This window comes from Poecilia mexicana, unplaced genomic scaffold, assembly GCF_051168715.1.
Source record: "Poecilia mexicana isolate PSO_F unplaced genomic scaffold, ASM5116871v1 scaffold_4, whole genome shotgun sequence".
Taxonomy (NCBI): Eukaryota; Metazoa; Chordata; class Actinopteri; order Cyprinodontiformes; family Poeciliidae; genus Poecilia; species Poecilia mexicana.
In genome coordinates this window covers 16,141,354-16,285,532 of record NW_028263373.1, presented here as the reverse complement: position 1 = coordinate 16,285,532, position 144,179 = coordinate 16,141,354, and the positions used below count along the sequence as shown (strand labels likewise).

Below are 144,179 nucleotides of genomic sequence, written 5' to 3'. Positions count from 1 at the left end.
AGAGAAGACGGACACCGTGGAGTCTGAGTCTGCCCTGAATCTTCTGCAGCAATCAGCAGAAGAGGCTTTACCTCAAGTGACGATGCAGGCCTCTGCTGTGGTAATAAAATCAGACTCCTGACTACTGAATGCTCCATGCCTGCTCACTACAGTGATACATGATGATAGTCAGAGTTTGGTAGTAACTATTTAAATGTATTCATTTACATTTACTTGAGTAACTTTTTTTGAAAAAAAAAAAAAAAACTTTTAGGAGTTTTATTTTTTCTGTGCAGTACTTTTTACTTTTACTTGAGTAATTTTAATATGAAGTATAGCTTCTCTTACTTGAGTAAAATTTTCTGGATGCCCACTTCAATGAATAAAGCTTGTTTAACCAAAAATTCACTTTTGTCAAAGTTTGAATAAAACTGATTTGAAAGAAATTTTATTTTGCCTGATTTTATGAATTATTTTCATTTTCTTTCTTAATATACCAAAATCTACACAGATATATTTAGATTATGTAATTTTTAAATAGGAAATGATTGATGTTGCCTTCTTAACAAATATGTTTTTACTCTTAAGTAATTTCTTGAATGGCTTTTTTTATTTTTTATTTTTACTTTTACTTGAGTAAAAAATATGTTGAAGTAGTGATGCTTTTTACTTGAGTACAACTTTTGGTTATTCTACCCACCTCTAGTTACAGTCAGGGAGCACCTTCAAACTTCATCTAGTGTGAGCTGCTCCCAACACAAACTCAGTATAACCAAGACTCATTAAACCCTTTATATATCCAGCAGAAAACAGTTCCAGCTAATAATGTGTGTAACCCAAAGACATGAGCAAGAAAATACATGAATGAATAAAAGAATTCAGCTCTCAGCCTCACCAGGTGTGAGCAATTTCACTAAGTGCCTGCGTCATACTAACTGTTTATAATGTTTGCCGTGTTATTATCCGCAATAAAGCATGCGTGCTTGTTGGAAAGACGCCGCCATCAATCTTTATCGAAGTAAGCATTCAGAGCCAACACTTCCCTCTAGTGGTGGAGGCGGGAACAGCAGTCACCATTATTCAAAGTAAGGTTTTCTCCTGCTGTCCTCCTTATGAAAATTTATCATTTTAGCACTGCTTATACAAATAAAATTTCTCACCTAGAAATTGTTATAAAATGGTGTTTTTTGTTGTTGTTTTGTTTTTTTTCATAAATAGCATGTAAAAGTGAACAAGTCAGGATCAGCCTGACGTATAAGCAAATTTGCACCTGCTGGTTAGAGGGCCTCAAGAAAGACTTGAGTTCAGATCACGTTGAAAAATGCAACATTATTCACATACGAGTGAAATCTTCCATGTTAACAGAGTCATAATTCATGGAGTACGGTGACCGTATCTGAACTGTGGTCACACTCTATTCACGCTGTCAGAGGTAGAATAAATCAGCAAGTAGCAAACGTAATTATTATAAAATTTTATTAAACGTTACCTTTATCTACTTTTCATTTTAATTGGAGGTAAGATGCAGTAATAAAAAAAAAAAAAAAAACAATATTTACAGCTGAAGAAAATGTACCACTAAGCTTAGAAAAAACTTTCACTTTCAGAAAAAGAGGGGCTACTATGGTTAGCACTGTTGCCTAGTAACAAAAAGGACCCGGGTTTGAATCCCAGACTCTTTCTGCACGGAGATTGCATGTTCTGTCTGTGGATATCTGGGCTCTCTCTGGGTACTCTGGTTTCCGTCTGTCCAAAAATGGGTTTTTTGGGGGTTTATTGGCCTCTTTAAACTGACAAAATCTAGTTGTTACTAACCGGAAGGCAGGCAGGTTAGAAGCTGAAAAAGAGAGTCAAACTGACAATATGAAAGAAGAGACAAACAGAGCAATGTCTGAAAAAGTCCAGAAGCAGATGATGCAAGCTGGACTGATGGTATGGTGGACACAGATAACACTTCAGTGGAACAAAGAGAACAGCTAGAAGGAATAGGATTTGACTGAACAGTGTTGATGTGTGAAGTTGTTAGCGCCGTTGCTTTTCAGCAATAAGTTCCTGGTTTCAAATCCTGGCTGGAGCCTCTCGGTATGGAGTTTGTTCTCCTGAATTTGACAATAAATACTCAAGTATTAAATGATAAAAATGAGTGGTTTATGAATAATTTTCTCAAATTAAGTGGCTTCATACTGCTACACTTCCTCTACAGGAGGAAAACTCACACCCGAGCCAGGAGGTGTGGGAGCCACGTGCACAGGGAACTGTGCTCGGGTCTTATTTTCCTTGACAGAAAGCCTCTGGATGTCTCTCTCCATGCTTGAATTACCTTCCTTTCTAACGTTAACCCCCTCCTCCCCCTTCCTCCTCATCCCAAACCAGTGAGATGAGGAAATGTCCCTCAGGGCACATCTGCATGGAGTTTCACATTCTCTCAAAATCACATACTGTCTGGTCCGAGATGAACAGACAAGGAATTCTTGCAGGAAAAAGGGGGTTTTGCTGCCTGAAGCCAGAAGAAGGAGGTGGTAGTCGAATATTTTAGGATCTCCCGTGGCTTTGTTGGCATCCCACACGGCTTTGTTACTGGCTCCAGTTGGGAGTTAACGGATATTTGAGGAGAACACTGGGCTGGGAGAGGGGAGGCTAACGCTTGGCAGTGAGCTACACAGAAAATGTGTGTTTGATATTTTGTTGAATACTCAGGATGGCTACATTTACAGGGGAAAAAAACACACACATCTGCTTAACACTTTTGCTGCTAATATTATCAAGAGGATATGAGTTCATATGATTCTACAAGTAAACAACGAGCATCTTTCAGGACTCACTGCAGGTGTGTTCGTCATCTTGGGACTGGAGTTGAAGATGCTGTCATACACCTGCTTTAATAAGCTCTCTGTCCGGTGGACGGAGCAAGGCGATACTGGAAGCATCGTCTTCTTTGGTTTTCCCAATGCATCTAGCAGATTTAAAAAAACTGTGAAAGAAACTCCTGAAAACGCTGAGAGAGTAATTTTGATTAATGACAAACACGCCACAGTTTGTGAGACCAAAGAGTTGGTCAGCAGCACAGGAGCAGCACAGGGGACGGTACCCTAACCATTTATTTTCATTCGGTACACATCAGACTTCCAGAACAAGGCAGCGTTCCATCATCTGCAGAAATATTATGAAGACCCTGCAGTCGTCCCGTGTATCAGAGACGTTGAGAATAAAGAGCTGGTGAATTGCTTTGTGGCATGGTGTGGGAACAATCATCTCATGCTGAATACGGACAAGACAAAGAAGATGACTGTGGATATTAGGACAAACAGGAATTATGTCAAACTCAATTTTGTCATGTGAAAAAAAACACCTATTTGTTGTCATACAGCACTACATGTTTATCAAACATAGACATGTATTTAAAACCTCAGCAGGAGCTTAAATCAGAACAGTGGGCTTTGGTTAGGCAGGCCTCAGAGCCAGCTTTTTGATAAGGTATAAGCAGTTATCTTTGTAAAATTTGAATCAGAACACCTTTACCTTTGTTACTCATCTTCTTTGAATCCATAACCTAGTGGTTTTGCACAATAGAAAAATGCACGAACAACAGTCAGCTGGAGAGCAGAGCCGCTCCAAGGCAAGAAAACTCAGAAGCCAGGTCTTTGGTTTGAATAATGAACTGATAAAAGACGGGTAATTATTCACCAACGTGAAACGCAAGAAGCAAAAATCAGCACAATGGACAAGCAAGTAGTTCAGTAAAATAAAAGTCAAGCAAGTGCTAACACAACATGAAACAAAAGGTTGGCAAACATAAACAGTTCGTCTATATAAAAGAAAAGAAATAAAAATAATGAATGACCTAAAGAGCCTCTGCCTTCCGGCACTTTCACCTGTGGAGCGAAGGCACCTGGGATGATTTGGGATCACCTTGCGTCGCCTGCAGCTTCTCTGAACACCCAGCATCAACTGTGACGTAATGCAACAACTAACAGTGTGTGTGGCAATGTGCAGATGGTAGAGGGGCTGCGTGCGTGTGGGTGCTTGGATAAAATGTGTGTGTATAACTCAATCTTCTTCATTCAAAGTGCCGCTTTGATCTGAGGGTGTTGGGGATAACGTCCAGCCTCCCTTTTCTCTGTCATTCAGAGGAATTTTCCCATTAAAAAACTTGCTCACTGAGCTGCTCTTGTCCTTACTTTAATCTAGCCTTTAAAGTCTCTAATCGTTATTATGGTACTCTTGCGCACAATGAGAGCAATAGAAACATAAAGCCTCTCTCAGCAAGCAAGCACAACACTCCAGGACAGAACCCACTCCGGCCATTGTTGGCTCCTGAATTATAGATTCATTTTTGCTGGACGTGTGGTCAAATTCGTCCCTGGGAAAAGCCCTCGGTGTTCCCCTCTTTCATCCCCGTCTCATTTTCAGGGTATCTAATGGTCATAATCGAAGCGGCCATGCTGGGTGAGTTTGAAGGAGCGGTCAAGGAGCCACTAATCCTCCCTGTGCCCCGTTTGTAGTGGTGGTCCACAACACAAGAGCTGATTTTTGTTGCCGAACACAGACAGAGAAGAGGCGGGGGGAGTTACACACCCACATGTCTGCAAGGACACAAATACACATGTAGGAATTTCACAGACGAAATTACAACTCCAACAAAAGGATACATTAACTTTTATTAAAAACACTCTTTATTGAATGAGATTTTGTTTGTTAGACATTTCATCAGACAGCACTTTCATATAAGGTCTCTGCAGAATGATTGTATATTAATAATCGAACAGTGACTTGCAAAGGTGTCCAAACCCCTTGAACTTTTGCAACTGCTGTCCATGTTTCGACTTCAAACAAAAGTCTGTTTTCCTAAGACACAGAGTGGTGTATAATTGTGGAGTGGAAAGAATGAGATACAGTGATCTCAAACTGTTTCATAGATGAAACTCTGAAACGTGTTTGTGGTATTTCTCCACCAGCTTTGCAAACTCAAAGACTTTATTTCCCTCATTCTTTGCAAAATGAATGAAAAATACTAGACAGGTTTTTTTTTTTCCAGAATTGTCCTGTATTTTCCTCCATTCTTCCTAACACCAACTCTGCCCAGCTTCTCTGTCCCTGCTGAAGAAAAACTCCCTCATCATGATACTACCACCTCCTTGTTTCACCATACGGATGACATGCTCAGAAAGGTTTATGTTTCTTTTTTATCTACTCATCTGCAAATGCTAGACCTGTGAGATATGACTAATATTAGTCCCGTTTATAGATATTCTCTCCTCAGATGTGAAACTCTGCAGCTCCTCCAGAGTTACCACTGACCTCTTGGCTAATTCTCTAATTAATGTTCTGCTTATCAAGCCATTTACTGGTAGGTTCGCAGTTACATATTGTACACAAACTCCAGGGGTAAAAACATTTAAAACCACGACGAGAGAGAGGGAGAGAAAGAAAGAGAGCGAGGGAGAGAGAGAAAGAGAGCGAGGGAGAGAGAGAGAGAGAGAGAGAGAGAGAGAGAGAGGACCCTCACTGCTGAACGCTGTGGATCCTCTTCCGTCGGACAGCAGCAGGGTGTCTGCCTCCTAACTCCCACCTGCGGTGATCAAGTTCACCCAAAAACACCTGGACAACCTGCCACTCACATCACAAAGGAAAGAAAAGGAAAGGAAAGGAAAGGAAAGGAAAGGAAAGGAAAGGAAAGGAAAGGAGCAGCTCCTCTTCCTATAAATCTGCTCATGCCCAGCTCTCCCTCGTTTCCTCCTGTACACCCATGCCTGCCCGTCCCGTGGGGGCTGCTGGTTTCTGCTCCAGCAGACTGGGACAAGGCTACCATTAACTGCACGGCTGTGCAGAGGGCACGTGGGACAAAAGGCCCAACACGCCGTCCCTGCCCTCAGACAAGGCCTGAAACAAATGTTACAGGTCTGGCACAGAATGGAATCATCCGGCCGGTGTCACTGAATACATTTACCTACCTCAGAGCTCTTTCAGCCCCGCGCTTTGTTTTAGCCCAGAAAGAAGGGTGGGCGTGAATGGAGGGGCAGGAGGAGGAGGAAGAGGAGGGAGCTCGGGGGATGTCAGCATTAGTCTGCGTGCATGCGAGGAGGGATGGAGGGATGGGGGCGGGGGGGGGGGGGCATGAAGGCATGAAATAAACGAAAGAAGCTCCAGGTTTCCACAGTGACGGCTCGAGCCCTGAAAACACCAGAGTTTTGTGGAGGATTGAAGGAGGAGGAAGAAGAAGTGTGTGTGCGTGTGTGTGTGTGTGTGTCCTCCCCCACAAAGATGCCAGGAGGTCCTGTTGATTGTTGTGTTTTGTTTTGCTTTTGGCCTTCTTTCTCTCTCCTTTTGTCTCTCCTTCCCTTACCAGCTTCTCTTTAGGCTAATTGGAGACCTGGAGAGCAGAGCAAACTCAAGACGAGATGTCCTCTAAGCTCCTCGACGGCAGCTTGGCCAAATAATTACCAGTCAGAGAGTGGCATTCTGTGGAAAGAGGTGGAAGTCAGAAAGTCAGATTGGAGGTCTGAGTGGCTCGCTGTTGTTCCTCTGAAAGTCTTTCACTTGAGTTTGGATTCCTCACAAGTAGAACAGGATGAACTGGAGCACTCGAGAAGATTCCAGTCAGGAGCTTTACAATAAGGAGCTGCATTTAAAGCAACATTCATTTCATAAACACAGTGAAGGACATGCAAGGTTCACAAACTCAGTTTGTCCTGAGTGTGTTATTTTGCAGCAGCAAAAGGGAGTAAACACTGTTTGAAAGTAAAAGTTTGGCATAAATTAGATGCTAAAATTGCACTTAAAGCAAGCTGTGTGTGAACCTTTTCTTGTTAAAACGATTTAATGTGTCTAATTGAGAATTGTTTATGTGATAGACTTACATGTGGTAAGGAAAAGGATGCATGTTCTTTACAATGGATCAGAATATGAGAAGTGTGCTTGGGGCCATTTATCATATCGTTTATCATTTATCATAAAAAAAATTCTTATGATAAGAATTTTTGACTTATCATTGTCTAGATACATTTCAATTAGTGATGTTAAAAACAAAACTGGGAGCATTATAATAAATGTTATTTGTACTATTTTCTCCAATCTTTGTTCCACAATTAATATTAGTAAATTTGATATCTGGTAACAAATCAACCACCAGCTCCACCCTTCATAAATCTAGTCTTTATGGAAGAGTGGCAAAAAGCGTCTGACCCTTCCGTGGAAAATGGTGGTGGCAGCATCATGCTGCGGGGAGGCCTTTCATCAGCTGATGGATGGAGCGGAATCCAAGGCAGTTGGTGTTTTATGTTTTACACCAATAAAAATATAATGAAGCTTGAGGTGAGAGAACATGGAAAAGTTCAAGGGTCAATGACTAAGGCGTCCATACATGAGTTGTGCTTTATTCTGGCGCCACCGTCACACCCCAGATTGAGGTTTGTTTTTAATAGAAACATTTTTGCATCAGCTTTAAAACTCCCCTATAATGTAAAACGATAACTTGCTAAGGAGCTTGGACTCTGCTTTGGGTCTCCTAGGTGTATTAGATGAAATGATTGTGGAAAAATTGTATCTAAAGCAATTTCCCAAAGTGTTCCCACCTCCCTTTAGGAAAACCCTTTTCACTCAAAATCCCACCGCAGCCCAAGAGAAAGTAATTAGTGTGTCATTTCTCCTATAATCCCTTCAGCTAATCTCCTCCAATCCACTGGGTTTGATTCAGTCATCTTTTCTCTCATATTCTAATCCATTTTGCCTTTGAGTTTTTGTGCGGGTCGCAGTGCGCGGCCCTGTTCACAAAGAGCAGTCACTGAGCTATGACATTAAAGGTATTGTTGAGCGGGGTTTGGCCCAGCAGCTCCCTTATACGGGCTCACTGTGCAAGGAAGCACGTGTTTTCATCCCGGTTGTCATGGGAATGGACACACACACTGACAGCACATAACCGGCTCCTCCCTGAACTGATTTTAACGGACATAAATTAATTCCTTTGCGCAAAGAAGGCCTTCTCATCCCCAACCCTGTAGCTGCTTTCAGCACCTGAACCTTAAAATATGAACCAGGAAACTTTTTGTCATACAAGGCAGTTGGGAGGGGTGGGCGATGAAATGTGCTTTATGATGCTGTGGGGGTCTCAGAAATGAGAAGAAAGGCTCGAGTATAACTCAGCCCGTGCCACCGGATCCGACTCCGTACTATTTATCAGGCTTTCAAAGGAGTCACGGAGGCCAGATGAGAAACAGAGCTGACTGCATTACACGGTTAAACTTGACCTCCTCAAAGCACCGTCTGTGAGCACACATGCAGTCAGAGTGTGAATTATCTGTGAAGTGTGCGTGTGAGCATGTGGTGCAGCATGCATTCCCCAAACGTCACTCAACGAGCGAGAATGTGAGGAAACGGCAGTGTTGTTTTCATGAGATGTTTCAGCGTTTGCAGAGTTTTGCTCACCTCAAATAGTATTTGGATTCAAAATAATCCGATTTTATCACATAGAATATACGTAAGGAGGGAAAAAAATGAAGGCACAGTAGAAGCTATTTTACAAAAACAACTGTCAAAATATAAAAAGGACACCGTTTGACATGAATGGGACGTTTTGTAAAAGTTTTGGTTTGTAACGAGAGAAATTCAGAAGAAAAATATTTCCAAGACGCATTTAAACATCTTGATTCTGCTTTGTCTTTGCTTTAAAAAGTTGTTGCGTAACATATCCATCCGTCTGTCCGTCCAACCATCTTCTGAAGATGTTTTTGAATGATTTATTTTCCAGGATTTTGTAGCGTCTTCATGGACCACTAATTCTCACGCCCACCGTAAACAGAACGAAGACAGTTTTATGTAGCATGAAAACAAAATCAAGACTTTTGAGTCATTTGGACACAATGACCAGAAATATACTAAATTCAATACAGTTCGGTTCATTTGTTTATTAGAAATACACGACAAGTTTTGAATATCAAGAAGTGTCAACGTGAGGCTTTTTAAAGTCTTTTTTAAGAGGTCAGCCACAGTGGTGGTAGTATCATGCTGTGGGGTTTTATCTCTGTTATTAGTTCTGTTGCATTTAATTCATTGGATTAAATTAATGTAAAAGTAACATGTAACTATTTAAAGCTTGTTTTGAAATATGGATTTTTATTAATTACAAAGTTGACCTGCTTGTAAGCTGAACTCTGTCTCAAATGTAATAGAAAAGAATAAATAAACACCCCGAGCCTAAAAAACAAGCCAACCAAAATGAATGTTTATTAATAGATTTAAGGGTTATTGTTTAGTAATTCAATAAATAAGTGGAAGATTCTTACTTATTGCAATTATTTAGGCTTCAAATGACAAAAATACAGCCTTTCACATTACATTTAACATCAATTAAACGTTGCTGCATCAAGAAATGTATTTCTTTTCATTGGATTAGACTGATTTTAATTGAACTAAAATAATTTGTTTGTCTCTGCTGTTGCTGTCACTTCACTCTCCTGCCTTCCATCTCTCCCTCTCACAGAGTCAAACTGTTTCAGGGCCAAAAAAAAAAAAAAAGATATGTTTACCACGCATCCACTGTGGCCGTGTGTCAAATAGAGGCGCTATAGATGCATGAGACACCTCCTTCAGACCTCTGTGCCGGCTAATTGAGTGTGTCTATGAAGCATTCATTCACTGTCAGAGAGGAGAGCCAAGTCTCCCCCTCGTCAATCTTTCCCAAAAAGTCAACACTGGGCCAGACGTGCTCACACATGCACTGAAAGCACACCCTACAATGCAGCGCCGAGGGGTCTGGGACATCCCGCAGACAGCATCCTGTTCCCACTGAATGGCTCTTGTGTCACAAAGGACAATTTGGCTTCTCCCTGACGCAGCTACCTGCGTGGGATCTGAGTGGCTCTCCGGCTGACGTCCAACCTCAAGTTTTTTTGTATTTTGCTTTGGGAACATCTCACCCTTCTTTCCTCACTGGTCTTCTTCTTTTCTTTTCTTTTTTTACTCTCTTGTTTTTCTCCTCATCTCAAGTGGTCTGCAGAGGGGTGTCCTGGGAACCTGGCTGGATGCCCCGCTGACAGCCCTACGAACCCAGACACACTCCCCATGAGGATGGACGGCTGAATTAAACTCCGCAAGGCCACTGCATGACAAGCAGACAGCTACATGCCTTGAACATACACAATAAAACGTAAAAAGCAGGACCGTTAACATGGATGGTGACAAGCCGACATGCAAACTCCCAGCAATGGCAGTGACAGAGTTTTAATCAGCGGTTTTCCAGATTCAGTCTGAGAGGGATGGGAAGAGAACAATCTAAGTGTCCCAAGTGAAACAGAGTCAGACACAAACATAACTTGTCTTTGTTTTCCTCTGTGGGACTGAAGAATGATTTCAAAAGCTCCTGGTTTCCTGGTTTACTTGATGTGGAAAATATCAAACGCCTTAGTTTTAAGCTTAAAGAAGGAGTTGTGATATTTAGACTCACAAACTTCAGTTTTTGGAGGTTGTTTTTCTTCAGCAATACATTCAGCCTCATACATAGCTGTACAGAAATGATTTTCACATTGGATGCTGGTCATTTTCACCCCTTTAGTCCTACCTCGTAACAGCTTCCATCATTTCCCATTTGGAGTTCTACACAAACGCTTCATGGAAGCTTGTAGCTGTACGTGGAAAGGTGAATTTAATTTAACTAGTTGTACGAAGGTCTAGTTGATGGCAGATTTGTAGAAAAAGACGTTCCTTACAAATAACCTGACTGACAACATGAAATAGACTTATAGATCTCAAAAAGCAACACATCATGCCCTCAATTAAGCAACAACAGATATGAAACAAAGTCATAAATATCCATCAGTGCTGTGTCCTATGGTCAGCGTTCACGATTCAACAATAAGAAAGAGAACAGGCAAAAAGATATCGGAGATGAGAAAGGGTAAAATCTATTTTAACCTACAAAAACATTTTTATCATCCTGAACACTTATTGTAAAATATTCTTTATACTATTATGATCAGCATAACACAAACATAGCTTTTAATTTTTAAGCAACATCAGACCGACACACTACTGTTTGTAGTGTGACGGTCTGGGTCTGTTCTCCTCTTCAGAGGTTTTGGTGTAATTGACGGCACAATGAATTGTGTTTTCTGCCAGATAATCCTGAAAAACGTCCAACCATCAGCTTGATTTCAACAAATCCATATAAGAGTGACTTTAAAAAAAGGCTCTGGAGGAGCCACAGCATTTTGTTCAGATTTAAATCTGAATGAGATGAAGGAAACCTTCTGAAAGAGTCTTCTTTTGAAATTTGAGATTCAGATTTATCAAGCTCGTCCATCAGATTACCTATCGCAGTTGTTTTTGTGACACTTAACGTATTTTTACTCTTTCTGAACCAGCAATCTGATGTGTTGTGGGGCCAGAGGTGTTACTCTGTTGGTTTTAATAAGCGGTGGGGCGACTGCTGCTTTCCTATTATCTCCAATAAGTCTGCCAGATCTCCAGATCTCTAACGTCTTAAAGGTGTTTTTCCTGCCACAAACTGTCACTCACTAAACACCCAAGCTATGACTGTGTTTGTGTGTGTAAACCTCAGCGGGTCAGCTGTTTCATCACAGTCACCCAGAAACCGTGCCATGTTCAAAGTCACATAAATCCCTTTTCTCCTCATTCTGATGGAGCAACTCGTCTTTGCCAAGTCTCTGCAAAGTGATTGGCTGATTTGCTACATGTGTTAACAAGAAACTGAACAGGTGTTTCTAATAAAGTCCCATGTTTACAACAGAAGTCATCTCGTACATGTTTTTTATTCCGTCCATCCGCGACAGAATTAGTAATGGATGATTGTATTACTCTATATTAGCACAGTTATGTAGGCCTGCTAACCCACAGCAGCTGTTTATCTGAGACCGCCGGGACTACCTGCTCACATTTGTTCCACTGTCTGCGTGTTTTACTGTGTCTGCATCTGTAAGCGGAGGAGACTGTGGCAGCGGTCCCTCCGGAGGCTCCTCGCTCATTACCCAGAGGTCAGCAGCCCACGCCTGACCACTTCCTGCCTGACCTCCCAGAGGACAGCAGAGCATGCTGGGCTGTGGATCACACGTGCTGATCACAAACAATCCTACTTCCTGCACCGGATCAGCAGAGAGGAGCAGAGACAAACAGAGCGGGAGAGAGGGTCCTGGCTTCTTTCAGCCACTTGCTGTTTTCACTTCCTCCACTCTCACGCTCTCTCAGCATCTTGCTCTCTTTCATTAGCCATCTGACTATTCACCCCGGCCCAGCTCAGCCCGGCCCCGGCACTGGGAACAAAATACTCACTCCCTGTCTCCTTCCAAACTTCCTCCCACACTCCTCCGTTTAAAGGCATGAGTCACATCGGCCTTGATCACGCATGAAAGGGGAGATTTGTTCATCGGGGACGTTCTCAACCTACTGAAGAAAATTTGTGAACTGTTTTAGTTGGCATCGTTTGATGTTAGCTCTGGAGCAGGACGCAGCCTGGCGACGGATCACTCGTCACAAGCCAGAGCTGAGTTCTAGGTTTGATGTTGGAGATGATGGGATAGATCAGTTTTTCAAGGAAAACCATGATAAGGGGTAGAACACATTAAAAACAACAGTACTCAAATTTAAAGAGCTGAATTCAGATAGAGTATCCACACCTTGTCATAGACACTCCAACTAACAAATGGGAAAACGAAACGTTGAGTTTTCAATGACGCCACCTGATTTTGCATCAGTATCTGCTAATCCTAAAAAGAGTCAGAGTGGCTTCAGTATTTGTGCACACTCAGTGTTTTATACATTTAAAATATGTATTCAGCCCCCTTTACTCTAATGCTCCAGTAAAAAACAATTTGAATTGCCAACAAAAGAACTAAAATTAGTTCACTGAGTGCACCTATGTGTAATTTGCCCTCAATAAAGCCTTTCTGTGGATACTGAGGTTTGCTGGAGAACATTATCGAGCAAACAGATTCACAAAATTCAAGAAACACAGCAGACCGGTGAGGGAGAAAGAAAGCAGGATTAGATTATAAAACAATGTTTGTAGTTTACCAAAAGCCACGTAAGGTACACAACCATCAAAAATAGCACAACCAGATTTTAACAAATCTTTTCTTTCCTCAGTCATATCAGTGTAAGATTTTAAATCTAGACAACTGTTGCATTTAACACAGAACTGTGGTTACTTTTTATGTGCCAGCTCAAAAATAATAGCAGCTTACTGCAGATTCATAAAGAAATAAATGTGCTGAATAACCTTTCAGAACATCCTATTAATGACAGATGGGGCTTGTGAAAGCTAGTGTGAACCCCAAGAAAGAGACCTTAGAAAAACATTATTGTTAATGTGGCATCTGTGGTTTACATACCACCATCCTGCAAATTAGGCTGCATCGGCAGGGGTGCGGCTACACCCAAGCTTTAACTCTCCTTTGGCCCCTGTGGCTTGACCACAAACCCTTTGTCATTGGCTACTGGCTGCTACAATGAGCCGCCAGGAGACTGACCCCCTGACTCACCGCAGGGAGTCCAGCCAGCCCTGAGCAGGGTCAGACCAGTAGAGGCTGGGTGCCAGAGGGCACAGCGCTGGTGTGGAGGTCACCCCAGGGTTGTTGACTCTGGTACCTGACCCTGGCTCGCTGCATCCCTTGCAGGTCAGGCTGGGCGCTCAGAGAGCTGAGGTCGCCCGCAGAGACCAGGGGATGAGCAACCATTCAGCGCAGCTGATCGAGACGCAGTGTCCCATTCGGAGCTGACCACCTGGGATCGAGCAGGTCAAACCAACAAGACTCCTGCTGGTGGCCACAGAACAGAGAGTGAATGGAGCCATGCTCATTAGGGAAGGTATTCTGCACCAGAGATATGTGTGAAAAGTCCCAATTAGCTGGAATTAGGTTACATGGGGCAATGACTGACTAACTGAAATATTGATCAGACATACAAACAGAGAACAGTCCCATTCCAAAAGATCTTCTACTTAGTGGCACGGGGAAGCTACACTACGGAGCTTCCAGCTACAATAAGCTTTAAAACATGTAAATTTTTGTAACTTGACAAAGAGAAATCCACCACAACACACAGTATCCATATTTTTTAAAGGTTTTTTTTACATTTTTAATTGTCAACGAGAAGCTGTCAACATTAATATTTAATAAAAAAAAAAAACTACCACAGATATTAAATAGGATTTAGGCCTAAAGAAATGTAAGTTTGACCTTATCTGACAAAGCATATATATAATGTCCACAGCATGACTTGTCACAATAAATCTGTCAATCAAGTTTATCTGTGCAGCACATTTCAAAAGGAACTCCAAGCAACTTAAAGTAACGCCAAACAGAACTTTTTGAGGTTCATCAATTTCTATAAAGGACAGATATGTGATGTGAATTATTACTATTTACCCCATTATCCACCTGAGCTACAGATCTCTGCAGCTACTCCAGAGTTACCACATTCTTCTTGGCCTGATTAATGCTGATTAATGATCACCTTCCTGATCAGTCAGTTTAGGTGGAAGGCCATATTTATCGGATATTAAAGATTGGGATATTGTTAAATAACCTAACTTTGCTTTAAAGCTGTCTAAAGTGCATTAGATTGTATTTAAGGGTATCAGAGTTTGGGGATTTAAAAATCACTATTCTTTTTCCTTCTACTTTACAATAATGCAGTACTTTTGGTTGATCTGTCATCAGTGATGTTTGAGTTTGTTGAATTGTGGGAAAATCTGAAAAACATCAAGGAGTATGAATACTTTTGAACCTTGGAATTATTATGTTTTTAGTATTTCACTGCGATTTACTTTAGAAACATTTCAGTCTGGATTGTGGCTGGTGGACTGACCTCGGCCTTTGCCTAAAAATACCCAGACTAACATAAATGGCTCCACCTAGTCAAGCTCTGCATCTCAGGAGGGATGAAAACGAGTGCAGGGGTCATGAGGTCAACTGATAACACTCAAGGACAGGCTGTGTCTTGTTCCTGAAGACACCTTCACGTCTGTCTAACCCTCATCCATCCATCCATCCACCCACCTACACATCCATCTCTCTCTGTCGACACTTTGTGACTGGGCTCGGGCTGGGAGAGGAAGCCCCTGTCAAGATAGAGTTTTTATCATGACCAGGGCGAACCTGCCCTACCCCTCCAACTCATCTCTATTCTCCTTCATCTATCAGGCAGCCGGCCACCTGGACGTCTGCTGACCCTCACCCCGAGCTGATCGGACAGCCAGTCAGAGGGAAAGAGATAAGGTAGATAATAAGCCAGAGTGCATTCTTCGTACTTGGCTTACTTTCTTAATTTTAGAGCAAAAGTTAGGGACTTGCGCTCGTTTTCCTGTTTTGGATGGAATATGTTGAAATTTTTAAATAATTATTTCAGCCTGCTTTTAGATGCCCTGAACGGTACTTTCTTGACCCATGGAGATCTCATCGCAGATATCCATGTTCCTTTCGTGCTCTTCACTCCTCCTCCTCCGTCTCTTCTGTTTATTGTGCTTCTATAAGCACCCTGTAGGACCGAATTATGGATCAGTGGAGGAACATTCATCTTTATCGCGCCTTAGTCCCCAGCTCATGCTAAAATAAGTAGCCAATTAACTTGGTGGCGACCATGCACGCTTGTCCCCATCTGACTGCAGATTAATGACCAGCCAACGCTTTCCCTCTCCAGTCCCATTTATCAGAACCAGCATCCAGGTCGGCCGATGATTAAACATCCGGACTGCCAGAGCCCCCTGGGGCCAAGGTGCCAGCATTACCACAGGCTTCGATTGGATTTAATTGCTCTCTTTCCCTCCTTGTGTAGGGAAAAGAGACAATTTTCATTGGCAGGTCCCATTAGCCTTTGAGGGGACCAGACTGGAGGAGTGTGGGATGTCGCGTTTCCTGAGAGGATTTGCTTGAAGAGAGCTTATCAGTCCTGGAGTACTTCATTAAAATGCGCTCATTTAGGGTAACTGGACCTTCCACAGACTCTCTTCATGTCACTGTCTCAGCTCAAGAGTTGACCTCCTACCCAGAGTTGGTGCTGTAGGAAGAGGTCGGTTGATGAGAGGGCTGCTTTTCAGACTTTATTAGAAGCAGTCTCACTTTTGCAGTTATTTGGCCACCATATACATAACATGCAAAAGGGAGAAAGTTAGTTACTGATATTAGGCTTTCAGGTCATACAGGTTTTTAGGATCTCCTTCTTTCTTCTCTGGAATATTGTCAAAATTAGAAATGTCCTGTCTGGGAGTGATGCCGAAGAACAAGTCCATGCATTTGTTGCACATTTTTGCCAAGCAGTCAAGAGGCGCACTCGAAGCAAATACAAAGCCAAATCTGCTTTGAAATTGTTTATAACAAAGCATGTTCATGTTCTAGAATGTCCCAGTTAAAGCCCACAACTGCATCCAGTTAAATAAATCTGCTGCAAGACTCATATCGACATTCAAAGATTCCCTCCATATAATGAGTAAGTCTCAGGAATTTTTCAAAGAAGAATGAGGAAAAACGTCCGTCTGTTGATGTTCAGTGCAAGTAGAGACTGCTAGCTGTAATTCCAACAAAAGGTTTTTCTATGAAGGGGTGTCTAACACTAATGCACTAATGCACTTCACCCTTTTCTGATTTTTATTTGAACTATCTGCTAATCTGTTTTGGTCTACAGTGTTTCTAGCCTTGAAGCACCCATCAGTGCCTTTGTCCTCCTGCTAACTCCACTGATGGTTTCTTGTCCTGCTGAATGGTGAAGGTGACAAACGGATGCTCGATAAAAAATTCATCTGACGGATAGATCTCATAGAAGCAACTCGTGTGAGTTGGCCTGAAAACATTAGCTGCAGTGTGAGTCAAAGTGACTCAGTGACTGGTAATGTGTTTTAAACAACTGAGAGTCAACATGGAGCGGCGTGGTTATGGGACAAGACATGCCTAACCTGGACAGCATTTTGTCACCACAAAAATTCATTTTTCAACTCAAAAAATAAACTGTGACTGAAATCATTATAGAAGACATTAACTCAGGTTAGATGACTTTAGAAGTATCGTTAAAATCAGCAGGATGTAGAACAAGAACAGCATCTCGAAGCATCTGGCATTTATATGTTTCATAGTTTCAGCTGTAATCAGGGCTTTGGACTGGACTCGTGTGCACTTATCCATATCTAGATGTTCGCCATGCAGAACTGACCACAGCGCAGGAGGGTATTGATGGCGTTTGAAAGGCGACGGAGCGCTGCAGCCAGTCTGACCCTGTGCTGCCCCGGCCTTTCAGACCCAGCAGCCCTTTCAGAGGCAGCCGGACAATGCTGACCGGCCTCCGGCTGGCTTCTGAGCCGATTAGGAACCGGACCTGCCGCAGCGGCCCGGAGCAGCGCTCCGACACCACCCACATCCAGCAAAGAGAGGGAGGGGGTGCTCAGCATCAAGGTCAGCAGCTAGATTGACCTTTGATCTCCCGCCATGTTTGGACACATCCGTGCACAAAGGCGCGGCCCGGACAGGCTCATTAGAATACGTGGCGATGAAAGAGGGCAAGAGGGCTGCGGACTGTTGCAAGCAGTTGTTCGTTAGTGTGTATGTGCGTGGTTGGCATGGCGACCTGGTCAGTGGCTGTCGACCACCGGACCTTCCCTGGATCCCCACTTCCATCTCCTCCCCCAGATGTGCAGCTCTGGTCTCTTTGTTGGGGGCCAGGAGGGAGGAATTACACCAGGGATGATCCGGTATTACTGGGCCCGCCTGCCTTTCAGCTCCAGTTTAGTTTTGTTGGCTGGGCCTGTTTTCATCCTCCTCCCAGTGCTGCCGCCACTGAACCGACCCCTTTGATGTCCTTATGCGCTGACCACCAGACTGCAACATTTCACATTTTTAGATAGTTTTTTTTTTTTTTTTAATCAGTGGAGAAAGTGTAAGAACCGGTCAAAAGGTCAAACACAATGCAACAGATGTGAAGATAATGTGAAAAATGATTTTCCACAGAGTTAAAAATAAAAGGATACTCAAGAAAATCCAAATACTGTGACATACTGAAACCATGTACTTTTATTCTCCACTGCAAACTTATGCCCTCTTGCACCGATGCTTACTGAATGTAAGATTTTGTAAGTAGTTGTTGTGTTTGTTATTCTGTTGTATTTTTCTCTTTATGCCGTAAGAAGATAAATCATGACGGTGTGCTGCTGGTTCTTTACATCTTTACATCTGAAGCTCTTAGTTCAGGAGAAGCGTCATCCATGGAGGGGGACATGTCCCATCGATGCAGACCTCATGCTAATGCTGCACATTATATATGCACAGGAGGGATTTTGAACACGATAAAGTACATTATGAATGTACTTTATCGTGTACAAAGTTTAAAAACTGTGGGTCAAAGTTTTTAAACTTTGACCCACAGTTTAAAAAGCATGTTAAGATTTAGCTAATACATGGTCATACCTTCAGGTTAAGAGATATTGTTCTGTATGTGTTCAACTAAAAAATACATAAATAAGTAATATATACTCATTGCACATAAATAAACATGGCTTTGATCTCCCCTTTCTCTTGCAGTTGTACAGTATTGAACACAGCTTTTGTTGTTTTTTTTATAGAATATGAAGTGAGGTTGGTATTTTTTTTAATATTTTAAACTTGGCAGGTCAGCATATTTATGTGGGTGAGGTTAGGAGTAAAACATGAGCCTTGAGAGTTTTTAAAATTTGTTTTCAATTCTCCGACTCAATGGGACATTTTTCACCCAGAGGTCCAAACCAAGCCCTCTGAATCTTTGCAGCTGTTTTGTCCATTTGAACTGTATTAACCTGCGACCCATCACTAACCCCTCACCTTCCAGCTGCAGTTGAGAGTGTGTGCGCGCGCGTGTGTGTGTGTGAATATGCCTTGTCTGTGACCAGTGGTGCATTTTTACTGTTCAATTTACTTCACACAACCAGAGGGGAATGTGTGCATGTTTTGTTTTGTTTTTTTTCATGTGTGTATATGTGTGTCGCTGCAGAGCAATAATAGCAGAAGGTCTCGCTCTGACGGCCCTGTGTGTACTCATTCAGCACAGGGGTCGTGTGTCAGGGGTCAAAGGGTCTGTGGGGGTGGGGCACCTGGTGGTCAGTGGTGAGTTGAGACTGGGGAAGTGGGAGAGGTGTGGCCTACATGCCTGAAGGTAGATAGACTATCTTAATTGGCCTTTGGAGACTTCAGAGAGTGTGTGGACGTGTGGACGCAGATAAAGCTGCTGCATCTCTGTGGATGTCAGATTAGAAAAGAGGATGATGATGATTAGTGCTTGGGAGAATCAGTGGCAAAGTACAACAGATGTCAATGTGAGGCACTTAACAAATTAAATCATTTCTTTGATACATGTCGGTGCAAGAGAAATATATTTTTGTTGCAGATACCGTTTTGTATATTGGCTTTTAAATGTTTAATCCCCCAATAGATGAGAAGGAACTGAAACAAGTGCATAAAGAAGGCTTCTGATTTAATATTGTTTAAATTAACACCTCAGAAAGTACAGATTGTGCTTAGCCCCATTTAATTTAACACACATGAAGATATTAAATGAACAAAAAGTAGAAATGGTTCAGAAGTTTAAGTATGAAGACCAGCCAACACAGCAAAGAAAGTTTCCCCCTGCTTTAGTTAATATTGAAGCTTTAAATATCACATGCAGTCCTGTTTAATCCATCATACAAAACTCTATGAAGTTTAGTGTAACTGTAAACTGACAGGAGGCCATGAATCAGAAAAGTAGCTAGAGATCCATCTACAGATGGGATAATCGACAGCTGTTAGTTGTGCACGTCACAAATCTGGTCTCTACTGAAGAGGATCAAGAAGAAAGCAATGCTCAAAAGAAAGCCATAAAAAGTCCCACTTGAAGTTTTCCTACAACCCACAAATTTTACGCAGTAAATATGTGGAAGAAGCTGATTTGGACAGACCAAACGTCTTTGACCTCCATGCAAACTGGAGAAAACTGAAAGTCCACATCCTAATCAACACGCCATCTATACTGTAGAAATATGGTCTTGGTGATATTATGGTGAGGAAACTTAAAAAATAAAACTGACTTCACAGACAGATTATGAGATTTTGACACTACAGCCTTAGGTTAGTTAGCATGCTGATCTTTATATGTCTGAATTATGATGAAAGCTTAAAGTTGCTGATTTCACTTCAGTTCAATAAAAGACAAAATATGCATGATTGTTCTTCACTCTCTACAGCTTCTGTTCTCTGACAGCAATTGGCCCTTTAATTTGTCCCATTCCTCCATGTTTGCCCAGGGACTGTCGGTCTTGTGCCTTGCAAGCACATTATCCACCTATTAAAGTCCTTTATTTACCCTCCTTCTCTTGAAAGGACAGGCCGTGTCTAGCCAATGAAAGGCGGCCTAGTTTCTGCTCCTCTCAAAGCCGGAGAGACGACTACAGTCAGTGAATGTTGGCAGAGTAAACATTCCTGATTACGCAGGATCACACACTTCCACACGCGCAAACACACACGCCAGGAGAGGGAAAATACGTACACACAACTCAACACACATAATGAAAACTCAGGAAACAAAACAATTCTGTCTCAGTTCTCTTTACAAGGCTTAAACATCAGGGCACCATACATACACGGCTTATGTTTGTAACTGTCCTTTAAAACATTTGATTCATTCACATCTGGAGAAACTAGAAGCACGAAAACTGTAGAAATACTCAGTTCTACTCACAAAAACTAACCAAGGCATACCTTGATGATAAAATATAGTTGTTTTTTTCTTTGGAAAAAGAAAAACAGCAAAATCAGCGAGTCAAGGCTGAAGCAACATGGGAGGGGGGTTAGTTTGTGTCAGCTGTGATTGGCATCTTCCACAAACTCCTCCCACACATGAATAAGTTAAAGCTAAACACATATATGCTCTTTACAGGATTTGTGTTTTACAAAATATCAAACACAATAACTGAATGGATACTTGAGATAGCCGCAGCAAAACACTAAACGCAAGCTTTAAAATTCATGTTCGATTCAAATTGATGCAGTACGAGCTTTAACTCCCTGACATGAACATCATCGGGGACCTGCCCCAGCCTGCTGATGCACAGTGGCGGCAGAGCTGCTCTCCGGCAACAGCCAAACACTCAGTGGGCAGCAAAGAAGACTTGACTGACTGGTTCAATATTTGTCGGTCCAGAGAGTAGGCGTGTGGAGGCTGCAGGAGGTCAAAAGGTCGGTGGGCAGAAACTGTGGCCTTTCGGCTCAGACGCGGCTGACCAGCAGGTGAACAAACACTGAGACTGGAGGCAGCGGCAGCAGCCAGATGACCTTAAGGGGGAGCTCATCAGGAAAGTTCAATTTTAGACTCACTGTGTCACATTAGGAGCATACAGTACTTTACAAAAGTATTCATATCCCTTTCACTTTTTTACATTTTGTCGCTTCACAGCTACAAACCGCAGAATCTTTTAATAAGGTCTTAAGTGGAAGGAAAAAACATGTTTCTTATTTTCAAATAGAAACTGACAAGTGTGATCTACATATTTATTCAGCCACCCCAGTCAATGATTTCTATAACTGGAAATTAACTGCAAATTTGTCTGCACAAAAAACTGCTGGTTCATTCGACAAAGAGCGTTTTATTTTTTTTTTTACGTCGGCTTTAATTTTGTTTGAATCAAACTCAACATGGTTTGGGTTTTCAGAAAAAAAAATGGAAAATTGTGAAAACATTTCCTTTGTGGCAATTTGGATGAAAAGAAAATGAAGTTTGTGGTTGCAGTGAGATGAAGTCTGGAATACTTTTGGATGACACTGAACGGCACTGAAATCCAAAAGAAGGAATAAAAAGTGTTTTGTGAAAATCAGGACTACATGCTTGATGAAATGTCTCTCTCTCTCTCTCTGCGCTGTCAATCATTGAGTTCAACATCTTCTTAGCTCTTCTCGAATCTGATTTCCAGCTCATTCTTTCAAAGGTCATGTGAAAAAAAAATAACCTTAAGAGCATTCTGTGTGTGTCAAACAGAAGTGTGAGAATTCCTGAAAGCCGTGACCATGTAACGTGGCAATTCTCTTGTCTTAATCTGGTTTGACGCCAGGCAGGTTGCAGTCCAAATGCTCTGGGAAAACACACCGAGCCATTCATGTAGCATAAGCCTGTTTTACTCTGCAACACATGTAAAACAGGCATGCTTGCATATGCAGATCTAATTAAAAACATAAGCTGAGAGAAAATAAGATCAGGACTTCCTGAAAGGAGACAAAAGCTTTATCACTTTCCCGAATGTGCTGTCGTTTCTGCTCTTCTTTTCACCGATAACAGAGCCTCGCCTGGAACAATCACACTCGGCCTCGCTGTGTGTTTACTTTAGGTTTAGTGCCTGCTAAGATACTATTGATGGCCAGTCAAGTAATGTCGCCCGACTGTTTTTCGTCTGGCCTCAGTGTGGCACTTAGGCGATGAAAGCTGGGTCCTCAGAGTCCCACCAATCCGGCAAGAAGTGCAGCCCCCTCTCCACGCTTCGCCATGAGAGGAGGCGGCTCAGCCTGACTGACGTGAGCGCCGTGGACGGATACAATTTCAGCCCGGCAACACAGCCAGGATCTGGCAACCCTCCTCTCTGTTTACCTAAAGGCTGAAGTCAGCTGAGCCCAGACCTCACCTGCTGGCCTCACTGGTTGCCATGAGAGACCACATAATCTCCCTGAGTCCACGCAGGATCAGAGCCGCTTCTGGTGCAAAAAGCTCCACATCCCTCCCTTCGCTTGATTCACATTTTGTGAGACGACTGCTATTTTTTTTTTTTTTATTTCATGCTGGCTTTGCATATATTTAGTAACAGTTTCTTTAGAAAGACACACAGATGTTATTTAATGTCTGTCTGTAACTCCCCAATTTCAGACTTCTTGCCTGTTTAGGCAACAATTTTAACCTATAGACGTCAGATCACACCAGAAAACATACTCCAGTTGTTTTTCCCAAGCGGTAAAAAAGTAAATATATTAACAAATCAAAGAAGTTTGTGATTAAATCTAAACTCAATTTTCACTTTTTAGTGTTTTTATTGCTTTTAAAGTTATCAATAGATTGAAGATGAATCACGTCTCATTATCAATTAAATTCTTGCTATTCAGTCAGAGTAGCTCAGCTTATAAAGTACATCATAGATTTCTTTCATCTTATAAATTGCACCAGGTTCAAACACATGAGCTACAGATTTCTGCAGCTCCCCCAAAGAAGCCATGCACTTATTGCCAACTTCTCTGATTCATGCTCTGTCTCTCACAATTTTGCACCCTAAAACCTTCAATCCAACACTCCTTAGTGTTTTTATTAGAGGAGTCGATGCAGTATTTCCAAAGACTCATGTGTTCACTAAATCAAAACTTTACGACATACTGCTGAATTTTCTTAAAAGAAAAAAGGTCCTGAAAAAATAGAATCAAATTGATGATAATTAAACAGTGGTTAAAACATATTTTAACCACTGTTTTAATATATAGTTTTTCCTCTCCTGTTGCTAGTCCAGATGCGATGCGGAGTGGGAGCGAGGTAGAAAAACACAGCTCATCCTTCAGGGATTTACCCTCGGCGGTCTGTTTGGCTCCACAATGGCCTGATTCACAGACGCCGTCCTGAGATACAGCGATGCGGGACGATGAGGTCACTTTATGGATGAATGTCAGCCGTGAATGGTGAGAACGAGCCACACACAACACACTCATGGAGATACAGGACCACCACAGGATTCACACGCTTTACCCTCCTTCAGCTCCTAAACCTTAGCCGCTGCGATAATTTATAGCTCTCACGGAGTAAGAGCAGGGCTCCGTATGAATGTGTGCGCGCGGGACAGAGAAGGTCACTGACCTCGGTGACTCGGCTAAAATCCCCACGGGCCCAGTTCAGCATTGGAATGGACCCCACAGCGCAATGGGAAGATGGCTCCAACATAATGAGCACAAAGGCCAATTGTGAAGCTATTCTCTGCGGGGCAGAAAGCAGCGGGCCCCGGGGACAGTACAACGTTTTGTCGGCTGAAACGGAGAAGGAAGCCTGTTGCCTTAACAAGTCTCTGATAACATTCAGCAGAAGTGATTCAACAGCAGCACTTTGTCTCCTGGGACACAAAGTGTTAGATTTACAGCCACTGTATTTATCTGCACTCGGAGACAAAAGTGCTGATAAGTGACTCTGAAGGGCCAAATTAGTCTTTTACAGTTTATTTTGCACCATCTGTAATAACTGTTACATGCTGCTGGATTTCTAATTTCTCTTTGGTAGAAATGTGTGTCTTTGGCACACACATCAAAATTTTGAATTAACTTAGAAAATATCCCTTATTTAAAAATAAAGCCATCCTAAATCTCACAAGTAACATAAACCTTTATACTTATGCTTAGTTATTTGGAAAAAAAATAAGAGACAACTTCAAATGACCAGTTTCTCCAATTTTACTTTTTTATACGTATATATTTGAATAAAATGAACTTTGTTCTTTTATTCTATGAACTACTGACAACATGTCTCTGAAATTCCAAGCAAAAAATTTGTATTTATTTGCAGAAGATGATAAATGGTGAAAATAATGAAAAAGATGCAGCAATTTCAGACGATATATAATGCCAGGAAAACAAGTTAATATTAATTTAGAACAATAATACTAATGTTTTAACTCAGAAAGAGTTCAGAAATCAATATTTGATGGAACAACAAAGAGATTTTCTAGTGGATTCAGTGCAATGGTGTCTTAATTTTTTTTCCAGCATTGTGTATATTGATTGATTGATATATATCAGCAGCAATTAAAAGAGAAATCCTGTCCATCAAACAATATAAGTTAGCTTTTTTGACCTAAAAACCAAGCGTCAAAATTCTATTTTCAATGATGTCCACTGAAATAATGCGGGTAATGTTTTCAACATCTATCAAAACAAGCTCCCCTCTCTTTTTGTATTTGCTTGATGTCTTACAGTTATTGGGAAAATCCCTGCCTTCTGTAATTAGTGACAAATAATGTAAATGTCTTGACCAATCTTTAACCTCCTGGTGGACACTAGAGGATGTTTTTGTTACGTGACAAGATCTGATCTGATGGTGAGCACCACATTCATTTATCTGGTCGCCTCAGTTTCTGCCTCTGCTGTGATGTCAACCATCAGGATGTTAACGGAGGAGAACAACAAAGCTGGTGACACGGACAAGGAGGCAAACAAATGCTAACACCGCCTCTTTTGCCAGAAAACGCCCATTCCTGCGACTTATTGCCTCTTTTCCAAGACTTATTCAAAGTTTTCGTCTTCTACTCCCCCATGCCAAAAGATTCTCGGTCCGTATGATTAGGTGGAGGGGTTACAATAAAATAAAGCAACAAAATAAGGCCTTTCTTTTCCTTCCGAAAGACTAGAAATGGTGCTTTGTGTGCGTCCGCTGTTGTGGCACATTTGACAGGTCTAGCTCGGCTGCTTTTGTGCGGCCAGAATAAAGGCGATTGACAGAAAACACAAACTGAGCCACTGTGCTGTTGTGAGCTGGCTATTAGTCAACGTGATGGCCTTTGCAGATGCTAATGGCTTATGGTGCATCCAGGTCCAGCCTCCTCCACACAGAGCGTGGCTATCTGATGGCACAAAGACCCTTTGCTGGAGGTTGACTTCTCCCCCCCGCTCTTTTCATCGCTGCCACAAAAGTCATTAGGCTAAAAAAAGTCATTTCTGAGAATCAGGGGGATATAATAGAAGCGCACAATGAAGCAATTTCATAAGAAGCAGCTATGCTCATGGTTAAGGCCCCAGGTGATGAAGATGAGGCTTGCGAAGCCCCTCTGAGTAATGTGGAGCTGTGGTAACAGCCAGTCTCTTGTGAAAGCAGAGATGATGCCCGGGAGTATCGGACCTCTGGACTCCCGACTTATTAATCAGCCAGACCCTCAGCTGCGTGCCTCAGGCTGCAGCGTGCCTTCAGCCTGCTCTGGGACCAGATAACACCCTGAAGACTTACATACAGGGAGGGTTTTACCCAGACCTGGAGCAGAGGCCTCAGCTCATCAGCGCACAGTTCACTGAGTCCTGCAGCAGCAGCAGCGGCGGGAGGATTGCAGCATCCTCTACTGCAGGGCTGAGAGCAAACACATCAAAGTTCATTCTCTCTGCCTATTTTTCTTTTTTCACTCATTGTCCAATCAGTAATACATTTCTGTGAAATCAAGATTTAATATGTTAGAAAAGTAAATATGCTGTCAACCTCTATTCTACAACTTGCCGTCTCTTGGGTCAGTCGAAATGGGACAAAATTAATCACATCTCAAACGTTTGTGTCTCTAATAATCTGAAGAAATCTGAAGAAACTCATCATCTAGGGATGTCTGTGATCTATTTAGCAAGGTGGCTAAATAAAGCTTAGCTATATTAGTCAGGAAGTTGGCAGTTCCATAAATGGAGTAAACCTGCATCAGTGCAGACAGAGCATCTGCATGGTGCAGCATGAGATGAAGACCTGTTAGGCTACTGTCCTAAAGTCAACGCAAACTGCTCTGCTTATATGCTTGTTGATGCATATTTGATACATACCAAGGATTGTAGTGGATTTTGCTGTCCTCTGGTGGTCAGAAACAGGCATAACAAGCTCTACTAACAAGTACTTCATTACTACTGCATCAATAATTTATTACATCACCGAAAAAGTTCCTCAGTCAACTGGATCAGTATGTGTATGAGCAGATTACTTACATAAAAGATGAATGCACATTTTCCTGCAAAAAAAAGAAATAAATAAGAGGTTAAATTACTTTTGTATAAAACATTTTAAACAGTTGCTGCACAAGAAAAATGTAAAAGACAAACGCAAGTCATATTAATACACAAAACATACAAGTGATAATGTTTTTTAAAAACGTAGTAAAAGAAAGTAAGTTTAAAAAGTTAATAAAATGAGTTCAGTCAACATCTCATACTGGGCTCAATGTCTTTTTAAAAAGAGATTTAAAAATGGCAAATTAAGATGCAACAAAAGCTCCGTCATCTGTGAGATTGCTTCCTGTATTAAATACAGATACTTCACAAAGACAGACAATCAGTGTACGCAGTTTTAGAGCAGATTAGACCTGACAAGAAAGTAAGAAACAAAAAATTTGAATAAGAGAAGTTTGTTTGGTAGAGCATTCATTTTATATTCAGAATTCTTGACTTTCATCTTGGGATTGTGAATAAGACACAAAGCTCCATTTCTCCCACAGACTCTTCAAAACGGGGAAAACAAAAGCACACCATGGCTCTTCACCTGAAGCATGAGCTTGACAATTAACAATTAAATAGCATGACAATTAACAAGAATTAAAAGTTTTTAAATAACCTGAACTGGGACCGAAGTTCCACCAGTCAGTGAGAGGGATGACAGAGGACATGAAAAATATCCAGCATAATCTACAGTAAACGGTGGCTTCAGCCAACAAATCTCCAAAACAATCATTAGATATTATCTACAAGATATCCAGTTGCTTGGAGGGCATGCTGTGTAAAAAGCCCTTTCCCTATCGTCAGATATAAATGTGGGGCCTTTGCTAATCTTTATCTTTAATTGTCAAATAAGGATAAAACTCAAATACTGGTCTGATATGTAAAAGAAAAAAAAGTAAGAATTTGGACAAAACCACTTCGTGGCTACTATTAAGTCTAAAGAGTGATTAACTATTTGAAATACCAGTAAATTTCAAAATAACGTCTGATGGCATATGTCGCACCTCTGAAAATGGACAATCAAATTGATTCAAAACATGGTTATCAAATCAGCAGCGTTTCGTTTCAGGTCTTTCATCTAAAGCTAACAGAAAACCTGTTGGCTAAACCAAGGAGAGCATCAGAAACAACGCATTATTATCAAGAGATCCTACAGAAATGACTCGTTAAAGGTACTTCTGTTTGCTCAGATCTTATGAAAATATTGACAGATGCCGTGCTTATGGCAAAAGCAATCAGGCACAAAAATTGGTGACTATAAGTTTTAATTTAACGAATTTGTTTTAAAAATAAAATTTGCTTTTCGTCTTGTGAAGTTTTAACCAGCAGATGTTGGAAGATCAGCAAACATTTGCAAACTGCAGAGGCAAATCAGCCTCTACTAAAGTAACAATAAAAGAACAAACTGACAACATAAAAAAAATGAAATTTATTTATTGACGTCAATTTTATTTTCATTTAAACACAAATTAAATAAATAAAGCACATCTGTAGGGGGGGTACACCATGCACACGTTACTTTCTACAACATAAAACATGTCCTAGGACCAGCTGCTTAGCTTTCTGTTGCGCAGGTGTCTCACTCTGGATCCTGGTGCTGTACATGATAGCGGCTCCCCGACTGCCCACTCACTTCGTCTGTGCAGGAAGCACGGTCTGGATACTTATGTACACATACCCATACACACATCTGAGTGAATGAAGGAGTGAAGGAACATGGGCAACGTATTCTCACTCCTCCATTCAGGCAAATATAGAGAGAAGAGAGCAAGATGTCGGTGATGTGAAGATTCTTAAAGGTTCAAATGAAGAAGGTGCAAAAGGATGAGAATCTGGGGAGCGAGTGGAACAGGGAGTCCTGAACAGTGACTGGAACGAAAGAAATGGTAGTATGGAAGATTTTCTGTCATTTTGCCACCTTAGAAACCATTCAGACACAAAGGTAATTTTCAGTACAACAGCTTCTGTGTTGCATACATCTAGACCCACTGCAAATGGCTGACAAAAAGGAGAGAAACCTGGTGCAAATTCAAAAAACATCTGGAAGAGAACCCAGCCCATTTGTAAATGAGCCCACTGAATCAAACAGAATTGAGAATTGGATCAGCTTTTCTAACAGGCTCCAAACGCAGAAAACTAACTATAGTGGGACAGATTCTAAAAATCTAATCAAATTTACCTGCACAGGTGTTGAATGGGCATTTTTTTAAAAACCTCAATGACAACTATTTCACTTTTTAAAAGACATTTTATAATTCGTTTCTTCTATTTAGCGTTTCAGTAAGAGAGCAAGAGTTACATTTGGGGCATTTATGAAATTAAAATAAAATTGCTTGAGAAGTTTGTTGTGCACTTTTGGATGGATGAAGCAGATTTCTTAATGAGGGAATAAACTGAATAAAAATAGATCCAGTTTTATGAGGTCCGAACGCTTATGAATACGGACAGTGGAGAGTGTTGGTGAACGGGGAGCTGGACACTTGGATGAGCTTAAAGGTGGAAATCAAGTGCTGTTAATCCTAAGTGCAACTATTCAATATTTTAGAAGATAACTGGCTATGATGTTTGGATGAGACAGAAAAGACAAAATATCAAAAAGAGCACAGGACATGTCCACAGTCCTCAGCTATAGGGCACAAGTGATGCTTAGCGTTGCATTTCTCCTTCAATCTCAGTATGGGTGGGTTGTTGTGCTCCTCTGGTGTCAAAGCAGCACGAGGGGTTAGGAGTAAAGGAAAAAGAAATACTGTTCTTCATTTGTGTCCATGTCCATCGCTCCATCACTGTCCAAGAGTCACCGATAGTAAAACCAGGAAGCTGTGGAGATGGAGCCAGAAAGGGGCGATGGTGGTCATTTACAGATGTGTTGTCTTTGTTCAGTGCAATAATCTGTAGGAATAGAAGAAAAAAAAAATAGTAAACTGACTTGTCAGGATGAAAATAAACACATCAACACCTTTCCTGCCACTTTGCATTAGATTGAAAATGTCATCCTAGAGAGAAATACCTGGATCAGTTACTTTTCCTTGTGAAGAGCTTCTATGAAAGATTCAAGTTTCTCCTGAATCTCACGGACTTTCTCTGCAGAGGTAAGAAAAAAAAATGGCGTCAATTTCAAAATCAAATCTAAAATAGTTTAGCGTGAAAATAAAGAAAAAACCAAGGAAAAAACAAGACTGTGGACAATGTTGCTGAAAAACAAAAAAAACATTTTTAAAATTATTATTATTGCTGAACAAATAAGACATAAGGAAAGATTTGAAATGTTTTTAATGTATTCCCTGAGTTTTTAATTTATAGTCAAGTTAAGAATTAAGTTTTGCTATAATCAACAAATTATTTCAGAAATCATCATTAATATAAATATTATAGATTCATATACAAATAAATACATATCACCTATAATCCATGAGTATATTTTACTTTTTCTTTATTAATCAATACATTTTGTATTCTAAACATTAAATTGTACAGAATAATATATACTGCTCAAATAAAATAAAGGGAACATTTCACTTTAATTTTGTGTGTGGCTCCAAATCCAGGCCTCCATTGGTTAATAAATTTGATTTCCATTGATGATTTTTGTGTGATTTTGTTGTCAGCACATTCAGCTTTGTACAGAACAAAGTATTCAATGAGAATATTTCATTCATTCAGATCTAGGATGTGTTGCAACCTTTGATACAGAAATATTTTCTTTTTAGTAACACTAAGATTAGACTTGATGCATATGAACTTATCCTCTTTTCCAGGATGATTAGGAATATTTATTTCTGGGTGTTAAGTCGGGTGATGAAAGACACACAAAAGTAATTAAACATAAATAACTCCAGCATGTGTAGTTATTCCTAATATATAATATCTAAATCCAATTTTTTTTTTCCTTTGACGTTTATTTCCAGATAAAAAAAAAAATCCCCCATATTGTCACACAAAAAACCCAAACAGCTCTCTTTGACAGTGACAGCCAAACCTCAAGGCAGACCTACTTTGCACATTTGATGATGAAGACTTATGAACCCACATCAAAGCTGTCACACTCTCCTTTTTATGGCAAGTACCTCCTGGGCACATTGCTAATGGACGGAAGGCGACACCTTAACATCATTTCAGAGGGGAATGGAGGGGGTGAAACTACCGGGGAGGAAAAAAAAAAACCCTCACTTTTTTAATATAACTACTATTGTCCATAGAGCATAATACAAGCAATCCTTTCACCAAACATGTAGCGTCACGCGAGATGAGCGAGCCGTCTAAAGCAGTCTTAATCACTGATTAAACAGTGGCTGAAGGAAGTGTGTGGGCCAACGATGGAAGGAGGAAAAAGAAAAAAAAACAAAAAACGAAACCGTAGCTCGCAATGCCAGCTGCACCTCCGGGGCCTGGCTGACTCTCCAGCTTCCCCGTCACCCTCGCTAATCTGTCTGTATCTCCTCCAAGCACAAACTCAAACACTGGCTTTGAAGAACAAACCAGCACCGCTCCATCTTGATCAATCAGCAGCACGAGACACACAGGAGAACTATTGTTGGATCTGAAAGTTACACAGCTAAGAGTAACTTTCAGGAACATAAATCAAAACGGTTTGGACCGAGAGCAGCAGCGCCCGAAGCATCTATACTGTCAGCGTGGAGGTAATAACCCGATGTTCCTTAGAGGGAAACTGAATATCATACTCGGGGGACTTCTGTGAAGACCTCCTTTGATAGGCGCACTAAGGTATCTTTTTCTTGATGGATGGATATTTGGAGAGAGAAAGCCACCCCGCCACCCGCCTCCTACAAAACTGGCATAAGAACAAGAGACATGGTGGAGCGAACACAAGAACCGGTCCAAACGGAGTCAGAAACGCTGGCTGTGAACTCCTGCCCTGCAAACCTGAGAGAGCTGCACAGTCATGCCACTTCCACCCTCCAACATGTTCCCGACTGGCAGGTGGCAGGAAAAAAAAAATTCCCAGCCTTTGATACTCTTATAACGCACTCAGACAAAATGGTAGGGTGTAAGGAGGGGATTACTACACCTTATGGAGGCATTAAAGGGGCTTGTGGAGGGGGAACGCCGACAAGTCACACCAGCAGGTGTGCAGCTGAATGAAACATAAACCTGTAGTACGGCGCTGCGACAGGCAGCCCACCGCAGGGCCCGGCTCAACGCAGCAAACAGATTAGGCAACGAGCCCCGACCACAGAGCAACATGACTCAATCCAGGACCAATAAGAACAGGATTACAGACATCTGCCTGACCTGGGGAGAAGAGCTGCGAGGCATTAGGGGTTTGGAGGGGGGGCAGAGCGGATGGTGTGAGGGAAGGAGGGTACCGACTGTCACATCGTGAAAACATGGGAAATCCCCTGGCTCAGGCTTCAAAGTTTGTTATTAGCTTTAGATGTGGATGTTGATAAAGTGGCTCGACTTGGATTTCAAATATAGAACGCTCAAAACTGGTCGGCCATTAATGATCCTTCCAATGGAGGGCATAGAGTGAGCTTAGAGGTTGAGTTAAAAAGCGAGAGAAACACAGCTTGGACAGGCTGTAAAGAGTTAAAAAAGGAGGATCTTTCAGGAAAGTCCAGGTGCATCACCAATCCTATCATGTCACACACAACGACTTCCCCAACTTCCTACCACATAAAAGTCGTCAATTCCCCTAAAGTTTCAGAAAAACTGAAAAAGTGTTTTCTATTATTCACCTTAAAATGTGCAGAGAGGTCATCACAATCAGCCAATTGTTGGCTTGCTAGGCTCTGAAAAATGAGTGGCTGGGCAGGAGCTCAAGGAAAACGGCCACAAAATTCTGACTTCTGTTTGTTGTTTTTTGCGCTATAGATAGATTAGATGCAGCTGAGAAAAGTAGAAAAAAGAACAAAGTATCACTTTTGCCTATTTCAACCCTAAAGACTGATATTTCTTTCCCCCTAACGCCATCTGTTTGCAACCAAAAGACTGAAGCAAGATAAAGAAGAGGCCATAACAGGCCTTAACTAACTGAAGGAATAATCTACCAGTCCTTTGCTCCGTTTAGTTGCGGATCCACTTTTGGAGTCCAACTGACCACAATGATGAGTCGTGGTATACAGGTTTTACCTTTGTGTCACAACGTCTTGCAGAACAATCCTTGTTACGAAAAATATCTCAATCTGTCGTAGACTATATGTAGTCTGGACTGTAATCACAGAACGGTATACTGTCTTGTTTATGCGTCGTCTAATTACTGGTCATTCCCTTCTTCTGTTATATTTATTATTTATGAATGAATGCATTTATTAATTAAATAAAATTACCGTTAACAGTTTCTTACAGGTTGATGCCCCCAGCAGCTCTCAGGAGCCTGGAGGTTCCTGAGAAGTGCATTCTGAAGAACAAAACTGTGAAAGACTGATATTTCTTTCCCCCTAACACCATCTGTTTGCAACCAAAAGACTGAAGCAGGATAAAGAAGAGGCCATAACAGGCCTTTCTTTTCACCATCCTGTGGAAATGAAACAAAAAAAATATAATAATCAGTGGTCAGAGTCACCGCTGCCCGTTTCTCACTGTGCAAAAAGGGAGTAGCGGTTTAAGACTCCATTTAGGCTCCTGTTTACTTAAGAGATGAGCCCCAAAACAGTCATTCAGCCGCTCACCCCTTTATCTGGTCATGAATATTCCCATAATCCTCAACCCTCAATCCCAGAGGCCCTTTCTTTCAGATGCTTGGATGTGTGTGTGTGAGAGAGAGAGAGAGTTGCAAAGGATGGAGGAAAAAAAAAAGTGGTAAGCCTTTTTTCAAATCCTTTCTTTTAAGGCCTTTCCTCTGCTGATCTCCACATGAAATGATATCTCATTCACCGGCACTACAGAGCCCCGTAAGTCTGCACCGGCCGGAGCGCTGAGCCAAAGAGCATTTAATTGACCAGTAATTAGACGACGCAGTCCTGTTGGACAAGTGACCAATGCAGAATAAAGAAAAAGATGTGAAAAATAAGGAGAGGGAGTTCTGCAAGATGGACAATCGTTCTCACAGGATGTGCGAAGAATTGAAGACAAAGAAGTTGTTAAGACGGCAGCGGTTCGCAGGACAAGGAGTAATTTCTTGTCCAAACTCGTCATGATTCACAAAGAAACTTTTTATATCCCATCACTGCCAAGGTCAAACTAAACCACCACTGAAACCGGATCTTTTAATGTAACAAACAGAAAAGCTTCTCCCCCAGCGTGTTGCTCGATTCTTTACTGAATCTGGATCATCGTGCCATAAAATCTAAGCCACAGGAGAGGTGGATGCAGGGAAAGTGAGTCTGGCAGCAGCCAGAATGCCATGTCAGTGGCAGAGCAATGAATCAGCCCCAGCACTCAGGGGTCTTATCTAGAAAACAGATGCCTGGGAGTGACGGGTCCGACCAGGGAGAGGGACGCATAGGTCTGAATGGGTCAGCACCTGGGGTCAGCCAAAGGTCGGACCAAAGGAAAACAGCAACATTTATGGTGATTTTTTTTTTCTTTGAGAAGAACCAGATGATTTAACTGGCTGTATTGACAAACATTGTTTATAACTCCAAAGTGTTAGATGGCAAAACTTTAGTTTGGGTTGCAGATGGTGATGGTCGGAGGGTCATCTGGATGGAGCTGAACTCTGTCCAGTTTTAAGGAATTATCTTAAATCAAACATGTGTAGGCAACGCCCAGACAGACTGGTTTTCTGTTTTTGGAAGGTGATTGAAGGTGCAGAGGTCAGCCTGTGACTCAAAGTCGACGCTACAGAAGGTCTGGGCTCTGAAGTTGTCCCTCTTGAGTCCCAGATGATCCTGGTAATAATCCACTTTTATTACTCAGAGGAACTCCTCTTTCCTTTGTACAAGTGTGTGGAGAAAAAAAAAAAAAAAAAAAAAAAAGATCTTTTGCAAAACATCAACATGCTACCAGGAACATGTGCTGGAAACATGTGAACAGAAACCTGGATGAGTTTCCCTTCTGATCGCTCCTCATCGTTTGTCTTTCCCACACTTGACCTTCCCGTTTCCCTCAGCAGGAACTGGGGAAGGCTTCAATATTTCTTAGATGGTTTTATTCCAAATTCACCACCTTAGTCATCACTTTTTAATGGCTTGTCATACAAAATACAAGCTACCCCAAGTCCACCCAAGTCTCTTTTTTTCTGAAATGAGTAACTTTTAATGTGCATGTGGTATTATAATACACTGTATTGCTGCGGAAGAGAGAGACGGATGTTCCTAGATCATGACACCAGAGTCAGGATGGAGGGACCGAAATGAGAAGAGAGAAAAAAAAAAGAAACAAGGAGAAGAGAGAGATGATGGCAGGGCAGAGAGTGATAAATAGAAGAAAATCTTAATTTGGTAAAACGTTCAAGATTTTTTTTTCTATCACAACAGTAACATGAGGAGAATGAGGTTAACAAACGCAAATATAACTAAAAGCTCTTTCTTGCTTTTATTTGAGAACTACTCTACCCAGTAGTTAGTCACCTCGCAATTGGAAGGTTGTGGGTTTGATTTCAGCTTTCCATTGACACATGTTGAAGTGACCCTGGGCAAGACACTTAATCCCAAGTTGCCTCTTGATCTGTGTATCCGTGTATAAATGTGTGCGCAGTAGTGAGTGTGGATGGGTGCAAAGTGCTTTGAGTGGTCAGTATGACTAGAAAAGTGCTCTGTAAATTCAGTACATTTGCCATAGAAGCATGTTAAAAAGTGGAAGGCAATATAAATGTGGTAAATGCTTACAATTTTCCTCTTCTGTTAGAAAAAAACAAAAACTGTGTATTAGTTCCGTTATACCTCAGACTGATGCAGGTTGAGTAGAACACGGTAACGTGGAAAAGCAACAGTTTAAGAGCAGAAACTAATAAAGGCTCAATAAATGAGCCTGGAGTGCTCGCCTGCAAAAACTGCAAAGAATATTTTTAGCTGTGAACACTTTTGTGGCACCCGCAGAGTTTCAACTTGGCGGTTTTGGTCCACGTGGCAAAAGGTCAAAGTAAACGTTAACACTCTCTGCTTCCATCTATCCCACTCTCAGGGAGATGTTAACCACAGCACCTTAAGATCATACGTCACCCCTAAAGCTGGGGCAGAACAGAGGAGCACTTCTCCTTGAGCCCTCGCTAATCACTGTGAAGGAAGCTGCTCAAAGGAGGCGGCGCAGGAGGAGGAGATGAAAGGAGACAAAGTGAGCGTGAGGCTGAGAGGGCATTCCGCTGAGCAAGCCCAGACAACTACAGCTTTATTGTGTCCTGCTTCCACACCAGCAAACGGAGAAAGTTACTGCATGCACAGGCAAGCCAAGCACTTCACACATTATTTCCATTTTTTTTTTTTTTTTTAAAGGAACCTCTGTTGACACCTCTTGTTCCCTAACCCTCAGATAACCCCGCTTCACGTAAGCTCAAATCCACGATTCTCCACAAATTGCTGCATTCATCAGCTCCAACAAGCCTCCTGTGAAGGCTGTGGGGATTATGGTAAGAGGTTGTGCAGTGGCCAGGTGTTCCTTCTGAATCAACTCTTCTGAGTTGTGCCCAAAACCCAACTGTGGCACAAATTTTTGAGGTGAGAAAATGCAAGAAGCATAAAATCCTTAATTTAAACTGATAAAGTGATTGTACTTTACAGTGATTCATATGCAAATATATTAAAATGTGAAAATACTGTAAAAAAATAGATGAGTCATTCTGTCCTACTTGAATCAGCCTTATTGTTAATTAAATTAGATATTTATACCCAGTTTCCCAGGAGGTAAAGCAGCATTAAGAGCATATTGTTAATATGCCCGAAAAATTTACGAAGAGAGCATTCGTATTTCATCTGAAAATACAAATGCTTTCCCATGTTCTTCTCTGATACATTTCCAGAGCTGGAAAAATTAAAAACAAGATTTTCCAGACTGCATAGAAACCCTGAACTTAAAGGATCACAAGACGATGAAACAATATCTGGTTGATCAGCTTTCATCCAGTAATAAATGTCACAGATAGCTCAGATATATTATTGAAAGCTATTCCACCAGGTTATGCAGTATATCTCTTCAGATTTTTTCTGTTAATATTATTAAATCATGTTTGTCTTAATTTATCTGCTCTATTTATTCCAGTGATTGTGTCTCTGAAAGGATCACGAGCTCAATATTTAAGATAAAGCAGAGAAAACAATAAAAATGAAGAAATTGAGAAGAAAATGGGTTGTTCTTGCTCACATACTGTCAAATTTAGGTGATTGGTAAGTAACATATTAGGAAGTTCATAAGTAAGGTGAATGGAGGCAAAAGGTCAAAATGAACACATAAAATAGTTAAAATGACAATGCCTACAGGTCATGTTTTCTATCAGTAATACTTTGCGCTCTGTTACATCAGGAACAGTAAAAATCACTGAAACCACACAAACACACAAAGGACAGTTTCCAAATTTGGGCAAAGGAAGCAGCAGCAGTGATTCCTGCTCTGGGTTTGTACATCACACCTGGGCTTTGCTCCAGAGGCGGCGCTGTGCCACGCAGTCCGTCTGGCACACGCTGACCGTCACACACACGCACACACACTCCTCTCTGCAGCGTACACTGTTCTTCATTCATTAAAAGGCGCCTTCACACTCCCTCAGTGACGCACGCACCTGACCTCTATTTGTAACCTGAGCGGTGTTGAGGCTGTCTGTGAGCAGGCAAACAGAGCTTAACAGGAGCCTGCCCTCGGGAGAATATTTCTGCCTTTGTTAAGTGTGTTTATCCTTTCCCCTCTGTCTCATATCTCTCCATCTTTCTCCTTCTTTGCTCCCTCCTTTTTTCTAACAGAAAGAGAAGTCAGGTGAAGGTATCCTCCCTGATATCCTATTATTTCCGTCTAATTCTGTCAAGAAACAAAACAGAATCTAAGAGTTGCGGAAATAATGAAGGAGAATGTGGGGAGGCAGCGTGAAAAAAAAAAAAAAAAAAAGGGACACCTGGATTAAGTAACCGTTTGTGTTAACCCGCTGACCTGTGGGGGTCAAGCCATAGTTTGAGCTCTAGGCGAAGTGACCTGCCGTCTTTAAACAGAGAGATAAGCAACATTTCTGAGGAGAGATGATTTCAGAATGTCGGGAAAACAGTTGCTTCCCAGACAGAGAAAGTCTCCTTTCCCAAAGAGCTGAGCTCACCTCAGAAGGTGTGGGTGTAAGTCCCGTCAAGGGCTCTTAACCCCAGATCTGAATAAACACCAAAAAACCACCGCGGTGGTTAATCTGGTAGCAGATCCAATGTCTGCTAAAAGCTGACAATAAAACACTGACATTAGAGATAAGACAAGCCATGTGATGCAAATTTAAACCTGATGTATTTTGGTAAAATTAACATCTCCTATATTTTATCTTCTTTTTCATTTTAAATCCTAAAGAATAATTAAAAAAGCAGTTGTCAAAAAAATAAAATTTATATGCTGCCCATGAAGTAGTCATACCAGATTTTGTCATGGCGTGCATTTGTGTGATCATGTCTTTTGGGGTTCATCTCTACCAGCTTTAACATCTACGATTGTTCTTCCCAAAACAGCTAAAGGTCAGTCAGATCGGATGGAGAGTCGCGCTTGACGACTCTGTTGTAGATCTGATGAATGTTTCAGATCTTCCTGCTGGAAGATCTCTATCCAGTCTGAAGTCTTTCGAAGCACCAAACAGGTTTATACCAAGACAGACCTGTAGATAGCTTCATCTATCAATTCTGACATGTTTCCCTGTTCCATCAGAAGAAAAGCATCCCACTGCTTTTCTTAAAACACAATCTAGCTGTCTTCCAGCTCTGCTGTTCCTCAGCAGATGCTTTAGGTGAATGGTCATGATTTGGTAGGTTTCAGTTGTGTTACTGCTTCAATTTTCTCTCAAATCTTGCTCTCAAATTAAACCTGCTGGATTTACATAGAAAATAAATGACACACTTTAGTAATTAGGCCACTTGTAAAAGGAATTGGTAGCTCTTAATTTATTAACGACTTTCAAATCCTTAATTTTGGTTGTTACATGTCAGAGCTGTTGTGAGGCTCTTACTGTAAGCAAGTACAGAGTTTGTGTTAAGGTGTGTTTCCATCTCACAAGGCTCCATGACAGAATCAAACCAAATTCCCACATCTATCAGACACGGGAGGCTTTGGTGGAGGGAAGTGCGAAAGCCACGCCTGTTTGGAAAAGTTTGGGATCGGCTTCTTTATTAGGGTTTACAAGGCCAGGCAGGTTTAGGGGGTTTTACACGCAGTGTGGTACGGACACAGGACTGTGTGTGCTTGTTCTCTCTTTTTACTCAACTCCCTCCAGAGGAAAAACAATGACAATATAAATACTATTGTGTGTCTATATTATTTACACACAACTTTATGAAGCTGGAGAACAACTTGTGTTATTTTGGTTGTGCCATATTTTCTGAAACATGTTATGAGCTGATTTATAAACAAAAGAGTTGAGTTATAAACAGGCTAAACATGTTACTGTGGAACTACAACTGTTCCATGTGAAAACATGGCAGCCAAAGAAAGACATGAAATGTGTGTAAATACAGCATTTGTGCCATTTGATAGATCTTTAAAACTAAATGAATAAAGCCATGACTGTTTTAGGAGTTACATTGTCAAAAACATAATAGCTTTCTTAACCCATCACTCCTAATTTCTCCTGTATAAGCAGTAATAATTTTAACATTTCTATTTTTATGTAACCATTTTGATGTAATCAACATGAAACAATTGATATTTACTTTGAGTTGAAACACAATGAGAATCTCATTCAACGCACAATTGTTGAAATGTCAACATTTAAGCCAAGTTTTCTGAAAACAGTTAACCACATATAATGCAGTGAGTACCATTGGTGATACTGTTAAGATATGAGTAATAAGATCAACCAAGAACCTGAAAGGACATTGGAGCAAACCCTCTTTAAAAAGCAACTGTCTATTTGAACCTGACTGCACTGTGAGCTGTAGCTACGTTAAGCCAGGAGTTGTTATCTGAAACACTACTGCCCCCTTCTGACCACTGAAAGAACTTCCTTTTCTTTTTATATAGGGGTCTCAAAAACCAGTCCTCAAAACTCAATCTTGCTACTTTTACATCCTCAGCATGTTAAAGATCTGCAGAGGTTTGATACTCAGTCTTTTATTTGAGTTAGGTGTGTTGGAACAAGGATGCATCTAAAAAGCTGTATCCGTGCTTGAAATGCTGCAGAAGAGGTCGACTTAAATGTAAAAAAGCAAACAAAATTATAAAGTTGCCAAGTAAGTAGCTGCTAATAAAAATCTCTGAGTTATAGCAGGAATATTCCATTTTAACCAAAGTGTTTGCTGTGTGGTTTTTATCTTACTGAGATCCTCAGCCAGCTGGACTCTGCGGCCAGTGATGAGTTGAGCCTTTTTCTCCGAGTCTTCTCCAAAGTCATCCAAGACCTCTTTGACATTTTTCTCTAACCGCCGCACTGCAAACAACCAACAAGCCTCACATAAAAACGATGCTAATTTAGACTTTTTAGAGGTGTTCCTTTTAAAAGACATTTTATTAATTTAAAAAAAAGGAGATGGGAGGTGTTTATTTGAGCATATTGAGTCCAAAATCAATATCATTACTAAATGAAGGAGTTTCAAGCTGCAAGCCGGATCTGGCTGCATACTTTTTCTTTTTATAAAGTATGTACAAAGTAAATTTGTTCTGATAAATATAAACCACTTCGATGGAAATAAACAACAACTTCCAAATAGTAAAAAAACAAGACACCATGTTTCTAGAAACTATCCAACACAAATAGACAAATTGCTGCACATCAGGTTTTTTCCACTTTAAACCGTTTCTGATGAGTGACATTTTAGAGCTACTCTCGGTCATAAACTATCCTCACCCTCGGTATTGGTAAGCTGCTGCCGGAGTGTGTTAGCGGTGATGACCAACATCCTCTGGATCCTCCAAAACAACACCACATCGTTGCACTCCAGCTAAGATGAAAACGCGTAAAAACACAGGGATGTATTAAAGGTGTGAGCATGTATCAAAACAAAGGCAGGTGCATTATCATTCACTGTCCCTACTGACCTCAGAGTCAACAAAGTGTCTCTGGTAGTAGTAGAAGCCTCTCTTGCAGAGGTTGCAGTGAGTCAGTGCTTTCTGCAAGAAGTGTCTGCGATAAAGCTGATGCCACGTGTCTTTGATCTGCACAGGTAGGAAGTATTCCAGTAGTTATAGAAATATGCTATTTACACCTAAACCTGGTTAGATCATTTGATTTGATCCTACCAGCACTGGGTCCACTTCTACGCCCCGTCCCTCCAGGTTCTTCCTCACTGTGGTGACCTCATCACTGGCCAGGTAAGCAGTGTGGTCATCATGCAGCTTCAGCAAGCGATCCAGCTCTTTTTTTGTTTCATTACGAATGTGCTGCAAGACCAGAGATCATTTCATCATGATCGTGAAGCTCGTTTAGAAACAGAGAAAGGAATTGTGAAACTCTGGATCTGGACATAATAAGGTCTATTGCCACTTTTCATCTTTCCAGCATCACATCTGTTTGTAACAACACATGGTTCTTACCTGTTCTGGCGTCCGGTTCACCCACGATAGCCACCTCTCTTTCCAGTCAGGCCCCACCATGTCTTTGATCACAGATTCATCTTAAAGAGGAATAGCAGATAAAATATCAAGGTACAAGGAAACAAATTAATGCACGTTACAAAAGCTCTGCAGGACCTTAGTTTGTACTGGAGTGTGCTGAATGCCAGAATTCATTTTGATGAAAATCAATCCGAAAATTGATTTTCAGAAATAACATTATTGACAAATATTAAGCATCTCCAAATATTAGTGAATTTGTATGTTTCGATGCGTGCATAGAAAGTTAATCAGATTTATGAAGGAGATGTGCTGCAGCATAGATACCGCTGTTCAATAATCTGGAGGAGTGAACTCTATAGATTTCCAGTGTTGCAGGAGGAGACAGCTAGAATTAGTTAAATTATATCAGATATATTCTGATACAATACAGAAAATAAACTAATCCTATGTAACAACAATAATCAGCGGGGGGGAAATAATCACATTTAAAACATGAATAAATTGTACAGGTTTAGCACAGATTTGTGACTTTAAAGTATGTGGACATTATAACTTGTTCTGTAGTCTCAGTCTCTTGCAGTATGAAGTTCAGGAAGCACTGATGGTTCTACACTGAATTATGGGTAATCTTCCACAATCTATACAGATCTCTAAAACAGTGATTCTGACAGAAGGACGCTGCGGCTAACATACTGTCTTTGAGGCGTGACTGCAGTGTTTCCTCCATGAACTGGATGGCGGCATCCCACTGAGGTTTGTCGGTGATGGATCGGTCTTCTAAGGCGTTGTGCTGGATCACCCTCTGACACACAGCAGCAAGAAATATAAATACATTACAAAATGGGACGAAAAGTATTACAGCTTAAATATACAGTTAGTGCTACATGTGGCCTTAGTCAGAATAGATCGAAGCTATAAAGACCATCTTTCTTTAACAGAAGCAGATCATCAGAAAAGAGTTGTGGGAGTTTCTGCATTGCTGCACTCTGGATGAGTTGACTTTCTGTGTTTACCAGACTGTCCATGGCTCTCTCATTCCACTTGTGCCTCTTGATGCTCTCGTCCTTCACTGCCTCCTTCAGCTTGTCAAAGATGTCGTCTTGGTCTTTGCCTTTGTATTCAGCCATAAAGCGAGCAAACTCCTCCTGCAAAGTCTCCCAGGCAACCTGAAGGGGGGAGATTTGGCAAAGCAGATGGAAGAAAAGGCCGGGTCTGTCTTGACATTAAAATGAGGCAACCGATGCATTTAATGCTTCCTACAAAGTGCCAAAAGTGATCAGCATTAACTAAGCAATAGTAATTAAAGAAACAGGAGGGAAGATTTGGAATTAAGACAGAAGAAATTAACCGATCAATCGGCTACCAATTGGAGATAGTCAATTTTTCCTCTGATTAGCAATTGACCAATCAAAATCAAAAGTACATGCCATCAACCAACATCTTATGATGGGATAATATTGGTAAGTATTGCCATGATTATATCATTTGTAATATATGCTCATCTTCTTTTTCCCTCTGCTTCTCATCTGTGTCTTAAAAACTAGAAAAAAAGGTTCAAATCAGATTTTCCTAGTCAGACCACAAAGAAAATCGACATCATCAAAAAAAAAAAAAAAAAAAACTTACATTTTTCCAAACTTAATTATTAAATCAGGCTCGGAACCCTGATTACAAATATCAGATGAGCAGCTACCAAGAATCAAAGAAGACTGTTTGCACTTATGTGGGTTTTATTTGAATATTTTACCTCCAGTGCCTTATGTGGAAGCTGCTTGTCAGTCCACTGCTTCAGCTTGATGTCTACAGTTGTGTTAAAGGTCCCAGAGTCCATCGTTTGGGCAGCAGGCAGATAGATATTCTCGATGACATGAGTGGAAACACGTTCCCAAAGCTTTTTCTGCAGAATAGACTCCCTGTGTGGAGCAAAAACATGGAATGCATTAGTAATGAGCTGAATAACAGCTGTTTGTTGATTTGTAGCATAGTCCTTATGGCTGTTCCAGTCTCAGTTTTCTGTTTAAACTATGTTAACATTTTCAAGACCTGAACTGTCTTTTTTGGTTGCATTTAGAAGCATTGATCCAACATAAATGTGCCAATCAAAAACCTCTGTTTCCTGTACAGCTCAGTAAAGTGACCCACTGGGTGCTTTTATTTTTGTAGCCAGAACTACGATGACTCTGTTAGCAGCATAAAGTATCGCAACTTTCCTTTATGGCATAGCGACTCAGGAACAAAACCGAGTCTCCCTGGAACCACAGCAGTTTTGCTCCTTTTCTCATTAATCATAAACATTTCCTCATATTTCATGCCGTGTCCCCTTTGTTCCAGCTGGCTCTGCTCTCTGTCAATAAATGCTATCTTCAATTGTGCTGGCTGGCTAACAGGGCCACCCCTGCTCCTGTCCACGGGCCATTCATCAGATTATTGATCAAAGTAAACTGGAGGCACGCACACAGGGGATGGCCATAGCACAATGCATACATCTCATTAAAGCAAGCTTTTTCCTCATACTAGATGAGATAAGCTGTATAGTCATACAGAATGTATAAACAAAGATAAATGACCAGTGGTGTATTTTAAAAGAAATTTTTAAAAAACATGAGATCTGCTTATGTGGGATAAATAGCTTTCAACTTTGCTATTAGGAAGAATTTTAAATAAATGAGAGTCTATGAAGGGAGCAATAAATGCTAGGGATGATAACCAGGATATAAATAAATCTAAAATATATTATAAAGAAAAGACAGTTTAATCATTCAGCTAACAAAGTGAAATTCTCAAAGTACAAGTCTTCACAATAACAAGAAGTTACATGAGAATAGAAGAAATTATTTTAATATAGAAATACAAAAAATGTAATGCAGTCAACGGACTGAAAAGTGTCACCAGGTGCTGTATAGACTATAGGCTCTGCCCCAGCCTCTGCAATAGACTGCTGGCTCTGGTGTCTGTCATATTTGTCTTGACAGTACTCCACTGATTCTCTGTGGGATTACGGTGAGCAGAGGTTTCTGGCCAATTAGGCAGACTGATACAATGATCACTGAACTAGCTATTGGTACCTTCAGCAGGGAGGGAGAGTGCAAATAATACTAGAATATGAAATCCTCTAAAACGTTTGTCAGCAGAAGCATGAAGATTTCCTGGTAGATGGCTGCACTGACATTGGACTTGATAAAGCATAGTGGACCAACACCAGCAGATAACATGGATGCAAAATCATCTCTGAATGTGGAGACCTTAAGAAGTTAAAGTTCACACTGGATCTTATGGAGCTTGGATTCTGTGTCTCTTCCCCGTTTGTCCTGACTCTGAGACCTTGATTTCCCCCAGAAAATGTACTTTAGCCTGAAAAGAAAACTCTGGACCACTGAGCAATAGCCCAGTCTTTTTAGGCCAGGTCAGATGGTTCAGACCTTGTACACGGATCATGAGTGGTTTAACAAGGGATGGCTGTTTTAACCCATGCTGACTCCAGCTGTTGTCCACTCCATGTCCAAACTCTAAAATAGGATTTGTTTCACCATTCTCTAAAACTGCAGTTATCCCTGTTACTGGTGCACCTTTTTTCAACCTCACTTTTTCCTTCCACTCAACATTCTATAACATACCAGGATGTAGCTGAGCTTAATCAACAATGACCTTTTGTGGCTGATTCTCCTTGCAGACGGTGTCTGGGACTGTCTGCTAGATAAGTGCAAGTCAGCAGGCTTCTCATTGTGTGGCCATGACATAACAGTTATGTATTAAAAATATTTGCTGGTCTAATATTATTATAGAATTATATGAATTTTCCTGGAAATTGTATCCTGGTGTTTCATTAGTTGTGAGTCATATTATGTAACATGTTTCACATTTCCAATTGAATTTCTGAGATCAATTTTTGTTTGAGGAAAATATCCATTGACATTTCACTATAGATGAACGACAATATAACTTTATCTACGACTTACTTACCAGAGTTGGGGCGTCACTTGACTCAAACTAATGACTTCATCCAAAATTTCATTTTTTGCTTTTTCAAAGAGTTCATTCTGCAAAAAGACAAAACACCATGAGTAATCACCGCAGACTGGAACACATTTCAGAAAGAAACCTGTGACCGCTTTTCCGAGAATATTAACAGGGTGAATAACCAATCAAATGAGCTTTAGGATAAGTTTACTAAGAAGCTTTTGTATGAAAGAACCACAGAGAAACATGGACTGTGTTCGCCTTACTCTGTCAAGTTCTCTCAGACGAGGATAGTTGTTCTTCCATTCAGTCTCCAGGTTGAATCGTGATGCTGAGGAAAGATGGGACTGTTATAAAGATTATATGATGTTCATCACTAAATGACAATTTCAAGATGGGTTGACATATACACCCTGATAAAGAACTTCCTCCAGTCATTTAACAGCGTTCTAATTTTAGCTGCTCCGATGTATCCAACAATAGATTTCAACAATCAACAACCATCTGCACACACAGCTCATTTTATTTCCACGTAGCGTGATATAAAACACACTTTCAGGTTGCTAATGGTGTCCATCCTTTAATAAGAGAGGCTGAGGACACTTTGCACACTCTCTCCTAACTGGTCCCTTAGGAGGTGAAGCAATGGGGCCAGTAGCCTATGCTTCATCAAAAGTCAAGAGTTTTAGCTCTAACGTATGCACAAACACACACACACACGTGCGCGCGCACACACAGGTGAAGCAAGCCTGGTGCCTTTTCCCTCGGCTCCCTATCCACACTGCAGATTAGTCTAATTGCAGCTTTGTGGCGCCAAGAATGGAGGATGAAAGCCGGCCGCATGTGATTTGATAGGATATAGATCGATATGCAACACAATGGGTCTATGGGAACTGCAGTCTCACAGCTATAAATCTCCTCTGCTGTTAGCAATGGCTTGTGATTGTCTAGACTAATTGAAGCAGGCAGAAGGGAGGGACCGGGGAAGTGTGGCAGGGTGGGCCGAGAAAGACCTGGAGACAGAAGACTCTTAGTGTGAAGAGGAAGCATTGTCTGGTTCATTTACAATTACTGCCTCAGAACCTTTGGTCGAGATAAACATTTAGTAAATGTCAGGCGAGCATACCTTTAAAAACATCAGCTTGCTGCTCCACAGACTCCCTGACCATCTTCCAGAAGCAGTCAGAGACAGCCAGACTCAGGTTCTTTGTGGTGACCTGATGAGCTTTCAGCATACCGTCTCTTTTGGCACAAAAACGTTACTTTCAATTTCACAGTTATTCACTTGAATAGTCATGATAGTTTGTTTGTTATAGTTTAACTTGCCTCAGCAATCTGGAGTTCTGGAAAAAGTCTTCTTCGTAATCTTTAATTGCATCTATGCTCTCCCCGGTGCCCCCTTTGAATGCAGACATAAACAGTCAGTAAAAATCAGTGAAAAAATAAGAAAATAAATACAGCAAGCCGCAAAACTCTGGAAGAATTTTTACCTTTTCCTGTTACCACAGCAAAATAACCAAGAGCTTTCATGGGAAACAGCCTTCCTTCAACAATTTGCTGAATCTAAAAGAGAAAAAAAAAAAAAGTATTTTCAAAGGCACAGATCAAACTGTAAGAAACTCCAATTTGGGTTACAAAGTTCACTATATATATATAAACGGTGTATATGATCAAGTCTAGTGAATACCACTGATTATCTCATCATTGCATGTCTGTGGGTGGTATATATGAGGCAAAAAGTGAACCTTTTATAACCAAACCTGGTGAGTTAGAAGAAGGAAAACAGGACAAGTGCGAATGTTTAAGCAAATCTGCAACGACTAAATTTTGATGGTTGGACGCCTGGTTCAGAACATTTAAGTGGCTCAAAGATGGAGCAACTGTGAACCAGTGGTAGCAAAAAGTAAACCAATACACTATCAGAAAGGTGGTCATAAAGTTATGCCTGATTGGTGTATGGTCCATTAGAAGAGATTGAGCTCCCTCTAGTGGATCACCTGGATATAAAACAATATTGGTGACTAACATTTTACTGGCTTAAGTGAAAATGCAGCATCACTATCTTTAATTCAGTAATTGAAGCAGATCAATAAGACAGTGACTGCAGTGTTGGATGGGTGCCTTCACCAGGAAATGAAACCAAAATTACAGCTAGTCAGTGCATAATTACAGATATAAAGCAGCACTTGTGTTGGAACGGCTCAGATCTCTTACTCTGCTTGGACTGGCCAGGTTCTTTTCAGCCAAGTCCACTTTAGTTAGAACAAAGATGGTCCTTCTGCCTTGAGGGTCCATCTGGCTGACCAGGTCTGTTACGATGCTGCGCTCTGCATCCACACTGCCGTCTGGGTCGAGGGAGAACAAACAGATCAAAAATGACAAACCTGGAATCCAGCTTTTTATTTCTTGTGGAAATCTCAGGACCTTTCCACAAATACTGTTCCTATATTATGTTCCCTCTACATCAGGCAATGGAAAAGCAAATGACCATGTCTCACCTTGAATACAAAGAATGATAGCATTAGGGTTTTGCATGTAGGCCTTGCTCATGCTGAAGATAGTTTCCTTAGTGTCTGATGCCATGCCCGTCGTCACCGTCTAGAAAGTAGTTCAATTACATTAATTACATAAAATCTTTGTTTTATAAAAAAAACAAAAAAAAAAAAAAAAACATGTATCTTTAGAACTGGGGCTCCTACAAATTCCAGGCATTTCCCAATTGCATAGGAACCCTCTAGCAACAGCACTCCATACATATTAAAATTATGTATGGATATAAAATAATATATCAGTGTCTATCTGAAAAAGTTTTATTACTCACACTGATGACACCAGGCAAGTCAACAAGAACCATCCTCTGAATACCCGGTCCTTTAACACTCAAAGAGATTGTCTGTTGTGGAACAAATGAAAGTATTTTATCAACTGTTCTAAAAATAAATAAGATAATTTTTTTTGTTAATAATCCAGATGAAACTTTGTCCAACCTCAGAGCTGACTGTCTGTCCCTCCTTCACACTCTTCCTCATCCTCAGCTCAATCTCATGCCTCAGAGCAGCCAGCTGCACGCAAACCAAGAAGAGAAACAAACATGTGTGAAAAATCAACAGGATTGCAGTTAATCCTTAAATAAATCAGATGCATGTGTGACCTACATCCTCATCCTTAGTGAGGTCGAACTCTCGGCCACTGTCTTTGAACATGGCCACATGGTGGGGACCTTCGCTTAATGTTACCTGTAGGGACAATATAGAGGTTATTCTAAGGCAGTGGTCCTTAACCTTTTTTGAGGTACCGAACCCACCAGTTTCATATGCGCATTCACTGAACCTTTCTGCAGTGACAAAAATATGATTTTTTTCCCCCAAATTCAAGACATAGGGTGACCCAACTAGACTCTAGTTGGGTTACCCCAACATCACCAAGTCTTCTTAAAAGGTAGATTCTCTGAAAACGTCATGTAACATCAATGTAACTCTGCAGCAAGTGATGGGAAAGCGGGGCACATCATCACGACTTTACACAAGTGTGTCTTTATCTCTGCGGCAGAGGCTCCGCCGAACCCCTGAGACCGACTCATCGAACCCCTGGCTAAGAACCACTGCTCTAAGAGAAAGAAGGAATCGAATCCACACATAAAACCACTCTGTCCTCCACCCACCTTCACAGGAGAGCGAGTCATCATCTCTCCTGATCCCCTGGGGAAGATCCTGGCCTGGGCAATCATCTCAAGGACGCTGGTCTTCCCAGCACTCTGATCGCCAACCACAACCACCTGAAGGACAGAGAGCAGGAGAGACGTTGGATAAACTACAAATTAGGTCATTAGTTACACCATGAGGAATTACATGATACAAATGACATCAGCTAAATACAATAGAGAAACATGGGGCACTAATATTTAGTGTTAGAGTGAATTACAAACCAAGAGGTAGTTCAAAACTTTCAGGAGTATAAAATGCTGATATTATTCAACTAATAAGGAAATTTAACAAAAAAAAAAAAGACCAAAATGTTGCTTAAGAAATAATCTGAAATCTGGCTGAGGATTACAAATTGTGCACCTCACCCTGGGTAAGTGGTCCTGGGTGTTGTAGTTGGAATCATAATCAGACAGGATGTCGAGGACTTCAGAATAAAGGTCAATAAGGGATTTCTGAAAAATAAAAAAATAAAAAAAAAACATTAAATGGCATTGATAGTGACAAATTGAACAGATTCATAACTAAACAATCTTAACAGCCACACCACAAGCAGATATGGAAACCTTAAAATATTAAAGTGTTTAAGGTTTGTGTCGATAAATGACTCACCTTCACCTTCCTTTGATGAATCCCCTTATCATCTTTTTGCAGCACCACTTTCCTTAACTCTTTATTTTCCTTTTCCAGTCTTTCCAGCATGCGCTGATACTTTAACTAAGAAATAATTAATCATATTAGCAGGCATTTCACAAGGCCCTTTTATTATTTTCGTTTGATTTTGGAGATGCACTACCTGAGTTCGAAGAAGCTCCTCTTGGAGCTGGTCAATCTTTTCTTTGTCTGATGACTGAAAGTCACAGCAGAAACAAAGACGAACAAGATAAATGGGTAAAATTCATGCTTCCTTTCAGCCTTCGGCTTGTAGCTTTCCATTATGCTCAGAGTACTATTTCAGAAGAGAAAACTCCCACCATCACCGCAAAGGTTCAATACATGCAAACTGTATTACAAAAAGAATCAAAATGGAAAGTCATGTTAATGCATAAAGATCCAAACATTTCAGGCAGACAGTCAACATATAACTGCTATAACCCAGCTTTAATTTCAGGGATCCACAAACAGGCAGAAATTAAAGAGTGAATCCTGTAAAAATCAAGCCAGGTTTATTTACAAAATCATTTTGTTACAAAAGACCTGATTTTGTTAAACCCCATTAGATTTTAGTAATTGTATGACCGAGTGTCATCTCTGCATGAGACCAACAGAAGACAGGAAACAAGAAGAAACAGAACTGGGAGAAGGTAAAATTAACATAAAAGACACACAGACACAGCAAACTACATGAGCAGAACTACTTCTTCACTAAAAAACAGAAACAAGAGTTTTGTTTTGAGATATTTTCCAGCAATATGCAGAAAAGTTCACAGCAACAAACCAGCTCCTTTTGAACTAATGGCTTCAATCTTGACTTAAACTTCAGTTCATCCCAGAGATTTTCAAAGAGGTCAGCTCACACCATGCCGCTGGTTGCCACACAGGTTCATGCTGTGCTCCCAAACACTAAACGAGACAGTTGATCATCCAGCTACATCTATGGTCATGAGAAACTAAATCCATTGCAACTGTTCCTAGAAGTAGGCTGCAAAAGATTCATGCATGTCACGCAAGAATTACTGGAAAATCTAAGCCCAGTGATACGCATTTAGTCAGACGTGGAGACTGTTGTCAAGTTTTTCAGAGAAGGCTAAAAGTGTTGAGATACAGCACCTTGCACAACTATTCACACTCTTTATACTGTTCAAATTTGTTACATTACAGCAATGAACCTCAACATATTTTACTGGGATCTTATGTGACAGACCCCCAGAAGGGATTGCAAAAATTGAAAATGGAAAGAAAATCAAGCACGCATTTCAGATTTCTGCACAAATAAAAGTCTGAAAGGCGTGTCATGCATTTGTATTTAGCCAGCTTGCGTGGAGTGCCAGCTTCACTTTGCAATGACTGCTGCAAGTTTCCGCAGACAAACCTTCCTATTAATTCATCTTTGCAAAACAGCTCAAGCTGAGTCAGACTGGAAATATAAAATAGAAATTTGCAGCAGGTTATTGATATAGTTCTGAACTTCAACAGGGAACACATTCTATTGTAGCTCCAGCTTCATCTTTACTGTTGCAGCTTTTATTTATCACCATTATTGTCCTCTATTTTGCTCAATCCATCCTCCCATCAACTGTGAGGGTGACGTGCAGTTCTAGTTTCCTGCCATACTAAGAACGCTGCAGTATATCGGCAAAAACCTTCTTCCAAAGAGGTCAGATTTGTGGAGCGTACAACAAATCGTTGACAGATTCTTCGACCTGAACTTTGGAAGCAGCTCCAGAGCTCTGTGATGTGTTCTTAGTTTGAGATACGGCTTTAAAAAACCTCCACACCTTCATCCCTGACCTGTCTGCTGTGTTCTCTGGTCTCTAATAAACTTATTGAGCCTTTAACAAACCACTGGGTTTATACTGAGATGAAATTAGGACTCTAATAATTGATTTCGGGTTCAAAAATCAACTATTAGATTAGTTACATGGTTTTAGTCTTTTAGTTAAAGAGACTAAAACCAGATAAATGCCACATTTTTATATAATCCCAATAAAATACACTTGAAAATTATGGTTGTAATGTGAAAAGGTTTAGAGATATGAATATGTTTGCAAGGCACTCCAGGTTTGTGTCATCACTTCTACAAATATAACAAAAAAGGATAAAGTATATTTTCTTTCATGAGATATGAAATAAATACCTAAACTGACAGGATTAAAACCTTCCAGTTACAATGTTTGTTTTGCATGACAAAAGCAATAAAACACTGTTGAAAGTTTCTACATTTAAGCAACCAATCTATGCAAAACTTGACTCCAGCTCAAATTAATCTCACTTCACTTGAACCAAATTGTCCCTCCTCTGTCCTTTAGCTGGACGTTTTTGGGAGTTGTTGGTGGGATTGGGATCAAAGTGAGGGGGGACCTTCACCTTGCGCGTCTGTGTCGAGGGGTTGTGGTTCGCAGCATGCTCTTGGGACGACGTACGCGCACTATTGGCTGCAGCGGCCCGCCGGACCTCCTCCTCATGCCGCTGGATCTGCTGCTGAATAAAAATCAGCTCTCCGAGCAGACCCTGCTGGGTGCGTCAGAGAGACGTGAGAGAGAGGAAGGAGGAGGAAAATAATAATAAAAACCCAAGAACAACAACCGGCCACCGGGTTGATCCATGCCATGTGTACCAATGCTTGCATCCCACTGCAGGAAACCCAGCCGGGACAGCTGGCACTGGTGTTGTTCAGGTGGAAGAATCAGAATTCAGTCAGGATTTGTTTGAAAGAATCAAGAAGAATCTTTAACTTTCAGAATCTTGCCACCATCGTCAGTGAATAAAACAAAGTCTGTCTTGGTTCAAAACAAACTTTGCCAGACTGAGGGCAGAAAAGGCAACTAATACCACAATCAGTGCCTTCCAGCAAGCGGCAGCAACCGTGACTGGTGCTCCTTATGCACCATAGGAGATTAAGGACAACATCAAAATTGTAATATTCTCTTGAAGTGTTTTATGTATTAAAACAAAATGTTAACGTGGTTTTAACTCACCTGGTCTGTGAATGCTTAAAGTGAAAACTAAATCAGCAAAGCAAGCATTAAAATCTACTGAGACGAAGCAAAAAGCAGGTGGATTCTGTCTAGTTTCAAAGATCCCCATCATGAAACACAGAGTTTGTCTCATTTTAGAGCGCTAGCTTTTGCATTGGGAGTAAGGCATGGAATATAAAAGTTGTGTTCATGTTGGAGACTCTGATTGTAGGTACAAAGAGGGAAACCGGTAGAAAAGTTTATTAACCCTCCCGTGGTCTTAAGAGATGGGGTCGTATGAACCTCAACTGTTTTTTACTTTGTACCTGGCCGCGCCAACTCCGCGTGCGTTTTTACGAGACAGTCTGACACAAAAACCCCCCTCTCACTCCGCTTCCCCGCTGTCCGACCGTCATCTGCAGCGCCAAGACCGCGGGAGGGTTAAAATGCACCTCTTCCTAATTCATAGATTTTCAGGTTGGTTTCGTTTTAACTTTGCGTAGTTATGAAAATACACAAAAGATAGAAAATGGTAACAATAAAACGAAACACGAGAAGGTAGGAAGGAAGACAGGAGGAATGAATACATACAAAATATATTTTTTTGCAGAGACAAATAAAGGACTAAAATTCAAAAGAGTAACCAAAAATCCACTACAAAGTATAAGTTACCAAGATGTTTTTTTTTTTTTAAACTCACAATCAGAGCTAAATAAGTATTTATTACTTATTTAATAAATAAGTAAACTCTTACTGAGAGTGTTTTCCAGCTCTCAGTAAGAGTGATACAAAATCTAAGCGGTATGTTGTATAATTTCTGGAAAATCTGAAAATAATGTCAGATTTTAGAAAGTGCAAAATCACATCCAATAAACTGAATGAATCGAAAAACAGAAATGTTACTATTTGATGCAATTTTTGAATTCAATGTGCAATATTCTAAGCACAGTGTCTCAAAGTATTATTATAAAGTAACTTTAAAAAAATGTATATTCATGTATCTTTGATGGCCATTTGATTGAACTAACTATGGTTGAAATGGTGACAGACTGCAAATAGAAGTTAAAGGGACTACATCATCAGATTTTAGAGCCACAAAGGCCACAAATTTCAAAAGGATAAAAAATAAAAACCATATTATGCCTTTCCATTGGTTTCTAACAGGGTAAGTACATTTAAAACTTGCTTCTCTGATATAACAGTCTTCTTAGCCACAGCTGCTAAAATAGGAAGGTGCTAGCATGATGAGTCGTTGCTTGTTGTTGGGATATGTATGATACGAGTCCACTAATTGGGAACGATGGAAAAAATACAACAGTAAATACTTTTACTATTGCAGTTTTATTTAAAGAAAGAGTCAACCAAGCTGACGACCAAAAGCTTGAGCAGAGTCAGCTGCCAGGCCACTGAACAACCAAGTTTTAAACAAGTCCTCATTCATCTCTGTGGTGAACTGCAGGCAGACAGGACTCAACACCAAGATCTTTTAAATCTCTCCTTAGGGTGTTTGTGTGTTAGGTCTCAAACCCACGGCCCTCAGACTCCACACCAGTTAAGTCTCCATAAAAATCCACGCTCAACTCAACTTGGATTTGACTTCAGTCATAAAAATAAATAAATTGGTTGGGAGATACAAGCGTGAAGACAAATAATGATAAAAAAAATATATAAAAATGATAATATAGTCCCTTTAAATGATAGAGAGTGGTGCTGCCATTGAGAGAGCATAAAAGCTGTGACGTGTGAAACAGATTTTAAACACTTGCCTTTTTGTACTGCTTGTCACTGGCATCATGTGCAGCTCTGGTTGAAGAATCTGTAGCTTTTAGAGCAGGATCGCCTGAATTTTCTAAGAGGAAACAAAAACACAAGACGTAAAAAAGTAGTGACAAAAAAATATAATAATGCTTCAAGGCTTCGAGGGGTGCTTGATTAAAAAAAGCCCACAAATTTGTGATTAAGTTTAAATGTTTGAAAAATGTTGCTGAAATCCTTGAGTTTGTAGGTAAGTAAAACAGATTTTCTGAGGTAAAATATGCATTAGTTAGTCTAGATGTCCTAATGACAACACTGATATGTTTATTGCCGATTAAATAGTTTATTAAAGAGACAAAATACATCTATATCTAAATAAATTTCCTCTGAAAGAAAACTGAAATCTTGAAAATTATATTTTGGGTTCATATTTAGATGAATGTTATTTGACTTTAGATTAATATTCGTTTCTAATGTGGTGCAACATTGTTCAAATCACACTTGCTTAAAATAAAAAATAAAAAAACTGACACCAATTTATTTTTTTGGTTGAATGACTAAATCATGTTTAAATCTTAAAAGTTATCACTTCTCTTATCAACATAAGAAATGTGTTTAAAACACAGAATGTAAATTAGTGCAAATTACATAAGATATATTTATGAAGCCATTGGTAGCCATAAGAGCAAACAAGAGATAATAATAATTGCAAGGGACGCTCCTTTGTTTTTCTATGACTCATAGCTAAGGCTGTGGTTTATGAACCTGGCACACAGGTTCATAAACGAGTCGTATAAAATTCAAAATAAAACTACATTTTTCAAAAATTTGAGTGTCAGAAACCAGAGACAGAGGAAGACTGCTGAAAAGGTTAGTAATGAGCGTGTAGTTAAAAGAAACCCTCAGGACAAGTGAGAGGAGAGCTTGAAGTCAAAGGAGGCAAAGACCTAAAAAGGTTGGACAATATTCAGCCAGAGAGAGGCAAGAAAAAGAGAGTAAGAAAGTAAGACAACAAACTACAGACAAACAAGAGAGTCTTTGAAAGTCCTTTTGTGAGAACTACAGAAAGAAACAAATTCCTTCTGCACATTTGGAATATGGTTGTCCACTTTCCTCACTGCTAAATCTAAACATTAAGATAATCACAGTCCTGTGTGATGTCATTGAAGAGTGACAGAAAGAAAAAAGGGGTATGGACAGTTCTACTAGTATACGGGGATTACACACCTAACAGATGCAGGCCAGAGACTCCTTTGACTTCACTACCCAAACTCACACCTGTGAAAAATGTGGAGGACAGGAGAAGAGGAGAAACGAAGAACACAAGATGTAAGTCATGAAGCAGACAGGTAGAGGGATGGCTGTGAAACCAGGAATTCAGCACAATAATGATGCGTAATGACAAGCTGTGGATGAGCAGAAGCTTTAGTTGAAAAAGTCCCTGAAGAAACCGATAAAAGAGTTAAATCCTGAACTGGATCTGATCTCTGACTGACCTTTTTTTTGTTTACTACAAATAAAGTATGTTATTTAAAGTATTTGTGAACTCACAAAAGTTTGTGGAAAGATCAATCAGTGGATATTAAAGAAGCACCAATCAAATGTGTAATATTCGTCTTGCATGGCTCAGATCAGTAATTAGTTGGTCAAGAATATATTTGTATTTCCCCATTCTGAAAAATTCATCAAAACTAAAGTCTTTGCAAAAACATCAAAACTACTCCCTTATGTTTTTCAGTGACTCAGTAAAGTTTAATGACAAAGAAAACTTTGCAACACTATAAACACGCAGTGACGCAAAAGAAAATTCAACATAGTGAGAGAATGAATAAGAACTATTTGGTTTCATATCAGTCTGTCAAACACAGCAGCAGTATATAAACACACTCTAGTAAGAAAAACTGCAGAGAGGAAGATATTCAGGAAACAGGCTGAATAACATGTTTGTAATACTGAATGTTGATCAAGATATTGCTTTAAATGCACCCAAAGCTAGGTGATAAATCAAACATTAAATTAAAATATCAACCAAAATACAGACAGCAACCTTCCTCTGGAAATTCTAATTCATCCCATATGTGGCCTTGAATTCATTTTCTTATTTTACAGCATCCAGCTAATGTTCAGTTTACTCACCAGAGGAAAGAAGGCCTTTAAGGAAAGTGAAGTTCTCTCCAATCTTCTCAAAGTCAGGCAGAAGTTTAGCGATTTCTTCCATCTCTGGTAATGCTTTTGCCAGTTTATCTTAAATGCAAAAATGTCGGTGAGGTATAAAAATCTGACATGTGATTGAAGGTTAACAATGTAAAATAAATTGATATCGACAATTTTAATACCAAAGATCACTGATAAAAAAAGAAACTTACCAAGATCAATATTTTCACTCAGTTCCCACACAAAATCAGGGATGACCCAGTTGTATTCACTGAAATCAGGCAGCATGTCTTTCCACTCTTCATAGGTCTAAGAATTAAGAGACTTTTTACTTAAAATTACCTGCTGTCTGTTTACAAATATGCACCAAATTAAAACCAGTAATGAAGGATTTTTACTTCATTATCCACAAAATGGACTTTGACACAACATAAAGTGATAATAACTAGCACTGACCTTCTTAGCTGTATAACCTCCTCCAACTGCTGTTCCCAGCAGGATGTATCGGAGCCTCAGCAGCCGGGCTGCCAGGCGGGCCACCCAGAAGTTACGCTGCTGTTGGTGCCTGTGACCACCAGACCCCGGAGGAGGCTTCACAGGCCGCATGGGCAACCGGGACATGGAGGTAAAATATCGCGCTGCTGTGCGATGAGGAGTCCGGTGAGGGTTATTGTTTCCAGAGTAACGATGGTGAATGGCACGAGACAGAGGATGAAGTTTCTGCAGTGGGATCCGGAATTTCACCCCCATATTGTTTGAGACGAGGCTCCTACAAGCCACGCTGAAATAACAGAGGAATATGGCATTAAAAAAAAAAAAAAAAACAAGCGGCGTTTGTTTCCATTTTATGATTCTATAATTTTGGAACTTTTATTATGACCACCTACACCAACTGTAAAGACACCTTCTGATTTACCTTCTTGATAAACAACAGAAGAGGAATACTACTCACAACCACATTTACTATTAATAAGTTTTAATATTTGTGTACAAGTCTGCAGTGCAAAGAAAATCTAACAACTAAGCTGAAAATTGTTACAACAGTAAAAATTATGCAAGACACAGCAACATATAGGCCCATGATTGTTAAGTCAAATCTGCTGCAAGGTCAATCCATGTCATCATATTCTGAAACTGGAGTGAGGAAGATGAGGAAGTGTAAATGAGAACAGGATCTTGTTCAGTCAAAGCTCTCTCTAATAGCACTGGAATCCAAGCTGATTCAGGTAGCAAAGCAAAATAACGTTCAAGATACGAGACATGTTGGAAGTAATAAATTTGAGTCACTTGTAATTATAAACTGTTCTATGAAAGTGTTTTGGATCAGAGGTTCCACATAGATACTAACCTTTTTTCAGAATAGCACACCACTTTTAAAACTTTATTGTGGTATTATTAGTGTCTAACAATTTTTTAAGTTATTTACAATATGAATTTGTTATCTTAAAAAGTCCACTGTATATCCATTAGGCACATTCATTCACAAATTATCACAAATATGTCTTCGTAAAGAAAAAGAAAAATCAATACGTGAAAATCTGTTACTGATTATTATTATGTGTTCATTCATTGCACTGTTTTACTGTCAGAGGAGTTTGGTGTTGGCTGATTTATTCCTTACCAGCTGCCTTATGCTTTTTGTTAAAAACAAACGTGTCTGATGCCTGGGTGTCCTAACAGAACGTCACAGTACTTATTTCTGTGAATTGCATAAAATCATTTAGACATCAATAGTTGGTTCTTATTTTTAGTTCAATTTTGCAGATTCTCTCAGTAAGAAATTTTCTACATTACATTATTATAGTTAAAGTGTAGTTATGGGTAGCTTCATAGTTGATTTGTTGATACTGTAGTCGTACAGCACATCTCAAATTCTTACAATTATGTTCTTTCAGATTAAATCATTTGGTCCAACTTGAAATCCTTGCAACTTAGCATACTGATTATAGAAAAAGAGAATTATTATAAAAATAGATCGGCTACAATTACAAGAAAAAACGATTAATCGGAGAAGCATTTGGTAAAAGATTCTGATGCCTAATATACACAATACATTATCATAAATCGTGCAACGCTAGCAACATATAATTACACAATAGCTACAGTAAGCTACAGTAACTACTCATACTAGTGTATACTGGATAGGTCCATGAACAGGTCAATTTAGCATGAAGCAAAAGTAGGTTATTAAAGTCAAGATAAGCAGAAATACACTCCCCAACCACTCAGGTTAGCTGCTTACAGTCGGCTATCAGTTAAATAAACTCAGCACCAACAGAACCAGATGGAAATTCGGTTTAAAGCGCATTTAGTATAATACACAGCCGGTAAATCCGTGGGATTTCAGGCTTACATCTATTTAAACCAGGACATTAGTTACCAGTCTCAAAACAGAGCTAACTATAATGCCATCAGCTGTCAGAGGACCCCCTCCGCTTCATTTTACCGAAGCTAGCTTGTGCTACCGTTACCTTCAGTAAAACTGAACTCACCAGGCAGCTGAGCTCCCGACACGCAACATGGCGCTGCTAACAACAGGTGAATGTAGCTCTCTGTCAGATTTTATCTTCCGTCACAGCTCAAAACATCTTTCCAATCAGGACACATTTGCCTGCCTCTAATGGCAACTCACAAGCCCGTTAGCTAGCAAGGACACAAGCAGTGTGATAGTTCCACTTCCGGTGAGTGGTACTACCTTCAAATGTGCACTGACACCGTAGTCTTATGGTTCCGGTGTATTAAGGTGTTTATCTGAGAAAAGCTATAACAAATTGAAGAACATAAGGGCCTCTGAAAAAAAGAATTCCGACTTTAATCCCGACCTCTCGGGGGAAAGAAAAATCACTTCAATTCAATATATACCTCCAAAAAGAATTCTCCTCTTACACAACTCTCATCTTTGTCACTGAAGCCAGTTTCTCCAAGATGTCCACCTTCATTAAAGTAAAAATTCTGAAATGCTTAAAATACCTAAATCGTAGTGTGTAATGATTTTATACAGGTTTCACTTTTTGAATTAAATTACTGGAATAAAATTACTTTTATTGATATTACCTGGATGCCCCTGGCACAAAAGTCCCATAAAACCTACTAGTGCATTTTTGTGTGCACTCTTGTCTACTGAACTATGAAGTTAATTGGTTATTATTTAAAGTTTGTTAAAACTATATGGATTTTAATGTCAAAACTTCTGATGCAACTTCTGTGCAAACCAAAGAAGCTCTGATTAAACTTGCAAGGGCTAAACACTTTTCTGAAACTGGACATTTAAATGGGAAAAACTGAGACCACAACAGGTGCACTTCAGTTTGTTAAAGACAAGGTATACCGCAGGGAAGGCTAAGAACTAACAGAAGCACACATTTGTCATGAAAATGTGTTGGTAGTTACAAGTTCATTTCGTCACCTTGTTATAGGAAGTTGACACTTATTGCATAAAGTAACAGGGGAAGTCTAAACTGTTTTCCCAAGACCTCCGTTACAGAAACCAAATTACCCAACAGAATATTTGGTGACAAAAGTCTTGCTTATCAATAGCAAACTTGTATCTGAGAGAAATATTAATTGGTGACAAAAAAAATGTGGGGCTCTTCTGTTAAGACCACAATAGGTGTGATTGATCTGACTCTTGGCTGCCACTAACACAAGTTTAATACATTATATGGCTGAAATTTCTTCTATACTCATTTAATTAATCTGTGGTTTTTCAAGAATAATCCTAATCCTTCCCGTTTTGATTAGGATACAGAAAGATTGAAGGGTCCTCTATTAAAATAATGTTATTTTACATTTTTACATTTTACATTTTTACAGCAGTTATGCTGCTGTGGAGTTCGGTTTATGAAGGATGTGCAGATGTGTCTCAAATTAGAATATCATTGAAAAGTTCATTTCAGTAACTCAACTCACTGAGGGAAACACTTTAGATTATTAAACACCCATTTCAAGCTTTTATTTCTGCTTACCGATAATGAAAACATCTGCATATTCCCCTGACAGAAGGATGATGCTACCGACGCAGTTATTGATGTTTTCCTTAATTTATTTATTTTTTTCCAACTATTGGCTCATTGCAGCTTTGCTTACCCGTCATCAACAACGCTTTATCTGCCAATAACGTATAATCTTTTTCCCCCTCCCCGATATAAAACATTATTGGACCAGTTGTTGGGCAGGTTTTTTTTTTAAATTTCTCCCAACTGTCAGTTTCTTGAGGCTAATTGTATTTAAAACAAGTCAAACTGACACCTGTGAACTAAAAATTTATATATACATCGCCATACACAAAAAATATATATTTCTGTACAACTATCTCATAAATACATTACATTAAAAGTTGATGGAAAAACTTAGACCAAAAAAGAAGTTGCTTTAAGAACATTTATTGTGAAGAAAAACAAATCGACATAAAGCTACAACACGATCTTCAGAGGAAAAAATAAACAAAAAATAAACAATCAAAATAAATACAAATAAACTATAAAATAGAAAATTGTCAAAATATTATACATCTCTGCCAATAAAAAAATACATATATCCCAGGAGAGGAGGTGAGGAAGCTGAAAATAAAGAGCACAGAAAAGAAACCATGAGCTAAGCTGCAGGCAAACTGGTTAAAAAGATATAATTAATAGCATTTTTCTGGGTGAACCATTAAGTCCAATTTATTTATTTCTAACATACAAGTTATTCATCCACACCTAGACCATATGTGAATGCCAAGAGAAAACATGTTTTAACATTATTTTAATATGAACCCTATAGTGAATGTGCTCAGAAGTCTGCTGAAGGTTCGCTGAATCAAAAAGAAAAACTACACAGTAGAAAAATGCAAAAGTAGCATTTACACATGTATTTCTTTTCTAAATAAATGGTGCAGATATGACACAGATGAGTGAATCATTTTGCTCCTAGCAGCATTATGATGCAACAAGATGATAAACAGCAACAGACATTTTATTTGCAAGCTACATTTCACATGGAAGCAGAGAAAATGTCAAGACACACCTTGGATGATTAAACTAGAAACATGAAGCGGGCTGCATTCCCTTCTGGTTAGCTTTTTTCTTTTCAATAGTTAGAAAACTTCAAGATAAAGACAAAGGAAGAAACTAGACAAAAATCTGTTTGGACTTTTGGATCCTGCAGGAGCAAATTGTTCAGGTTTGATTTATTTAATCTAGACCTCGAAAACAGACATTGGCTGCAATTTGTTTATCCAAGTGTTCTCACCAGACTGACGTAAATGCCCAGGTTTGATGGCCAGTTAGAGAACAGTACAGTTACATTACACAAGTTAAAACACAAAACAGTCCAAAAAAAAAAAAAAATCAGAGATTGACAACTGATTGTGACAGTACCAAAAAGTAGAAGATAAAGCAAAAAATAAAACACACCAGCCCTTTTATAATTCAAAATCCATATTTCTTTATAATTAAACCTTTAAACTCTTCTACAGACAAGATAAATGTACACCCCATATATACACAAACAAAACCTTGTATTATTTTAACCACTTAATGTCTACTTGATGTGCTCCATCAAATCTCATTTGACACACCTTACCACTGGCTAAAAATCTAACTTTTCTTCTCCCTCATTCACTCTTTTTTTTTTTTTTTATTTAAGCAACCAGTAAACATATGAAGAAATGTCTTTGGAAATAAAAATCAGTAATTGTGGTTTTGCATTGCATTACATTTTGTTCTCAACTACATTCAGTCTTAGAAAAATAATGAATTTTCTAAATCATGGAGAACTCTTAGAAAGATGTAGTGGCCAATTTCTGGTCACAATAAATACTCTATATAGATTAAACAAAAGTATTGGGTATGAGTAATCTGCTTATTTGAACATGTCATTGTGGCAACACATCCATTTTTATTTTTAACCATTTCAAAATGCTCCAATAAAATATAAATATGTATTCCAATCACAAAAATGTTCACATTTAAGCTCCTCTACTGCTTTTTTTTTATTTTACATGTTGAATAAAGAGCACTGAACCCAACATATAGCCCTTAACTCTATGCATGGAGGATATGTGATGGACATGGATAGAGCAATTTTATCAGGCTTCATCATTCATAAATCATTTTTTAGGGGAGAAGAAAAAAAAAACAGGAGCAGCACACAGATGACTAATTTCAACTGTAATCAATCTTCCACAGGAAGAAACGTCGCTTAAAAAAGCCGTACTTCTGATTTCAGGAACGTATCCAAAGATGCAGGAAGCTTTAAGTCATCTAGTCTCATGCTTTTGGTTAACAGTTTACAATAACCAACCAGATGCATGCTGTTTCTGGGACTTTTGTATTATTATTTACGTCTCTAATATACAATGTAAGATGTTAAATGTTTCTTAATTCCTATAGTTATGCCACATGCTTGAAGCTAAATGCGTAGCATCGCAACCGTCAGGTGACCCGCTGGCAGCTGGCTTCATGCAGGTCTCTGTATGCTGAAGAGCGTTTTCACCGCCAAGCAAGCACCAGTTCAGTCTGCAAAGAGATCACTGTGTACTAAACTGATGGAGGAAATGTTGAACCAGGCATGCTTTTCATAAAGGTTTAGTTAAAGAGTAAACTGTTATTCTGTCAGAAGCACACAAAGTCAACATTTTAGTATTAAAAGTGTAAGAAATGACATAAAGATTAATGTCATCACTGTCAGAGTTAACAAGGATTCGGCTGTTGGTTTAAAGATGCTTCCAAAATCTACAGAAAAGCTATAACAGTCTGTGCTAAATTTGACATTTCTTGATCAATTATTCAATATTGTGGACAGAAGGCGGCCGATATGGACATAGAATAGATGAAAACGCTTTTACTCCCATGTTTTCATTGCTCAGAGTTAAAATCCTACAACTAAACATCGACAATTACAGCGGACACCATGCCACAAGAACGAGCCGAAACACCCAAACAGTTTGAAACTGTTTTTAGAGAAATCTAAGAAAAATGCCACACAAAGTCAATCCTGTTACTTATCTTTGTCAAAGATAAAGTTGTTCAGTTTAGAGAGTAGGTCATTTTCTTAAAACAAAAAGCATTTTTTTCCATTCTTCAAGGGATCTGAATTAACTTTGTGCTCACACAAAAATTTGTAGGCATTTGAGAGCAAGTATACAGGTCATGAATCAGCTTCGTCAGCTCAAACTGTTTTCTTTCGTCAAACAAGTCGTTGGGTTTTAAAACCTTTCCAAATCTTTACGCTATGCCTTTCAAAGAGAAAAAAAAATAAAAAATCTATTTTTGCAAATAGCTAAACAGAGTACAGGCTTTATGCTGGTCTAGAAGGAGATCATTCTGCCCAAACAGATCACTTACTGTAATGTAATGGTACTTTTTGTTTACCTCATTCCAATAACTAGTCAACATGTCCCTTAGCTAATGCACAAATTAGTTAGTCAGTATGTATTTATGAATATACATGTATTTTAGGGCTTCATTGAGAAGTTAGCAGGTGATCATAATCAGCCAATTTTAGGCCAAATCGGCTCTCTTCGTCTGAAACTCAAATTAGAGCTTTTTTCAATTGGTATACACACTATACCTAAGAGCCAACAGGTGGCGCTCTAGCGCTTCAGAAGGGAAGTTCTAATAGTGAAAAGAACAAGCGTAAAAATTAAGGAAATTTGTATTTGGTTGATTATTTCTTTGTGGTAACACCATTTCTGAGCAATAAATCCTCCACTGTTAGAAAGCCTGTTTATTTGCCCATGAATGGTGACATATTTGAATAATTCATTTCTGATTTAACAATGTATTCCCTCACTACTGAGGGCCCGATAAGAACCAAATAAAGCCACAATCCCCACTTCCATTTCACAAGTTCTCTGTGGGCATAATTCTGCTGCGCTCCCTACAAATGACTTATAATATATTTAAATGAGTCACCATGCAATGAGAAATAAACGGGCATTTCGACAGTATAAGACATACTGGTAAGACGCACACTTGCACAAAAAGGAAATATTCAACCAAATAGAATAAATAGAACAATTTTATATCAAGTAAATATTTTCATCCATTTACTTAATCTTTTTTAAAGTGCATTTCCTTTCTTCTACCCTCCAAACTTTTCAACTACAACCTTTTTATAAAATCAATATTTTTATTCAGAAAAGGGTGAATCTGAAAGCCTCGCTCCAAGGGCAACATGCCCTCAACCCTACGCTGCACAGCTTCACTCAAGAGTTTATTTGTACTTTTTAAATATTTTCACAGTATCTGTCCATCACGTATTGGCTATTAAGGTGTAAAATAAAACCTGACGTTTATAACAATCTTATGGAACATGTTTTATATTTGCGAGTGAATACACATTTTTGAAGTGACCCTTCACTTGGTTTTCCTCAGACAAACTGACAGGATGTTCAACCTACACCACAAGGTGTCACCGCACAACTTTCACTTTGATTGCAAGTCTTTGTTGAATGCTACTCTGCTTTTATAAACAGACGTGAGGAATGGCGTACGAGTAAAAGAGCAATGATGTTTTTGTTTTACAGAAATGTCAAATAATGAGACCTGAGAGCATCAGTATGGAGTGTGATGGAGAAAGCAGGAGCAGTTTCAAAGATATGAAGGTACAGATATCGGTATTCGTGAGAACTGATTAAGTTTTTTCGCATGAAGAGTGAAGGCGATCGAGAGAATGAGAATGTGCACTTCCCTTAGTACTCCTCATATGCAAGTTTCCTGTGAGAGAGCTGGGGACCCCATAGTGTTTGGGAGTGTGACGATGCTAGGAGTGACTTATGATGTCATAGACAGAGCCGTTTTCAGGGCGGGGCTTGGCCTCTGTGGTGGTGGTCGGCTTTGGGGGCCAGTCTGGATCCAAACTCAGTTCCTGGGCAAGATGCATGTATCGAGCTTTGGGCATCGTCTTGCGTGGACACAACCTGAACAGACACTTGTATGCCTGCATGTCAACCGCCGCCTAAAAATCCCCAGGTTGTAAAAAAAAAAAAAAAAAAAATTGAATAGATGCATTAAAGGAAAACAAAAAAAAAAAGAAAAAGAAAAGGGCATTAGTGCGTGTTGAGTTGATCTAAAAATCTGTGGATCAGGTGTTTGTAACTTGCTACATTTATTGCATGCAAAACATCAAACTCAGGGATCCGGTTCTGTGATAAACAAGTAAAATCCATACATGCATGTTTTTCAAACCAAAATTTAGCATGAAGTTAACATTAAGGAACTGGTTGTCAACAGCTGAAAAGGGTGAGCAAACTCCTTAAAACAAGCTCATGGGGACTGAACAAAGATCTTTAAAGATGGCCACAAAGACACACTTTAAAGATACAAACAAAGAGTCTTTTCACTTGCTCTGTAATGACAAATAAAGGGTCAGGCTTTTTTTGTTTGTTTGTTTTTAAATCGTGATATTCCTGAGGTCATACACTGACAGTGGTGACTGACATGCTTGACTGGAATCCAAGAGAAACTAGGAAAGGTGCAGTAAACAAGCTTTAGATCGTCAAACAGGAAGCTGGCAGCACAGCAGAAGGGAAGGGCAGTAGCAAGCATGAAAAGATACTCAAGTCTGGCAACAAATTAAGATATTATTTAAATATAAAACAGCCTTTCTCACTAAAAGTTTGGAAGTTAAATAAAAAAAGAAAAAAAAAATGAATGCAACTATTTGAACAGAATTTAAATCCATGTTTGGCTAAAAACTTTTAAAATGTTGACATAGAACATGAATTTTTATGCAGTACAAAGTTTCCTCTGCAACCACATACTATAAGATGTCAAATCACATCTGACCAATCGTATCCTTATTGGCCTTTTAGTTCAAACATTCCCCAAATGTTTCAGTTTTTGGTGTTACAATTTTAAAAAGTTCGTTATTCTGTCAACATTTTGTCTGTCAATTAAACTATTATCTATTGCAAATCATCGCAATCCTATTGTTTTATTCTACATAGGACTGTTACTATTTATTTTAGAAAATAAGGCTAATAAAAAGTAAACAAGTCTGCACCCAATAAGTTTTCTCTGCAATGTGTACATCTGCGAGGAACGTTTTAAAGGTGATATATATTACTGAGTCACATAAAGAGACGGAGCACCAATTCAGCCTTTATAGTGCATTGTGGTGCAATGCATGTCGCCTCCTTCAGTGTTCAATTCACAGAAAAAAAAACAAAACAAAAAAAAACACTTTATAGAGCACAATGCTAGGAGTTTAAACTCCTGCATCATCTTAGTTTGCATAGAAGCTAGGAGAAATGGTGCAATATCGGCACTTTTTGACTGAACTTTTATAATATTACCAGGACAGACCATCCACAAGGGGGTAATAACATCAGGGTTGCTCTCATGCATGTCTCAGGTAGCAGTTACATCAGAAAGATGCGCTTTGTGACATTAGAGAAAGAAGAAGATGGGACAGAAAGAGGAAACACCACACACGAGCAACAAGAAAGGGCTTAGAGAAGAAGGTGTCAGATTTTCCCAACCTGTGGTGTCGGGGCGGCGGGGGTGGCCTGTTTGTCTCTGCTGAGTGCAAGCTTCCATAAGATGATGTCAAGGATGAAGGTCTAAGGAATAACAGCGCATTGGGCAGGGAAAGAATTAAAGAGAGGCAAATTTGACTCCCCACTGCTCCTGCTTTTATTTTGCCACAAAGGTCTTCAAGCTGATCTTGGCAACAAAGCTTTGAGAGATCATGTATTTGCAAAGATGAATTCTTTGCAAGACAGTAATTACATTTGGAATAAAAAAAATTATGAGAGAAGGAAGAATTTTAAGAGATTCTTCAGTGTCAGAGAAACTGAAAACACCTGATTATGCAGAATCAGTTAAGCTTTATTAGTTAATTCGCTTCAAAGATCAGTAGAATTTGCACTCGTAGCTCAGAAACGGGGAAATCTGAGATGTTTGCTAAGCAGTGCGTGTTTGTGAGGGCAGCCGTCTAAAGGGAAGGTGAGAAACTGTGATGCTGCCCAGGGCAGGTTAGCATAAACTACTCATCACTGACTAAACTTCATTCTACTTCTAAAAAGCCTCTGCCAATGATTGACACAATATTTACTCTAGACATATGTAAAAAAATCATGAGGAAAAAAAATTGATGCTCTAAAAACAACCACATTTATCAAAAACAGTCAAAGGGACAATTTTCCATTTATAAAAAAAATGTTCTCATCACGACAAAAGATTGATCCAGCTGTAAGGTTGCATAAGACAACGATGAGCACATTGCATGAAAAAATGAAAACTGAACATGGCAAAAACATCTATAACTGCAAGTGTTACCGTGTGTGTGTGTGCGCGCGTGTGTGTGTGTGTGTACACCTTACCTCCACCAAAACAGACACAGCAGCATTGACTGCGATTATCACTAAAAGCCTTAGCCTCCATTCAAAAGGGACACAGACAATCTGTAAAGAACAAAAACAATAAACTGATGAAAATATTTATGTGCAGAAAAGTTAACAGTTCAAATTACATAAGCAGCTACACACAAATATGACCGCACCCCTTGAAGAGAGTTTTAAAAAGACTTTGCAATAAATATTTTATTGAAGTAGAAAATCCTCAACACTGAAAAAAGCACCTTTAATTTGATTACATTTATTTAATGGGGGGATAAATGCAGTGTGTATGAAGTATGAAGAGAAAATAAAACTTGGCTTGCTAAAGCAGTCTGTACCAGAACTGAGTACCTAATATTCATCTTCACTTACCTCTAGATATTCATCAATGCTTTTAACAGGATAAAACATGATGAACAGCAGGAAGAAATACAAACTCGCAGCAGACAGAACAAAAGGCCCTGTTGAAAAGACAGTCAGTCAGCCATTAGAATATCCAAATGCTAAATATTACAGCAAAGCAGGACTGAGAAGACCGGGCCTCACAGTTCTTGTAGCTCGGCTGCCTGAAAGGTTTGCCTTTGGAGAAAACGATGGCGACAATGAGATACTGGAAGGAGGAGACGTAAAAGAGACTGGTGTTCTCAAAGTTTTGGATGTTGTGATCATCCGTTTGGTTGAGTCCGGACACGTTCAGGTGATCCGGGTGATTGCAGACGCTGGGAGTGGACAGAGATATATCAAACAGTGTCATTAGAAACTACGGACAGGAGCGACGTAGCATTGTTCCTGACGAGCCGCTCTACGCCGGACACTTACTTTGTAGCAGGCGTCCAACGCTCGAACCACGGCTGCTTTTGGACCCAAAGAAACGTAATGGTCTGGAAGCCCAAGCAGATGAGGATTTGGGTCAGCACAGAGAACAGCAGAGGCCCTGAGATTAGTCCTGATGGGGGACGACGTGACACCAGTTCTTTCCAAGCTGGGTTCAAACTCACTGAAGAGACAGGAGAAATTATTAAGTACAAAGTTTATGTTTTAAAGGAAAAGTCAAGCTTTTTATGCAATAATTTTTCAAAACTTACTGGTGAAAACAATTACGAGGATGATAGCAATGTCAATAAAGAGGAACTGGAAATCTCCAAGGTTACTTAATACCTAAGACACAAAACGAACATGGATTGGTAAATATTCGGACTTTCTCCTGCTTTTCACTGTAGTCTTATAAACGAGGCAGCCACGCTGCTTACTGAGTAGAGGAGAGTGACGCTGATGTACTGGATGATGCTGTAGAGAGCCATAAACTTGAACACACAGAAGGAGGTGATAAGAGCAGCACGTCCCTCCCTGTAAAGACAAACAAACAATGTCCATCCATCCAATATATGAGAGAGAGAAAAAAATCCTTCACTTCCTACAGAGCAGGATTTAATGATATCACCGAATTAAGAGAAAATTCTTCAATTGAGGAATAAAGAAACATCAACAGATTGAATTGTGGGCTTTAAATGTAATTACTATATACGTGTTGCTAAAATACTGCAAAGTAGTATTTTTGGCTTTGTTCAGTTTTGGGGTGGTGAACGAAAGCAACCCAAAGAATGATGCTACCATCACCATGTTTCACCATGTGAAGCTTTTTTTTTTTTTGCCACATATTTCATTTTACAAACTTTGCTCTCGTTCAGAAAATGCTAAACCTGCATGTTATTATATCCACTGTTAAAAACATTAGTTGTATTTTTATTTTTTTATAATATTAGATAAAGATAAATAAAAAGTCATTGTAGAAGCTCCTAAGAGCCACTTGTGAATCTGGAGCTGCAGGTTGCAGCCCTCTGCTTTACACAATGATTTTCCTCTTTCCAACCTCTTGTGAAAACTACACTAGTGGTGTGCAGGACTTGATGTTTAGCACTAGATCCCTGCAGCTCCATTTAATATTTATATGCCTTCAGAATGCAGCTACTCTGGTACTTTTTACTCTGATACCTCAGTCTGAGGTATCAGAGTAAAAAGTACACCCTACTTTTTTCTTTTAATCAGCAAAATCATTCATTCCTCTTCTTTCAGTTATGCAGTACTAGGAAACTTGTGCAATAAGATATATTAAAGATTGTAGTTAGAATGTGCATGCTGAGAAATGACTTCCAGGAGACACTGTGAAAGGGAACAAGCAGAAACCTGATGAGGCTCGGGACGCAGGAGATGTTGGGGGTCCTGGAGGTGAAGGGGGAAGCAACTGAGGCCTCCAGTTCTGACAGAGAGATCCCACTATGTGCCCTCTTCAGCGCCTTTTGATGAAGAGGAAAAACTGCTTAAACGTGTTGAATTACAGGTAGAGCTATACCAAGTTGCTCCTGTTATAAATAGAACTGTCAGTCAGTCTTACGTACCCCACAGTCATTTGCACCATCTCCACACATTCCCACAAAGTAGCTGGCAGCAAATGATAAGAGTCACTGGTTAGTATCAAAAAGCTGATGTGAAAGAGCCAAAAGCCATGATTTTATCTAAAGAAATTTGCTCATTTGATCCAGATTTTTTGGCACTTGTGTTGTCATAATTCAGTGTAAAATCATTAAGACTCACTCTACTCCCTGTAGTGTCTCGACAAGCTGGGTTTTCTGGTCCGGCGCCATTCTGGCAAACACTGTCCCGTGCAGCACAAGCTGCAAACAATAACACGAGGCTCAACGTTCATGAAACGTTGGGATCGGTTTCAACATTCCTGCGTCTGTTTCAATAAATACACACAGGATTTCCAGTTCAGTAGAAAATTTGTTGTACCTTCTGAAGCATGTCTGGGAAATGCTCGGCGATTATAGCAAATGATTTTCCATTCATGGCAAAGTGGTAGAGTGGTTGTGTTTTGGGCTCCTCAGCATGACCTTCGTCCTCCAGGCTGATGTTAATTTCCTGTTGAAAGTCACCAAATGTGGCTTAGTTACAACAGATGCATTTTAGAGATACTAGAAAAAAAAAAAAGCTACGCGTAACCCTCCACTTCCTAAAATTTTAGTTTTGGGAAATAAGCGGCATAATGTTACCACATGCATTAAAAGTAGCTCTAATTAAAAATTTCCCCTCAATTAATTTTGTTTCAATAACAACTGCACACAACTAAAAGACCATTTTTACAGAGCTTTAATTCGAGAGGTGGAACCTTAGTCTTGGTCTCAGCCAGTGGAGAGTCTATCTTTTCTTTACCTCGAGTCGTGTGGTTCTGCTGGGCCTGTCGGCGTATCTCCATGTGATTTTGGCGGCTTGTCCATCATGAGGAGGAAGGGCATCGGCAATGATGACCGTGTCCTCAGGAGGGATCATCCCACAGTCACGGGCCACAGAGACTGCCGTCAACATGTTGTCGCCTGGAAAGTGGAAAGAAAAAAAAAAAAAAAAATCATTCTCAAAGCTCAAGATGTGTTTTTCATACTATCAAGCAGATATTAAGGAAAATCCAAAGACTTTAGCTAGTTTTCTAAAGGTGTTTTTTCTGCTCTCACCAGTAACCATGACGGTTCGAATGTTTGCTCGATGGAGGTCTTGCAGCACTCCTGGAGTTTCAGCCTTGAGTTTGTTCTGCATGATGATGAGTCCCAGAAACTCCAAGTTTGCCTCAATGTAATCCCTGGTAGCAAAACAACAACATTACACAACAAAATATCTAAAGAAATACAAAATAAACTTTGTTGCATCAAAAACTTTAACTTTTTGATGCGTTTAGCATCTTATCTTAAATCCTTCACAAGTTGCATAATGTTTTTAACTACCTGTTGACGTTTTGGACTTTGTGCCAGTTGAGTTTTGATCCGAGTCGCCGATGAGCCAGAGCGATCACTCTGAATCCCTGCTTAGTGTAACCCTCCAAAACCTCGGCAAAGTTTTCCGGAACTGGGAAAAATGTTTGGTTAGACAGTGAATTGAGAGGAAATGTGTCTCGTTCCACAGCACTATTTTATTGCAACGTTGCAAACATTATAACATTTACAAAAGTTGTATGAAAAACAAAATATACAGAGTTATCAAAATCATTTTGTGGGAACTATGTTATTTTCACAGCATTTGATTCGCCTCCTTTGGCAGGGACTCATGTCGGTCACCTCACCCGTTTCTCTCTTGCAGAGACTGGCCACCACCTCCGGTGCTCCCTTCATGTAGGCGTCCATGCATTTCTCCCCCAGAGTACGAGACACAACGCTCATCCTCTGAAGCGCCGAGGAAAAAGGAAACTGCCGCACGATACCGATCTCGTATAATGACTGCAGACAAGCAGATACACATATAGAAAAGTATCTGATTTATTTAGTAATTATGAGTAGAGGACGTTTACACAGTTTTATGTATGAGAATTTAAGGTATTAATGGTTAATTATTGTTTTTAGGCCAGGTGTTTAAAAAAAACTAACTACAAAACCTGAGCAAGAGAAAAGCCTCAAATTTAAATTATTTAAATAAACATGAAGCATCACTTTAATCCAGAGGAAGATTATTATATATATATAATGATCAAACATGTCAAAATACTTACTGAAAGCTCAGCGAGTTCCTATAAAAACAAAAAACAAGACAAAATAAATTTCAAAGTCAGAAAGTTTGACTGTTATTTTTTATGGATAACTTTACAAATTGGGACATATTTTCTGAGATCGTCTCTATTCAGTAAGTTATTGATGCATAACCGAATCTGCTCAGCTGTTGAAGTGTTTAGTTTCTGCACGTACCATGTCCTGCTCGGCCGATTCATCGGGCTGGGAGGGCAGCAGCTGCTGTGGTGGTCGGACGACGGTGGGCATGATGCGGTTATGGAGAGCAGTTTCCTCCTCAGTGGCTTCCTCCAGGATCTGGAGAAGATGAAGTTAAAGAAAGGTAAATATTTGTACAAAAATGTTGTGTTCATTTTCACATTCCAAACATAAGGCTAATTAATTTTCAGCAATAAAGTTGTTTTCATATGGACCATTAAGGTTCCAATAATCATCATGCCTGGGCTGTGCCAAACAAAGCATCAACATTAAACATTACGGTGAGATGGTGTCAAATAATAATAATAAAAATAATAATAATAAAAAGGATGCCACCTGGAATTAACTAGGCAAACACATATAAACCTATTATTGGCTAATTACTGCATGGGTGATTATCTTCCAGACATCAGGCAGTGTAAAAATCCCCCGTGAAAAGATTGTTACCCACCATACGGAGGTATCTGGCCATTCAGCATTCAAAGAGGTTTGTTTTATGTTTTAATTTACACATAAACATAACCTCATCTAATCAAGTGAAATTGAAGTTGTAGTTCTTGCTGAATCTCACTGCAAGCTTTCAAACGGAGGAGGATTCTGGATCAACACGGTGTTACTGGATATATTCAGAGCAACTCACCCAGCCTGTAGCCTCAAACATTTTGAGGTCCAGTGGATCTCCAGACAGCTGGCCTTCTATTTTGGTTAGCGAGTGGCAGGTGGCCATGCAGGCCACAAACTGGGACTTGACAAGATTCTCCTTGTGGGCACTTTCCTCTGATAGGTGAAAACTGATCAAGGAAGAAAACGTGGTTATGGGAGAGGAAAGGCAACAACACTCCTATTAACTCTGATTGTGATTTTCACTTCTGATTTAAAGCCCAGAATCACCCTCTCCTCAGCAAATATCAGAATGTGCCTGGACTTTTACAACTTTTTTCAAACTAATCACAGAGCAAATGCAGTTTGGACTCAGGTCTCTGATGTTTCCATATTTCATAAATCAAACCAACATACCGGCCTCCTTCAACTCTCTGAACTCCCCACATGTCCAATCCATCTTCTGTTAAAGTTCCCGTCTTAAAGAAGAAAAATGTTAAAATATATATATATATTCCAGTCTAGCAACCGTTCATGCCGTCATATTTTTGTTTTTCAGCATTGTCTACGAAGACTTACTTTATCAAAGCAGACCAGATTAATCTGTCCACAGATGTTGATCCTCTGTGGGCTGATACAGAAAATGCCAATCTTTTTAAGACGCCGCTGGGCGTACACAATCCCAGCTGTCATGGCTGCTGGCAGCGCTGGTGGCACCGTGATGGTTATGATGTCCAGAGACTCGATGATGATGGTTTTTACTTCCACCTGGAATAGAAGAAAATGCAAAAGATTTAAGGTTTTTCCCATTGGAATAATTTCTTATGTGCTCAGATCCTAGTTTGAAGCATCTTTTTCACTAGTAAAATCCTGGTAACATGTCCCAAAATGAACTGCAAAAAGCAGTGAATGCTCATAAGGAATTGTTTGACAAACAAGAAAACAGCTTGCTCTGCTGGTCTCCCTGTGCATTACCCCGTTCATGACACTGAGGACGATGGAGTAAATGAAGCCGATTCCAGCCACGGCCACCAGACACAGCAGAAAGAGGTAGGCGTCACGATACAGCTTGAAGTCGGTGGGTTTGGGATAAAGGATGGAGCGCACCAGTTGGCCTTTGGCTGTGCTGAAACCTGCAAGAAAAGCAATATATTTGTTATTATTTTTAATTTTTTTTTTTAGCAGATTTTGTCTACATTTGCTTAAGAGAAAATGAACTGATGCCACTATAATTTAAAAAAGTCTATGGAAACTCATAGATTTAGAAGAATCGGATAATATTTTGGAGACCAGAATTAAAAAGGTTTTCTTTAATGTTGAGCAATATTGTGCACCACTTGTGCTGCAAGCTAACATTTAAATTGTTTTTAGGAATAAAAATAAGTCAGTAGAAGTACATCTGAATGAATAGAATATCAGTATTAACTTAATTTCTAAATAATTTACATGATTTACTCTGTATTACACAGCAACAGCAAAAACATCCAGAAAACAATCTAGTTTTTGCATCCAGGCCCCCCTGCTGACCTGTGCGGACCACCACGGCTTTGACCAGTTCTCCCGTGTAGAAGCGGGTTTGGATGACGTTGGTGCCGCAGAACAGTGTGTGTCTCTTATGCTCCTCGGTGTTGTAGGCACAGTCCTCCCCCTCCCGCTCTCCTGGTAGTGGGTTGGGGAGGTTGGTCTTTGTCACAGGAACACTCTCACCTGATGAAGGGAATCCTGTTATTGCGCTGCACGGAACAACGCACCTTGCCGTTAGACACGACGAGTTTACCTGTGAGCATGCTTTCATTGACGATGCAGGTGCCACTGATCAGCACCGCGTCACACGGCATGATGGTCCCGTTGCTTGGAATGACCACCACATCACCAGGTACCAGATCAATTGACAATGTCTCTTCAACATCTGTTGAAGTTTGAAACATGAACAAAAAGTGAGCATGAGGATAAACAGGGGCGGTTGATCTGAAAGAGGAGGGCAAATTTGCTGATCATCCAAAGAAATACTTTATTTACATTAAAGCTAAAATTTATTTAAATAAAGGCATTTTAATTTCCAATACATGGGGTTTGAATAAGTCTATTTAGGAGGGCAATAAATAGATAAAAGTGTACGAAACTCATAAAAGGACAATATAACTTAGATTTTAGCATACCATTATTGGCTCGGCAAACAGACACACGGACAATACTGTGAGCTGCAACCATATCATGAAGCATGACGTATTGCTGGAGAAAGGAGAGATTAACAGGAATGAAAACAATTAATTTGCTGCTTCTTTGTTTTTAAATAATGAGTAACAGGACTTAATACTGTTCATTTATATCATACTGGAGTTGTTTGTTGTACTCATAGAAAACGTATTAACTTAACGGGCCTTTGCTTTTATTTAAGGCATGCTATAAATGTCTAATTTGGGCTTTTAAAATGTAAAAAACAAAAAAAACAAAAAAAATTGGACATTTAAATAAGAGAGAAGAAAATTTCTGACTAATTTTATAGAAACTAGAAGTCTAATGTATAAAGATAAACTAAATAATTCTGACTTTTGGCAGAGATACAAGAAATATAGGTGGATACAAAACTACTAATTCATCTAAACCTGTCATTACGCTTTACTGTTATGTAGATTCAAAGAAAAAAAACTTTAGTAGTAATCAGTGCTACAGAATATGAAAATAAACGGGGCAAAATTCAAGATTACTTTCAATCGTACGCCATTAAGTTAATAGATGTTTTAAACTTTAAGCATTAGTATCTCGTGTGTGACTTCATAGTTGTATATTTACACCAATTTGTAGAAGCATCTAAACTGTATTTAGACATGTTAATTAGTAAGTCTCACCTTTTTGATGGTGTACAGAGAGGTAGCTATGGATATAACCGACATGACAACAATGGCCACAGCATAGTAGTAATACTCATCGGCACTCCACAGGATTACGCTGAAGAGCTGGAAGATGTAAAAAGGGTTGAGGACCTGCAGGAGGAGATGGAGAAGAAGAGTTGGACCAAATGGGAAAAAAAGTTATTCTGAAAACAAAGACATTCTGCATGAAAAAGACAAAAAAAAAATTATGCTTAATGGAATAAGAAAATAACTGCGGCATCTACCATCACCTGACATGCAAGTTAAGTTACTCAAGAATAATCCATCATTCGATCCTTATTTAATCAATTGATAACATGTTTATTAAAATAAACTGAGAAGAATGGAAGATATAGACATAAGGTCTATATCTTCCATATATATATATAACTTGTTTCTTGAGGTGGTCTTAAAGTAATAAAGAGGGACAACAAAGAGAAAAGGTCCGGACTCTGAAGAGGATCACATATTCAGGATTTCAGGACTAAACTCTATGACACTGGTAAAAACTGGTTTACCAATGTGTCGACTCTGCCAGTTGAGTTTTACACACAGTGAGAATAAATGGGAATTCAGACTAACTTAAAAAAAACACTCTGATTATTGTTGACTGAAACTGGTTTTTACCTCTTTGATAAGCAGCTTGAAAACAGAAGGCACTTTCACTGCGATTTCATTCACTCCGAAGAACAGTCTCCTAACAAAAGGAGAGAGAAACAATGCGTTCAGCCACACCTACGAGTTTAAAGCAACACACACAAAACGCAGCAGAGTGATGCAAACAATAGAGCAGCTTTCATTGGGGTTTGCTACATAAAGTAAAATATATCACAATATTTTCACTAGTTTGGGAATCTATGAATACCAGCGATTACTTTTGTGAGCTCAAAGCCCTCAAATTAACTAATTCTCCAAAAATATTCTGTCTCCCTTTGAACAAAAGACTTCTCCAGGCTAAATACTTCAACTGAAGTTCAAGTCCTTCAATTTAATTTCAAAATATATAAAAAATAAAGTGCATTATGGACGTACGGGAGACGTTTACTGAGTGGGAATGGTTTAAAAATAGCATAAGAATGAAACTGAAGCTGGAAGGAACGAAGGAATGGAGGTAGGACATGAGGAAGAATAAAGTGAATGATTTCAAGGAAAGAATGACAAGAAAGGGAGGAAACAGAGAGAGAGAGAGAGAGAGAGACAGGATGCAAGGAATGACAAAAAAAGAGAAAGAAGGTAAAGACAAGAGCACAAGGAAGAAATGAAAGATGCAAAGAAAGAAGGGCACAAAATAGAATAAAGGAAAGACATAAAGAAGGAAAGGAGGAGAAAAGGAGGCAAAGAATCCTGCTATGATTTCATCTGATGTACCTGTACTCCTGCTGGTTCCTGGTCAGGCCTGCACTGTGCTCTGAGTGGATGGTAGAGCAACTGACTTCAAGATCCTCCAGGCCGCTGTGTGCCACCCACAAAAAAAATAAATAAATAAATAAAAAACGGAGACAAAGTTGACACTTTACACATAGGAGAACAGATGATACAAGTTTAACGTTTCAAATGCCTGCTAACAAAGCATTTGATCAATTTTCAGTTGTGATTATCACAAAATGGATTCCAGCTTATTTAATACGGTTGAGGTAGATTGTAAAAAAAAATGTCTTACGTTAAAACTTTAAAGTTCTGCATCTCATCATTCCAGTAATACTTTGTGCTGTGGAAAGTGAAATAGCGAATCTAAGAGGGAAAAGGGAACAAAGGAAAAAAAAAAAATTAAAGATGAGTTATTAGTAGCCACACACCTAAAGTGGGGGAAAAAAACTTGCAAATTAATTACTTCCTTATTCTGAGCTCACAATTAAATGTCATGTATTGAACAGAAAAATAACCAAGTGGATGATGGATAATTTAGGGCTAAATATGAACTCAAGTTAATGTTTAACAGCTGTGATATGAAATCTGTATCATAAAACAAATATCCACATGATTAAAATATCATAAAACATCCCGGATAGACACTGGAAACCAAACAAATGTGCGGTCAACATCACTGGCGCCTGACTGTGGTGTAAAGTGGAAGAGCAAAGTCGAACAGGAGAGAATCACTCCACCCATTAAAGAGGTTCATCAAAAGTTATCTGATTGGAGTATTGCTATTGTTTGTGTAACATTAATGCGCTTGCATCCAGGATCTTGTATCTTGCACCGCCAACCTAATCTAACCTAATATTTCTGGATGCAATAGTGGCTTTTAATGCCAAAAATTCAGTGCCTGATCACCCGTCTATTTCCACAGAGCTCTTCCTGGGAGATGCAGTTTCCAGCCGAGCTCCTTCCCCACTCAGCTCCACTAGACTAGCGGCAGCAGCAGTTAAACACCTGGTGGAACTGCGCGTCTGATCGGCTTAAATAACTACTTCTCAGTTCAGATTTGGTTGTAAATGGCATAATGGAGGAATGTTGTTGCAAAGACTTCCTGAAGGTGGAGTGTCAGAAAGAGCAGGACCTTCTTAGAGAGGGAGAATTTCAAGGCGTAAAACTGGAAAGTCACATTTCTTTTAAGCTATGTTTGCTATATACAAAACTGAGGGTAACAGTTATTTGATTGTGCTATAAAATGTTATTGTGTGCCTGGAAGGTACAGAGTAGCACCCCTTTAAATAACAGGTGAAATATAAATCTATTACAGGTATAGAACGACTGGATACATGGCATCCTAAGTCGACATTTATTGTAAATTCCTGTACAATATGCATATTGCAAACATCAGGATGCTTTGACGAAGCATCTTCTCACTGTCATATTGAACCCCTCTAAGCAATATTGCAGACCAGCACACATCTTTTCGTGGCTGTGGCCTCTTTCAGCAGGATTATGCACCCTGTCACAAAACAGGAATGGTTCAGGAATGGTTACAGCAACAAGTTTGAGCTAATGACTTGGCCTCCAAATTCCACGCATGGTCGGCCGCTCCTCGCCTATTGGGTCTGCTGCTAACGTCTTGGTGCCAGATACCACAGCAAACCCTCTGGGTGAAAAGAAACTGTGGGAGAAGTGAGGGGCTCCCTTGCTCTATGTGCCACATGAGCTTCAAGTTCAGCTGGTCTTGTTATCCTGTTGCGATGAGAGATTTAGCTACCTGTGTGGGCTGGTAGTAAGAAAATCTTCTAATGAGCTCCTGAGCAGGGCTGCCATCGGAGGGGTGAGGTGTGTGTCCGTTGGCCAGAGGTGAAGGGGAGGGGCTAGAGAAGGGGCAGGAAGGGGAGGAGGGGGAGGAGGGAGGGGAGGTGGTCTGGGTCTCCAGGCTGTGGAAGGGGTTGCTCCCCGGAGCAAGCATCACTCGTACCCTGGCCAGGAACCAGCGCCGGAACTCGTCCTGGTCAACAGCAGCAAGGAGAACCAGCAGTAAGTAAATGCACCAACACAACATCACACACACACACACACACACACACACACACACACACACACCGGAAAATAAAACTGATCGAACAGCAATAGGACTGAAAACACACAATTTCCTTTGCATTCATGCGTCTGTGATTGTGTAATAACCAGTTGGTCTCAATGAATCCTCTCCTCTGAAACTTGATTTCAGCCGTCATTTTACCTTTTAAGCCTGTGAGCCTCAAGAATCAACTAATTAGGTGCAACTTAAGTAACTGGAGGAAAAAATAGCAATTTAAATACCCGATTTTCCAAAATATTACAAGAATCAAATGGTAGCAATATTACCATTATTCTGCTGTGATGTTTTAGTTTGCAACCTTTGAGCAGTGGGTGTGTCAATACCATCAAAAGGCAACCCACACATGTGAGGTAACAGGTATTATCTAACATGACTCAGTGATTATCTCCAATTTTATCTTCAGTTGATTGAGTCAAATTATATTCGAGTTGTTATTACTACTTTGGTTTTAATAAAATATTGTTTTTTTTTAATAAAAAGTACTCCTGGCTCAGTGCGTCTGTTTTTATTTTTTGGGTAAACCCTTCCTGTCTTCTTAATCCTCAGCTGGTTGCAGAAGAAAACCCTTCATCCTGAGACTGGTACTGCTTCAGGTTTCTTCCTGTTAAACACCAGCTGTTCTTCTCCACTGTCACCACATGCTTGCTCAGTAGGAGGAGCATCAACTAGATGCATTAGACTAGCCTTCATTGAAGAGGTGACATTTTACTAAAAAAAATTTTTAAAAATCACCCAAGTAAGATCATCTGATGATCCATTAGATCATCAACTGAATATGACTGGATTGTAGTATAAATTAGGACTGAATTAGACTGGATACATTGCATTGCAAAGAATTGGATTACACTGACATTACTTTGTGGTGAATTGGCACTTTATAAATAAACCAAATAAAACTGATTTCATCCAGGATTCCTGGGTCTTTCAGCACATGCCACAAAGCACATATGAGAATGTGGCAAATGGTGTCACAGTCACTGGACAGATAGATGAAACATGAAATATGCAAACGGGCAGATTAATCAGCACGAACTCGCTTCCTACCGTGGAGCGCAGCAACACCACTTCGGCATCACGGGCTGTGGTACGGGTGCAGGTGGACTTGACGCACCATTCTGGCATCCAGTAGAGCAGCAGGAGAAGGAAGCCTCCGGTACAAAGTACACCGAAGCCTACAAGGGCCAGTCGCCAACGGCAGAGACGGTAGCCTTGCAGCTCCTATGTAAAGACAGGGGAAAGTTTGTAATGTGGAGAGAGAAAATTCTGGTATAGACAGTAACCATGTTTACATCAAGATTTGTTCATGTGCATTCTGAAGCATCACATTTGAAATGCTTGATGGAAACAGCAAAATTTGAAATGATTAAAAAAAAAGGTTTCATGCTCGCTTGAGGTGATTTTTGGCTTTTTTGAAAAAGAATTAATGTGCTAAAGGGAAGATGGAATAAGTTCATATAAGTTGGTTCTGTAAAAACTTTCCCATCCACTGGTAGATATGTACCTTGGCGGTTAGGACTGCCCTTTTTTCTCAGATGTGAGGTTGATCTACTTTGAAACCTTTACTTCCTGTTTATTGCAGCCACGCGTTTGTCAGTTGTACCAACATCTGACGAAATTACACTCTGCATAGCCTGGTTGATTTGCTCCCAACAAGAAGATGGAAACACACCTAACTGACATTTTCTTCTTTTTTCTTAGCAACATTTTAAAAGTTCACTGAAAATTTGCATGACAACTGGATGGAAATATAGCTAGTGATGCCAAGTCAGATAGGCGTACCATCTCCTCCTCTTCCCCCTTGTTGAGGATCTTCATCTCACCCCTCTCCATGTTGCAGAACAGCTTGTCGAGCCCCTTCCTTAGTCACTAGAAGCAGCCAGAAAGATCAGAGTTATCAGTATAAAGCAAAATTTCAGCTCCACTTGTTTGCTACTGTAAAACTAATGATGACTGAAAAGAGGATGGACAGATAGCTCTTTAGAAAGTCCTTCAGGCACTGATTTTCTGATTTAAATAAAAAAACAACACACATTATGGATGTTCATCAAAATTTAGCCATTAAAAACTTAAACATTAATCAGCCAGATTATGAATAATAATTACCACTAAACCATTGGAGGAAACAGAGAAACAAACAGTGGACTCTGATGAATTACAAATTATGATATACAAAAATTTAATTTCACTTTCATCTGCTTGTTTTCATAATCCTTTGAAATGATTCAAAGGACTATATACAAACAATGGTATCAGCTATTTAAAAAAAATAAAAAATGAAATATCGATAATTTAAAAAAATCCTGAGCCTTGAAAACGCTGGTAAGATAAATAATCAGGTGATGCTTCCTGTACCTCTGTGCTGTTCAAGAGCTGCACTGTGTTATATGAAACCTAGCATTAAAGAGTCTAACTCCCAGCAACTAACACTGGAGGAAGTTTATCCATAACCTCCAAGCATGCCACAGCAGAAAAGCAGGAAATAACAAATAAGATTCAAATCAGCTTCTTGCTTCTTTGTTCACACACAACATTTTCTGTGGCTCAAGATTGAAATAATAAAAAAAATACTTGTCTGATTTTGGAGCTTTGGCAGACAGCCACATGATTTAACATTTCCAGGGAGATTTGGTCTAGAACGGCGTCAAACTTATCAATTGAACTGTTCTTTGCCCTTTTCTGCTGACATGTGGGGCATTTTTAGACAATCAAAAGTGAAACCAAACATGACTTGGAAATCACAATAAAAAAGGAATTTAAAGAATCCTACATTTTTGACATCACATAAATATATATACTATTCACCACTTAGTGAAAAATCATTAAATACAGAGTATTCAATTTGCTGTTCAGTTCACTGTCAGATGATTTTTTTTTTTTGCAGAGATATATTTCACAAAAGCTTAAAGAAATCTTTCAATGATTAAGGCAAAAATAATTAAAATAAATATAATATTTAAAGTTGTCCAAGCCAGCTAATCCATTAGTTGTTCTATTTCTGGAGTCACAGTTTAAGTGTAACTTTTTGATTATATTTGTGCTTCAAGTCACATGCAAATAATAAAAAAACTTATTTTGAGTTTTGAGTTCAAATTAAAAAAAGTAAATAAATAACCCGATAACAAGAGTGAAGCTACAAGATAATAAAAGTTAAATGAAATGGAAGGAAAACGCAGAAAGTCCTGGCACTGTCACCCATGTTAAGGCAGCAAAGGCTCTCCATATCTTATCTGGACCAATCACTGTCCTCCACTACCCCTTTAAAACACCCAGAAATCCTGTGATTGCACTCAAACTCAGATCTTATCAGGCAGCTACACCCAGGAGAACCTTTTCAGTGGCATACTCTGGGATATTTTACTTGGGACCAAGCCCTTCCTTCTATTTTCCAATGGCAGCCCTCCCCCTGACCGGTGCTATGTGGTGGGTGCAACACAGGCCCAACATTCCTTCCCAAACTACTGCAATGAGTGGAAATACCAACAACAGTGCATCACTGATTAAGTCATTTGCAAAGTTTTGATCCAGGAATAGTGACTCAGAAAAAACTTCAAAACTGAATTTCAAAGTATCAAGGAATCATGGGCTGGTTGGTGGTATAGACGGAAATGAAGGTCATGAACTCACACTTTATATGCTATATAATATTCAGATTGTTAAATGGAGTCTAACTGAAGCAAATCCTCACACTTGACAAAGTTGACAGGAAAAAATACTAAAAGTTTGAGTTGGAACCACAAACAAGATAGAGAAATATGTTTCACTACCGTTACTGTAGTCTCAGATACAGGTGGTAAATATAGAAAGTATTAATCTGTAAGTATCCCATCTGTTTCGATTCCCTAGCATCATCCCATCCTAGCTGCTAAGCTGTCTATAAACTGAGGCGGCTTGGATCACAGAGGGATGTGTGATCCCTCTGTGCCTGATGGCTCACTCCTGGGACAGACCATCCCTGGAAATAACTTCATTAATAGGAAGTTACATATTAACTCAAGCTAAAGTTTTAGGTTTCTTCACATTGTTAGTGGAACAGTTCCTAGAAACCGTGAGCCCAGATATAGACATAGCATAAAACTAGTAAAAATTAGTCACATCCTGAATTAGTTAATTTGCTCTATTAAAGCAAAGTGCAAGTGCAGAGTGTAAAAAAAGCATTTTTGATATTAACACCTTTTTCAGACACACCGACATCCATAACAATCACTCTGGTCTTTCACACAACTGTGTTTTACTCCAATAAAGACAAATTTTGAATAGAGTCACAGTGCACAAAAATTACTTTACAAGTTCAAAGTTTATTAGGGAGTAATGTGTTATAAGACAAGTTAACTCATCACTGTTCATCTTCACTTTTAATGTTACTTTAGTAAATAAAGTTTCTCATTGGATTGTTTGCATTTGTCACAGATTGGCCAGCATGTTTTTTTTTTTCCCGTGACTGATGCCGATTAAGCTGAGTGCAGGGCAGCCCTTTGCTATATCAGTATTGCAATATTTATTTTCGCTCAACTTCCTATTTTGCTTCTATAAACTGAGCAAATGCCTGTCGGCACCACAGAGAAGATGTATATATACTACACATATTCTGTTCTGACCACATTGGACATTTTTTTCAGTTCAGTTATTCAAGACTTATAAACTAACTGTTGTACAAAGCAAACAATTAGAGGCTACTTATGTCAAAATGATAAATAACTGGACCAACTCGATACTCGGACTAAGACTCGCTCCTACCTTGAGAACAAGGGACACAATGCCCCAGGCGGTCCACCTCCCCACAGGTAGCTTGCTCTCTCACAACACCAACCTGGAACCCTGAGAGGGGAGTCACACAAGAGAAGAAAATCATTTTATTAAAGTTTCTTAACATTTCAAGTAAAATAACTACATTTTCCATAAGTGTAAGTTTGACACAAGATTTCCCTTAAACAGTAACGGACCAATCAGTGATTTACTGGGAAGTCACAAAACCTTTTTTGAACTAACAAGGCAAAGACAAAGCAGATGCCAAGGTATCATGAATACATCTGAACAAGTGTATTTGTATCATTTGAAATTCAACCAGAGTTCAGTTAACTTTATTTTTATCTTGACTGGTTAATGATCCTAAAATTAACAGGTTTTGAAAGCCCAGAGGATTTCCTGCATGTCAAATTGGTTTAATCTATTGAACATTTATAAAACATTAACATGAATGGGTGACAGTTTGAACAACTCTATTAAAAGTTAGAGTTTATATCAAACTTTACCGTATTCGAGGTGTCAGAACAACACCGCGTCTGACTCTGGTCTAAAGTAAAAGTGTTCATATCCACACACTTTTTACACAAGAGGTAAAACACATTTACTTCAGGCCCTATTGCAGCATTTCTAGTGTGTGAAAATCTAATGGGATTAATGCAAAAACAAATAAAATTGTATAACATAACTTTTCTATTTATACAAAATTAAATAAGCGACAACCATTTATAAATATCGTAACATGTGGCTAAATGAAAAATAACTTACGAAATACTTATTTTAATTTTATATGGTGCATAATGTTATGTCTTTGGTAATTTATTCTTTGAGAATAACTCACAGAACAAACAGCTGCAAATGGTAGATAATTAGTCAGGCTATCTGCTGACCTCAGTCAGCTGCTTAGCAGACAGCTGGTTAGCAGGTTGTCAAATGTAGCTTGAAACAGTGTTGCTTTAAAAAGAGCGGTGAGTCTGAAAACTGACTAGTTTTCAGACAACTGTATTTTTGTTTTAATTTTCTTTCTCATAATTGGAAGAAAAGTGGAGCAGAATCAGTTGGCAGCAACAAGTTGAGGAGCAACTGCTGTGCACCATTATATGCTGCAACAGTCACAGAAAACCCATGCTATAAAGCAATAGAAAACTTGTTCAAAGCACACCTGGATGATAAGCTATATTTTTAACTTGGTGCTTGATAATTTAGAATAATCCCAATGATGACACTGTACAGATTATTTTGTAGAATAAATCCCAACATACTGATGTAATAAATAAACTAGGGTAGAACTTTAGCTGCACATTCTGAACCCAGTACTCACCAATCAGGAGAACCCATTGATCGTGACCAAATGTGATTTAAAACACAGAATTTTACACACACACAGAGTTACTTATAATGGTTTGTTTTCTTTGTACTGGGTTCTTTGGCTTCCCTGTTGGAAATACAGCAATAGTAAGCCTGTAAGCAGCAGAGTTCAGTATGGCTGCATTCCAATCAAAAACACTGGAATGCATGAAATTAGAGAAACTAATTGTTAACAGCTTGTGTTGTGAATATAGGAAGAACTGCAACTTTAGGCAATCAACGCTGGTTTTACAATGGCATTAAAGAAATATGGAGAAAATTTCACAGCTATCGTTTTTTTTCTTCCCAAAACAAGATGACCGAAGTGCGCTGAAATCCTCTTTAAAATCCTCTTAGTCTTAGTAACTTTTGTTTGTTTTCGTCCAATCATTACTTAACATTAAACAGAGGTCGTATTTCTAGTGATTATTTCCCTAAAGGGTAAAATGAAATTATCCGCAATGTAGTTGCCAAGACGATGAATGCTGCCCTAAGACCTTAATCATGGGATAGTAATAACGTGACAAAGGAAAATGTCAGGTGATTTAGTCCAAATAAGCCTTACAGTCGCTGTCTCATCACAATGCCACTGACATATTACTGCAATTTTATCGTCCTGCAAAGAAAGTCATCCTTAAATAAGCTCTATGTTCTGCAGCCAAGGCCAGCAGAAGAAATCACGGCTTTTACTGGAACTAGAGGCGCCTGTTTGAGGTCTATAGGAGTCAGTGTGACCTGTCTGTTATTTATAGCGTCCTGCAGGCCAGCCTAAGGCTACATTGTTGTCTCTTGTTTGATTAGTCTACTACTGTATTAATAAGCAATGCTGGCCTGATGGAAATTTAGAAATAGACAGCTGTTTAGAATTTGTCAAACAAGATTCTTATCACTTTTCCTGAAAAGGGGAAAAACACCCACTAAATGCAATTAGTGAAACCATTTGCTGAAAAAACATAAAACATTTGAGTTTGCCGTTTTTCTAAACCTTTACAAAATATGAGATTAGATCAATAAAAACAATTAATTAGCAACGACTGTGATGTCATCACCCTGATCTTTAAATCAACAAATGCCCCCCTCGCCCCCACTATATTGTCAGCAATATGGTCATTAAAGACCAGATAGATTCTCCTTTCCTCTTTAACTCACAGACAAAAAAGGAAAAGTAAACAATGAGCCATGACCTAATGACAGAGGTCTATAATTCATGGAAGCATTTGGAGGAAAGTGTTTTGTTGCCATCATACTCTGCACTCAATGTGCTTTCTTTATCACTTCCCGTCCTGCTCATAGACTATTACAGCCAAGCTTTGTTTACCTCCATGAACCAGTGAGGTTGTGATTGTTGCCTCTGGACTTCCTTAAAAGTTTCTGATCATCTGCCTTTTCACCATTGGCTACTGAGAAACTCTGATGGCTTTAACAGAAACAATAGACTGATGGGATTTTTCTCCAACTAACAAAAAAAAAATTACTTTTCAAAAGTAAAAAAAAATAATAATATCCCCTAGAGTTAATATAGTGCATTTGTTTATGAAATGCAACAAAACCTACTTTTTGAAAACACATAATAATGACTCTACTTTGAAGCTCAGGCAGTAAAAAGCTGAAAAAACACACATGTCCCCTCATGAAGCAGCGCACATTTTTGTTATTCCAAAATATGGATTTTGATTAATGGTTTTCAAACATTACAGGGTTTGTATCTCAAAGTGCATCAATACTTGAAAAAGGGAGAATGTTAACATCTCAAAATTTGACACCTTGAGGGAAAAAAACTGAAGGGAACAACTTGGGGAAAAATTTTAATCCCATTGATCAAAACCTTTAAGTCTGACCACATGCTTTTGGATTAACAGGGAAAGTGCTGGACAATCTATAAAAACCTGCTTTTCCCACTGTGCGAGAGATTAAACATGTTTTGATTTTTTTTTTTTTAAGGGTTTTCCTGATGAAAGCTGATCCTGAGTGAGAGATGCAAAGTCTGAAACCAAAGCTTACTAAAATGTTTGGAGGTTTTAGTATTCAACAACCAGAAAATCATTATTATAAATAAGAGACCATTTGAAAGGTCTGAAAGTGAAGTTTGTCAGATATCTGGCTTTGTTCTTCTGCCGGAAAACAGTTACTGAATGCAGAGATCTTTGAGGTACAAACAGATTTGTGAGTTGAAAAGGATGTTTTGCAGGATGGCAAATTTGTCTGAATAATTATACAAATTTTTTACCTTATCCTACCAAAGCTGTAACTTCACTGCTACGAACCTGACTTCTATCCTATGGTTTTTCCTCTACAACTGCTGGGCGGGTGTAGACAAAGAGGAGGCTTTTTTCCCCCTTCAGTAAGATAATGTGCTGCAGTGGGAAATATCAGTAAAGAAGAAAGAAAATGAACTACCAACATTTTCTTTCATGTTGGTATTTGTGGAAATTACCTAAAATAAAATGCATAGTTTTCAACCTAATGACAAGAAAAATAAATCTAAAAAATATTACTGGTAATTTTAGTGTTGTGAAAATGTAATCCAAGTATTAATTGAGAACAAAAACAGAAAACTTGCTACAGCATGCATTTATTTTCACAGTTATATTTAAAAACACTATTAAACGTATGTCTTATAGCATTTATTAGTCAAAGTTTTGAAGAGCCATCATCGCTTGCTTCTCTGGAACCACAGGTTGCAGTTGCTGATGTAGTTTATATAGTTAAATTTGTCTTTTTTCAGCCAGCTGATAGGCAGTATGCAGGAGTTGGGCAACACTGCACTACTCATTTAATATATTTTAAACCCTATGGAACAGTATAAGGGATTTTTTTTTACTTTTTAGAGAGACCAACTTTTAAATAGATCCGTATTACTTGATACCAGTGGCTGGTCCATCCCTACAGCGATGAAAATTTGGCTCCTTTAGCGCAGCAACCAGTAAGAAGCAGAAGGTTCCCAAAGATGTGGTGCATCTTTTTGTACCAAAAACACTAAGAAAGGGACAATTACCACCAACAAGCAAAAATTAGCTTTATAAAAAGCAATTAGCGAGTGGGGATGGTATCGAGTTTGAATCTCAGTCTGCCAGCAAACTTTCAGAGTAAAAAGTCTTAGCCATAAAACTCTTTTACAACCCTGGAGTTATCTCTACTTTATACAGAGCTGCTACTTTTTGCAGTTGTTTGAGTTTTTATTGAATGTGTTTTCACTTTCACTGATGAGGCCCTCTGGGTTATCCTGTGGAGGCAAACTGTGATACCAGCTCCAGAAAGATGTGTTGTTCCATCACCCTGCTCTGGGGCTCCCACATCAAGAAACGCCGGGTTGTCGAGAGGGCTTCTGTCATGTCAGGATATTTCTCATCTCTACTCTGAATCCACCTGGCAGATCTTCCATCATAGGCTGATGTGTTAGAGCTCAACTGAGAAAAGTCTTGAAGCGTTGGCCAAAAGGCCAGAGGCATATCGATGCCACATTTGTTAAACTGAGAAAACTGTTTCCAAATGCCTCTTGTGAATAGATGACGGCTCTTACAAGAAACCAGATCAAGTGTAAAAAAAGAAAGAAAAAAAAAGCCTTTTAATCTGAATCTGTCTCCATTTCAAATAAGCTAATAAAAACTATGTTGTAGCAGAACGTGTTCAGAAAGTCCACAGGGTAACACGATGTGAAATATGAGAGGTTTAAATATCCTTAGAAAGACATCTTACCTACTGCTGTGCAGGCACAACTTGAGATAAGTTATATTTATGCAATTAGAGGCAGCAGGGGTAAAATATCTGGTTTCTAAATAGTCAAAAGGCTTCAGAGACATGAAAGATATTGCAAAAAAGAAAAAAGAAAAAATTAATGCATGTAGATAAGGGTCATTTCCTATAAGAAATGTAACAACAATGTATCTCTGAATCTAACAGAACAATCAGGACGAGGAAACAACAAACCCACAAACTGGATCTATAAAGAGTTACAAAGTAAAAATGAGGAGAAATACAAATTTTTAAACAGAATTTTGTCAAGACATTTTTTTTATTATTCATTTTACTTGTATATAAATAAACATGTTTTGTGGCAATCTTCAATAAACAGTTAATTAAAATTGCATAGTTATTTTTCAGTGTTGCCTTTTGTGATATGTCAAATAATCAAATAAGTCGCCAAATGTATTACAGTTGGGCTGCAGGATACTAGAAAACAAGCAATAATGTTAAATGTTGCAATAACACTGATTTGCGATAAACAAGCAAATGCTAATCTGTCATGGGTTCACTGCAAACATAAGACTCCAGCTAAAAAAAACACTATTATTTCCATTTCAAGCTGTTTATGGCCCACACCTGTTTTGGAACTGAAACAACTTAGATGAAGTCTTTTTTTAGTTACTAAAATCACCTTTCTACCAGTTAATCTTCTAAATCTGTTTATGCTGCAATAAAGAAAACAAATTTATTACAAAGCTAGAAGCTGAGGGCATCGTAGCAGCAAACAATCAACTAACGCTCATTTCAGTTCAGGCAGGATCCCAAAATATGCATATTTTCTACAGCGATGTTGCAGTAACAATAAATTATTTGTAATATTTTGATGTAACATCCAAGCAGTCCTTTGTAACTGTGATGGACCATATAGACTGAGAGTGAAAGAAGCCTTTTCACAATTGTCCCATTTAATATTTTATTATTGCAATACAGGGAGATGCTGTCATTTTGAGACCATTTTCAGGTAATATATTGATACTGGCATAATAATGCACATTCTCCTTTCAAAGACCGTAACCTTTCATTTTATAAAGCTCTCCTAACACTGGAACTGGAATACATTTTGACAAACAAAAACAATAAAACAGAAATGAAAAAAAAAAAACACGCACACCTTGTTGCAAGTTCCAACTGTGATTCAGCATATTGTGACACTCTCAATATCTAAGTATAAATATTAAACCAGCTTTTATCAGACTAGAAGAGTAAAGGGCCTGTAGCACCTGTGCAGAAGCAACAGGAAGAATTGCGAGAAGGAATGTTGTCAAGAATCTTTAAGATATTTGTAGCAGAGTGAGCATCAGTCAATGTACAGAATATTTCAGTAGCTGCACTAAAATGAGAGCAAATCTGTCAGAATAACTTGGCCCTGTTTATTAGAAGTTTTGATGTTTCTTATTTTCAATAATCACTTCATCAATTATTAAGCGTCTCAAATAATGATTACTAACCAAAATAATGGTGTTTACAATGTTTTTTCATAATCGAGCAGCCTAAGTGGACTTCGACCAAAACTATATTGCCAAAACAATAACATGGTTACATGAACAAGGAACTTGAAAATAAACTGCCGTAAGCTAATAATTAACACAGCAGCATAACTTGGCAAATATACAAATATGACTTGGACCGACACCTTTCTACTGATTAATTTTAAACAAGCATATCAGAAAAACAGTAAAACCAAATATGCAACGTGTCTATATTGTGCTTCTTTTCAATTGTTTAATTGCATTTAAAAAATCCTTCTGTAGACTGAAGCTATTAATAGTTGAAACAAATATTGTGGAATATTTATTTGTATTTAAGGCGTCATTGATGTAGGTTAAGTATGATGAACCTTTAAAACTGACAATCTACTTCTTTTCAGAGTTTACATCTCAACAGTTTTGTTCAACTGCCTGTAATCAAGTTGTCTGTTGTATAAAATTATTTGTTCTTGCATATTTTATTACATACATATTCTTGCTGATGCTTTTGATTTGTGAGATAATTATATTTCTTCGATGGAGATTCGGTTGACGTATTAAGAGCAAATTTAGAGGCGGAATCCGTGTCACAGCAATGGCACGATTAAACAAATGGTGACCTCTATAGCAGAACAACTGCTGTGAAATTACAAGCCTGGAAACAAGTCATCAGTTCAACAACGAACCCAAACAGATGAATGGCACCTGTGAAATCTGAATCAAAGTACTAGATGGTTTTAAGAAACAAATTTATCAAGGTTTATTCTTTATTTTCTCTCTTTAAAAATATGACGCATGACAGCAGGCAGGTAGGTACATGTTGGCAGAGCCATTACCACAAACCGCTATGAGGTAGAAACATTGTCTCAGTGTGGTTCCAAAACTTTTAAACATTGGACCCACAGAGTAAGAACGGCAGAGAGTCAGGACTCAATGACTGAAACTTCAGCTAAACAAGTACTGTTAATAAGCCAAGTGAACCAGGGCAATACGGAGATCCAACTGAACTGCAATACTGGTTTTGTTCATTTATGGACGCCACTTAAATCTGCAATAACAACAGATATGATAAGTGGTTGCTATCTTTCCTTCAATCACTGGACTTGTGATTTCACAACCTGGCAGCTCCATCCCCACTACGGTAGGCTGACGTCAGCTGGATTTTTCCCCCCCCATTCAAAAACCTGTTATCTTAAATTCCTGTCGAGCAAGATCCTCCAATCACACACACATTGTAGTTCCAAGATAAACTGACTTCTTCATTCACTGCCTTTCAGAGGGATTCCTGTCAGATTCTGACTTTCCAAGGACACACTTTTAACATAAACTGTTTAAAAAATTTAACAGATTAACATTTATCTTAACTACTTAAGCATTATGCAATATCAGGTGAACATTTCACTGAAAATAAAAACTTAATATGCAATATGTTTTATGTTTTGATATAAAAACCATCATTGAGGAATCCAAAAATCTGAGTTTAAAACACAACATTCAACCATGATCCCGAAGTCATTTGAAAGCCCTTTTCTTTCGACAATTTTTAAAAAAGTGTTTGCTAGTATTTCTAACGATTCTAAAAATACAAAGGACCTAAAGCTCTACAACGCTTCAATATCTTACAACAGATGTGTTACATTCAGAAATTCAATTAAAGCTGCCATCCACCTTTTAATCACAGAATTTGTTATTTTTAAACCCATAAGTTCCTTCAATGAAAAAAAAAACAAAAAAAAAACAATGAAGGAAAAAAAGCCTTACTGCTGATAGAGGGTTGACATGAGAAGAACTTTTTTAAAACAACCTAACAATCACTTTCCTAATGTGGTCAAAATCAAATTCAGCAAAAAAATAAATAAAAAATGAAATGTGTCAGCAAATATATTTCTGACACCAGAAAAAGCTGGTGTCCATGTCAAAAGAAACCTATTACTACCGCTATATTTTCCTTTTCAAGTATTAAAATTGAACTGATTAATATTGATCCTACTCACTGATATTTTACATCCTTCAAACTATTAAAAGTTGCTGAGTATTTATCCAGCGTATTAAATCTCTAAAGGAAAAACCGGCAGTAAACTAGCCTAATATTCCAATTTAGGTCACAAATTTGTAGAACAATTTTAAAAAGAAGACTGAAATCATCAGAAATTCCCGAGTTTCAGAACGGCTGTAATTGTCTTCATTTTAACCAACTTACATGTTATTAACATTCAGAAGCTTTACAGTTCTTTTAAGTTGTTTACTAAAATACCTAATGACATTTATGACAAAAAATAAGCTCACATATTAGCGTTTTATCCGTCAAATTAAATCTGTGGAGATTTCAAGACCTCAACTTGGTGTTTTATGGCCAACATTGGGGTCCTGATATCAACTTTGTGAGTCACTGAACTGGAAGACACAGTGCTAGCTGGCTAATGCTAGCCAAGCTAAGATGTTAGCCCTCTACTTGGTCCATGCGTCTTCCATGCTTCTCCTACTTCTCAGTCTCATTCTCTCATAAACGAAACACCGTTTCAGTAACACATGCTGTTCATCAGCCAAACCAAACCAAGGGATGAGACAGACACCTGAACACTCATCGGTGAGCTAACATTGCCGCTTTAGCCTTAGCTGCGCTTCGGAGAAAATAACACATGGTGGTAATGCAGAAGGCGACCCGCGAACATATTTCAGATTAACACACTCACCCAGAACCACCTGGAAACTCTGAAGATCACCTTCGTGTCATAATGAGAGGAGAGTCTCTGTTATCTGGAGGAAACCGTTGCTGAAACGTGTAGCGGTCCGAGTTTAGTAGAAGGAATGTTTCCACAGCAGTAGAGAGCCAGCCGGAGTGGAGGAAGATAGCCGCCGCGCCGTGTGTTGACAGCTCTCAGACAGACCCAAGCTCTTTACTACAGCAGCGGCGAACTGGACTGAACTGGATGCGTGACTGCAGGAAGTGACATATCCTGACATCACGCATAACCACGCAATCAGCGGCCGAAAGTAAATATTGGTACAGTCAAAACAGGGGGGTCATTCATTCACTGTAACACGCGTTAAAGTACTGGATAAAAAGGACTGTCGAAAATCATGCGTGACATTGTTGTTGGAATAAACGAAGCTTTATTCGCGAATCTAATGCAAGTATGCGCAAAAAAAGCAATAAAATTTATATTGTCTTTTTATTTTGCAACGCTTCTCGTTTTATGTGTAGATCAACTAGAATCAATGCATTAATGAAGAACTGTAAAGTGTATGAAGGATTTGTGATTTTCAAACGTTTTTCAAATAAAGATCTGACAAGTGTGGCGTGTATTTGGGTTTTTTTCTACCCTTTGCTGCTGTTACTGCTGCAACTCTTTTGGGCTAAGTCTATTAGCTTTGCACATCTAGAGACTGAACTTTTTTCTCATTCTTTGACTGGGCCATTCTAACACTTTGATCAAAATGTTGCACATCTAGCAGCAATATATGGCGTGGTCTTGCTGGAAAGTGGTCCTCAACCTAAAGTCTTTCAGTAGATTTTCTTTCTTGGATTGGTCTGTATTGTGCTCCAACCAGCTTCTCACAAACTCTAACTCACTTTTAAGGATGTGCTAATGAAAACCAACCATAAAGCATGATGGGGATGTTTATGTTAAACAATGATTAACACAAACATTACAGAAAAGAAGTGTTTCGGCTTTTTTCTTTTCTTTTTTTATAACCTACTTATATGATTTTGGTATGTTTCACGGTGGTCAAATGTTTGCTATGTTTCCTATATTGCTTGTGGCAAACTTTAAACACAACTTCACATGCTTTCTTTCAACAAAGGATTGCCACTCTTCCATAAAGGTCAAATTTGTAGCCCACAGTTAGTTGCCCTGTCAACAGATTCTTAGATCTCAGACGCAGATCTGCAGCTCCTCCAGAGTTAATATTGTCCTCTTGGTCATTCCTCAGTTTGATGCCACTTGTCAGAAAATGTCCATCATTCTCTGGCAAGCCTAAGCCCTTCACAGGACTTTTTAGACTAAAATACACACAAGTGGGCATTCTTTAATTAGAAGGTGATTTCTGAAGCTAACTGAATGCAATGAATTCTTTCTACACATATGAGACTAAAGGGAGCTAAATACAAATGCATCCACTTTTTCAGACTTTTACATGTTTTGTGATTGCTGAACATAAAATAACATAAATTCTTACATAAGTGATCAAGGCCAGAGACATTTTAAATAATCTTCCAGAGTCACCATTTAACTTTGCATCACATTTTTGATCTTCAGCGTTTTTGACCAAAGTCTTAAAGCAACTCACTATTATATAACTCTGCAGTCTGCGTTATTCAGCAACAGCTAAGTATTGATTCATGAGTGCTTTGTTTCTGATTTGCTCCGGGTGGACTTTTTTCCAGGAACGGTGTGAGTTATGAACATCTTCCCAACGCCCTCCTCCTCTCCTCCAGCCAACATGCAAGGTGAACAAAATGTCCGGCAGGCTCAAATGAGCTCTGCATCTTCCACGTCCTCCTCAGTTCGATGAACAGTGACGCACGGGCCAAGAAAAACAGAGTGGCCTGCTCCCCGCTGCTCCTTTGAATGTGTTAATCCAGATCCTTCTCCATTTTTTCTAAACAGAATTCCACCTTTTTTTTGGCGTGCGACGCACATTTTGTTTTTGCTTTAGCCCCATCTTGGAGATGAGGCCCGGGGATTGAGCAATTCTATGGATTTTGATGTGGGATCTCACTCCTTTGAGGTCCACTCTACATTTTGATCTAGTTAAAAATCACCCAGAAAAAAACAAAACAAAAAACTATTAAACTCCTAAGTAGATTTTAAAGCAGTGTTTCAATTATTTATGGACATCCAAGAATCCTCAATATAGATTTTTCACCCAGTTCACCTTCTGGGTCATGTTTTTGAGCAGGAGGTGTTAGGTTACAATAGTATCTATTGGTGATATCAGCAATTACTTTGTTATGTCTAATTAGTTATTTTTCCTAATTCAGATAAGTTATTGTCGGAAATGTAACAGGGAGGGGTTCTGTGTGGTTCCTACCTTTTCTCTGCTCTCTGTATTGTGTAGTTATCAGCTCTTAATAAAGTCCCCTCAGTTATAAATGACCAAATATGTTGTTCTCTCGCCTTTTAGAAAGCCCCTGAGCCAGCAGACAGACAGAAAGGGCTGATGAATAATGGAGAGGACGAACAAGCTCTGGCCTTCCAGTCTTGTCCTTATCTGCTCTTTTCTCCAGTCCAGCCCTGATAACCTGAATGAGTAGCAAAATACAGGATGTGACCCAATAACCTTACACTGCAGTAGGGGGGAGAGATATTGTTTATCGGGGTGGTGTTCTCTGTAATCCTTCAAAGAAGATTAAAGTTCTCAGGAGCTCAAGGGTGACTGTATTTACCACTACAAATGTGTCACTAAACCACAATTAAAAGTAAGGGAAATAGACCGTTGAAATGCATCCCTCCATTTGTAATACTTCTAATTTGGATACTTGGATCAAATTACTGAAGTTCACTTTTCCACAATATTTTAATGTATTAAAATGAACCTGTGTGTTTATGAATGGACCCAAGAACAAACTCAGTAAGGTTTATGAAGTGACAGAACTTGTTTGTATCGCATCTCACGTGAAGGTGCTTTCCAATTCATACTGAATCATAAAACTGTCAGCGGTGGCCTTTGTTTTTAATAAATCCAAACCAGTTATATCAGATGTGCTTTCACTGAAGTTCAGCTCACAGCAGAGCTGCTCTCATTTGCACAACACCGACTCTTCTGCGGGAGTCCAGCCATCGAGCAAATGCAGACACTGAAGGGTTCGGGTTTTGTTGGCCAGTCTTGGAGCGGGAACTTGTCCCCCTCCTGTGGTTCTGCTGCTGATTTACTCCACTGTGCAATTGCAGCTTCAAAGTCCCACTGGAAAACAGAGAATTACAGGGGAAGGGCTGTGTTATGCAATGTCCCTCCAAGTTAAAATGCAATGTAATAAGTAACTGCAGTTCTTTGGTTGGACCTTTTGGCAATCATGACACGCCACTGCAGAGTTTAGAATATTTTCTTACATAACAAGTAACAGAATAATTTCGCACCATGTCGGTGCAAAGGTTTTTCAGACTTTGCTCCCAGTAAGACAGGCATTCTTGTAATCTTTTATACTGGTCTTGTTAAATACTTATTCAGGCTCACTGAAGGTCTCTGTACATTTTTTCTGCTTTTTCCAGTCTAATATCTGCCCATTTTCAGAAGAATATGTTTGAAATTCATTCAGGAATAATATGACTCAACCCAAGTAGGCAATCCTGAGTTGTGTCTACATGCAGAGCTTTTAAGATAACACATTTTTATTTCAATCTTTCCCTTTTTGAAAATGAATTATATCCTCATAAAAACCATAGCCTGATTTTCTTTTAGTATTTTAGTAAATGTTTTCTTTACCCATATCAGAAATATAAAAAACTGCTTAAAAAGACATCACATATCCATTTTGTTAGTCATAATGGTTGTCACTAAGAGACAAAAAATATTGTGTATATTAAGGAAAATAAAAAAATACATAAAGTCATCACCCTACATTGCCAAAAGTATTCACTGGTTTGCCTTCATATGAATATGAAATTAAGGAACATCCCATTTTTCATACATAGTTTAAGATGAACAGGGTCAGCCTTTTTCTGAATAGGCTTTCTAAAAGGCTTAGGAGTGTGTTTATGAGAATTTTTAACCCTTATTTTCAGAATTGCACTTAGGCACCACCATGGGACGAGGACGCTTAGAATGCAGTCTCTGCTCTAATTCATCCTAAAGATGTTTATGAGGTTAAGGTCAGGGAAAACTTGCTCAGTCAAGTCAAAGTGGACATCTCTTTGTGCAGAGGCATGCAGTCATTCTGGAACTGAAATGACCAAGCCAAAATCTTTCCCACAAAGCTGGGAGGAAGAAACATGTTTTAGGATGTTGAATCATTAAAAGTTTCTTTCACCTGAACTCAGGCTGAGCCAACCTTCTGAAAAACACACCACCATAATCCCCTATTCACCAAAATTTGCACTCAACACAATACGCTCCAGCAAGTGATGTTCTCCTGAGAACAGTCAAAGCCAGACTTATTCATTTGGTTGCCAAAGAATAAGGCATGATTCATTGCTGCTGGAATCCAATGCTTTACAATGTAGTCGCTGAGGTAAGACTTGAACAAAGCTGCTCTGCCATGACAACTTGTCATGAAGCTCTCGGTTACAAAACCACAAGTTTTAGCATCATGAAATAAATGAATGTTTTAGTTAAGACACATTTCTGTATTTCCATTAATATAGTCACAATAGTGGTGATTCTTTTGATAAAAGGTTAGCAATGCAAAGACAATCAACAATTGTTAACTAATGATTTCCTTCAAAACTCAAACATCCATAATAGCCGTTAATCCATGTTACAAATATTTTATTCTCACAAGGGTCTCGTATTACACAGGGAAAGACAAGATATTTCAGGTGGTGTTTTGGCTATGGCTTACAGGACACCATCAACAAATATATGGCTGTATATTTTCAATAAGCTTCAACATGCTTTCTTCCCCCGCACAGTGGAATCTTGTGCAGTAAGCTTGCAAAGTAGGCTTTACAATTATTGGTTAAGTACATCACTTATTGTCTCGTGAAAAAAATAAATAAATAATGCATTACCTCCAGATTTTTCAAAATCAATGCAAATGACCCCAGTGGTGTTCAAAGTCAGTTTTCAAGAACAGAACTACCTCCACAGCATGACTATGTTGTGCCGAGGCCTGCTAGTGAGCCATCATTTGATCCAGGTGTCTAGAACGAGGGTTCGGGTGGAAAGAACACACCAACCCTCGATGGCTCAGAGCGTGCTCACTAAAACATCAGAACACAAAAGTACATCTATATCTACTGCTGTCAGTATGTTTTGCAAAGGTCTTGAGAAAGCACTTTGCATTTACCCAACGGGAGACAATTTTTGTGCAATACACTGGCAGAAACTTCTTCATACACTATAATGTAGGATTAACCACCTGGCTGAAATCTACTGGTACCGACAGGGCTTGTTGTTTTCTAAACTCTAATGAAAATCAGCTACTTTCTCTGCTTTCCACTTAAAACCTCATTTTCTTTATGTGGTTATGTTTTCATTATTTACTCCTTTTGCGTTTCCACTTTATTATGCATAGTTTAAAACAAACCTGTTTACTTACATTCTTTCACTGAATTACTTGGGTTGCTGTGAAAATCTGGAATGAATTTCATGTCAGTAGGACAATCAAAACACAATTTCCTGTTTTTCAACTTGTCTCCAATTGTTGAACTAGATAATATGATTATCTACAACAAAAAAAAAACCCTATAAAAAAGAAGCAGTTAAAGGCTTGTATTCAACTAAGCTGGCTGGTTTAATTAGAACTCTTGTGAGATGACTACTTCTACAATCTTCTGTTCATTTTATTTTTAATAACAAATAACATGTAATATCATTGTGTGAAAGTGGTCACATAATTCCAGGTTAAATATATTTCAGTTAATCTCTGAAAATGAGCTGAAACCTCAACTGCTTCAATGGCCTTTATTATATTTCATAAAAAATAAAAATAAAAAAGTATTAGGTGAACACCTACAACACGGGAGGTCAAGTATTGTTCCCACATCGCTAAATTCCCAGCCAGCAGGCATCAGACAAGAGCCCATAAACATCTCTCAAAATAGCAGGGGGTAGCACTGGCCCCCTATAGACAAGCCAACCATTCTGCACCACTTCCTAAGCAGACAGGCCCAGCCCAGTGGTGGTCTTTAATCAAAGATTCATTACAGCAGAACAATTGGACCACATGGTAGATCTCAAACAATTCCACCCATCATTGAAGCCCCCAGCCTCACCACTCCCGCCAAGACGCAGCACTCAGCAGAAATGTGTATGAAACATTCAAGACAATAGAAATACCAAGCTGCTGGCAGCAGCGACAGACCAGTTTATAAAACGATAAAAAGAATGTCGCCACTTTTTTTTTTTTTTGAATAGGACTTAATGTTAAAGCATTGTAATGACATTAAACAATCTCCCTCTCCACTTTATTTGCGTGAGGATTAAACATTAGACGCAAAGTCAAACTGAATGGAAACCTGTTCTACATTATGTCACCAAGTGCACCACCACTGTTAAGTTTAACCAGCAGCTGGAAGTTTTAAAAAGCTGGGCTGTACTCTCTGTATGCACTTCCAGTACTTTTTATTCAAAGAGCTAAGGATTTTTATTTTTTTTTATCTAAACAATGATCAGTCGAGATTCTTTTCAAGACACAATTTTATATTTTCTTCTAAATGTCTTGTCCTAAAAACAAGCAGATTTACTTGGAATCTACAGCAGTAGGCCACTAGTATTCTTCACTGGAAAATGAATCTATGTGTGTGCAGAAATGCATTAAGCACACTTAAAAATATATTATGGACACTGTTAAGTCTTTCTCATTTTTGAAAGTAAGACATAAGCTAAAAAAAACTCAAGTCATTTGCGTTTTTCCTGTTTGGCAAAAAGCATCGACCCTCAATTGTTTGTGCTTGCCCAGTTTGCCTTTGTTTCTGGATAAACTGACTCCTACATATTCCTGCAGCAGGACAAAAAAAAAAAAGGAGTCAATGTTTGTGGGAATCTAGCTGATATGAAGAACTTGAAATTTCACTTCCTTTGCAGACTCTATGCACTTTAAAGAGAGACATAGTAAATTACATAAGTCAGTCAATCTGACACAAGACTGGTTTCTGCTGTGTTGCCAATAGTTGACCCTTTGGCATATTGGTACTCTGCAGAGCACAGTTAAAATACAAACCCTGCACTGCTCTTTTCACCGCATCCATGGGGTTCCATGTACATGCTGAGCAATGTCTGCTTACAAGAAACCTTAACCACCATCTGACTTACTTCCCCTAAAGTCACATGTTAAAGAAACAAAGCATGAGTGATACACACCATCTCTTAGTCTCATAAGCCCCTTAAACTAATAAAATAAGTGACCAAAAACACAGTAAAGGTGACGCAGAAGAAATCTAGCAGCACTGAAGGCAACATCTGGAAGTATAATCAAAAAAAAAGAAAAAAAAATCAAAGTTTGAACTTTTACTCACTTTAAAGTTTTACTCAGAATTGAGTCAACACTAAAGTTTAATTGAGTTGACACAGAATCATGAGCACTCTGACAACTATAATTTTCTTCCATATTCAGCAGACATCCTCTATTTCCAATATCCACAAGCTGTCACCACCTAGTGGTAAATTCTTAAAAGTGCATTATACTGCCTAATGTTTTAATGGCTGTGTTGTTGTTTTTTTGTTTTGTTTTGTTTTTTAACATGATGACTTGCAAATATTTATGTCCCTTAAACATTTCACATTTGCTACATAACAGTAAAGCTCAATGTTTATTTTATTTAATGTGACAGACAAACACAAGGTAGTGTTAAACTGCGAAGCGGACAGAAAAGAGGTCCACAGCTTTCAATATATATATATATATATATATATATATATATATATATATATATATATATATATATATATATATATATATTTTTTTTTTTTTTTTTTTTACATAAAATTGAAAGTTAGTCGAGGAACAGTGTCAAGAAGAGGGACATTGTAGTTGAAGTCCTGTTTGCTACAAGGCAAGCGGGGAACACCTGGAAGAAGGTGCTCTGGCCAGATGAGACCAAAACTGAAGCTTTCGGCCTACAGTGCATGCAAAAGACTATATTATGTTTGGAATAAGACTATAACTGAACATCACCCGACACACACTATCAAATGGAGGACCCATGGAAGTGAAAGCATCAAGCTGTGGGTTTAGTCAGCATCAGATGGTTGAAGTTAAATACAGGGTCATTCATGTAGTTGTGGGGAGAGGGGGGCAAACAGACAAAATACAGTTTGTGGTTGCAACATGAAATGCAGAAAGGTTTGAGGTGCACATTTAATTTTGGCAGGACACATTACTGAGTCAACAATGCACAATGAGGGTAAAAAAAAGGGAAATATCTGACCTGAACCACATCTTAATTGTCTGCTTTGATTGGTTAGTTGATACAAGTTATTTTTGATCCAAATTTCCACCCACCTCCAGATCAGCGCTGTCTGATGAAGAGCTATAGGATGTGTCAGAGGAACAAAGACTATTGACTCTCACTACACGCACCATCCTGTGAGGAGGTCCGACATCTAATCCATCTTTAGACAGTGTCACTTCTTTAAGCGACAGTAGCTGAGAAAATAAAATAAAAAATTAAAATCCCACAGTAAAGAAGGAGTGTTGATTTAGTTTTTAGCCCTGTGTTGCTATGGTTTTGAGTTTGGATCAATACATTATTTACATACTTTAGATGTCTGTTGACCACTGACGTCCATATATTGGCCCATCTCAGTCAGCTTCTGTACATTCTTTGTCTTTGAGGAAAAGACTGAAAACTTTAACATTTAACACAATATGTGTAAAAAACAAATTAATGACACATGACAAAAGATTAATTATTATAACAGCAAAACATCTGAAAGAAAATGCACTGCCATGTTGGTCAGGAAATTAGTAAATGAGTGACAACAAAATACAGAAGATGAGCGTTTTGTCCGTAATCTCACGAGAGTCATTACAGAGATCTAAATTGTTGAAAGTAAACCTAGTTTATAGACAAAATATGTATATTTTTCAGTTAAATATTATGACTCTTTAAGACTGCATGGGGGTTTATTTATTCTTACCTAAATAACCCTTACAAAAATCAATTAGAAACTCTGACAGCAAGAAAAAAAGACTAATGTAAAATAATGAAACAAACTTACTTTTGTTTGTGCTGCTGATGGAGGTTTTTGCTGTTTTTTCTGCTGCTTCTTGACAGCAGTATGTTCAGCGTTCATGCCTAAAAGTCCCTCCATATCTGGTGGTCGTTTCATTGTCTTCCGCCTGGTTCCTATCTTGCACCAGTGGATCACTAAAATCTGTCATGTCTGAGTTAAAAGTCAACATTAAAAACAAACATGCAAAGGAGCAATTATACTTGTAATTTCTGTAAATGTACAAATCACAAATGGTATCCAGGTGCTTGCGAAAAAAGGATACAAGCAGGTCCAGGATGACACAGCCAATCGATGACAGCAGCCAAGGCATAACTCTGATAAGAAATCCGAACCGGACATCTTGTAAAAGGATGGCTGCAGCGTAGAGGGCACCAGATGCGGAGCACAAAACTCCAGAGACGATAAACGTCGGGGTCAGGTACTGTCCTCTCCTCTGACAGAAACAAAAACAGCTTATGAAAGCAGCTGAGCTTTAGGAACATGGCTCTCTGGCGTTCTGGTGCTGTCTCTTACTGCTCTGCAGAGTGCAGGGAATCTGGAGGTCCAGGCAATGACGGAGGCCAACAGGCCCAGGATGTAACCAAGGATTTCTTTGCTGTCCTTTGGAATTATGAGGAGAATTATTAGCATTTGAGCTTCACATCAAGGGCTCCTCAACTCCAAGGAAACAGAGTTTTGAATTCAAGTTACATTATTAATTTAGTTTTTGACTGGCAGAAAATAGCAAATACATAATTTGTTTCCCATTGGCTTACCTGGGTCTATTAAAAATACCAAACATAATTCAACAAAAACACCACTTGTGCACCAAGAAAGCGTTTCCCTAAGAAGTTTTCTTGGAAAACAAACACCAAGGATGGCACTTCTCTCCAAATCTGTCAGTTCTGCACTGGAGTTTTTCATTGGCATTTCATAAACAACCACAAACTTTCAGGTGTTTAGTTGGGATTTTATGGAGCAGACCAACATAAATTAAAGCCCAAAACAGAAGAAAAACAATGAGTGGTTTTCCAGCATGTTCAATAAATAAAATTATGAAGAATTAGACATGCTTTTGTATTCAACCTGTACACCAACCGCACCATCATCGGGCTCCAGCTGGAGATTTGAATGGAGCTGTGCAGCAGCTTCCTTCCGCTGATGGATCTAATCGTTACAGGTTCATCAACTCTGGACTTCAGGAACCCTCCTGCAACCACCATCAATACACCCACAGCCAGAAAATGCTGCCTCCTGCGCCTCTTCACCGCCCTCAGCCTCCGCTCTGCAGGAGAACACCGGAGAATTGTTCTTTAACTAAAGGGAGACTGGAAACAAATTCCCCATTTATTCATTTGTGTGTTTATCAGGAGGTTTACTGATAAGTTTCCTTTTTAGGTTTGCCTACATGGTTTGCCCTGCGTGAGGCCAACGCTTTACACACCTGAGCTACTACGCTGCACTTTGTTTTTTTTTTTGCATACTGTGAACAGGTCATATTGTTTGGAAAAGATGGAGCTTTATCTTAACTTACGAGTTTTGGAGTTCCAACACAGGAGCAACGGAAGGCAGCACAAGATACAGTGCACAGCATCCAATAAAGCAGCAAAAGTAGCCATAGAAATCTACAGACAGAAATAATTTACATCAGGTTAAAGTATGCAGCGGATGAAATGCATTAATAAAACTATGTTACCTGTAGGTGAAGCTGCCTGGACAGAATTGCTCCCACAGTGCTGCACAGGTTGCCCAGAAAACTGTAGAAGACTGTGATGGTTTCTTCTGAATAATCTCCTCTTAATTTACACTTCTGACACGCGATCCTGAAACGGTAACATCGACTTTATTGCCAGATCTGCTTCTTTAAATCTCCGGATGGGATAGGGGACCCCGCTGTACTTACAAGAGGGAGGAAAGCAGCAATAGGACGGCAGAAAGCAAGGCGAGACCAGCGGAGACGCACAGATGGGCCGCATCTGGAGACCCGCAGCTGGCGACCGAGTGAAGCCAAAAGGCACCGAGGCTAGTGAGGAAATGAGCAGAGCTTCCTCTGAGCTCATCCTCAGCGGTCGAGACACCTCCATCCATTTCACCTGCAAACTTCTGCTCATTCCGCGAACTAACTAAGCCGTGCAACTGAGACGCTCAACAAACAGCAAACAGGAAGGATCACCACTATTCTGAGGAGGGGCTTGGTCACCTGGGACGCACCTGCACGTTAAGGTTTTCAGCCAATTACCGTCAAGCAATGAGGGTAGATGAATTTATCCCGACTTATATTGACGTATGCAAATTGTGTTGCACTTTATCAGCATTTTGGACACTTTACTGCTGGGTCTGCAAAGAAAGTTGTAAATTAAGTTTGTTTTACAAATAAAGTTGTATGTTATTTCACATACCCAGCTAAATTAAAGTCTTCCAAATGTGTTTAGTTATCTAATTCAACAAGCAATATGCATTAAAATAAGAAGAAAGAAGTCAAATGAAGAGTTTCTGGCCAAGGTTGATGCAACTTATTTATTTCAAATCGATGTTTAGATGAAAGTCTTTAAGCAAGGACAAACATCTTTTCACAACATTTTAATGAGAGCTTCTCTTCATAGAAAAACATTGATATTATAGTAGATCATACCAATTTATGGGGCTCAACCTGGGGACATTAATTACCACTCTAGGTAAAAAAGGCTGCTATCCAGAGCAATTCAACTGCTTCATAAAGAATTAAAGGGTTCATAAGTAATACTTTTTTTTCTGAATAATTGGTGCTTCAGCTCCTATAGTCATCATTATTCAGATCGTGAATTCAGCTTTTACAATCTTCAGTTCAGAGCATTTAACCACTTAGATCAAGTCCTCTCCACACCCACAGATGCATCCATCCATCTACGTCAGGGTCCTTTAGGATGACATACGAGCTGCTCTTCAAGACATTTCATTTCATCTGAAATCATGTGGGTTTAAAAGAGTTTAGACGATCATCATCAACCATCCAGATGCTTTGTGACCCGTCGCAGTTTCTCCTTCTTGTTTCTGTTGCCGTGTTTTTTCCAGGGCTTGCCCTCCATTGCCTCCGACTCTGAGCTGCCTGGGCCGACTGGTCCGTTGCCTGGTTTGTAGCCCATGACAGTCTTAACTCCTTTGGTGAGTGCGCGGACATTATCCTAAAAGGAAAAGTTCGCCAAAGGCAAAGAGCTTTATCCCATGTTGTTTTTCAGAGAACCAGTGACGAGTACAAATAGTTGTTGCACTTATTTTACCTGATGGAAGAAGTTTTTGTCAACAACATTTTCAATCCTTTTGATTTTCTGTGGTCTGTTTGTTACGGCGGAGACGTTCAAGCTGTCCAACTCCCTCTTCTGGAATTTGCTGTGCTGAGACTGAAAGTCTTCAGGATTAATGTGTAGAGGAGGATGGCAGAACAGGAGCTTACCCTGTGAGGAGTAAACAAACTTTAGAGACTAAAAGAAGAAAATCACTTTTATGCAAAGAATTGTTGCCTGTTGGTTAAAAGTGACACTTAAAATATATATGAGATGTCTCCACTTTTCCATGAAGGACAGAATAGTGAAGTGTGCAGACACTGAACTTTCCAACCTGAGCTGTGGATCTTTGCAGCTCATCCAAGGTCAACATGGACTCTTTGCTGATTCACAAATTCTTTCCTTGCTCTGCCTGTCAATTTTTGTAACCAGCCATGACTTGGTAGGTTTCAGTGGAGCTATGCTTTTTTTATTTTGAGATGACGGACTGAACAGTGGTCTGTGGGATGTTCAATACTTTGGATATTGACTTATGGCCTGATTGCTGAGCTGCCTGCTGTGCTTTTCAGTCTTCATGAAGCTTATTCTCTAATTTTATCAAACAAACATGTCACAGAATAGCTGGATTTATACTATGATTCAACAAAGTGAGTTCAATTTAGTACTTAGGTGACTTCTAAAAGCACTTGGTTGCACAGTATTTAATTTAGGGCTGTCAGAGTAAACAGGGGGATTAATATAAGTCCACATTATACTTGTATAGGATTTTGAAGAAGCATAAACCACATTTCTTTAATTTCACAAGTAGCAGAGAAACTTCACAATATTGCAACTTGCATGGGTAAATGTGTTACAGAATGTATTTGTTTACTTTTACTGCTTTTAATAAAAGTCCCCAAAATTCACCAGTTAGTAAAACTTACATTGACATAATCCTTGAGGATGTACCGAGCTGATCTGGGCTGATCAGGCTGGCCGTGTGATGTCATAAAACCTCTCATATCTGTAGCAACCAAAAAGATACAACTCTTTTTTTCAATTAAAAAAAGGTTAGAACAGGGAAAGGAAAAGAAAGAATGTGTTGTGGTCTCACATCCATACGCCGTCAGCAGCTCCTCAGAAGTGGGGGGTCTGTCGGGGTCTTCGTCTTCCCGCGGTCTGATGATGTTGATGCCATACGTTCCTTCTAGAACATGTCGAGGGATTGTCTGACATATGTGACAAATCCATTAAGGACTAAAGACACAGATGGCAACGGTATAACATTCTCTATAATGTTCTGGAAAGGATATGAGGGAGACTGCAGGTACATGATCCCTCATCTGGTCGATGGGTAAAATCCCAGAGCAGATCATCTCCGCTTTGGTAGAAACAAACGAGGGCATCACCAGACCGGGGCAGTCACAGAGACACAGGCCTGGCTCCACATACAGAGTCTGAGAGGAGGCACAAAAAGACCCACTTTAAGCTTTTTACAGCATATGAACTAAATGTAATACTATGATTGGATTTATACCTGGAAGTGCTTAGTGTGTCCTGGTGTTGCTGAAACAGACACCTTCTTGTTTCGTAAAATAGTGTTGATGGTGGAGCTCTTTCCCACGTTAGGATACCCGACCTGTCGAATCAAAAATATTAATTATTTCACAAACTCATTATAGAACAAGCTGTAGAGTTCCTAAATTAGATAAAATGAAGACTATGTCTAAGTAGAAATTCAGGGTTTTACTAACCAGCCCTATTGTCAATTGATCTTCTTTACACCTGGGTCCATTATGTGACGCTTTAAACATCTCTAACAGCTCATCTTTGTGCAGCAGTCGGCTGGAGTTATGGAAGGATTCACCCGAAGTACCGGCATTCTCTCCTTCAGCTTCGTCCTCTTCCTCCTCCTCCGAGCAGGTCTGCCAGTCCTCTTCATCGACGTTTACATTGTCTTGCTGCTCTTCAACACCACTCTCGTCTCCTTCCCGCACCTTTTCTTCTCCCTTCGACGCTCTTTCGTTTAAGTCCACACTGTGTGGCGAGCCATCTGCTTCTGGATCACTTTCTACACTTTCTGGATCATCGACTTCCATTCCCTGAGAGAAAGACACATCAGGCTGCAGAGTTTACAGGAAGCCGGAATATGAGTCCACAGGTTTATCTGAAATGCATTCAGTTATAGTTCCTCACCTTTTCTTCTGCATCCAGCCTGTTACTCTCAGCCAGAGCAGACCAAAAAACAGCCCTAACACCTTCCTTCTCAAAATACTTGGCCCAGACTTTCCTCTGCTCCCGGGTTAGAAGGTCTGCCTTGTTCACCAGAAGCATGTTCACCTTATTCTCTGACACTTCTTTCACATATAGCTCCTGTCGGGGAAAAAGAGGAGTATTTAATCCCGAAGATCACGATCTAACCTTGATGTCAGATGTCTGATCTTACACTCAATTTTTACACTCAACAAATTCATTTTGGGTTATATTTTTCATTGTGTTACTTTATTTATTGTAAGAAAAAAATATATATGCTAAAATATTTTGACAAACAGGTGAAAAGCTGTTTAGTTCCTTTCTAACTGAATCTCTTGTGATTAAATGAGGCCTCACCAGGTCAGGACATCTGAACAGCAGAGGATTCCTGGCGTCAACAATCTGAACGACGATGTCACTGAAGGAAAACATAACCATGAACTTGACTTCATAAAGAGCAAAAAATGTTTTTTCAAAAGTATCCATACTTCTTAATATGTGTCAGCTACAACAACAAACTACAATGTATTTTTGGGGGGATTTTTGTGTGACAGATCGCCACAAATTACTGCTTGATTGAAAGGTTAAAAAGAAACTGTGATGTTACATAAAAATCTAAAAAGTGTGGTGTACATCTGATATCTCTATCTAGAATCCAGTGAATCAAACGCAGCATGTAGCCTGAAAAGTAGTTTTCAGTAGAATAAGTATAAATATCTCAGGCAAAGCTGGTAGAGGCATACCTCAATAGATGTAAATGTAGTGGGGCTCTGTTCCGCAATACTTTGTGGAACCGAGCCCCGATGTATTCTGTCTACTTTCTGTTTCACAAATAATCCCAATAAAATACACTGAAGTTGGTGGGACACATTAGAAAAAGTTTAAGGAGTATGAACAGAATGTTTCATTGAACTCATATATGAACTATCCTTAATTTTACCTTCTCTCAATGACTCTCCACAGCTGTCGCCAGAATTCAAGGTTCCTCTCAAACGGGGTAAGAATTAACTTCTGTTCCTCCTCCAGTCTTTGGAAAATATCAAAAGATTAGATTACAACCAGGAAAGTCCTACACAAACATAACAAGGTTCAGTGTCCACACAAAACCTTTTGAGTTCTGTAATATTCAGTTGTTTAACATTTTTCTTTACTGGTAGAGTCCAGTGTCAAGACAATTTACTTAGAAACAAATTATTCCATACTGAGCAAGTTCTCGTCTCCACTGCAAGAAGCTGTCTTTCTCTGCCTGCTGGAGTAAATCTGGGGTGGTGCTTTCATCCCAGTGAGGGCTGGAGACACACAGAGCAAAACACTGTTGAAAGCAAAATGTGGTCAAATATTCAGATTGAACCATGTATGTTCAGCTTACCGCCGAGGAATTCGGAGGAAATGTTTGTTTTCTTCGTGCAGCTTCTTTAACCTGCTTTTCTCCTCAGCTGTCAGGAGGCCTGCTCTGGCTTCAGCTGGAACAAACTTAATGTTGAGTTTCTCTGAGAAAACAGAAACAAAGACATGAAAACAGAGAACCTTATATATTTTTTATATTGTTTGTACACACAGTTCTCTGACAAGAACTGAATGTGTGAACTGAGTTGTGTTATACCTGCAACAAACTCTGTTCCTGCCAGTTCAGCAGTGGCGAGGAAGTCATCCATGGAGCTCTGCTCTGTCACTGACTGCAGGTTCAAACGACCCCAGTCGTAGCCATCGTTCAGTTCACTGGTGTGTAGCTGGAAATGTACGACAAAACTTTAATTCCAAACCTGACACAGCTTACATAATGCTCAACCCCGGATCAATCTCACTAAGAAATGTTTACCATCCTTTTCTTTAAGCTATGGTAAACTGTCTAACATCTATTTCCACCAGTACAAGCTGCTAACTGCGCTCATGTCTTACCCATGAGTCGCTCCTCTTGTTTCCCCTGCTCGCTTGCAGCCTCTCCTTCATCAGAGCTCTGCCGAGTCCAGCTCCTCCTCCCGCTTTCTTCTTCCCCATAACAATGTCCGAAAACGTCCACACCGCAAAATACCGTAGAAATACAAAACCTAAGTAGGGGGGGAAATAAGTTGTCTTCGTCACTAATAGCTGTGAAACATGTGGACTGCCTTGTTTTCCAGAGCTGTGGAAGTGGAACCAACCAACTGAGTGACACTTCCGGTATTTACTTCCAAGCAACGGAAAATATTCCCCGTAAACTTTGTTTTAACAAATAATTTTATTAGAAATCATACACATCTTAAAAGATTTTAATATGATTTAATAAACAATTTTGTCGTTGGAATACTTAATAAAGTGGTTCTTTCCGATGAGGTGTCCAACTCTTAAATGTGCTCTGAAGAAACGGGAACTAAAATGATTATAGTTCCAACTGTACATCGAGCAAAAAAAAAAAGAAAAAGTAATATAAAAAAAAAATCCAATGTTGATCATATAGATATAAAATAATGTTTGGCATATGAAGCTTTGAATAAGATTTGGATTACTTTATCTTAAAAAGTGTCGTAAATTATTTTCCACAAAAAAAAACCACTCATACAAAAGATCAGCAAACACTGCTCAAGGTAGAACCACTAGATGGAAGCATAAACCAGCGCAGTAGGCCTCTTTGTCGAGACTTGTTTTCATAATGTACTTGATTAGCTGGTACTTAAAAAGAGCAATTGGTTTTCTTTAATTTATTGTTCATATTTTTTCCTACTTAGTCCTTAAGGCACGCCCCGTAAAATATACCTTTAAGTCTTAAAAGTATATTTTCATTTAGGACAAAAGGGGTCTGGGTCTGCAGATGTGCTGTATGTTATTGACAGAACATTTACTTTGTAGCATAAAATGAGGGAAGTTAATGCTTAGCTTCAACCACAAACGTAAACATTTTCTTCATAAAACTACATTAAGTTTTATCATTATGTTTTTATGTTAAATATTTGAATATTGTATGAAAATAGAATTATTGACATGTTACCAAACCAGGTTTTGTCATTGCTTGTCACATTTCACCTTTCTGAATAGAATAAATGAGAAGATAATCAAAGACATAATTTATTTCCAGCGTAAAATTCAACAAGTGAAACAATGTTCATTATACACACAGTGATACATTTGATACATTTGTTTTTGCCATTTTTAAAAATCATGACTTAAAGTTGTTGAAAACTTCATTCAGTCTGAGAAAAAATTAATTGTACAACATTCCAGGTAAAATATCTACATTTTCAATGACTTTATGAGTTTTTCTCATGTCTGAATTGATTATTTTGAAAAAAAAGTGACTTATCTTTACAGATTTTGTATTGTATTCTATAAAATAGTAAAATTTACACATAGTCACCTTTTTGTGTCTGATATACTTTTAAATAAATAAATCAGATGTTATGAAGTTCCTCAGTACTAACCTTTTGACTCTGGAGTCATCTTTGAATTATGTTTTTTAACGAATTTCATTTTTACTTTCACTTCAACAAAATTGAAGTAAAACTACTTATAATCCTTTAATGTAATGTTAATTTTTTTTCTAGAAACTGTATTTTCTGTATTCACAATGATCAAAACTAAATGAATCCTAAGTGATTTAAGCAGAATGTAAAAGGGCAAAATCGTATTTTCTTTCTACCCCAGTGTAAAGATTTGTTGAACTATGGTCTGCATATTCTTGTCAAGAATTTTTAAATTCTCAGTTTTTAAACAAATTATACAGACGCCGTGGGAATGAACATCATTAAAATGGTCCAGTCCCCCCCTACGCTCATGATGTAATGGTATGTCCCTGTATATAACAGGTGAATCTGCTCTCTGCACAGCATATATCCTCTGCAGTGAGCATTTGCAGCGTTGCGCAGATAATGGACAGAGGCTCTTCGGGTGATGGTCAGATAAAGTACGTTGTCCTTGCGCCCAGCACTCCCAGAGTGGCTCATCCATGCCCTGACAGGCTCCCCAAACGCTTCTAGGATTTTAGTAGTAACTTCAAGTTTATTTTTTCTTTCTCCCCCAGTGTTGCTGTTGAACGGGAACAGCGGTAAAATGCTGCCGTGGAAGAAGAACAAGTTCGATCTGATCGAGGAAGACAAGCAGTCCAAGCAGAAGGGCTATGCGGTGAGCCTCAACTACTCCGCGCTCACCTCCTTCGCCAAGTCCTGCCCCGAGAGCGCTCTCAACCGGGTGGGCAGCATGTTCAAGTCCAAGCGGAAAAAGGTGAAGATCACCAGCGAGGACCCCACGTACACGGTGCTGTATCTGGGCAACGCCACCACCATCCAGTCGAAGGGGGACGGCTGCACGGACATGGCGGTGAGCAAGATCTGGGGCAAGAGCGAGATGGGCAAGAACGGCACCAAGATGCGGCTGACCGTCAGCTCGCAGGGAATCCGGATGGTGCATGTGGACGATAAAGCCAAGAGGCCGGGACATCTGTACCTGCTGCACCGCATCACCTACTGCGTGGCAGACCCGCGGCTCCCCAAGATCTTCGCGTGGATTTACAGGCACGAGATGAAGCACAAAGCGGTGATGCTGCGCTGCCACGCCGTGCTGGTGTCCAAGCCGGAGAAAGCGAAGGCCATGGCACTGTTGCTGTACCAGACCTCCGCCACGGCCCTGGCGGAGTTCAAGAGACTGAAACGAAGGGATGACGCCCGGCACCAGCAGCAGCAGCTCGTCGGGGACCAGACCATCCCCCTGGTCCCGCTCAGGAAGCTGCTCAACGGACAGTGTTACTACAAGCCCCCGGTGGAGCGCAGCCGGAGTGCGCCCAAGCTGGGCTCCATCACCGAGGATCTGGTGGGAGAGGAAGAGGAGGAGAAAGCGATGCACTTCGAATGTGAAGACATTTTAGACTCGGACTGTGTCAACGAAAACACGAGTTAACTCAGATCATTAATGACTTGGGGGAGATGAGCATAGGGAACGACGTGCAGACTCTAAAGGCTGACCTCAGGGTCACCAGACTTCTCTCTGGGGAGAGCACAGGGAGCGAGTCCTCTATTGAAAGCAACCAGGAGTTCACCCCGCTCAGCAACGGGCTGGGGGAGGTCAAGGTGCTGGAAGTAGCCTGAATGACTATTGTCTGTGCCTCCCTGTGGCTTTGTTTTTCTGAGCCACATTTTCTCCTTGAGCAACATTTGTAGAGATGCACCAATCAAGCCTCTACCAGATTTCAGTTTCGACCAGTTCAGATTTTTCTGAGGAATAAAAAAAAAAGTTGCTGCAGATTCTAACCGATAATAATGGAAGTTAACGAATTATTGGCATTATTATGTTACTCTCTCACTCATGTTCATTAAAGTCTGATGTTGTTCGATAACTTCATGGGGAGTGGGAGTTTATGGTTTTAAGCTGCTGTTTGCCTGCATATAATTTATGATTCCAATCAAAGGATGGATTGGTGCATCTCTAAGCATCTGTGCTCTTTGTTGGGGAGCTTTTGTCTGATATGTGCCTCTACAACCAAAGGAGAGAAGCTCGCTGTAGGTTTTGGAACTACTGCCACACACAAACTCCAAATCAAGCTACTGAGTGACACTTTAAGATGTTATAAACACAGAAACAGTGGGAAAATGCATGCACACCCGAGAGATGACCCCTAGTGTGTCTGAAGGCATCTGCACTAAATCATCCTCTTTTGTTTTAGAGGATTTCTTGTTGCAGCGGGCTTTTGTTCACTTAAGGTTTATTTCTCACTTGAAACATTGTGATCCAAAAATTCTGCATTCCAGTTTTTTCCATTTTCAGTGCTACTGTGGGTCTGAATAAGTCCCCCCCCTCCCCCCTCGTTTTCCTGTCAGGGCGCTTCTGTGACATCCTGCTTTATTTTTGCACTGTTGTACATGTACATAATGTGTGCCGGTATGTTGTCTCTGACATAAATGTCATATCTTTGCTGTGCAAAAGAGGAAAGAAACATTTATGTACTAAGTTGTAAATTATGTTTTAGCTATTAAAAAATTGTATTTTTTAAAAAAATATATGAAATGTGGTTTGATATGTGAACCTCATGGAATTCTCAATAAAAAAAGAAAACAAAAACCTGCTGCATCCGTTCTGTTTTTTTGTCATATTTGTATAAATATGAACGAGGACCTGCAAGAGCTTTGAGATCAGGTTTCCTCTGAGGAATAATTCTGTAAAGAGCAAAATGTCATTTCTCCCTGGTATTTGTCAGGATTGCAAATGCGCAGTTCAGTTAAAAGGCTTCAATAAATCTTTATCATATCTAGGCAAATGCCATCCAGGGAGGAGGATGGATAACATTTAGCTAAGCTTCTGGCTTAATGACCGTCCAGTCATTCAACCAGCCTCAGAGCAACCAGGCCACACAGCGACGTCAGCACAAGCTCAGATTGCCAGAGCATCACAAGGATCTGCTAATATCAAACCAGGTGTGACATCCCAGGTCGTCTTTAGCAGTTTAAACCCACATCCTGCGAGGCGGATCGCATTGAATAATTCAGCCTTCAATCGAAAGTCTGCGCGGTTGTTGATGTGTCGTCTGTTGCTATGACTACACAAAAAAAAATCACCACTGAAAATGGAAATGCCGACCATAAAATATGAGTTCAGTTCCCTTTATGGGATGTCACAACATTGCGTTGATGTGTGATGTAACCACAGATTCGCATCTAACGCCACCTCATGAGTCCTTTGGTCAGAGGAGGGCGTGACTCTGCGACTTCTGCTGCAGCTCTAAATGTGGACGAGCCGTCACTTCCCTTTCACAGTGAACACCAAACGGAAACAGGCGTTCCGTAGTTCTTCAGACTTAATCTTTATCTGCTGATGCTCTGTTCACATTAGCGTTGCAACTCTGTCAATGACAGACATGACAGCTTTTATTACCAGACTCGGTGGCAACATTTCTGTATTCACACCCCTTGTGCCTTTTCATTGTTTGTCACAGTAGAATCAGCCACTTCCATTTATTTTATTATGGGTTTTATGAGATAGATCAACACAAACTATTTTATAACTAAGTGAAAGGGAGGAAGAAGTGATTCGCAGAATTGTGACACAACTGTTTCATCTGTATTCAGACTCCTTGAGTCACTTTGTGGAACCTCCTTTCGCTGAAAATACCACCTAAAATCGTTTGGGGAATATTTATTTTTATTCCTTCCTCATTCCTTCTGGCATATGCAAACAGACATTAGTTTTCAAATCTTACCACAGATTCATGATTAAATGTAGACCTTCACATGGACCTGCCTGATTATCCCTGGAAAGGACTGCTATTGGAACTGGGAACCACCCCCTTTACTGCCTCAAAACATACACACTAGCATGATGCCAGAGACGATCTAAACCATTCCATTGTAGCCCCAGCTTTCTGTTTAGGGTCGTTAACCTACTGGAGGATGAACCTCCATCCCAGTCTCAAGCCTTTTGCTGCTTCTAAAACATTCTTCTGCCAGTGCCCCATATTTAGCTGCATCCCTCTTCCCAAAAACTCTGAACCACTTCCCTGTTCTTGCGGAAAACAAGTGGTTCCCACTAGTGATATTGCTACCACCATGTTTCTTCTTGTCAGTCTCCATAAAGCCCTGATTTGTGGATTGTATGAGTAATAGCTAACTCAAACTGTGGGCCTGTGCAGTTCCTCCAGAGTTACCACGGCCCTCTTGGCTGCTTTTTTGATAAATTCCCTTAATGGCCTGTTAGTTAAAGTAGACAGCTATGATCATGTGCATCGACTGGCTAAAATGGTTCCACCGGACGCCATTGAAATCAACAACACTCTGAAAAGAACGTGGGTTTGTTTCAGCGTGTTGAGCACAGAAACCCACACTTATTTTCTCTTCCTCCTGCGGTGCATTTTCTTGTCTACACCAGCTGCAGCTTCTTGAAGTTCCCAAAACCTCAAACCACAGCAACTGTATGACATCATCAGCACAAGCCCATTTTAATGTGATTAGCAGAGAGAGAAAAGAAAGCCAGAGCCAGTGGCCCCGTGTGTGCTGTTCATGCCTCTTTCAGCCGCTCGCTGCTTTTATAGGTCCGTTTTTCTCCTGACCTACATTCTTACAAAGGATTTGCTGGGTCCCGTCTCTGCAGCGTCAGGGGTTAACTGGCTATCAGCCACTCGTGCAGCCAGCCCATTCGCACAACTAAATGTCTCAAAGTGTTTGCACAACACATTTCAGGCCCTCAAGGTGAAGCAAAGTTTCCCTGCTGATAAGAGGGGATTGACTAAATAGAGCTTTTGACTTTAACTTTTCACATCCAGTTTGAGACAAAACAAGCACTCAGGTGTGTTCTCAGCCTATTGGGTGAGCCTTAGGTAAAGAGTTCCTAAGACTCAAGGAAATAGTTTGTTCAAATATACAGTTTAACTTTATTTTATCCTGCAAAAATAATGCCATGTTTTGAACTTTGTCACATTTTGTAATGTTATAACAATGAATTTTCTTGGGATTTTATATGATAGACCAACACAACTCAGTGAATAGTTTATTATGGTTGATTTTTTTATTTATTTTTTTAAAAATAAATAACAATCCATTCAGTCATTTTCAACGTTTACCACAGACTCTGACCTGGATTTAGGCTGAAACTTTGGCTGGGCCATTCTAATACATGGGTATGCTATAATCTAAACCATTCCAACTCTGGCTGTATGTTTAAGGCTGTTGCACTGATGGAAGGTGAACCTCTGCATCATCCTCAAGCGATTTGAAAACCCTAGTAGTTTTTCTCCCAGGATCACCCAGTCCAGTCCAGTCCATCCATCTTTGTTTCAACTCTGACATGGTTTCCACTGTCTGCTGAAAAAAAACTTCACCACGGCCTGAAGGTGCCTCCATCAGGTCTGTTATTTATTTTTTTTCATATGAATTTGAGCAGCATATTTTCCTCAACCTCATAAATATGTTCTACTTTGTGTCTTCCATATAAAATCTCAATTAAATTTTGAACTCTTATTACATCCATTCCTCAAAACGAGGATGGACTTATGTTGAATCTTGAATGCGGCAATATTCTTTAAAAAATAGACCTGCTGTGTGTTATAGCTATCTCGTAGAAATCAACATTAAATCACACCACCATGCTCATAAAAAAGAAAGAAGAAAGGGGATGTGCATAAAGATAAACGTTCACACTACAGAGGTCATATTTACAGTTATATCTGCGTTCCTGCTGTCTGCTGTGTCAACACATGGAAACCATTTATCAAAGGTAACAAAACTATAATTTTCAGAGGAAGTGGCTCTGAATACAGTGTAAGTACACTCAGTTTTCCCACTGACAAACAGTAAATAGGCCTGACAGTCGGACTCTGACCTGACAGAGGCACAAGAGTCGAGCTTTCTAATTAACCGCTCACTGAACAAAGCCACAGGCGATCACTGTTCTACATCAGCATTACTGCCAGAGAGCCACACAGTTTAATTTTAAACCATTAAATCTTGTTGTCCATAATACATGAGAGGACCTGGGAAGGCACAAGGGCTGTCAGTGAGTGTTCCCAGCTCCGATTTCACCCGAAGCGCGAGAGACGTCAGAGGGGTTGAGTCACAGCATGGAGGTGTGGTGACCTTTCCTTGGTGATGGAAAGAGATAGATGCATCTCATGTAAGCCTTGCACAGAGCAACATGTCCCAGCATGCCCTTGGTTTGTAGATTCATAATTAGATACTGTATATAGAATTTACCTCAGAAATAAATGCAGATGAAGAGGATTTGGATGCACAACTCTGCAATTTGTGGTTCAAAAGTTTGTAATCATCACAATCCTCCATGATGGAAACCGCTGCTGAAGGTGATTTTTAGTGTAACCATACCATTAGGTGCAGCACACTGTAGCCAATGTGGGAATGAACTTCATGTGGAAGATGTGCTCCACCGTGGCCTTCATGAGAAAAACATGTCACAGTGTGGGTGTGTTAGTCAATCCGTGACAGTACCAGAATGACAGCCGAGGGAGTAAAAAGGACAAACAGGAAGCGAAATTCTGAGTAAGGTTGAATGTGGCAGCTGTCCTCAGCATGTTGGGCATGTGTACATATGAAAGTTCATGAAACCTAAACAACTGTCCAGATTAATGCAAAAAAAAAAAAAAAAAAAGCACTATAATTTGAATTTGACTCAAAAACAAAAAATCAGCGCTATGATTAAGAATATGCACGTACCTGCTGTTGCAGGTGTTGTAGTTTTTTTTAAGTATGACGGGAGCCATCCAAAGCAGGGTGTCTTATAACAAGTGTGCGTCAATTCGTACTCATCAAGGGAACGTTTCATAATCGGCTTCAAACAAAAATCAAGTTAGTGTAATTTTTTATTGTCTACTCTTAGTTCACAGTAGTAGATGTGTGGTTATGTGACTCCAAAAACTAAAATATTCCAGCAGGAGGTTGCATGGAGCTAACATGTTAGCTCCCATGTTAGCCAACATGGGAAAATGTGATTTTCCCATGTTAAGAAAATATGATTTTTTTAAGATTTAGAAAATCATATTTTCTAAGATTTATCTGATCAGCACTACAATCAGAATAAGTTAGATGAATGGAAACAGAGTGCAATTAAGTTCAATTATATGTGAGATCTGTTTGCTTTATGACTTACTCCATAACTGAAGAAAGTATTGAACAACAAAAAATAGCCTCATGGTTTTAGACGGACAGGTATGAAATGGAAGCAAAAAAGGGAGAATTTTTAACGCCTGGTTATGAAACGGTAATAAGTGTCACAGGGTAAGCTGAAATTAAACTGTGAGGCCTGTCAGCCTTTTCTGGCTGACACCAATGATCTGTTTTCACCGTGGTCCGACATGCTAATTCCAATTCTACCTGATATTGTTTTCTTTTTCTTGGAACTCATAGCAGAGAAAAAATTTGCTTCAGCTTCTTTGATAGATTACTTCTTAGATGTGCCAGTATCCAAGTATCTTCATTTATACATCAAACTATTTCTTCCAAACCTTTATTTGTTGTTAAAACTGAATTAAAGTACATGTTGTTGATCAACTTCTTTATAAACTGAAAATTGTGGAAGTTCTTTGTTTTGATGCATTTAGTAATCCGATTGCTCAGAATTGCTCAGGGGAAAATTACCCTATTCTGATTTTTGGTTGATTGATCATGACATCCTAATATTAAAATGTAGGAATAACATGTGGGAGTCAACAGAACTTTTATTTAAGACAACTCCACCAGCAACACCTTAATGGTTTGAACAGGTGCTAATCTGGACATGCAGGAATGTTTTCCTCCTTGCGGAAAACAGCATAATTATATCTCATCAACTGTGTCAGTAGATGCCTGTGTGCAAATAAGTAATAAAATGTTGAAAACATTACCATAAAACACACGACCATAAAACAAAAACTATTAATTCACAAAAATAAACCAACTTCAACTGTAGGACTGGTGATTTGGCTTTGAAATGTGCATTTATTGTATGCATAAAGATGTGAGGGTTTATTTACAGTTATTTTACCTAAAACATACTGCTCCTCACAAATGGTAATAAATCCTACACTTGCAACTGGATTCTTTGTTAAGCCAGATCATAAGGTGACCTTCTTATCTCATATTAATGCATTTCAGACGTTCTTTTAGGATGAACCATCAGATGGCAAGAATGCAAAAATGTTATAGCACATCCATTGATTTCCCAGTTAATCTCTCCATCCTCACATCCCACACACTCTTTGCAGAACCATTTCATCTGTGAATCCGCCATTAAACTTCAGGCCAGACTGCAGCTCCCAGTTTCATCTGTAAAACACAGCTCATTGTCTCATATGACACTTCTCAGTGGGACTCCACACAGCCTGACCATTTAATGAGCCGTGTCTGTATCCATGGACCGAGCCACATGAGGCCTTGAAACTGTAGTGTCCCATTCAGCTGGCTCTGCTCTTGTTTTTTTTACTTGCTCTGACACAAAAGCTTTGCCCCTGGAGAGCCGTAGATTTCAGCAGAGTTATTTTGGTCTTTCCGTTCACACAGAGGAAACAGAATAATAACAGAAGAGCGAGAGAAAATCATAAAGTGAGCCCCAATCCTGACGGTCCAAGCAGAGGGCTGAAGTCAACTTGGAAAGGCCTTTAATTGAAGAGGGGATGAACCAGTAGTAGCAGCTAGTACTCATTGATTAGGCAAATCCAGCTTGAATTTTCCATTGGATTTGTGACCTGTAACAAAAAAAAAAAAAAAGTGTTACAGCCCAACCTTTATGTATTGATCAATCCCCTGTGTGACACCGGGATCCAGCTAACATTTGCAGAGACCTGAGCAAGACCTTTTGGTGGATCTTCACAACATTTAACTTATAAAATCATCAAATTACATCTGAACATATTTTTCTTAATCTATACAGCTTTAATATTGGATATAAAACGGAATTTCTTGATGCATTCATGTACTTTACAAGCATTGTCCTTAAACTGTGGTTGAAATGAATAGGGATGAACACAGGCAGGCCAGAGGAATAGATAGATACATGTGTACAAAACATATCTTAACCTGTCGCATCTTAAATCCATCATCTGAAAACGGAGTATGACTACAACTGCAAACCTACCAAGACATGGCTGTCCATGTACTATTAGATATAACAAATCCTGGTTGCAGTTTCCCAAACTGGGCATGTCGTTGACCCAGCAGAGGAAGACAGAAAAAGGTGATCTTGGAAAGTAAAATCAAAATTTTGCTTTTCAGTACAAATGAAAACTACTGTGCTTATCAGAAAACTAACACTGCATGTCACTCTGAACACACTAAGTGTATTCTGAGGCAGAGCAGCATCATGCTGAGAAGAACAATCAATTTTATGCAAGGCAATATGGTTGTTATGTCCAAAGGGTTGTATGCAGATTGGTATTTGCGTGTCTCTTCTTCTCATTACATGGTGTGACAAGCAATTGCAGCTGGAGTTGTTAAGGTTCATCAGGAGGAGGAGCTTAAAGAGGAGCAGTTCCCTGAGGCAGATGGCAGATTGTTTAGATTGACTGATAATTAGAGGCACTTCTTGTCTCTACCTACGTTTCTAGAAGTTCTTGTGTTTAGTCCTTTGTTGTCTTCCCATCAGGAAACCACTTTACCTATTCAAGCTCAGTTCCGGGTTTCTGTCTCCAAATTAGAATCTTTGGCAACAATTTTTACACTTTTATTTGTGGAATAACTTAGAATACTGACAAATATGATTGGTTTTACAAATCCTAAGAGTTCACAAAGCTTCTTCCTATGACGTCAAAAAAGTGAACTAACCTCCTTAAAAGAGACTGCGGTGTCAGTTTGGAGTCATGTTCTTGTCAGGCAATTGCTACTGCTTCTCTCTGGTCCATTCTCCATGTTTCCAGTATCTTCAGCCTTTGGCATTGTTTATCTCTGCTGCTGGATGTCAGTTTAAACTATCCGTCTCCCTGAAAATGTAAACAAAACAAAGCAGAAACTGTAGACATTTCTGCTCTGTTGCTTTGTCGAAATAACGGCACAATAAAAATAAAACCAGTGTGAAACTTTGCTGCAGATATAAGGAACAAAGTTCAGGATGCCTACATTCAGTGTTGATTCTAAGCTCAAATCAGATGAAACGGCGTGATCTTGTTTGAGGGTAGAAAAGGAAAACAGATGATTGACTCATTGAATGAGTGGCAGATTGGGTGCAGGTTTTTGACAGGTATGGATACTATAAAAAAAGAGAAGTCATCTTCATATACACGACAGATGAAAGAGCTTCAGGAGGCATCAGACCGCATAAGCGATGTCAACATATTTCAACCATATGTGACTGGCTGTTCAGGATTTAGCCAGATGGCAGCTCATCCCTTCCAAGCCTGTTAAAGCCTCTTAAGACACAGACCATGAGCCGCAGCAGACAACAGAGCAACCTTGCTGGACTTCCACGTCCAGACGGTAATCTCACCGTGACCGCCCAACCCCCACACGCTACATTACCTCCGTGGAGTTAACATATCATCAGGTTTGAAGAGACACACATAGTTAACCAAGTACACATTGGTCTTGACTGCTATCCCCACATTATCTGCTACCTTACCTGGAGGTAAGCCTTAAAGTGGCAGTGCATGATTTAATGGGTGTTTAATGGTGCCGAACACAGGCTTTATTGTAGCTGTTTTATGCAGCAGTTTCCATACATTCTCAGAGATATTTGTCTTTCCTCCAGGGTTCTTATTTTTTCAATTTGTTTTTCCATCCACAAAGAGATTAATTTTGTTCCACGCTGCTGATCCTAAGAGCATAAAATCTGCTCACTTCCTACTTACCAGGACTTTTTTTTCCCTGAAAAGAACTACCTTACATCTTGTGCTTAGAGCAGCAAGTTTTAATGATACAGACGGACTTTGCTTATTTATTAACTGAGGGTGCAAAGTTTCTATTACTCATATAAACCAGTTGGATGTATGAGACAGGATTTACCAAGGAGAAATGCTATGCCAATGCATCGAATTGCCTCTGATTTACTTAATGTACATTTTGCAAATGAAAAAAAAAAAAAAAGTTCAGTTTTCATTCCACTTGATCTAATCTTTAAACTTAAATGATATAAAATCTAATGTGTTGCAATTTTCTTTTATTGCTTATATGGTTTGCCAAAAGGCATTTATATTCAACTACTTTTTGGTCCCAAATAGGAGAAACTTGCATAAATTAATTTTCTGTGGTCAGACAAGCCCAAACTAAGATTTTTGGTCAACATACAAAACATTATGGAGACAGTTGTGATTCTTAGATGAATGATACCCTGGCAAAGCTCCTGCTACTCCTCCACTTTTGCTTTTACATATAAAATCAAAGACTACAAATTGATTTAGCCCTGTTCTGCTTCATTTGCTGGGAAAATCTGCTCCATTTGGTTGAAATAAGCAACATCTGATTTGCCTAAAACATAGGACTTGGTCCTCTTACGCAGATTCTAATGCAGGAGGTGAACTACAACACAATGCATCATGGGTAAGCACAACCAAAGCAAACACACATGAAGTAAGACAGTCGGGGGAAATGACTCCTGATCATCTGTGGAGGAAGTGTGCGAGTAAATAAATGTGGTTATCACTGCTGGTATTGTGAAAGCAAACTCGGACCAGAAGAATGTAGCAGCCCAAGACAAACTGACTCCTCAATTGTACTGGGTTTACTGGACTGTAAACCCAGTACTGTACTCGGTACAGTACTGGAATGTACTGTACCCATCTTTACTGTAAGGTGTAAAAACAACTTAAAGAAGCAGTGTAGACTAATTCAGGCCAGGCTTAAAGCATATGCACTGTGGTTTCCATGCTGTAGGAGTCCTAAAAAAAAAAACAAAAAAAAACACACATTAAAAATGATATTTTTGTGTTTTCAACAGGTTACAGGTTTGTAAATCTCAGACTGTGAATCAAGAATCTCTGCTAGGTGTAGAAGATCAACCAGTTCAGGTTCAACTAATCTAAATATTGAAGGTTTTGAACTCCAGTGGATCAAATGCAGTTCATAGAAACAGTGAATCTTTACTACAACATCCAAGTCATTAACAAGTCAAATTTTCTTGCTTTCTCTGAATAACAACATTCAGTAAGTTATCTGGTTGGTCTGGTTGTATAACAACAAACATGTTTAGAAGGAGCTGTTTTTCTTTTTGAGAGCATGCAATGAGCACCCTGGACAATGAGCCCTGTTGCACATATAAAAATATGTTGTGTAGAAAATACAGGGCAATGCTGGAAAAAGACCTGTTAGAAATGGCAGGAGGCAGCACATCCCCTCCCAACAGGATGACAGAGCCGAGATACTCAGCCAGAGCTACAAGCGATTAAAGCACATTGATGTGTTAAAGTGGTCCAGTCAAAGTTCAGTAATTAATCCAATTACAAACCTGTGCATGACTCTGACTCTGTGACTCTTCTTTGATGTCGAATAATTAAAAATAAAAGCCAATTATAAGCTTAATTTGAAGCCAGCATTCTGTTCCAAATCATACTGTGATTGTTGCAGGAATTGTACAACTTGTTTCTGACACACCCAAAACTAAAACATTACCTGAATGAGGTGCTGCCAATCATAGGCACATGAGAAGCATTACACCTGAATCAGACAGAGGGATCATCTGCTTATCTTCCCTTATGCAGGAATGAGGAAAACTCTGTCTGTCTGAGGAGTGAGAAAATCAATCAGAATAACATTGTCAAGTGATTGCATGCTCACACACACACACACACACACACACACACACACACACACAAAGCTATGCACATCCATGTAAGGGTTTGCAATAACAACCATACTGATGACATTCTTTGAGTGACCTTTCATCTTCCCTTGACATTCCTTCCTTGTTTTTCGGCTGCGTTCTTTTGGATGAATCATGCTTTGTCAAAGAGAAGTCCTGTTGAATCAGGCCAGCCTGTCTGTGATTTAAATCGCCAACGCAGCTGATCAGGTGTTACTGGCTCGTTAAGGCAAACAATAGCAAATATGCTAAGGCTGTATCTGATCCAGAGCTGCTGTGTTTTTGTTTTGTTGTCAGTGTGGTTTTGCTGATCTCTGGGTTATCAGAGTCGAAGAACTCACTTCCTACTCTGAGGTTTGAGGAGATGTTTCTTTGGCCTCAGTTAGGCTGCTAAATGTGCTCCGATTGTTTCACCTAACCGGTTGTGTTCAGATATGTCTTCAAGAACAGAACTTGAAAGCATCTTTGATGGGTGTTTATGTGGTTGGGAGTAACTAAATGATTGCTGAGTGAAAGACAAACTGTACTCAAGACGTGTTACGTAGCATACTATTAGTGACAAAATACAAACCACATTTATCATTTTCTGTATCGCCTTTCTTCTATCTTTATCTGCTGACCTGTTCCTCAGTCTCTCTTTTATTTCAATCTGTCTTTCAGTTCCACTTCCTCTCTGCATATCTCTTCTGTCTATTTTTCCTAACATCAAAATCTTAGTATCATTCAATCATTACCTCAGGCTGTTTATTTATTTTTATTTTTTTTTACGTTGACAACAACAGAGCCTGTAAGTATGTATTTGTGAGCTGAAGTTTCCACACAGGACGGTGAAGAGAGAACGGCAGTTTGCAGTCTCATGGAGCAAACATTTGTCATTTCCTTCCCGTTTCCTTCATTTCATTCAACGGCCTCCTGCTGCAAACTGCCCCCTCTTTCCTCCTCCTGGAAACACACAAACACAGACACACAATGTCAGACAACACACAAACAACCTCGTCTCACATAGGAAAAATACTTCTGAACACAGACACAGACAAAAACAAGCTAACACAATGTAGCTGCAGCTGTAAACAAAACAAAACAAAACAACAGTTTCAACTCTTCTGCACCAATCTTGACTCAAATGTTAAGAAATATATTTTTATTACAATTTAGTGATTTATTTTCCAGATTTAGGTTTAAGTTTTTTTTTGTTTTTTTTTAAGAATCTTTGGGAGCAAGATGAAACTTACCTTTAGGGTCATGTTTCCGGCTGCGTTGTGATATTGGTGTACATTACATTCCTGAGATCGATATCGAAAACTTTCAACAAAACCTTGTTGAGAACAAGGCCATTGTGGTTGAGTATGTTGCTCAGTATCTTCATGGCAGAAACTATATCTGACTTCCAAGGTCTTGCTGAAGCTGCAAGTGCTTCTTGGCTCTGGGAAAACTAACTTTTGATTATTTTTTTAACTTCTCCATCAAAACTCTTGAGAGGAGCACCTACCTGCAGCTGGTTTACGGTGAAATTTTATTCTTTTCAGTTCTGAATAATTATTTTTCCAGTGGTACTTGCCTGGACATTGCAGCTACCACCGTTGCCATAGCAAAGTTTTGCATCAGAGGGAGTTTTTATGAAGGTCCAATCTGTAACATTCTTTGGTAATGAGAAACTTTTTTATGGGCTATCAGTTAATATTAAACAATATATTGATTTGAACGCAGTAGCAGGAACACTTTCTAAATTTCACTTCCACATTTCAAATTTTATTTTCCTCTTCACACTCGAATTTGCTTTTATTTAATTTTTTGCATGTGTAGATATGTTGGGTTGTTGCATCTGTTCAATCTTATATCCATGACTCCATTTGAAATAATTAAAGTGAAAAAAACAATTGACTTGTTCAACACTTATTTTAGGCACCATGTGCACTGTTTTTGTTTTAGCTAGAGTCACTGAGATTATGACAAAGAGTCAGCAGTCATGTAAAAATGACACAGCAAGGAAGATTTTCTGGTGCAGCAGCGAGTAACCAGAGCAGGTCTGAACTGAACCGAGGCTTATCAGCTGTAACCCAGCAACAAAATCTGCGAGGGTGGTTCGTCGTGTGAACAGAGGCACCAGTGGTGCTTAAGGTTCAGCAGGGAGATTTTTTTTTTTCACATCGTTTACGCCTTTGAAAAATAACACGCAAACTCCTCTGTGTTTGCATTACATTAATTCATCTGTCACTGCAGCAGTAAACAGTTTGTGTTAAAAGCCCATAAAGCATCTGCAGCAGAGTTTAAAAGAATCAGGCAGATCCTCTGATAAAGTCTCACGCATCACTCTGGATGTGGGAAAGCAACATGTTGGACTGGATGCAGAGGATAAGCTCTATAATCATCCAGCTTATGAAAATGAAATCGACAGAAACCATTGTTTGCTCTAATAAGCAAATGGTGCTAACACTGTGTGACAGGAATGCTCCCAGTCAGGATTCCTGTTATTGAAGGAGACTGTTGCTCTGTGTGTCGGTCTGTGCGATCTTGTTTCAGAGCGAATCTGGAAAATCACTGAACTCCTTCTTTCCTGCTTAATCAAGAGTTCAGCCTCTTGCTGACTGGATTTCCAGAATGTGTCGACACGCTGAAGTTGCCTCATGCGCTTGAACATGTTTGAAATGTGTTTTGAAGAAACACACACCCTTCAATAGATTCCAAAAAGTTAATCTCAGCTTGATTAATGTGCAGGTCAAAGCAACTCCTGTTTGTTTTCTTTTGTTCGTAAACTGCTCTTCAGATTCCCACATTTTGTGAATGTCTTGCATAGCTGTCATCAAATTGAAATAGGAAGTCGCGGTCAAAGCTAAATGCCTTATTGCTCTGTATTTCTGAGCTTCAAATATAGGTTTCAGAGTTTGTAAAAAGTCTAAGGTCCTCCGAGGTGTAGTAAATGAGAAAAAGCAAGTTAGTTAACAGCTGGAGATGTAATGTCAGGGAAAAACACATGCATCTTAACTTCTGATTCAGTGTCATTCTACATACCACCAAACCTTTTTAAAACTCCCTCAATACATTTTGGTCAGTCAGATTATTTCTATTTTACAAAAAACAATAAATGTTAAAATAATCTGAAAAATATCAGCTGTTAGCCTAATATTGCTTTAAAAGTTATTGTAACTATCTCCATGGGCGTGCATTTAGGATTTTTCATGATGTCAATGAAAACATTCATACAGATTGTTCATACTGTCTGTAGTTTTCTACCGAATAAACAAAATACTGCCACATAAGCAGTTTAAAAGTGATGGCGGGCGCTCCAGTGCTTCTCAACTCCGATGTTGCCAGCCAACCCGACAAGCTGACGCCGTCATCAAAACAGGGCGCCTCAAGAGCCGCGTCTATTACTACTAAGACTGTAAAAAAAAAATCAAGTCTACAATCATTCACATCCCTGGTTGATTAATAATAATAATAATAATAATAATAATGATAATTTCCATCAACCAAAGAGTTTGTTTCTGAAAGGAAATTAGAAAACCACCTCTCAAAAGACAATAAAACAAGTTTAAAAATACCAAATAAATCCCAAAGAAAAATAGCATTTACCTTTTATTGACAGGTGCAATCAAGCCTGATTATTTATTTTTGGTGACAAACACAAATCTTTGAAATTGGAAGGCCCTTCTTGGCATCACCCTGATCTTTAACTTTCTCCACAGATTTCTCTATCAGAATCAAGTCAGTACTCCAAACTGTCACTCCTAGTCACAATATGCATGGTGGTAAAATAACAATATTACTTTAAACTAAACTTTTCCAGGTCTATGAATGATGAACTGTGTACCTTTTACACATTTAAGAAGAAACTGTCAAATGAATTTATCTTTTGAATTAGATTCCAGCTTTAGCCTTGCTAGCTAAAGCTGGAGTGATTAAATTGGATGTTTTGGTAACCTGAGTTGTCAGACAACAAGAAGCTTTCAGTCGATTGTCAACACAGAAGGGGAACTAAACAACTGCTTCCTTTTTTCTTCAAAATAAGAGTCTTAAAAGTTCCCAAATGTCCAACTGAAAAGCACTTACCTTCAAATCTGGGGTTGTTATTGATTGCTGCTCTTACTGTGCCAGAAGAAGTCACATCCTGACAGCAACTAGATAAAAAAAAACATTAACAGATTATACAAACCTAATCTCATTTATTACCTACTTTTTCTCAGTTTTATTATTGACAGTTTTATATGTGAAAGCTCACAGCAAGTTTTTTTTTTTTGAGCCAAGACTGAAGAATGAAAGGCATTTTTCTTTGCAAGCGTTACTCATAGTGTTGGACTGAGCTGACCAGAGGTTTAGAGGTTGTGGAGGCAAAGGGTCATTGCTCTGGGTCCAGTTCCCATCTGTCACTGGAGAAGTCACGAGCCTCCACCAGCCTGTCTAACCTGTTGACACAGACATACAGGCTGGAATGCAAAGCTGCCTGTAGCTTTCAGAGGACTTTTACATTCCTCTGTAACTTGAAAAGAAGAGAGGTCAAAAGGAAAATAGGATCAGACCAGAAAAAGAAAAGCTTATAGAGTGGGGAGTGAATTTCTCATAAGCTGGCGACTCTACTAAATGCAAGAACTGGAAATGGTTCAGAGCGTAGATTTTAAACTAATCGGCTCTGGATCTATTTTCTTAATAATTTCAGGGGATGTTAAACTGTGCAATGTAAAAGTGAAGAAACGATGTTTAGTTGGACTCTGTGGGACATTCATTAAAATGTTTTTCAATAATTCAATAACGGAACTGGGATATCTTACAGTAACCCAAATATTTATATTTTCATTTTATAAAAAAAATCTAAAAAAATAGATGTTAATTGAGAACCAACAGTCTACCTGTTTTTGTCCAAAATCAGCAGTATGTGGTTACAAAAGATTTAAGACTTTAAAAAAAAATCAGCAGCTGAAGTTTAGCTGATACAGCAGCTTTAACAATGGGGTTAGCGGTTCAATTTGAACTTTGAACTTTTAAATTTAGGCCACTTGTGCTCTGATAATTAACTTCTTAGGAGTATCACTCACTGTTGTACGTGGCTCAGCAGAAAAAAGTAGCTAAATGGCGTCCTACCACTTACATAATGATATGATTTGTTTAAATGGCCATGATGGAGGTGTAATGGTTGATGTAAAAGAGATGATGCCAAGAGAGAGTCAAGAACTGAGTAAAAACAGAAATATGTAGCAAAGCAAGACGAGCTTATTTGTACACCTGCATTCTTACCCGGGATTTTTCACCAAAAAGACAAAAGGAGCACTGCATAAAAACATGACACACAATCACATCACAGAAAGAAATACTAAAACATTTGCAAATAAAAAGCTCAGACATGATTTAAAAGATAAAACCCAATGCCGTGTTTTATTTTCATGCAGTTGTTTATTTTATACAAAGACAAACAGCACATATGCATCCCATTCAGCTGGGCGGCATCTTTGCACATGGACAATTGATTTTCTATTTGGACCGGGGTTGTAAACATCTCCTGCTCCTGTCTTTGGTAAAGACCAATGGAAGCACACACTTGTAAAGAGTGAGTAGCGATGATATCTTCTTTTACCTCAGAGAGACTTCAATTAGAAGCAATTAGCCATCTCAAAAAAATCAAGTCGTCGTTTCTGGCAAAATGCAATACCAGCTTTTAAGTCAACACTGAACAGATGTTGTTCCACTTTCACAAAGCCTCTACAAAATATGCATGAAACTTCAATTAAAAAGGGCATATCAGTAAACAGGAAAGTATCAGGCATGACATTTTTTTTTTTTTGGTGCAAATATCTTATGCAAGCTAAAACTGAGAGCCTGGAAATAACTTAAATAAATCTGAAGAAGTAGCTCGACACATTTGTTCACCGGCTGTCGGGGAAAGTCCCAGTTAGGCTTTGATTAGGCCTTGTAAGTTTTATTCATGATGTAGCACATTTAGCAAACCACTCACTTTCCTCCCCTGCTTCCTTCTTCCTTTTTATCAAAAGACAAAAAATAATAAAAGGCAGTCACAGATGAACAAGGTTTCAAACAGGGTGAAAGTAGGTCAGAAACCTTTTTTCCGTCTGTTGAACATGCAGAAGCAAATTCAAAGTGCAGATGACAACAAAAACCAGAAGACAGGAGTCTACTGCTCGGCTCATAAGGAAGTCCCACCCTTTAAATTAATACTTTAGCTGCTGTCACCAGTCTGCTGTCATGCATCACTCCCTTAATAAGTACAATAGGATGAAGACTTAGACGATAAAGAGGTGATTTGCCTGAGACAGAGTGTCTTTTGTGTCATTTTGTGTGCTTCTGTACATAAATTTAATTGTTGGGATGAGTTTGTCTGAAGTGATGTAATGCAGGCTTTGACAGCACATTTAAAACCAAATGAAATGATTTTAGAGGATGGAAAAAAAGGAACAATAAATGAAAAGTAAGAAATAAATAGTGGGGTTGTGAAAAAGTATTTGGTCCCTTGAAGAATTTTTACAGTTTTTGCTCCTTTGTCGCATGTAAATTTGACGACATATTGCACTGTACTGTACAGCTCGTGGGACGTTAGTGTCCTTAGACATCATTATCTGAAGAGGAAGAAGGGCAGAGAGAGAAGGGGAAGATATGCAGTGAATGGCCCAGGGCCAGGAATCAAACCTGGGACAGCTGCAGAGAGCAGAGCAGTCCCTGCATGTAACCTGGATTACTTTAAGCTTTGTAGGATGCATTTCATCAGTTATTAATTTGTTTGTTTGCTTTTCAGATGCATAATCACAGAATTGTTTATTCCACCGCTGCAACTCTGATAAATGACACTGCCAACTAAATACTAGTCCAAGAAAACAGATAAAAAGTTTGAAGAGCTCCTTTGCACTTGCCTCCCAGTTGTTCTCCAAGATGATTAACTTTTCAGCATTTGGGCAAATCTTTCCTACAATATCCCTTGCAATGCGCTGAGATATACGTTAATCATCTTCCCGGAGTCTGACTGGGTGCTTTGTGCTATTTTATGTTTTAGTTTTCTTTTTTTGGACACACTTAAATGTTTGAGACCTTAAAGGTGATATGAATAAATAAAAAAAGAGGCTTTTGAATAAAAATGTTAAAAATTTAAATTCATAAAAACTATTAACTTGTTGTGCCTCCCCTTGGCAGCAACAGCTAGCATCAATCAGTAACTGATTATGAGTCTTTGGCATCACTTTGGATGCCAAAGACTCATAATCACTGTGTTTTTTTCAATATGATTAAAATCTCAACTTTATCCAGGGCGCTCCAAAACTTCCACAGCACAGGTACACCTCAGCTTAAGGCCAAAAACTGGAAATTTTCCCTCACTTCCATGCTCTCTTAGCACAGCACACAAAATGGGGGCACACCTTCCAAAACGTTTTAGTTTTGACTTGTCAATCTAAAGAGTATTTTGCAAAGGTTTTGGAGATATTTTGGTAGGTGTGTGTCTCTTTGTTCAACATTGGTTTTGGTTTTAGCTCCTTTTCAGCTCCATTTTATACTGTTTTTTGTTCTTTTCAATAAAATTTTTTTCTCATCCTTTTTTTTTTAGATTAAATTTATTTCAATTGGGATGTAATTTTTCAGGTCTTGTTTCTTTTTTCAGATCAGTTTTTACTTCAGAGTTTTATTTTTATTTTTTTTTGCTTTGAAATTCAAATTATAAATTGCAGACTGCTTGTTGTATTATGTCGGGTCATCTTTGTTAGATCATATAAAAAAATGTCATCTGTCAACAAACAGAAACAGAAAATGTTCGTCTCCGGGTAAATAACTTTTCGCCGTGGTAAATGAGAGATCTCCTGACTTCCTTTGACTGCATCACAGCTACATGAAGATTAGGAAATGCAGTTTTAAAAAAGTGAAAACAGTAATGTGAGACGAACGGTGAATGAAGGATGGCAGGAAGCTGAAGTAAAACACAAACATGTATTCACTCGAAACACGTAACACACTGAAAACCTCCGTCCTGTTTCCTGTTTACGGTGTCCCGTTCGCTATTTCTGTCTGCAAGATGTTTGCAGGGAGGTCTTCAACCTTAACAATAGAGCAGTTCAGAGCGGTAACACTCAAGTTAGTCAGTCATGTCGGTTATTCGTTTTTCTGGTTCCGCTCTGCTATCAAACGTGAACACCATGCTTCACGTTTATCCATCTCTTGAAGCATTGGCGTGCATGTTCTTGCTGCCTTTGGATATTTTATTGTTTTCATAATTAGCACCAAGCTCCATTGTTCTTACGGGGAAATCTGCACGCTATTCCACATGGTTCAGTTTTATGAAGAATGTTGACTTTACAGCAGTAGCTCAGGAAATTAGGCAGAGGGTCAGTGTTTCCTTCATGCCCTTTTTCAGACGAGTTTTGAAAACAGAAGAAAGAGAAATGTCCTCTCTCTATATTTAGTGGAAGGTCAGTCATCACGCCACAGTTTGAAGAACACAGGTCACCAAATAAAGGGAAACATCTCCGTGCAGCGGTCTGCTGTGGCCCCGCTGCCATCCGCCACGACGCCTGTTTATTCATCACGCTTCCTGTCCTTGTGAGCCAAAGCGCGCGTCCTTTAGCATGTGTGTTCAAGTGTTAATGGGTTTGTGTCCACATTGTTTTTTAACGCCGTTTCAAACGCACAAGGAGGCACAGAATCAAGCAATAAATCTATTTTCATACAAGTGTACCATGTGCTTTATAGAGGTTAAAAGTATAAGAAGAATAAAACATACACAGATAAAAATAATTATTTTAGAGATCGAGCAACTGAGGAACAAAATAAAAAAATACAAAGATCGAGAGTATTGTAGGTGAAAAGGAAAAGCGCATAACGATTCAAACAAATATATTTTACACTTCCTAAAACTGACCTTTTTATGATTTTAATGTGACTGCCTTGAGATTCAAGCGTTAACACTTGGGCTAAAACTGTGTGATGAATGAATCAGATTTAGGAACACATATGGCCTGAATCTGACTAATTTGGTTTATGTTATTCACATAACATATCTGGGAAAAAGAGTCATATTTATGTCCTCTGTGGCTACTGCGAGCAAAGAAAATGGCACCTGGAAGCACTTTTCTAATGAAAAAATCAGTAAAATAAATGTTATTCAGGTCCAAATATCTTGCAATTTCTCCATAAAAACCTGAAGAAGGAAAAGAAGTAAAACAGAAAGAACAAAGAAAAGAAAGTAACACAAGTAATCCATATAATACTTGAATATTGAAATCTAAATATATTAATACAGATATTACGTCTTACTAAACTCAAACCGAACAGATGCTTTAAAAACAAGTAGAGTGAATCACACACAACCTCGGCTGTTCCCAGCAGATGATTCACAGCTGTGTGAAAGTGTCATTCATGCCTGCGAGGCTTTAAGCTGAGCTTGAACATCTCCTTCCGAGTTCAGAAGAAAAATGGAAAACAAAAGAGGATAAAAGACCCAAACACATATCGTTACCTAGACAAAAACAACACAGCCACAAACAGAACCTTATTACCAGGTATTGAAGATGAAAAACAGGAAAACAGGAACACAGGCATCAGATATTCCGATAAACAAGAAGTGCACCGTGTATACAAACTCTTAATAGACGACTAAATATTTATACGTAAATACTGGAAAATGCAAAAAATATTCCAAGTAAACAGTTTTCTCCGAAGGAGGTTGTTGTGACCGTCTCAAATAATCATAAAATAAATTTAACACTGTAAAACATAACACCTGATTTATATTTCGCAACAGGAAACTGTCAGTGACTTAAGTGGCAGTTTTCATGTTGTAGCTTGGTTTTTTTTATGAGCAGCTGATATTTCATTCCCACATTCGGTGTGACAGTGAAACTCTGACAGCAGCCCCAGCAGCAGACAGCTGTCAGTCGAGTTGGCCACAGGCAATCTATGCCAGGAAATTTCAAAACGGGGTTGTGAGCCAATCAGAAATCACATCCAGCATGCCAGTTAAAGGTTCACTTAACTTGTAAGCCGCATTTTATTTCCCTGCATTTCGTGGGGACAATTAGATATGGCTACATAATTATTCCACCAAGTGCACAAATGAATTGAAACAGAGAAAATAAGCTGAAAGTGAACTTTTTTGCCTAGATTACACTGAGCATCACTTTATGATATCATCACATTTACTCACATTGTGTCTCACACGCAGGACCAGTTTTTCTGGTTTTCCAGATTTCACTAACTATGCTAAAATGAAGCATGACTGAAGTCTCTAACATTTAAACGCTTGTAGAGTTTCGCCTCTGCTCCTCTCTTCTGACCTCTGAACAAAACCAGTTTGAAACAAATTCAAAAATTTTACTCGCATAGCAAGAATGCTCAAAGAGCACATCTCCCTTTTGTCGCCCGGTTCTTTATTTCTGTAGAACTTTCCACGTTTTACAGGCTGCACCAGCTTGATGATGTTGGCAAGATCTAAGATGTAACAAGTTGCCCAAAAAAGCAATTTTGTGTTTTTTTGTAAAGCTACCTGTTTATGTGCAAACACAAAACACAAAACACAAAACGCTGACTCATGCTGGTAGTTTTTGTCTGTTTCGAGGAAGGCGTAATGACCTTTGGGGGAATGGAAAGAAAAAGCCTTGTGACCTGCATCTGACCCAGCCGGACGGACTCACCAGATGTTTCTGGTCTCAGCAGGTGAACTTATATAACTGGGAACCATCTTTCCAGTTGAACTAGTGACCTAGATACCACTAAAAGTGAGGGGAAGTCACAAAAAAAAGAGCTTTCCCAAGTTCACACACTGTTTCACTTTATTTGTTTAGGGTAGGCAGGAGAAATGCACTTTTTAGTTGTATCTTGTGCTGGTTTTAACCATAGTACCACCTCTCCTGTGTTGCCCTGCACAAATGGAGGATGTTTTTCTGTACAGTATCTACACATTCCTGTGTCCTACGCAGCGTCCCACATTTTGGATACCTTTATAAGGTATCTAAAATGCTATAATGCTGCTATAAGCTGCAGTAATCCGTACGCACCTCAACATCAAAGCAAATTTGGTGCATTAATCCCAGCTGGAAGCTTCATACATCTTATCAACACTCTTTCAGGACCTGCTGGTGACACAATTTGTAGGAAAATGGGTGTGGAGCCAAAAACTTTTCAGCAAAACTGTAGGTGTAGCTGCATGTGCGGATCACTTTTACTCTGATGATATGACTGAGGGTGTGTTCCAGAGTAAAATGGAATAGATATTTTTGTGACAATATCAAGAGGAAATGAACAGTTATGCAGGTTAGTCAGAGTGAATTATTTTCCATCTGTTTATTAAGGCGTCTTGAGAATGACAAGATGAAAGCTGAATGACGCCACTCCCTTTTCTGTTTTTCATGAGCACAAACATGAAGAAAGCGAGCAGAGACATGGAGATAACTAAAGCTACATACTTGCGCACACACACACCCCCACCGACACACACACACACACACACACACACACGCCTGTCGCCTGCCCCGCCCTGCGGAGCTTGATCTGTGTCTGGCTTCTGCATCCTCCTTTGTCTCTGCTGATTAGCAGCACAGCTGAGGAAGCCTTGCAGGAGATGGCCGCACAGGCCCTGAGCACCAACTTGGCCTGTGTGTCTGGGCTATTTCCAGCCGCCCGCCTGCGCAGCGTGAGGCTGCAAGCCCAGGGAGCCAGAAGAGCGAGCGCAGTAGATTCTAACTCTTATTCTGCCACAGGTTTTGACTCGTGTCCTTACTGACTCCGGAAAAGACCCCGCTGGTGTTTAAAGTTGAAGTCAACAACCTGGTGGTGAACTCCAGAAACGTGTTTGAAAGGGGACAGTAATGGATTGCTCTTTTTGATCAAATTTTACACAAAGGTCCATTCATGTTGCAGGATGTTTTTGCAAGGTGATGTTTTTTTTTTTTTTGCAGTTTAGCTGATTCAGAGCTTTCTTTTTTTTTTTTTTTTTTTGAACTAAAGTTTTGATGTTGAGGAAATACTATTAACCCCTTGGATCTAAACTGACTGTAGAATTACATTAATTTCCTTCTTTTAATATTTAGTAATACAGCAGTACACAGTGGTATTAACTTTCAAAGTAAGTCGAATCATTCTAACAGTCAGATGTAAATCATATTATGCAGCGTAATGAAGTTATTGAACTTGGACTCCTTACATTTCAGCAAATAATAAAAAGTCCAACGCACCTGCATGTAGCATTTAATCCAGTCTAAAATGCTACATGGCACATTGCATTTGGATAGACAGGTGAGATGCTTTTATTCAAGAATTCAAGCATAACTTGTACTGCAGACTAAACAACTCCAAAATGAATTAAATATATTTTCACAGTCTTATTAAAAGAGCCCTCTAAACCAAAACTGAACATTGTAAAGTGATTTTATTGTTGTAAAATCTATCTGGTCATTACTTATATCTGCTCATCTTTTATAAATAATAATAATAATTTAAAAAAATCCAATCAAATATTTCTGTTTTTAAATGTAAATAATATAATTAAATGAATGTATTTTCAGAAATATATAGTGTTTAATGCTGAATAAACCCCCCCCCCAAAAAGCAAATGTTTAATATGCATAAAAATGGCCTCAAACCTCCCTAGGCGTTGGAATTCTGCCTCAGTTTTCCAGTTTCAAATACTTTGCTTCAGCAGGTGTCTTCCTGAGTATTTTGTGTTTTAAAGCCAAAACCCATATTTACTTTGAGGAACTAAGCTCTGTCATCTTTGTGATCCAGGATATTACATCCTGTCTGCAATATTTTTTCCATTTCTGCTGTTTGTGGGTTTGCTTTCAGTAACCAACCATTTCACAAGAAGGTCCTATTAATCCAAGGAAATGTGTGTGTGGGAGTGTGCGCGCGTGTGTGTGTGTGTCACAGTTTAGAGGGTGTGTCCTAGGTAAAGCTTGCGTAGTCTAAATATAGGATTCTTAGCAGCAGCTCGGGTTAAGAAGAAGACCAAGAGTCAAGGATAAGCACAAGAGGCCTGACTTCTCATGCTATAAATCTTAATCCGGTGAAGAAACGTTTAGAAAAAGTTGATCGGTTTTACAGTTTTCTCATGTTTTCTATTTGGAAAATTGACTGCAACCTGTGAGTAACTGGCTATTTCCACTCTACTGCAGGTATTTTAGCAAACCAACATAGTAGATGTTTATCAGTTTCACAGTGAGCAACAGATCAGGTGGTGGTGAGAGATCCTTGGGGAATCTTGCCAAAAGGACAGCATTACCTCCCTTCTACTTCTTAGGAACATTGCTCATGCTTTGAAGAATCTATTGCTTACGTAAAAATAAAGACGATGCAATTACTGTGGTATGATTTATTATTATCATTACCTCTAACTACTTCATACTATTATTATTTTTTTTATATCCCATATATCAGAGACGGGAAATCCCAGTCCTTCATGATTGGTATTTTGCATGACGTAGATTCTTTCCTGCTTGAACACATCCAAGTTTAATGAATGGTTTATTAGCAAAGTTCCTGCAAGAACTTGCAGCCATGTTGAGAGGATAATTCAGTTGATAGAATCAGGGTTGTAGGAGGGACTTAAATCGAAATAAAATGCAGGGCAGCAGCCCTCAAGGACCAGAATCAACGATTTCTGCCATAAATGAATTTATTATTGTTTGACTATCACTTTCTCAATACTTTAACAATAAATAATACATTATCTTAATAGGATTCTAAAATGTTTGCCTACCTTTTGTGTCTCTTCACTGTATTTGTCATTATTATCGTAATATTAATTAATCATTATTATAATGAGCACCTAGATTAATTTTAGCTACTCGTTTCTGTACTTGTTTGAATTTTTTTGCCCTTGTTTATCTCATTGGTCTTTTGGTTTTCTGCTTCAGCTCCCTTTGTGTTGTTTTCACTGTATGAAAAATGTTCTATAGATAAAGACTGGCTAAACAATAAAAAGTCTCAGATGAATTGATTGGGCATTGATTGGGCCCTTAAATGTGTTCAGTTATAACACATAGGTCAGACTTGCTTTAAAAATACCTTCTGAATTTGTTTTTGTTTGTAGTTGAATGTCATTGACAGATTGAGTAAACAGTCAGATTAGTTTATTCATTTCATTTTCAGTCTAAATATCAGACAACAGTTGTCATCATTTGTATCGTTTAGACAGACACATAATAAGGTTCAAGATCTCATTCTGTCAAAATGGAGAGTAACAAACTGCACAGGATGTACTTACGGGACATCTGGGAAGTGGAGAAAAAGGTGATTGCAAGAGATAATGTCAATTATATTTGACATATTGTGGTTCATATGACCTGTACTTGATTTGATTTTGGATTTGAGCAGCTGGAAAGCTGAACTTCCACTTCAAGCTTCCTTCTTTCACTGCTCTATTGTCCAGTTCTCGCTCAAAAGGTTGTTTTTTTTTTGCAGCCATTTCTGGGAAGGAGGGTGATTCAACAAGGGAAAACCGATGAGAAGACAAAACAAAAAGAAACATTTTCCTCAATTTCCTTCAACTAGCTGCAGTTTAGTTACAGTGTGTTGTAGTTCATAGTCCTCAAAGAAGTATTCACACCCTTGAATTTCATCACATTTTGTAAAATAGGTTTTGTGACATTAAAGGTTTTTCGTAATTTTTTTTTTTTTTTTGGGGGGGGGGTCAAAAAAGCTATATATTGTTGATCATGATTGATTTGTAAAAGCAATTAAATGGTAAAACATCCAAGGGGATAAATATTGTTTATACTATTCCTTCTGAAAAAAAAAAAAAGAATAATTTTGAAAAACATCCAAATGTCAAAGAAATAAAAATCTTACACCTGACCCTTCTTAGATTTTGCGTTACTTCTGGAGAATAACTCAAATGCCACACTGTGGTTTTTCCTTCACCTGCATCCAAATGAACAGATTTCCCTGAAGAGACCCTCATCAACCTGTGTGAGACTTTTTAGTGTTTAACTGCCCCTGGCTGCCTGAACAATCTGCTGACTGTAAGAAAACTTCTGTAATCACTGTTACCGCCTTGATTTGGAGCCAGCTGACTCACAGCCTGCTGAGCAGTAACACCTACTGGCGAAAGCACAGTGACAGACAACGCTTTCTTTGCTTTCGTTTCTCACAGTGAAGCGGCTACTGAAAGTTGAACTCCAGAAAATAATTTTACAGCAATCAGCTCATATATTTAGCTGATTGGACAGTTCTGAATCCACTTTTTGTCTCAAATATGAGGATTATTTTTCTCAGATTCCACCTTGCTTTCTGTCAGAGTCGCCTATTTTCTGCTGAAAGTGGCACAATGACGTATCAGCGCATTTAATCGATCATAACACGCTTTTATGTTACTGGAAACCATATTCAAACATCTATCAAAGGAACATTTATAAACAATTGTATTATTTAAGTATGTTTTTAATACATAGTTCAGCATATTTAAATATGCTTAGTGGCTATAACAATAGAATAGGAATGGAATATTCTGATACTGATGTATGATGAGCATATTACAAAGCACACAGCCGTTCATAATTTATTAAAAAAATTATTTAGTAATATCAATACATATTTATATAACTATACAAACACAAATAAATAAAATATGATTAATGCTGAATAATATATATTGGATACATGTTTATATATATATATATATATATATATATATATATATATATATATATATATATATATATATATATATATATATATATATGTATGTATGTATGTATTTCACCCGACGAGTTCTAGCTTCAGAGTGATTCAGGAGCTGAGTTACACAAATCAGAAAAAAGTTTCACAAATACTAAACATGGTTTTAAATATCCAGCTTGAAGAGGAGAATAATCTGGTACAGGTTTGAAGAGTCTAGGAGTTGTATTTTTTTAATTAGAGCAGTTCTAGTGTGATCCAGATGCCAAAAAATAGTGAAAATCGAACTTTATTGAGTTTTCAAAAATCAGAAAAAGGTTTCACAAATCCCAAACACGGTTTTAAATATTCTGCTATTAGAGCAGAATAATCTAGTCCAGGTTTGAAGTGTCTAGGTATAGTAGATTTTAAACTACAGTCGATTAATGATGCGGAAGGTAATGAAAAATTAAGTGGAATCGCCCTTTAGCTATTGGAAGCTAGAAATGGAAACCAACTTCAGCGAGTGAAGTAAACGTCATACACTGTGAGGTCAGCTCCAAAGCTCTATTGCAATAAAAGGATCCTAGCAGTGTCTGAACTGGTAACTTATTTACATATTGTAAATAAATCATATGTGGGGATTTATTGACCACAGCTTTATTTTTATAATACTATCATGAAAGATAAGAGTACCATCTTTGTGCTGACAAGAAAACAACCTGCTGAATACTATTAATCAATCATTAATCATTTTTGTCTAGATTAATGTCAAGTTGTCAAAACCAAGACATTTTCAATAATGTCAACTTTGTATTAAAAGTGTCATGATTTACCGAATGACGCTTTATGACAACATTCATAAATATTCATGAACTTATTCATGTTCATGACAGATGTTTATGACGGTGTCATGTCAGTCTTATTCACCCGAATTCAAATAAAGTGTTATCGGCTGGGTTTATGTAGCATTTGATTTTTAACAAAATATTTATACCTGTATTTCATAAAAATAATGGTTGACTTTGGGCATTTATTTTGAATTATGTTGGTCCTGTTTACAACTATGATTTTCATGTTCAAAAGCATTTTTTATGTTCTATCTTATAGTATAATAACTGAAAATTGTTTATTTGACTTCAAAGATTAGAGTCAAGACTGCTTTATATTTAATTTATATGTTGAAAATTTGTATAGTAAAATGCAATAAATTAGTTGTGATGTACAGAAGATAAACATTAGCAAACTCAATAATATGTTGCGTTCTTAATATGTAATAGTAAAGGTTAGTTATAAAAACTAGATGACATGTCAATTTATGGTCTTAAATTGCAAAATAAAGTCTGCAAATTGATTGTAGAATGGTTTTATTTTTACATCACTTTGCATGAGCTACTTTCAAACTAAGTGTTTTGTGTTCTACAACTACGTTTCCTGTGGACTTAGAATTAAATTTTGTTGAAAAATTATGTTAAGAATATATTGAATACATTAACTTTAATATATTTTACACTATAATTAACATATGGTATAGAATATAGACTTCAATGGTTTAGAGGACAAAAGTATTTGGAAAAGTCCAAAGTTGTTTTTTTTTTTAAATTTGTGAATAAATTACAAAAGACAGAGTAAAAAGAGAGAGAATTTCAGTTTTGGGTTAACAAAATATTGGTAAATTTGACATAAAAACTGTTAAGTTATGGAAAATATTTTGATGGAAATTCTGAAAAAAAAGTATATAAAAATACACTAAATGTCCTGGTAATTCTCTGCCAGGATATTTTCAGTGTTTTTTACAGAATTTCCATCAGAAGTTTCCCGTAATTTAACAGTATTTTATTTAAATTTTTTCCACTAAAAAAACAGGGAAATGTCCTGGTAATTTTCTGCCAATACATTTTCTCGTTTTTTTCGGAATTTCAACAGAATTATTCCATAAATTAACTGTTTTTTTCCCCTTAATTTAAAATATACAAACCCCCCCCACCACTCAACAGTACGCTAGATCGCCCCCACCCTCTTTGACCCCTCACATCTACCTCTACATTGAGGGGGGGCTAGTGTACCTCTCATGGTACACTAGCCCCCCCTCAATGTCTCTCCTTTGCCCCCCTCCTTCTACAGCCAGACCTCCTCCCCCTTCTTGCAATACGCCGTCCGTCCGCCACCCCCAGCACTCAACGGTACGCTAGATCGCCCCGAACCCTCTTTGACACCTCACATCTACCTCTACATTGAGGGGGGCCTAGTGTACCTCTCCTGGTACACTAGCCCCCCCTCTACATTGAGGGGGGGCTAGTGTACCTCTCATGGTACACTAGCCCCCCCTCAATGTCTCTCCTTCGTTCCCTCCTTCTTCGCTTCCCCCACCCCCCACCTCTCTAAGGATACGTCAGTCCTGCACCTTCTCTCCTTCTTCTTCGAACCTCTTGCCTTCCAGTCCGCCACTGTTCCCTCGGCGTCCCATTCTGACTCTTCGGTACACCCTACCCACCTTGCTCTAACTGTAACAATGGATGACTAAAGGTTTCCGGTATTCTGAGATTGAAAACTTGTACGCACTCTTAAGGCCATAATCATCCGCTCTGGTAGGTTGTGAAATGCTGCTGAGGAAACGCATCCAGATTTGACACTTCTGACATGGTGTCACTCTGTTGGTGTGAAAAAATCCTGAAAACACCATTAGGCATGAGGACTCAGAGGTCTGTCGTGAGTCGGAGACAGGTCCTGCTCAGACATCTGTCCAGACTCGTAGACTGGTCCTGACTCAGAGATCTGTCCAGACTCGAGGCAGGTCCTGACTCTGAGACAGGTCCTGACTCAGACTCGAGGCAGGTCCTGACTCTCAGACAGGTCCTGACTCTGAGACAGGTCCTGACTCTGAGACTGGTCCTAACTCGGAGGCTGGTCCTGACTCTGAGATGGGTCCTGACTCTGAGATGGGTCCTGACTCGGAGACTGGTCCTGACTCTGAGGTGGGTCCTGACTCGGAGACTGGTCCTGACTCGGAGGCTGGTCCTGACTCGGAGGCTGGTCCTGACTCTGAGGCGGGTCCTGACTCTGAGACGGGTCCTAACTCGGAGGCGGGTCCTGACTCGGAGGCGGGTCCTGACTCTGAGACTGGTCCTGACTCGGAGGCGGGTCCTGACTCTGAGACGGGTCCTGACTCGGAGGCTGGTCCTGACTCGGAGGCGGGTCCTGACTCTGAGACGGGTCCTGACTCTGAGACGGGTCCTGACTCGGAGGCTGGACCTGACTCTGAGACTGGTCCTGACTCGGAGGCGGGTCCTGACTCTGAGACGGGTCCTGACTCGGAGGCTGGTCCTGACTCGGAGGCGGGTCCTGACTCTGAGACGGGTCCTGACTCGGAGGCTGGTCCTGACTCTGAGACGGGTCCTGACTCGGAGGCTGGTCCTGACTCGGAGGCGGGTCCTGACTCTGAGACGGGTCCTGACTCGGAGGCTGGTCCTGACTCTGAGACGGGTCCTGACTCGGAGGCTGGTCCTGACTCTGAGACGGGTCCTGACTCGGAGGCTGGTCCTGACTCTGAGACGGGTCCTGACTCGGAGGCTGGTCCTGACTCGGAGGCGGGTCCTGACTCTGAGACGGGTCCTGACTCGGAGGCTGGTCCTGACTCTGAGACGGGTCCTGACTCGGAGGCTGGTCCTGACTCTGAGATGGGTCCTGACTCCGAGGCGGGTCCTGACTCCGAGGCGGGTCCTGAGGCGGGTCCTGACTCGGACACGGGTCCTAACTCGGTAACGGGTCTTGACTCTGAAACGGGACCTGACTCTGAGGCAGCTCCTGACTCTGAGGCGGGTCCTGATTCTGAGACGGGTCCTGATTCTGAGACGGGTCCCGTCTCCGAGGTGTCTCCTGACTCTGAGGCAGGTCCTGACTCGGGGGCAGGTCCTGACTCGGAGGCAGGTCCTGTTTCCGAGGTGTGTCCTGAATCGGAGACTGGTTCTGACTCCTCCGAGTCAGTACCGATCTCTGGGTTGACCAAATTTACAGGCCCAGCTAAGCGTGGACTAAACTCAACGTTTGGTTCACTCTTGCTGGGTTCTTGCCTCTCTTCTTCGTCTGAATCGTCTCCACCACACGCAGCCTTTTTGAGGAGCCCCCATGCCTTCTGAAGAAAGGTGTCTCGGAGAGTGATTATCCGCGGTCGTGCCAGGGTTCTTCTGAAGCACTCTACAACCTTGTAAATTACTATTGGGTTGTTGCTTTTGATCATTTTGAAGAGCAGTTCTCGAACCACATCTTCATTGCCACAGAGAAGTTGCAAGATATCTCTGCAGACTTTTTTTTCCATTTTGTCAAAAAACACAAAATCGATGTCTTTGACTTCTTTCCAGATTTCTGGAGCAAGCTTTCTCTGGACTGGTTCTGTGTGCTTCTGTTTGTAAGCCCCATAGCTAGA

General features: G+C 39.3%; 5 protein-coding genes and 1 long non-coding RNA gene across 11 annotated transcripts; 1 reads left to right on the top strand and 5 right to left on the bottom strand.

The window, feature by feature from the left end:
• Positions 1–28,071: 28,071 nt before the first annotated feature.
• opa1 (OPA1 mitochondrial dynamin like GTPase) lies at positions 28,072–59,092 on the bottom strand. 4 transcript variants are annotated; one of them, XM_015011503.2, is made up of 31 exons: positions 58,890–59,092; positions 56,854–57,178; positions 56,610–56,706; positions 56,380–56,487; positions 55,471–55,521; positions 54,255–54,337; positions 51,899–52,042; positions 49,668–49,721; positions 49,484–49,588; positions 49,240–49,326; positions 48,832–48,945; positions 48,326–48,406; positions 48,158–48,232; positions 47,992–48,063; positions 47,669–47,768; positions 47,385–47,515; positions 46,661–46,733; positions 46,497–46,569; positions 46,297–46,412; positions 45,437–45,501; positions 45,174–45,250; positions 42,961–43,126; positions 42,227–42,379; positions 41,907–42,015; positions 41,193–41,272; positions 40,899–41,039; positions 40,698–40,814; positions 40,507–40,600; positions 39,979–40,089; positions 29,665–29,738; positions 28,072–29,546 (listed from the first exon to the last, which is right to left on the bottom strand). In XM_015011503.2, exons 1-30 carry the CDS (start codon positions 58,916–58,918, stop codon positions 29,674–29,676), a joined length of 3,096 nt encoding a protein of 1,031 aa, XP_014866989.2. In that variant the 5' UTR covers positions 58,919–59,092; the 3' UTR covers positions 28,072–29,546; positions 29,665–29,673. The 4 variants fall into 4 exon arrangements, with proteins under 4 accessions (XP_014866989.2, XP_014867007.2, XP_087861145.1 ...); XM_015011521.2 differs by lacking the exon at positions 51,899–52,042; XM_088005019.1 differs by lacking the exon at positions 55,471–55,521.
• A 1,671-nt stretch (positions 59,093–60,763) lies between these two features.
• On the bottom strand, positions 60,764–93,707 carry atp13a3 (ATPase 13A3). Of its 2 annotated transcripts, XM_015011466.2 has the most exons (34): positions 93,395–93,706; positions 84,139–84,219; positions 81,184–81,270; positions 80,449–80,622; positions 79,075–79,311; positions 77,602–77,672; positions 77,310–77,393; positions 76,569–76,638; positions 75,918–76,052; positions 75,228–75,300; positions 74,846–74,977; positions 74,596–74,775; positions 74,044–74,201; positions 73,648–73,836; positions 73,486–73,547; positions 73,109–73,259; positions 72,448–72,567; positions 72,255–72,272; positions 71,832–71,985; positions 71,497–71,617; positions 71,230–71,354; positions 70,934–71,094; positions 70,514–70,642; positions 70,316–70,395; positions 70,120–70,162; positions 69,908–70,017; positions 68,974–69,070; positions 68,809–68,881; positions 68,543–68,720; positions 68,270–68,442; positions 68,096–68,184; positions 67,709–67,789; positions 66,866–66,946; positions 60,764–65,340 (listed from the first exon to the last, which is right to left on the bottom strand). In XM_015011466.2, exons 3-34 carry the CDS (start codon positions 81,232–81,234, stop codon positions 65,146–65,148), a joined length of 3,795 nt encoding a protein of 1,264 aa, XP_014866952.1. In that variant the 5' UTR covers positions 81,235–81,270; positions 84,139–84,219; positions 93,395–93,706; the 3' UTR covers positions 60,764–65,145. The 2 variants fall into 2 exon arrangements, with proteins under 2 accessions (XP_014866952.1, XP_014866960.1); XM_015011474.2 differs by lacking the exon at positions 66,866–66,946 and having other exon boundaries at positions 93,395–93,707.
• Positions 93,708–96,363: 2,656 nt separating this feature from the next.
• tmem44 (transmembrane protein 44) lies at positions 96,364–104,765 on the bottom strand. 2 transcript variants are annotated; one of them, XM_015011567.2, is made up of 10 exons: positions 104,425–104,765; positions 104,218–104,344; positions 104,056–104,146; positions 103,625–103,806; positions 103,056–103,142; positions 102,805–102,975; positions 102,528–102,683; positions 102,066–102,134; positions 101,809–101,952; positions 96,364–96,611 (listed from the first exon to the last, which is right to left on the bottom strand). In XM_015011567.2, the coding sequence occupies exons 1-10, from the start codon at positions 104,607–104,609 to the stop codon at positions 96,426–96,428; spliced, it is 1,398 nt and encodes a 465-aa protein (XP_014867053.2). In that variant the 5' UTR covers positions 104,610–104,765; the 3' UTR covers positions 96,364–96,425. The 2 variants fall into 2 exon arrangements, with proteins under 2 accessions (XP_014867053.2, XP_014867045.2); XM_015011559.2 differs by having other exon boundaries at positions 102,066–102,155; positions 104,425–104,764.
• A 254-nt stretch (positions 104,766–105,019) lies between these two features.
• Positions 105,020–110,611, bottom strand: lsg1 (large 60S subunit nuclear export GTPase 1). The gene is made up of 14 exons (XM_088005018.1): positions 109,913–110,611; positions 109,617–109,743; positions 109,383–109,503; positions 109,216–109,302; positions 108,954–109,040; positions 108,371–108,431; positions 107,957–108,133; positions 107,515–107,862; positions 107,298–107,399; positions 107,075–107,217; positions 106,875–106,999; positions 106,705–106,784; positions 105,779–105,952; positions 105,020–105,682 (listed from the first exon to the last, which is right to left on the bottom strand). Exons 1-14 carry the CDS (start codon positions 110,009–110,011, stop codon positions 105,503–105,505), a joined length of 1,911 nt encoding a protein of 636 aa, XP_087861144.1. The 5' UTR covers positions 110,012–110,611; the 3' UTR covers positions 105,020–105,502.
• A 1,187-nt stretch (positions 110,612–111,798) lies between these two features.
• On the top strand, positions 111,799–114,037 carry fam43a (family with sequence similarity 43 member A). Its single transcript, XM_015011581.2, is given in 3 exon segments — positions 111,799–111,890; positions 112,008–112,862; positions 112,865–114,037. Coding segments are annotated over 3 exon segments (1,059 nt in total). The 5' UTR covers positions 111,799–111,889; the 3' UTR covers positions 113,068–114,037.
• Positions 114,038–119,374: 5,337 nt separating this feature from the next.
• Positions 119,375–124,354, bottom strand: LOC106932743 (uncharacterized). The gene is made up of 3 exons (XR_001421347.2): positions 124,257–124,354; positions 123,991–124,101; positions 119,375–121,370 (listed from the first exon to the last, which is right to left on the bottom strand). It is a non-coding gene; the product is annotated as an uncharacterized LOC106932743 (long non-coding RNA).
• Between the last annotated feature and the right edge of the window lie 19,825 nt (positions 124,355–144,179).

Bases quoted from the DNA above. Each gene is read 5' to 3' on its own strand.
- tmem44 (XM_015011559.2), bottom strand. From the start codon at position 104,609: ATGGATGGAGGTGTCTCGACCGCTGAGGATGAGCTCAGAGGAAGCTCT. The intron at 102,684-102,804 runs GTATCCTTTTTT...CAGACATGACAG, and splicing joins GTGTCATCCTGGACCTGCTT to ATTTTAGTGATCCACTGGTG. The intron at 101,953-102,065 runs GTATGTAAATAA...TTATTTTCTCAG, and splicing joins GTGGTCAACAGACATCTAAA to CTACTGTCGCTTAAAGAAGT.
- lsg1 (XM_088005018.1), bottom strand. From the start codon at position 110,011: ATGGGGAAGAAGAAAGCGGGAGGAGGAGCTGGACTCGGCAGAGCTCTG. The intron at 109,744-109,912 runs GTAAGACATGAG...GTACATTTCCAG, and splicing joins ACAAGAGGAGCGACTCATGG to CTACACACCAGTGAACTGAA. The intron at 105,953-106,704 runs GTAAGTTTTACT...TACTCCTCACAG, and splicing joins TCCTCAAGGATTATGTCAAT to GGTAAGCTCCTGTTCTGCCA.
- opa1 (XM_015011503.2), bottom strand. From the start codon at position 58,918: ATGTTGCGTGTCGGGAGCTCAGCTGCCTG. The intron at 55,522-56,379 runs GTGAGTAAACTG...CATTTTTCACAG, and splicing joins TAAAGGCCTTCTTTCCTCTG to GTGTGAGTTTGGGTAGTGAA. The intron at 41,040-41,192 runs GTAAGAACCATG...CTGGTCTTGCAG, and splicing joins TGAACCGGACGCCAGAACAG to CACATTCGTAATGAAACAAA.
- atp13a3 (XM_015011466.2), bottom strand. From the start codon at position 81,234: ATGGAGAGGGGTGAGATGAAGATCCTCAACAAGGGGGAAGAGGAGGAG. The intron at 76,639-77,309 runs GTACATCAGATG...TCCTTTTGTTAG, and splicing joins AGGAACCAGCAGGAGTACAG to GAGACTGTTCTTCGGAGTGA. The intron at 70,018-70,119 runs GTACGTAAGACT...CTTCATCAAAAG, and splicing joins ATGGTGCAAATGACTGTGGG to GCGCTGAAGAGGGCACATAG.